Here is a 115,364-nt window from a genome sequence, read left to right on the forward strand (position 1 = left end):
TTTCCTTACCTAATATTTATAAGAGTTGGATACGAATAATAACTTTTGGAGAAGGATGATAAGAGTATTGGGAGAGGATATTACGAACAAATGGGTGACCGATATAGGCCTCCAACAGTTAAAAATTTCTCTAGAAGCTCCATTGGTAAAATTATGCCTTCATTACATATACGATATCAAATATGCCGATGGTTATGCTACGAATCCCGTGGGTAAAATATTTGTATTATTTTTTTATTGTCATTTTAATTTTTTCGTAAAAATATTCATTTTTGAATTTTTAAATATAAAATTTATTTGTAGTTGAGCAATTTATTTTATTATAAATCTTATATTACTCAGTATTGGTTCGCTTGCCATTAAAATTTTGACTTAAAAATATTTTAAAATGTTATTTATTTCTTCAAATACAATTTTAATAAGTAATAAAATTAATTAAATGGTGCAAGGTATTAAATTTCTAATCCAGATTTTAAAATATCGTATCCCATTGAATGCTATCCAAATATTTAAAATAAAATATCCGTTTATTTTGTATACCATCCATTTTCATTGGCTGTATCTTTTAATGGAGGACTTCAATGAATTTATACTTTTTAATTATTGTGTTAAGGTAACTAGTTACTTTTAAAAATATGTTAAATAAGAATTTTTTAGTACAGCCAAGCTTATTTATGGAGAAAAAACTGCACACTCTTAGACACAAATTTTGAAAATAGCTTATTATTAAAGTCAAATTAAAAGTCATTAAGCTCAATTTTTTTGAAAAATAGTGTTATTTTAATGCAAATAATTATGTAGATTATATTTTTCAATTATTTATTTTATTTAAATCATATTTTCATTACCTTTGATTAAAATTTTTATATATCTTTTTATTTAAGTCTAAATTAATGTCATTAAAACCACTGTATAAATCATAATTATATAAAATAAATCAATTACACAGGTTTATTACAGCAATATCAATTTATTAGTGTTCGCCTAACAAGCAGTTTGTTTTTTTGCTTTAATATATTTTTTTAGTTTATTTATTTTTATAAAAAGCAAATTTCCATTTTAGGAACGGCGCTAATTTTTGGAGAATCAATTGGATGGCCGATACTTCACCTAGAGGATTAGAATATTCATTTGGTATAATGATAAATTACAGGTATTATTTGAATGAGGTTGAAGAAAATAGCATCAAATACATTACCGAAAAGTTCATTTCTATATCAGAGTCGTTAAAGAGTAGCCTTCATTCATTCCCAAAATAGACTATTTTATATCATTTATAAATTATTGGATTATTTTGTAAAATTTAAAGTGTTAGAAATAAATGAAATTTTTTTTTAAAACTGATATTTTTTTTAATATTTAGTTCAGGAGGATTTTTTCATGGGGAAGGGATATTCCTTTTCTTTTAAAAGCCTCCAAAATTGTCTATCCATCAGCTCCTTAAGTTTGCCAACAATTAAAAGCACCAATTCTAAAAGATATGTCGCTTCAATCAGTTTAGTGGCCATGATATATAAAAGTCATAGACCAAAAACAAAATTGGCCAACTTAATGTATAAAAATTAATTGAAGTACCAAAAAAATAATGTATATTAAAGTTATAAATTTTTTTTTGGACTGAGCCAAAGTTTTAAAAATGTTTTTAAAGCTAATAATTTAGCAATTTTTGTTGTTTTCCTTCATAAAATATTATTACTGACTGAGGTGTTATTAAACACTACTTTTGGCAAAAAAAATATATTATTCATTTTATAGTATATTAACAAAAAAATCATTTCTATATTATCATCTTTGTCTAGTGAGGATTCTGAAGTATAAGTTTGGATTATTATAATTGTTATAGCACTTGAGAATGCTATTTAATTTAGTAAACTTTTTATAAAAGAAAAAATATTAAAAATACTCATTTGAGTATTTTGGATTTAAAAATGCATCAAGACAATTTATTACCTAATGTATCGTGTATTTGTTTAATCAATGTTACCAATAGCCTATTTAGGTGCTCTTTCCAATTAATAAAGATAAGAACGTAAATACTTTATTTTACCTTCATGATTCTCAACAATCTTCTGTTGTGCAGTACTATAACAACTCTTGGGCTAGGTCAGAAAATTTGCATAAAATATATTTTAAACCAGGTTAAAAAAAACTAGTTGTGCCTGGCCATAATCAAAATTTTCATGGGGCCATTTGGGCCAACTTCTTGTAGTAAAAACTAGAGATCTGCACTTGGATTTTTAGGCTGCCTAAAACTTAAGTGGGTGAGCAGGCAGGTTAAAAATAATTTTTAAAACAATAGGCAGGTGAATTTTAAATATTTTTCAGGCAAAATGAGCAAAACATTTATTTATTAAAATTATTTTTTTATTTTATATACTATTGCATATTATATAGATAAAAATACATTAAAATAAAATAAATAACAAAAGCAACCATTAAAATATTTTTCGCCATTGAGTGGATGGGTTAAATAAAATTTTCCTTTATTAAACTAGTAATAAAAATTTGAATAAAAAAATAAAATAAATATATACATCAAACATACCATCTTATTACCCTATAACACATTTATTAGTTTTTTTTATATGTAATCAATCATTTCTAAATTACAAAGAAGGTAAATCAATTAATTTATTTGTTAATATTCTTTGATCAAGATCTTTAATAGAATTAGCGCATATAACCCCTAAAAGATAAATATTTTATAATCTAATATAATAAAAATTACGGTAATTTGATATTCATAAATATTCTACAAGCTATATAAGGAATGACAATAAAAGCTATCCCCATAAACATTAGCATCATTCTATTTAGTTTTGGCATTATAGGATGAGTTGATTGGTCTAATATGACAAATCCTAAACCACCAAGGCAGAACATAAAACTAGCAGCTAAGCCTTCCATGATAAATTGTCCATTAATCCTTCCTGCCATAAAAGCAATCTTATAATTTATTACGTTTTATAAGATGTATTTTATATTACCGGTTTTGATCGGCCAAATTCGTCAGGCATCGAGCCTAAGCTCGGTGGTTCATTAATAACATCATAAATTAAACCTAAATTTAACATATATTTAAATAATTATAATTTGAATAACCTCCAGTAATAAGGAAATAAAAAAATATTAAGCAACCAAATACCATCATAGGTGTTGGATATCTAACCCAGCTCGGCTTTTTTAATTTGATATTTGGGCATTCTAAGAACTTAAAATACAAACGATAGTACGATTCCATAACGTGGATTTGCTAGTATGGAAAATATATATTTTGTTCAACAATTGATCGAAATTAATAATTTGTCAGTTTGTAATTGACATTTATGGCGGTTGCCATAGTCTTTTTCGAGAGAGGTATTTATATATTGATTTCATTATATTTATCCGTCACATGTATATTTTCTTTAACTGAGAGTTTTTGGATTTTCATTTGTAGCAATTCATGGATATCAGTTTTAATAAACTTGTATAATCATTCTGATATTATGTATGGGAATCTTTATATCAAAATGAAGATTGTTATCAGTATCTACGACCTGAACAAGAGGGAGGTTAGGGAAAGTTTGCTTCATTTTTAAGGAGGGTAGGAGATGTGAATTTAGGGGAGTTAGAATAAATTTATTTGGAGATTATCTATTAATTTTTATGTGAAATAGGGCAAAATATAATGCTGTAAAATTGTTCAATTCCTTTAATATAGACATGTTATAATACAATGATACTGCGAAATCTACTAAATTTATATTTTGCACATAGTCAATCAGTCATCGTTTTTCTTATAAAATTAGATAATTTTCGGCTTTCTTTTAAAATGGTATATAAAAGTGTTTCTCAAGCATGCCAAACAATATACTATAATAATGCATTCATCTTAATTGAGGAGGTTAAATTTTTATGTTCTAATTAATAACTCTTTTACAATCACTTTTTGATGGTAGTAGAGTGAATATTATTGTTAATTTAAGTTATTCTTTTTAAAATATATGAAGGGAATGCCATTATAATTAAAAAAGTATATAAATTATTTTTTGTGGGGGGGGGGGGATGTTGGTACAGGTTTTTGAGGTGGGTTTGCTTCCATATACTGTCATATTCACTCATTGTTATAAAGTATATAATTTATTATTTTTGACATATAGTTTCGATAAAATAAAAATAAAATTTTATATATAAATAATGATGATAATAAATTTGAACCTTTTTAAGTATATAACTTTATATAAGTAATATAAAAAATTCTATAAGCTGAATATATACACATATTAAATACATTTTTCTAGAATTATAGTTTATAGCAACAGGACAAAATTATGTGCAATGATAAAACATGCCAATGATATAGTGGTGTTAAAATCCCTATATTGATTTTTAAAAACGGCCCGATTAGAATTTTAACCAAAATATTGTAAGTAAGCCTGAAAATTTTTGCAGATGAATGGCAGAAAAATGTAGACATTTTTTTTGTTAAATATCGAGGCTTACAAAAAAAATTCTACAGCCATATGCCGCGATATTTACCGACTCATTATGCTATAACTACTTAAAGATATTAATTTCAAAAATCTTAGAAGACACCATATATAATTTTCAAACTATTATAATTAAACTTTTTCAGGCCTCATGATTATTTAGGCAAGAAATAACAAATAATTAGTTTGAGTTGAGTGATGATCAACTACTAGTTGTTAATAACCTTATTCTTAATATCAATTACCAGCATGTATAAGCTAACATTTAAAAAATTATTTGTGAACAGCGTCCATGTGACAGGATTTTCACTGGATATAATCCCCTCAAAAACTATGCCTACTAGAGATCTGCAAAAGTAGAGCCGGCCGTACCCGGTGGCCAAAACAAGATTCAAGCCGGCTCGATCCTATCGGGTTCGGGCTCTGTCGGGTCTAACATTTTTAAAAAAATTCATTAGGGCTTTGGATTTTTTTTAAATATATATCGAAATTTACCAATTTTATGTTAATTTTTTATGTAAAATAAAAATGTTTGATTTTATTTATAGAAAATAGATGCCATATGACATATATATTTTATTTTGAGTAATTATTATTTTTTAAAAAAATTAATTTCTATATTAAAATAAATTTGGGCTCAGCTGGTAAAAATTTTTTTAAAAATTTCAAGCCGGACCGGCAAAATCTTTTTAAAAATTTTAAGCCGGGCCGGCAAAATCTTTTTAAAAATTTCAAGCCGGGCCGGCAAAATCTTTTTAAAAAAAATTTATAGCCTGGTCGGGCTTGAAAAATTAAGCCGATGCAGATTACTAATACCTACCCACCTAAAAAATTTTCGGCGCCGACGTTTTTCCATTATTAATTATACTTTTTTAGTTATAATGGTACTTCTTTCAGAAATTTTAAAAAGAATAACTTAAATTATTTTTGCTCAACCATCAAGTATTAAAATATTATGAATATAAAGGAGTTACTTTTTAGATCATGAATTCAATTAAAACAACCTTATTTATAATGAATGCATTATTATAGCATTATGATTTAGATGAGAATGTCTAACTAAGATTTGGTCCATGATCAGCAATATCATTGTTTTATAAATTTTTACTTTACATTACATCCCACCCAGAGTTGGGCAGGTCCTCCGAAAAAGAATCTAGATACAGATACAGATTCTTTGTGAAAAAATGAATCTTAGATACAGATACTAGTATATTTTTTAAAATATCAAAAAGATACAAGATAAAAGATATTTGTATCTTTTGCCTAATTAGAGTATCTTAAATACAAGATACTTTTAAATTATCATTATCAGTTAAATTAAAATAGTTTATAAAATACAGTTTTTATTATTTATTTGTGAAGATCATAACATATGCATATAATAAGAATGAGTATTTGCAATAATTAATAAAATATTTAATGATGAGCTAATTATAATAATCAGGCATTTTAATCAGTAATAGCCGATTCTTAGAATAGATAGGGAAGGGAGACTAGTATTTTTAATGGGAGTTGAAATATTAATTTGCATAAGAGTATTTAAAATAGATTCATTATTTTATAAGATAATCAAACTTTTCGAATAATTTATCATTACACCTTTGACGTTTTGGCCTACTTAACATTGTGCCAAAACTAAATTACCTTTCAATTGTAGCTGATAAAGGTATTGCAGTATTATATTTATAAAAAATTTCCTAAATGAAAGGATAATAATTAAGTATTTATAATGTATTTCGACTTTCTTTAATAATTTAAAGCCTCCCGTTCAATGTTCTTTGTATTATTGAACTCAGCAACATTTGTTTCACCAAAAGAAAAATAATCGTTAAATGTATAGTGTTATGAGCTTGATTATATACTCTGAAACTACATTTAGGGCTTCTTTTATTAAAATATTTTGAAAGTATTTGTTTTTATCATCTGACTAAATTCATAAATTCTTAAAATATGGATGTGATATTGATGTCCAAAAAACCTTATTATATTCAAATCAGAGGAAAATATTTTCTTAAAATCAATTTCTCATACGACCTTAGGAAGCTTTTTATAAAGGTAGCAATATTGTAAACTTGAATATTTAAGATAACTTATGCCCCTTTTAACCACACAAAAATAATATACTTTAATATGTTTAACAAAATTTTTGTTTAACCATCCTTTTTTTTTTGTTTATACAGGTTTTACATCTAGCCTGTACATTGTCTTTTTTAACTTTTATTTTTAAAAAATTTCTATATAAAATTTTAAGATTTCGATTTGATTTACGGGAACTTATTTCCATAATTTAAATTTTACTACCATAAGTGTTAATCATCCTACAAATTAAAAATATTACATAAAATTGATAACGATACTCTATCGAATTACATTTATATATAAAATATAATCTTTACTTATTTCGTCTTGGTGCTTTTATTTTTCATCTATCTACCTAGCAGTGGCGTAGCCAGGATTGTTCCATGAGGGGGGGGGGTTAAAAAAATTATTTTTGGGCCTTCGCCCCCAAACCATATTTTAAAAATTTGCCAATATTTTGTGCTTTATTAATGTCTAACCACTATAGTAGCCAGCATAAATGAAAAAAAATATTAGTAACAAAATTTTGGCCAAATTTACGATTATTATGCAACTGAAAGCATTTCTGAAAATTTTATCAATGTTTAGTCAATTGTAAACTAATTCAATCCATTCGGTGAAGAAAGAAGAATAAAATCGCCCCCCCCCAATCTCCTATTTTTTATGACACTTAATATATCGTATCCTATGTTAAAAATAATTATTTTAATTAAATTTTTGCATATATACCAAAATTTTGCAGAGAATTTCATTATAGATTTTATTTATTAAAATACTTTAGTATAAATAATACTCCTTTACAAATGAGTATATTAATAAAACATTAATAATTCTTATTAGAGACCTGCAAAAGTAGGAAAATCGGGCTCGGGCCTAATATTTTTTAAAAGAATTCGGGTTGGGTTGGATCGGGCCTTGGAATTTTTTTTAAAATATATCTAAATATATCAATTTTATGTTAATTTTTTTATGTAAAATAAAAATATTTGATTTTATTTATAAAAACTAGACGCCATGTAACATATCTTTTATTTTGAGTAATTATAAAAATGAATTTCTATATTTAAATAAATTCAGGCCTGGCTGACAAAACTTTTTTAAAAAAATGACGGGTTCGGGCCTGCAAAACATTTTAAAAATAATTTCGGGCCAGGCTTGAAAAATTAGGCCCGATAAAGATCACTAATTCTTATTGCAAACAATATTTTTTATTAAAAATAGTATAATATATAAATATTATGACTAAGTATTCATTATAATTACTTATTGAATATAAAAATTTTATGTTATAATAATATAGCAATTTTATGATTTGAATTTATAAAGAGAGGTGTATTTTTCTCTGAGATTTGACTAATTCATCTAGAATCAAATTTTTATCTAGAATAATCTCCTTATAAATATTTAATATTACGAATCATTTAAACTGCTTTCACCGGTGCTATTTCTAAAATAGGGTTTTAACCTTTTCAAAATTGAAGAAGACCTTTCATTAGTGCAGGTACTAATCGGTAACGTAGCTAAAATAAAAGCAATGTTTTGATATTAGGCAGGGAGTCTAAAGTGCTATTACACACGGAAAGGGCCTGAAAAGCATTTTTTGGTCTCAAAGAGTACTCTATTCTGTCAAAATTTTTATACCAAAATTCGACATCACAAATAACTTATCATACGATCCTAATAATTCATCAGAATAAAACTCTGAGACTTAATATCCTCCGTGTTTCAAGTGTATTCAGACTCAACCGGCAAAATAAAATGAAAGCTGTTTAGAATAAAATTGTGACTAATAAATCTTTCCTTTAATTGAAATAAAAACAATAAGGGGAGTAAAAATATTTATTTTATAAAAATCCTCAATCGTAGATGCATCAATATTTAAGCAATTGGACTATCTAGAAACTACTCTAGGTTTAAAATTTTTAATCTCAAACATATTAGTTATCACCTTTACTTTCTCATTATATTTACCAAATTAAATGATTTTTCTTGTATTTAAAAATTATAAAAAATTAATTAAAATTTTTAAAATCTATTTAGTTTAACAATATAAATTTTATTATTAAATTTATAAATATCTAATTTAACTATGCTAGAAAAAATTTACAATATATTTTTATTTTTATTGCTATTTAATATTTTACAATATATTTTTATTGTTATTTAATATCTTACATATAATTTCTATTGTTATTTAATATCTTACATATAATTTCTATTGTTATTTAATATCTTACATATAATTTTTAATATATATTTTTTAACCATGTTATCATTTAAAATTGAAAATTCTTATTTGTTTTTTTAATTATATTTCATTTTCATATCTTATATTATTTATATTGAAACCGTTTTTAAATAAAATTATTCGCAATAAGAAAAAAATTTTTTAAAAAAAAATTTTATTTTTCGGAGGTTATGGGGGGGGGGGGGGTGGTTTCAACTTCAACCCCCCCCCCCCTTGTCTACGCCACTGCTACCTAGTGTTATTAAACTGTTCGTTTTGAGCCGATTTTTAAAAACGGCTAACTCAATATTTCACACAGAAAGATCTTACGCAAGCCTGAAGATTTTGCTCATAGAATGAACAAAGGTCTAGGCATACATTAACGAAATCTCGAGGCTTAGGCACTATTTTTCTGGCTAAAATATTGAGTTAGCCGTTTTAAAAAATCGGCTCAAAATGAACCGTTTAACAACACTATATCTACCATATTATGAGTTGTAAATTTTCCAGCTAATTTTAACATTATATTTATGGTGAAAAAAACGAAGGAAATTAATATAAGATTCTCGAAGAAATATATACTGTGATATGTAAAATTTAAACATGAATATTAAAAAGAATCTGTATCTGTATCTTTTGTCAAGAAAATGAAAAAGATGCAAGATTCTTTTCAGAATAAAGGATCTTAGATACAGATACTAGTATCTTATTAATAATGTCAAAAAGATACTGAGTACAAGATAAAAAAGAACCTTGTATCTTAGATACAAGTATTCGCGGTACTGCCCAACTCTGATCCCACCTCCTCCCCATGTGCGGTTTTAAGGTAAATATTTACGGATATCGCTCGATTTAATCACACTTTTATTTAAAATGTATACCATTAAAAAAATCTACAATTGGTATGATTAAAAATGGTACAATTAAAATATCTCTAGCAAACATCAAACAATCCTGTCCAATGGATATCTTTGAAAACGAGGATATAATGACTTGAATAAATTTAAAAAAATTATTTTTTCTATTTTCGATTAATTTTTTCTTTCTTATAAAAATATTCAAAGATGACATGTAAAGAAATAAATCTTGAATTTATTCCTCTTATAAGAATAAGAAAGGATAGAGTTATTGAAATATAAAATCAAAAACTTTATTTCAAATTTTAAAAATTAATTTATGAGATTTAGGTATTTCAAACGCGTTCTATATTGAGAAGAGCTATTGCTTAAATTTAGTTAATAAATAATTTAATGACACAAAAAAATAATATTTCTGCGGTAAAAATTTTAAAAATTATAAAAAATTAAATGAAATTTTTAATGTGTCACCATTAATGTAATTATATTAATATTTTCTATTATGGATGGAAAAAAATAAATAAAGATTGGTAAAGGAAACTCGAAATGTTTTATTTTCATGAGAGTTTAGTTAGAACCGAGTTTAAAATAAATTCAGCTTCTGGTTTCGGGTCCTAGATATTTTTCAGAAAACAGTTCTCATTACAATTCTGGTATTTTATCCTGAGGGCTTTAAATGAATTCCCAAACTGGAAATTTGCTTTCTCTTTCTGTTGTTCAATTTGTTAAATATTATTATTTTATTTAATCTATAATATCTATTTTAAATATCACCTTTTCCTCTACTCGATAAATTTTAAATTATTTTTTGCCTCTGTGTTGCCATTTTCACATACATTTTTTTCTTACAAAATTAAATGTTAAAATGATAAATTCTTTTCATTGACTTTAAGAAAATTATTGCAATAATGAATGGGGATAAAATTATATAGTGATAATATTTGAAAAATTAATTTTGACGAAAATTTGTGAAGGCTGAAACTAAAATATTACAAACGAATTTATAATCTAATAAAATATTAGATAGCATCGTAATTTAATACATATATATAAATAAATTGCGGTTACGAGTAGCGTCTGTAGCTCAGTTGTTATTGACATTTATTGAGATATCACTTTATAAACCTCGACCTGGCTTCGAATCCAGTGAGACCAGGTTTTTTCTGAAGCCAGCTTAATGATCCCGTGGCATGGGATAAGATGAGTTGCGATAATAAATCTTTTTTAAATTTTGCTTTTCTAAAAACAACATTAATAAATTAACACTTATGATTCGAAATATCTTTAATGATTTTTAAGTTTAAAAATTGTTAACAAAGTTTCCATAGGGAACCTGTGAAAGAACTTAATAAAATAACGCAACTAATTAACTTATTCGGGTTAATGATGGTGGATTTATTTGAATACGAACTCTAATATGAATGCCTGACTCGATTAAATTTATTTTAACCCATTCTAGACTTTTATTATTTTAAGGAAACTATTGAACACCCGATAATGGTTAACCTGTGAAAACCTAACGAAAACAAAATTATTTCAATATTGCTTATCTTTGTAAAGCTTTTCTTTCCCCGCTGTCTGTACTTTTAGTTAATATTTAAAGTTAATTTATTAAGTAAAAATTTATATATTGTAAGAATCTTTAAATTTTCCCTAATATTATGTTATTTTAGTGGAATTAAGAAATCGACATCGGCTGATTATCATTTTGTATTTTATGAATTTTAATGAGTATATTTCTTATAAAGACATAAAGAATATTGTGAGCATTTTAAACTCGAATAATTGCATCGTTTAAGGTTGTTTGATATTCCTAATGCAAGCTTGTCTTAAAATTTAAAAATAATGGAAAGTCATTCTTAATTTTTTAAAAGGATTCTTTAGCATGAAAGGTGTCAATATTTGAAAAATAAATAAACTAGCACAATAGAGATAAAAAAACAGCGTCAAATGACTGACATATTTTTTTAATTTGTAAGAATTAATTAAAATATTTTTTATTCTTCATTTTGATTATTTAATCGAATAATCGATTAATGGGCATGGCGTAGGGGAGGGGAGATTATATTTTTGATATTTGGATTTCCTCTATTCAATTAAAAATTAATATTAATCTAAATATAATTATTTAATATAATCTTTGGCAATCGGCATCAATTGATGATAAATACTTCATTATTATAAAGATATTCTTATACCCTCTTAAAACTTTAACCACGCCCCCCCCCCCAAGCTAATAATGATTTAAGCCCCCCCCCCCCCACAAATAACGCATTAGGCCTTGGAATGTTGCTGGGAGAGGGAGGTATCTCGAGAGGTACTCTATGAAGCATATATAGTCATTATCCATTTTATCCTCGAATCATTTTATATTTGAGTTATAAGGAGGGCTTCAGCGTCATTGGCTACAGTGGTACTGAGAGCTTTGCCCCTAAAACGAACATTTCTCGTTATTGAATTACTGGAGACTCTACTTGATTAAATAAAAATTAAGTTGTTAAAAAATTCATTAATGTGTACATCAAATTTTAGATAAAAATAGTATATTTGACATTAATTTTTCTGATATATCGATTTTAATTTTTCTTTATCTATATAAAAAATTTATATATTATTTGAAGTTTCATAGTCGATTTTCACATTTTTCGGATAAAAACATAAGTAGAAAAGCCACTCCAATAATCATATTATACGTGATTATGTATAAATAATTTGTTTCAAAACGAATTTTTGAGTTTAAAAAAAAAATTATAGCTTTTACAAAAGTCGAATAATAAATATCCTTTCTTTTTTTCCTAATTAAAATCAACACAATTTGCGAATACATTATTATTTTATTTTTTTTAAAATTTAAAGTATCTTATTTACTCCTTCGTTTTGCAATTTCATTTTTATCTTTAATTTATAACAAAATGAATAATTATTTTAGGACTTATCTTTTGTTCATAATCAATGATAATATCATTGTTCATAATACACAGATTTTGAATTTGATGCAAATTTTATTATTTCTTTTTTATATGATTATTAAAAGCTACTTTTAAAAGTAGTGATATCTATTTTATTTTAAATTAGCCAATTAATCACTACCATTTTAGAAAAGTAATATAATATCAATCATTAATCTTTATGAGAGAAATATTTTTGGAAGCAACTCGTATAGATTTAACCCTTATCCTTTTATTAAACCTCTTACTCGCCTAAATAGTGCCTAAATAAAGTGGTGTAGAAGACATTTGCCTCCTTACTTATTTTTAAGGTGTAGGTTTTTAGGGCTAGGGAATAAAAAATTTGGATGTAGTGGATAAATTCAGGCATGTTGTCTTCAAATTTTTTCCCATCACGTAGACGTTGTCTTTAGGGGTAGCGTTGTTAGAGAGCGTTACTCTGTAAACAAGTTGAAGTTCTGAAACATAATTTTAAATTGGGCGAAATATTGCATGAGTTTGTTCTATGAATCTGTTTTCGTCGATTCGATGAGTCTGATTAAGTTGACTCGATGATTATTATTTAGAGTCGACTAGATGACTCTCCTTCAGATTGAGTTTGATTCAGAGTCCACTCAACGATACTGATTACGAGTACACTCAAATATGTTCTTGAATAGGCCTGCTATTATTATTTGCTCCTTACTACTATTCTGTTTCGGGCCGAATTAAATATTTTGAAATTCAAAGTTCTAGGATTTCTGGGTATTCTAAGTAGATAATCACACTCCTATTATTTACGCCCTAAGAATAATTTTCAAAATTTTATTATCTGCTTCGGATTTAATGAAAGGTTTTGGAATAAAAAGGGAGTTCTATATTTATTCTTGTAAAACACTTAATGTTCTGTTTAAAGAAGTATCATAAAACTAAGACTATTTAAATTAAAACTAGATGGAGTTTAAATAAATGGAAAGATATATCGATATCACCGTTGAAAAGGTAAGCATTATAAAATCGCTCGTTATGTCCGAATATTTCCGAAACTTTTTATAGCATTGATTTATTTAACTTTAAATAGAAAATTTTAAATAAGTTATGATTCATTTAAAACTAGACATTAGTTACTAGCTAAAAGGGTTTTAAATATGTATAGATACCCATTCTCTCTCTTGCAAAACCTTCTTTTTATCCGGTTTTGAAAATGTAAGGTTAATGATTATATTTGTTTTGTTTAAATAGAAGACTAAATTTGATATCGTGAGGTGATTTTTTTCTACCAGTGATTAAAATCTGACTATTTTCAGCAACTCTTTTCCAGTTGTGCACCGGTTATCTCAAACCGATAGTTAAATTTTTACCTGTACTATTTACTAATTAGGAGTGAACCAATTAATGCACCGATTTATATGCACCTTTAAAAATATGAATTGAATAGAACGGTTTCTCAAAATTTAATTTAAAAAAATGTATAAAATTAGATATTCACAAGGATATAACAAAAAAACACTCCACATAGTACTTTAGGTAGATTATTCTGCGTTATAAAATCATTTTCTTCCAGAAATAAAAATCTCAGGGAGTTGCTAGATGTTAAGAAATCTCTATATAATAATTACTTTTAATGACCGATAATACAATCGAGGTCGATTGATTTCTTAAAAGCTTATAAATTAAAATTTCACAGAATAATCTTGCGACGGAAAAAAGTGCAAAATTTAATTTAAGTCAGAGAGCTGACTACCAGGCCCAGAACGAGTCAAAAAATGCTATGACTTTAAAAATTACAAATTCAGGTCGGTTCGATATTTTAATTAATATAAATTATATCAATTGATCACTTGGAGAATCATATAACGGAATTATTTATGAACTGCTCACATTTTTCAATTTTCCTTCGGAACAATTTGGTACGACCAAAATTATTCAAAATAAATTTTAAATATTCCTGGCCAGGCTTGAAAATAAACTCTTTTTTATTGGCCTTAACAGGCCTCTTTTAAAAGTGAACTTTTTAATCCGAGCAAGAAACTTTCACTTTTAAAAATGATAAACTGTAGAAAATGGTTATTAGGCACAAAATTAATATTTTGCCACTTCGGAAAAATAATATCTCCCTTGTAGCAGACACCATACTTAGCTTCAACTTATTGAATGAAGCAACTAGGGATATAAATAAGTTAACGGTAAATTCTATTTCGAACTTTATGATAATCTACTCGATCATAAAACCCCCCTCTTCACCTAAAATTCTGTGCCATTAATTATGTAGACTTGCGGCAGAGGCAATACTTAAACCCAAACAAAACTGAATATTGTATAAAATAAAAAATATGTTAAATATTTGGTATAATTAATATGATTAAATAGATTGAAATAAATATTTTTGACGATTTTAATTTTTTTTTTAGAAAATTATTTAACAATTATGTATAAAAGTAGATATTAAGAATTAAAAAACAACTTGGATTCAATAAAGCGAATCCTAAAGCATAAGGCAATTGAGTAAGTATGGAACAACTCCTTTTTGTATAATTTTTCAGCTAACCGGTTGTTAAAATTTTAGCAACCCAGATCTGATTTTTTGCCATTACTTTTAAAGGGTCTCTATTTTTATCTTATATAAATATTTTGTTGATATAACTAGATTAAAAATTTTCATAGATTTTAACTAAGGTTACTTTATATCTATTAAATAAACAGAAAATAAATAATTCTATAAATAAAAATAGTAAAATTGTAGGAAATAAAACTATTTCGAATTGTGAGAATTATTTAAATCTCGATTCAAAATTAGATAATAAGAAAGACACATCAATTAATTTTTGTTTTACTTATTTATTCTTAACATTTTTCTGCTATTCTTTGGGTTGCCTACCACTCAAAATGGTAAAAGTTTTATCAATAGTAGGAATCCAACTAAAAGAAATAAATAGCACCGATTTATAAATTATGTTACCTTAATTTAATATCCATGTTTTATAATTAAATAAATAAATTCAACTTTTTAAAAATAATTTGTGATTTTTATTTTTAAAATATTAATAATTATTTATTAAAAAACTAAAACTTATATTAAATAAAACTGGATTGGACTGAAATAAATTTCTAGGCAGGGAAGAACCAGGGACCAGGAACTGCAACTAATATATGTTCAGGGTCATGTAAAAATATAGGTTTAGGGTTCAAGTTCGGTTCCTAAAAAAAGAAGTGCATTCTTTAAATTTTATCACTAAATCGTCTACATAAAATAACTAACGTGTATTTCTTTCTTAAAATAAACCTGGGCGGGGAAAATTCATTTTCAACTGAGCCAGGCCAAAAAAAAATTCCTATAAACCGGCCGAATATTTTAAAACTCCATTACTATTATTTAAAAATTGTATAATATAATATATCATAATCATTTTCTCATAGTTCCATTTTAAAGTCTGCAATGATACAAACTTAACCGTTAAATCGCTATTAACCGGTATTTTATCGAACCTGAACCGAGCCAAAACCGCTAAAAAAATTCTAAAAATAATAATTTAATATATACATATAACTAAATAGCATTTTAAAAATTTTACACGCATCGCAACGCCAAAAAAAAAATCGGCAGCGAGTCTGGAGGTGCGGCTTATCTTAATCAGCCGCTCTTCCAGCTAAACTACATTTTAATTTGTCATTTTACACCTTACTATAATAGGTAAATAAAATAATTATAAATTTCGAGATTGATTATTATAATTTTTATATTTAGTCAATCAATCATACATTACAAAATAAAATATTTTTTGCTAAAAATGAAAATGTACTCTTTTTTTGGTTTTAATAAAAATAATCTTTATTTAAGAATAAAGAAGATAAAAAAAGTTACTAGATACTAATTGATTATTGGTATATTTATTAAAATCTGGGCCGAAAATTGGTTTTTAATACCAAAATAATTTATACACCCGGACCTAGCCGAAATTTTATTTTGAAAATAATATGGGCCAGGTGGGAACTGATTAAAAACGACTGAGACGAAAAATACAAATTTTTAAATAATTTGGGTGGGGCCAAAAAATTTTTATATAAGCCCTGCTATAAATATACCTAATTTATGAATTATAACAAAATAGTATTAATTTAAAATCCAAATATTTATTATAAAAATGTTGATTTATACTAATCGACCAATCAAAATTGATTGTAAATAATCTTTATAAGAGTTAGGTTGTCAAGAGGTTCAAAGCAATTTATGTACCTTTTTAGAGGTTCGACACAGGCTCAGATGACAAAATTTTTAATGGTTTAGATTTGATAAATATGTTAATAGTGGCTAAAGGGTTTGGATTCTCAGAATTACAGACAAAAATGTCAAAAGTACCCCGGACAAAAATGCCAATTTTTAATAAAATGCTCCAACTGGTGAAAATTTTGAAAATGTATTTTTTTAAAGAATTTTAACAATTTTTAAAATTGGAGTATTTTTATCAGTGATTTGAATCTCTGGAAGGAATCAATATAAATTTTTTCAAAATAATAGAAATAGTACTAAACTATTATAAAATGTTAACCTTAGGATTGTATTACTTAATTGTTATACATAACAGTTAAATACCATCTCAGCTTGCAACCCATAAAATATATCAGGAAGTGAATTCAAATAGTAGTAAATGAAGTTTTTAACCCATCGCATATTTAAGTATCCAGATCCATATATATTCGAATTTTATTATAGTTTTAAATAGAGTAAAATAAATAACCAAAATAACTGCTGAGTATAAATTTAAAGCATAACTTTATCATAGAGAAAGTTAATAGGGAATAAAATCAATATTTAAAGTATGAAATATATTTCCATAGAAATTTTGTAGGACCTTATGTGCCTTGACATCACAATATCTTTTATTTTTTTAATATTAAAAATATCTATATCAAAGATTTGATTAAAATTTTAAGCACAACTCTGATTTTTTTAAAAATATCATAAGACTTACACTTATGTGAAATGTTTAATTTAAAAACTTTTATTTTCATTGCATTAAAAATATATAATTGTGTCTAAATAAATGTAAATTATTTTCTTTATAATTAATGATAGAAAGGGACACTGGCCCTAGATTTCATTAATTCATTATGTGTTTTAAATGAAAATTTAAGATATGAGCACTAAATATTAGTGTTGTTAAATAATTTAAGTTGAGACAATTTTTAAAAAGAGCTATCTAAATATTTTAGCTAGGAAAATATTGCATAAGCCTCAAGATTTTGATAATAGATACTCCAAACATTGGTGTCATCTATGAACTAAATCTTCTAGCCTGAGAAATACTTTCCTAGATAAAATATTGAGTTAGCTATTAAGTAGCATTTACCTTCATTATACAAATAAAGATAAATCTAAATATTTATTTAAATACTATTATGTAATATAACATATAATATAAATTTTATATTAACATATATAATTAGGATATATTTTTATGTTTTCTTTTCAAATTTTTAGTTATTTTCTCATCAGATGTTTCATCAATACCCTCAAACTTTTTAATATCATCTAGAACATCTTTTACATCATCTTGTGAGAGAATCTATGTAATATTTATTATTGAATAATAAACTAAAATAACTTGGGATTTAAAATTTGCAAAAACATCACTTCTTATTTTTAATTTTTGGGATAACATATTATAATCGTCAGATAATGCTTCCATATCTTTAGTATTAACTTGATCTTAAGATCCTTCTATTAAGATAATATCAATAAAATAAACTTTTATTTTCATTAACTAAATCCTTAATAAAACTGAAATGATCTTTTATATTGCCTTCCAATTTTGATGTTATAATAGAAGATGAATCAAGCCACTTGGTCAGATTTAGATCGTGGAGATCCATCAGAATAAACTAAATTTTTAAATAAGTTAATAAAATATTTTCATTTCTATTATTTTTACTATTAATGATATATAGCGTTGTCTAATATTTTGCTAAACAATAACTTAGTTTTTCAAACAAAAATCAATTTTTATTAAAATACGATAAGTCCTAATTTTTATATATATTAATAAAATTACACCATCATTTACGATATTCCATGATTCCGTGGCACAGAAGCCATTATTTATCTTAAGAAAAAAAGATTTGGTCCTTGCTGGATTTAAACTAAGATCTTATTTCTAACAATATATGCATTCAAGGACGATGATATAGACATTAATCGTGAAAAACAATTTGTATACAAGGATATAATTACTAAGCGATCTAATATTCAGATAAAAAAAAATCAATTATGTTCAGTGCTATACATCATTACGAACATGAACATAGTAATAAATTTGATTTCAGAGAGCTCCTTAAGTGAGCTTGAATTTGTTAAATAAGTCGATAAAGTTGATTTAAAATTTTATTTTATTTAACCCTTCAATACTCTGGTGGGGTATATGAAACCCCAGGCATGCTAGAATTGATATTACATAAAAACGGTTAAATAGTATGATCTGGATTCTTCAATATCTTCATCAAATATATCTTAGAATCATTCCAAATTTCATATATTTCGGTTGAGTAGTTTTTAGATATAAGCATTTTGTGACGGATTGGGGTTTGTGAGCAGGGTTGCCAGGTCAAAATTTTCAAATTGCGGGAGGTATTTGGTATTATGCGGGAGAAATATGAAAATTGCGGTAGAAATATAAAAATTGTTTAAAAAATTTTTTTTATTAAAAATATATTAATTTATAAAAAAAACCAACGATCTTTTTTAAATATAAAAGAATGTAAACAAGATAAAATTTTATAAAAAAAATGATTTTAATTTTACAGTTAAAAATATATTTTAGAATGTCCCGCAAAACGACCGCAATTGGAAATCTACCGTGTGTGTGTATAACATTTTAGGGATAGGCTCTTAATTATAACGTATCACGTTTAAATACATAATAAGGTACTCCAAAAATAAGAAATAATACAAATGCAACTACAGTTGCGGAAATTGTAATCACTTATCTTGTAGTACAACATCACAGAGATACTTATCATCACAATGTTGGTAGAATCTTTTTTCCAAAATATTTAACAACTCTAATATAAATGAAAACTATGCTTGTAGAACAAAAATGAGCAAGACTATCATCAATGTTTTAGGAGGGGATAAATCCAGGCGGTCAATTCTTGACGATTTGAAAGATGGGCATACATATGCAATTCTAACAGATGCATCTAATTCTTGATCCTCCGCTATTTCAAAAAAATAAAGGTCGTTTCAATAAAACTATTAAATTTTTTCCCCTCAAATAGTGAAAAATCTAAAGACATAGCTAACCATATAATGGTAAATATAGTAGATTCGAGATTATCAATAAAATGCATGTCAGCTTTCTGATCTGATAATGCCTCAGTGAATTTGGTAAAAACAGAGTGTATTTACTGAATTGAGTCAGCACAATATTGTTTGCGATATGTTCCGAATACCCGCCATCGATAAAATTTTATAAATCTTTAAAATAATATTACTTATATAAAGATTATAAAAGCTGTCTCATAGGTATATTTAGGAATGATTTCACATGTAGGAAATCTACTACATGCTGTTAATGTGTAGTTGCAATCAGAAGAATCTTAACAAAGATTCACAAAATTATGCTGCAGATGTGTTCATCTTTACAGTTAAAAATTGACAATAAATTTTATGGCGCCATTGCTAAAACTTAATTATATTTTATTTGAGATTTAGATAATAGAACTAAATGTTTACCGTCGTTATTGAGATATATATAAAATTCCTGGCATGACATATTATATATTTGTTAACCATTAGTTTGGCCTCTAATGTTGTTAAAGCAATCCGATTTCTCTCATTTTTCCAGGCAGTCCTTATCAGGCTAAAAATGCTCTCGGATGAGGCATTAGAATGAGGTAAGGAGAAGACATACTCGTATATTTTCCCCAAGCATGGGGATTTATAGTTATTACGAAAAAATTCTACCCATTTATCCTCTGCTTTTAGACCTTCTAACTTTAAGTATTTTGGCGAATCATAAAAAATAGAGAGAATTACAATCTCATCAAACAAGACATCAATGTCTTTTGGTATTTTTAATATATTTATTAAATTATAAAAACCATTGTTGTAATTATGGTAATATTCAAATTTACTAGATTAAGAAAAACGCCAGACAGGCAAATTACTTTTAAACAAAATTATGAAGCCGAAAGATATTCAAATCTACAAAAAAGAATTAAATCTCGGTACAAATAGAGACTATGCAAATGTTGATTAAAGAAAAAGGATTATTAGGATTATTTTATTTTTAACTTAAATTTACTTTTTAATTTTTTTTCTTATATTAATTTTAATTTCCTTTTATTTTGATTATGTTTTTTACTTTGTATTTAATTATATTTATCAGTATTTAATAAAGGATTCAACTATAATTTTAGTATATATTTCTTTTTATATTTAGGTTTGATTTCCAATGACAAAATCTCTCATTGTGACAGTTGTTGTAATATTCAAATGAGTTAAAGAAAAATGAAGAAAAAAGATTTATTATTCAGATTAAAAAAATTCAAGATTATTTCAGTTTGTTTTTTAAACATTATGTAAATGAATATTAGAGAAAAGTATATATAATCGAGGATATTTTTATTGTAAATGGATCATGATTTTACGAACTTAATTTTTTTAATCTTTAATTTTAATTTATATTAATTTTATTTTTCTTTTATTTTGATTATGTTTTTACCTTATATTTAAGTATTTAATAAAGATTTAGTATCATTTTAGTTCTAACCTTTCTTTATTTGACAACGGTTCTAATCACCCAATCCTAGAAATTACATTATTTTACAATGATGTTGGAGAGTGGAGGCGACAGGGCAATTTCAACATTACAGTCTAATTAACTCTGAAAAGAAATTCTAAATAAAGGGGGAAGGGGATGTATGAAATGACTATCGACTAAGACAAAGAATGAAAGCAATAAAACAATGGTATCAATATTAATGATCGTAATTCGGAAAAGAATAAAATTAGTCGTTTAGCTAAAAAGAATTCGTCACAAGAGATCGTTATACATACAAGTGATCGAGGTAGCTAAAAGAAATTCGTGATAAATTTCTATTAAAGATATACGTTTAACTATTATTTAAGTTGATAATATTTAGCAAAATATCAGGTTGTTGATTAACCAAAATCTTCATAAAGAGAAACGGCTTTAGTCATTAGAAAATATATGCCGCAATCGAGCTCAATTAAAGATGGGATTTTTATTTTGGATCAAAAGATACAAGAAATCATTATCGTATAAGAGATCTTAAGGCAACGTGGATATCTTGACAAGCGACTAGGTAGAACAAGTGGTCAAGACCAGGATGCAATCGTTAATCGTTGACAAATTATCGCCAATTGCTTATCAAAACTTTAGTATATTGATGGTTTCTAAGGTCATAATATTTATACATTTGTAAATAGAGTTATTAATATCAAATTTTGATTGCAAATATTCTAAAATTGTCTTAATAAAAATATCTGCTTCATTTAAAAATGTATTAATTAGAGTATTATTTGAACATTTTAATATAATATTTTTAGCAATAGCGCCATAAAATTTATTATTAATGATTTTGTGAATCTTTTTTAATAAAGAATATTCTGATTGCAATTAAATATTAACTGAACGAAGTAGATTTCCTACATGTGAAACGAATCCCAAATATGCTTCTGCCATTTCATACTCGAAAAAATTTTTCAAAATTTTAGGACAGCTTTTAAAATCTCTATTTAAGAAGTATTATTTTAAGGGTTAATTTTAAGATTCTATCGATGCCAGGTATTAATGACAACCACCTGATAGGTAAATATCGCAACAACTCACACCATTCCAAGTCAGACCACTTCACCAACTCTTTTAATTCATTAACTCTTTTAGTTAATGAACTAAATTCGTTAAAACATTTCATCACAATTATTTCGACATCCACAGATAGTATATTCATTGCCTTCTTGCAAGAATTATGTAGTATATGGCATATACAACCAACTGGTATTAATTCATTATTGTGCTGCCTCAATTCGATAACTTTGGATTTTGCCAAAATTTACAGAGGCATTATCAGCGCAGAAAGCTGACATGGAAATCATTGACAACCGTGAATCAGCTATATTTACCATTATGTAGCTATCAACATTGTTGGATTTTTCACTATCCGAGGAAAAAATATTAACAGTTTTATTGAAATGTTCTTATTCTTGTTGAAATGGCGAAGGATCGAGGGAAATGTTTTAATATTTCCTATTAGATGCATCTGTTAGAATTGCATATGGTTGCCCATCTTTCAAATCGTCTAGAATTGACCTCTAGGATTCAGAATACTAAAACACTTGTGATAGCATTGTACATTTTTGTTCTGCCACAAGTAAGGTTTTCCCTTATATTGGAGTCATTAAATATAATGAGAAAAAGATTCGTCCCGCATTGTGATGATATAGCTCTGTGAATGTTGAACTACATGATAGATGTATACCATTTCCGCAAATGTAGTTGCATCTGTATTATTTATTATTCTTGAGAATATTTTTGTATTGCAATCGATGTTGATATACTCCTCTGTACTGACTTATATGAATGAAATGATGTTGAATTATTATTGGATAAAAATAAAACAGGATAGAAGGAAATTTCCAAACTAGACATGTTTTTCGAATAAATATATAAAATTTATTTAAAAAATATAAAAATAATCAATGAATGTCTCTCAAAATTATTATTTATATATTAAAAACGTGAAAATACTAAAAAAAAATTCGGTAAAAATTAAAAAAATTGCGGTAGATTTTTGCAAGAGATTTCCAATTGCGGTAGTTTTGCGGAAGAGAGGTCTGCGCGTAAACTAAAAAATTGTGGGAGTCTCCCGGTGATGTGGGGAGATATGAAAACCCTGTTTGTGAGACCCACCAGAGTAAATTTGTATGTTCTATATTTTTTTTATATTTGAATGTATTAGTGTAATTTTTTTTTATATTGAAGAATAAAGATCCATATTATGGATTATCATGATTATATGATGGATAAGTTATTTTTTTAATTTAAAATTTAAATTTTAAAAAAGTAAGCTTTTAAATTTTGGCACAAATTATAATTATCCTCATCATCTTTAATCTAGGCTTAAGAAATAAAATATTTAAATATTTTATTAAGCTTAAGGTTAGATCTATCTTATATCCAAATATCAAATGAAAATAATGAATATTACTGGAGATATATACATTTGAAATTGGGGTCTATTAAACCCCAACCGAGTACTAACGTCATTTTTTCACCGGAGTATTGAAGGGTTAACACTTTTCGGCGAAATTATTTTTAGTTTATATTAACGTTTTATTTTATCGTATTAACGTTTCATTTTATCGTTGAAATTTATGTTTGTTTCTTAACTTTAAAATCAATTTATTTTGACAATTGATATATTTTTTTGATATCAAGTTAAATTCAATTTTAAACGAACATTTTCATTTTATATAATTGGTTATTTCATGATTTATATCTTTTTTTTGGTTAAGGAGGATAAATAAAATGTAATTCATAATAAATAAAAAAAGAAAAAATGTAATTTATTTTATTATGGATAATAAAAATGTAATTTATTTTAATATGAATAATCAAAATGTAATTGTTATAATATAAAGAATAAAAATGTTATTATATGACAATTCTTCAGAATTGATAATTAATAATAATTTTAGTATCACAGGCTATGCCATATCGTCATTCAAAGATATACCAATTCTTCAAATTATTTCGGTTTTTATCTTTATGAAGAAGTTTTATATTATTTTTATTTAAAAATTAACCCTTATTTATATTATAAATAAATACATTAAAAAATAAAAATAACATACCACTTGATAAAAACAACCATAATATCCCTGTTGAAATATATGAATAAAATTAAATATATTCAATATACCAAATCTAAACACACATGTATTCATTTAATATATTCATAGTTAATAAAGTATTTTAATTTGTTAAATCGCACAGTCAGGTTATTCTAAATTTGAAATTGGTACTTCGGGGTTTCCTGTGTGTGGCGTTGTAGAATGACTGCTGTGGTAAATTTACTGAAATTCACAAATTAATTTTGCAAATTCGCACATTTGACGGTTCGCAAAATTTATATTAAAGTTATTTCATCATTGAGTTATTTATATTTAAAATCAATTATATAGATTTATATTTTAAGATATCAATTATATAGATTTGTATTTTAGGATTCAATATCCCAGCCCGAAAGATTTGGATATCAAGATTTAATCAAAAAGTACGTAAAGTATATAAATGAAAATATTAGTGTAATCTTTTTTTGAAATGGAGGAAGATAATTATTGACAGAAATTTATTAGGTGGTGAGAGAGCTAACTTTAAACGAAGAGCTTCATGATCTAACCTGGTTAATGAGATCCACACAAAGGTTAAACTATTTTTATGATATTTAATATATTATATAAATTTTAGAAAAATTGCTATCATGAAATATGAAGAAAATAAGATATTATTAAGAAACTTTATACAATAATATCTAAAAAATCATTTTATAAGATTTTAGGTTTAATTTTTTTTATTGATTCTCTATTAAAATTATACAATCAGCCACAATATCTGTGTTCCAATGTAACTATATAAGTTTCATTTGAACTCAAAAAAGATCTTATTTATATTTTTTAAAATTTGCATAAAATTTAAAAAAATGGAGTATTAAAATAAAAAAATTTTCCAATCTTTCAAATAGTTTGATCATAATAAAATGTTAAGTTTAAAATTTTATTTAGAGATCTCAAATTTTGCAAAATGTAAATTTACAACTTGTCACTATAACCTTGTTTGGTCTTTTATACATATAAATAATTTTTATATTGTGCCTATTTTTAGGCAAATTTATAATATCGCTTATGTATATATATCAATATGATTATTCTTATATTTATATAAAATTCATTTTTTATATCATTGATTTAATTAAATTTATATGAATAACTATTTATTCTAATCTCAAATTTTGTCTATATTTTTTATCAATGATTTTTTACATATGAGCTTTTTAAGTTTTCATAAAAATTATAAACCGCATTGTTCAATTATAATATATATATTTTAAATATGTACTGTGTTCAATTAATTGTAATAAAAATTAGTTATCGTGTTTATTTATATTTATTTCTTCATAAATAAAGCTGAAAAGTTCAGGTTTAAAAATGAAATGCTATGATTCCTAAGAGTTATAAATAGGGCAGTAAATTATTATAGAAAATAAGTTTAAAAGGTAAAAATTTCGGCCTAAAAGATCTTGACCTTTCAAAATTTAATCAGTTTTCTTTCAATACTCATTTAAGATATTATATTAATAACATTCATGATCCTCAACACCTCATTGCATAGACGGATTCATCTAAAATAATAAAAAAGTTAAGAAATATTTTCTCGATATTGATCTTTAAATTAGCTGACTAAATATAAAATTTGGGAAATTAATATTATTCAATTAAAATATGGCCACCAATGTTTTTGAAGCGAGGAATTATTAGTTATATCATATCAATTATTTTAAATGTAATTATTTTCAGAAGCTAATTTTCTTAAAAAAATGGCCCCCGATATTTTTGAAGTCAATGATTAATATTTTTAGAAGTCCTATTAATCGCAGTCATTTTAATTATGATTATTTTCAAACCTCAATTTTCATATAAAGAATGACCGTCAATGTTTTTGAAGCGAATAATTAATTTTTAGCAATAAAATTAATCGCTATTCCCAAAACATATATTTTCATTAAAAAAATGGCCACCAATGCTTTTGAAGCGAGAAATTACAGCACTCATTTTACAACGTAGTCATTTTATAACAGCTACGATTGTTCTAAAATGACTACCCGTGGTAAAATGATAGCAGAATTTTCAACGGTACACCGGCAGCAAATATTTTTCTTTTTCTTAAATTGTTTGATCTTAATAATTTAGTTCCGTGATCTCCCAGATATAAATAAATGCCTGAGGAACGTCAGATAAATTTGATTTGTACGCTTCCCCTACCTCTATTAGTGTAGAAATTACTTGATAAAATTCATCATTTACATTATCAGATTAGGCCTCTTATCTCTATAAAAAATTGCAGTATAGTCGCAAAATATTTTTATTTTTTAACAGACCATTAATTATCTAAAATATAAAGAGCAACGAGTTGGGCTTGAAACTTTAAGAAAACATTTCTATTTTTATCAAGCAGTTGATTTTCCTTAAAAAAAGAATGTACATTTATTTTATAATACTGCTCTCTTATATTAAAATCTATATTGGCAATATTTTATTTGCTAGATCCTTTAAATTCAAATTAAGTCCATGAGATGCAAACCCAATACATTTGATAATTGGATATTTATTTCTCACAAATGTCCAGACATTCTTCATTACTTGCATTTTATTGTGATAATAATTTTTTGTTCCAATTACTTTAATAGATTCACTTGATATAAATATTCTCCCGTATGCATATTGGTCCCTGTTTCTATTAATTTATAGAAAATGGGATTTGGGATTGTTATAATGAAAATTAGAATATACTTCACTCTTACATTTGTCCACCCATCATTAATAAGGTTCAAATTTTTATTTTTCATCTTGTCTTTTTATTACTATATTTTTAATCCTTTCATATTCACTGTTTGACAAATTTTTTGAGTAAATATCTTGAGAGAGAATTATAAATGCTTTTTTATAGATTGAAATAATATCTTCCAAATACACGTTGCATTATGGAAAAATGGACAATTTAACATAAAAATGGCTGTTACGAAATTATCTATATATTTCATTAAATTATTTTTTCAGAAATTTAAATTATTATCATTAGATGAATTAAAATTATTAGAGGAAGTTGACATACTCTATCCTATATCTTTTTAACCTTTAAACCTACTTCTACTTCTTATCCTTATTTCAGTTATTATTAAAAATAGAGCTTTTATAATATTATCATGAACTTCATATAAAAACAAAACACAATTATGATACGTGAAGGTGAATCAAGAGGGAATAATATTTTTCTAATATATGATAAAAATCATGATTATTTGATCAAAAAAACATAAAATAAAAATTGGGGAAACTATGGAAGAAATTTCTGGGAAATTTAGAAGTTTCACGGAAACCCTATGTTACATCTCTATTTTTTAATCAACAAAATTTACTTATTTAACATAGTATTATAGCTATTCAAAATCAGCTCTTCCCCTGCTATAAAAGTAATTAAATTTATGTTTCTTGGGCCTGGACTTTTTCTTTGCCCAAATCTTTTGTATCTCGGACTGAGGACTTTTCGGATTGTTGTGCATACAGGTGCATGTGGCCTGCTCACTTTCGGGTAAAGAGCTCTTCATCCCCTTTTACTTAATATCCAGATTAATAGAAATGAGTAATATAGTATAGCTCGTTGTATCTATAACTATTAGAGAGCTATGCGCTTTATCACTTAATTTGAAAGTGTATTAATCTAATTTTTATTAAATTATATAAAAATACAATACTCCAAATAAAAGAATGATACTATTCTGTGTCTGTCTCAACATAACACCGACCACTTTAATATTTTTGTGATTGCACAATCTTTTACATATATAAAATGTTTGAAAATTTTATGAGGGAAAATAATTATATATATTTTTTTTTTTGAAGTCTGCATTATATAAAATTAAAAGCTGAGTGATTTAATATAAAACGATCATACGAAATCAAATGGGTTATTGCATTTCAGATCTATCTTAAGTTTAATTATTTTTAAAAGTCACTTGCTATTATAATGTTACTTAAATTAAATGATATGGAAACTTTAACCTATTTTTAATTCTTCTGATCTCCAATGACTCATGAATCCTAGGAAAGTCAGTTACTAATCAATTAGCTACTGATTCAGATAAAGAGGAAAATCGACAATAAAATTTGTTTCCGACCTTAGACGCAGATCAAATAGCACAGTTTCAGAATTCATAAACTAAATGATCCATTTTATATGGTAAAAACTTTAGTTTAAGATCAAATAATTAGCCTACAAATAGAGGAAAAAAAATAATAAAACATTCTAATTAGACTTCCAAAAATTAGAATTATCTAATATTTCGTGAGTTAATTGATTTGAAAGAAAAAATATTGAATATAATAATGATTAGCGCTATTAAAACTAGGTAAGTTACCTTTTTGAAACTTTAATTGTAACTGTATTAAATATTACAAACTATTCCCTGTTCTATTAAACAATAATTACCATCCAAACCTATCAAATGTGAGTATAAAACTATATTAAGCAGATATATTGATGTCAGAGATGGAAATGTTTAAAAATGGCAAAAACTGTTTATGAATCGTATATCTTATCAGGACTTTTAAAAATTTCTTACTTGACATTTGGTCCTTAGATGCTATTGAACACAATTATAAATATTTTTACGCAGATAATATTATTGTAGTTTGTTAATTTAAATATATAGTATGATTATGCAAGTAAGACTATGACAAACATTAAAATGTAAATATTGTTCTTAAATATAATTGAAATAATTGCTCTTTTATCTTAAATTTTATATAAAATTTATAATACTGGGTAAAATACCACCCCTTTAAAAAATTTGCAGCTCCTAAACATAAATGATTTACAAAGTTAGAACTTAATTGAGTTATAAAAACATGTCGATTTTCTTCTCCAAAAATTTCTTTGTAATATCATTCTATCAAAATTCGCCAAGTTGATTAATTTTGAAATATTTTTTGCAGATCTTAATATAGAGATCATTTATAATTATAGCCATAATTATGAAAAAAAATTAATTTTTAGTTAAAGATGAATAAAATAGAGTGAAACGTTGCGGTGATCCCTGCATCGGGCATGTCTTTTGCAGGTCCGGCTTGATCCGAATGAAAGAGAAAGAAAATTTATTTTTAATTATTGTTTAAACTTCGAATAATACAAATAATTATCAGGAAAATTAATATTCTGTTAGTAATTGATAGAATATTATGTAATTCATTATATAATTATTTATAATAATGGTCAAAAAATCTTTTTGTATAAAAAGTTTTTTCTACAACCAAACCTGAATTCAAACTATTTTTAAACCGTTCAATTATAATTTTTTTTTAGAGACTAGCTTAGGATAGCTCACATGGAGGAGATTAAAAATTATTAGTTTTTACCTGATTATATTATAGAAGGATTGTGAGGTAAATTTAAATAAAAAAGATTTATTATACTGTATATTCAGATATTAATAATTTTTATTTCAACGATAATATGAAATGCATTCTGTAATTTATAAAATTTTCATGAGATGCCCATTCAAGGGTCGTAGCGTTTTAAACGTATAAAACATTATGATAGGAAATTATAAATAGATTTTGTGAGAGCGGGACTGACCTAAAGGCATCAAGATTAGAAGTATTCTTATAATGTTTAATATGACTTTTCATTCAAAAAATAGATTTTAACTCCGAAAATAAATAATCTTTGATAATAGCTTTTACCAAATTCATATATTTTTATTTTATTTATTTAACCAATAAATAATGTTTATAATTAGGAAGAAATTTGTTTAAAAAATATTGATCACTTTTTGTATTATAAATCAAAATCTTTGCCTACAATTAAAATTATGTACTATAATCGTAAAAATAGTAAATTATTATTTATTTTTGCTATAATGGGCATCCATGTACGAGTCATAATATCGATGGAATGTCCTCATTACTGCGTTTGCTCTTTCAGCGATATGAGTTTTGGTTGCCGCTCCAACTTATCCATTCTGTCAAGATTAGATAACAATAATACAAAATCGATTACTTTACATAACCAAGATATAACGGTTTTACCTAAAGCTAGCTTCGCTAATTTCGTTAAATTAGTTAGTTTAACCATTAATTATGCCGATATGAAGACCTTATCAGTAGATTCATTCTTAGGTATATACAATATTGAAACTTTGGATTTTTCTCACAATTCAATTGTTTATATTGAAGAACGTTCCTTTTATGATCTACAAAATCTAACAAGACTAATCCTTTATAATAATTCCTTGGAACATATACCTTCGATAGTGATGAATTATTTAAACAGAATCCATGTACTCAATGTAGGAATGAATAATATCTCTGTTCCATTTTTCGGCAAATGTTATAGAAATCTAACAGTTTTACAGGTTATAATAATGAACAACAATCCTATACGACAGATAACGCATTTCGATTTTGTCAATTTGAATTATTCTAACCTTAACCAATTAGATTTATCTTCCTGTCAAATCAATTTCTATATAATTTACAGTCATTTTTATATGTTTCGCAACATTCAATGGCTAAATTTAGCTAATAACATTATCGAACCCGACAATATTCGGGCTATCTTGGGGTCTTTTGCACCCTTCAAGTTGAAGTTCTTAAATCTATCATTCATTGAGGCTAGACACTTTGGAACTCACACATCAATTTTTAGTCTATTTTATCCTAATAGAATTAAAAGCATTGATTTTTCCGGTAATAAATTTATTCGTCTAAATCAGGAAGATCTGAGAGGATTAAACAAAGTTGTTACTCTAAATTTTGATAATAATCGATTAAAATATTTAAATATAGCTGCGAGTTATATTGCATTAAAATATTTAAAGCTTAATTATAATTCGTTTAAAAATACCTCATGCCAATCCTTCCAAATACCAAAATTTATCACAAAAATCGAACTAAACTACAATAAATTGGATATCTTTGACGGAAAATGTTTTTCGCCTAAATTATTGTGGTTAGGTTTATCACATAACAATTTAAAATTATTGAAAAATATAGACACCTTAAAAAGCCTGAAGGTTCTAGATTTATCTGGTAATTTTTTAGATCGCGTACCAACAATGATAACTTACTCGCAGCTAGAATATTTATATATTTCGGGTAATATTATACGAGCATTGAAAACGGAGGATTTTAATGGTTTAACCTCGTTAAAATACCTCGATCTGGCGCACAATCTGATTCACACGATTGAACCATTCACGTTTACTAAATTAAATTCATTATCCACACTCATGCTTGATTATAATCCTTTAACGCACATTTACAATGACACACACTACAAATCGTTATCCAATTATTCCTCGTCACATGTACACATCTACGATTACCTTACAGCCAGTTCCTTATCGATGAGCTACAATAACTTAACCGACCAATCAATATCGGGGATATTTTCCCACGTTTCTTTCCCAAACATTACTTACATAAATTTAACCGGGAATATGCTGCGAATATTTAACCCAGCCGTCTTTTTAAGCTTTATACACTTGAAAAGTTTAAATTTATCAGGAAACTCTATCAGAACTATTTCTCCGGACTCCTTCACGCACACCTCTCCTTTACAATCCTTATCGATTTTAGATCTAAAAGGTAATAATATCACGTGCGAATGCAATTTACATCAATGGTTGATCAGACAATTTTGGTTGTTAAAGAATTCGTTTGACCTTAGAGTCGAAAAAACGTGCTCTGCCTATCACAATTATAACAACCGCACAGTGACTAATAACACTTTCGATTTTTTTCTTAAAGACGAATTTTGTTCAAAATTATATATGTATAAAGCTTACGAAAAAATATTTAATATAGATTAATTCATCATGGTTATGTTAAAACTAATTATATAATGCATTTATTTTGTAATAAAAATAATTATAAAATACGATTTTTTTAAAAAAATATACTTTAATAAAATATTTCATTAGGAATGGTTGAAATCATTCGTTTTTTTTAAAAAAAAACAATTATTAGTAATCTGTGGAATAACCGTTATTACTAAAGAAATAAATTTAAAATTTAGTATATTTTGAAGTTTTTAAACTTAAAAACAAAGTCGTAATACATAGGATTGGACTGGAATATCTCAAAATGCAGATTCAGCACATCGTCAACCAATTTAACTCCATATCTACTTTTGGTCAAAAATGACATTTTTATATATTTTTATAATACAATCCTATTAACATATCCGAAATATAATCAGTCAAATTATCTAATTTATATAATCTCCGTAATCAAAAAATGAATATTTTCGTATCTTAATTTTAATTTTTTCTATCAAATTTCCTACCATCTTAAGGTTAAATAAATCAAAGGAGACTATATACCTCTAATGTTAAATTATTTTTTTAATACATCAACGAGATTCAAACCACAGACTTAACGTTCCAAACGCAAACATTCTTTCCCACTCAGCCCCCTTCTATCTTAAAGTTTCTATTACATTTATTCTTATATATGAATTTATATTTTCAAAAAAATTAACAGGTAGTAAAATTATCTACATATGGAATTCTTTTATATTAAACACATTTTGTAATAGATTAATTTTAAATCGTTATTATGGAAAATAGAAATAGTTCAAAATAAAAAATGTTTATCTTTAATAACTTTGTTAAAAAAATTTAACGAAAACCAAGGAACGTATATATATATATTGCGTAATCACATTAATTCCAAAATATTAAACCTCTATTAATATCTTATATTACACACTATCACCTTAATTTTATGACAAATCTTATAATAAAAAATATCAAATTTATTAGTTTAACATTTTTAAAATTAAACATTTCTTTTATAAATTCTTTTTATATTTAATGAAATATAATAATATCAAATTTATTAGTTTAATATTTTTAAAAATTAAATTAAATATATTATTAAATTCATTAGGTTCTAGATGAAAAATGTCATAAATAGGAGAAATCTAAAATAATTTAGATATATTTTTCTTTTGCATTAGGATTTATTTTCATTTAAAAAATTTTGTAATATATTAAAAATTAAATTGTTCATCTTTGAATTCTATTTATATATAGGGGGTATTTTAGATTCCATTTTCATTTCAAAAAATGGGTGATTAATTAAAAATTTGTTTATTTTTATTTTGCCTACTCAAATTAATATTAAATAAACCAATAATATGAAAGTGTAAAAAAGTTTAAAATTATATATATCTGAATTGAGTATAAAAGCTTAAAACTCAAAAATTTTATAGGCTGAATCAAATGGTGTAAGGTGAAATCATTTATGTGATAATTAAAGACTATATTAAAATTTTTTAAATATTAGTTTAAATAATTTACCTACTAATAAAAATTTATTAAAACGTAATTTATTCAGAAAGTATTTTTTTTGGCAAAATATGTGAAACTAGGAAAGTTTTTCAAAAGATGAAATCAGGTATAAAAATATATCTTCACACCAAATTTAAAGTCTTTATGCTCAAGGGTTAGAAAGTTATTCGCGTTAACATTGTTACCCCATCAATCGCTTTACCCCGGTCTCTCTTATTTTAGAGAGGTTTTATGGACTCTATATTTAATGCCTTGAACAAAATGGTGAATTAAAATATTAATAAACATTATAAAAAAATTAAGAGATGTTTGTGACAATAACACTTAGCATAAAAATAAAGGACATTGAGAAAGATAAAATGTTATAAATTAGCAATTAAATTACAACTGGGGCCTGGTCAAAAAATTCCTTATATATTTTGCTCCTTCTAAAGCGAAATCTCAGATAGACCACATAAGGGATTTGGGAAATAAATTTAAATCTTTCTCTCTTTAAGAAAGAAAGAAAGAAAGAAAGAAAGAAAGAAAGAAAGAAAGAAAGAAAGAAAGAAAGAAAGAAAGAAAGAAAGAAAGAAAGAAAGAAAATTGACATTTCTTCCTGAAAGTCTTTTTATGCCTAAAATCACAAAGAATTTTCTTATAAAAGATTACGAAAGAGATTTGAAATTTTAGGTAAAATTTGATCAAAACCTAGTATGAGACTTCTCAAAAAATCTTGAGAGATCAATTTTATGAGGATTTTTTTATTTTGATGAATTTCAAACTCTGATATTTCTTATCTTAAGAAAAATAAAGAGAAAAAGAAAAGTATGCTAATTATTTTTGCATGTGCCGAGTTTCCCAAAATATTTGTTTGGAAAATATAATTATAATATTTGATTTTTTTTTGTTTTGACTTACTCGTGTTAAGACTCAAATTAAATAGTATCCAGGACTAATAAATTCAAGAAAAAAGAAAAAGGAATATAAATTAATTTTTAATTTTTTTAATAGAAAAAAATACCATGTTAATTAGCAAATTAAAAGTCTTATATTTTTAACTTTTAAATAAGGGTAAATTTGTAAAACGTACATTTTTCCGGCATTGGTTCCAACTCCCGGGAAATACAGAGCTAGGATTTTTAATTAAAATGAATAAAAACTTTTTGTATATTAAAATACATTATTACCCAATTATTTCAATTGAAAAAAAACGAACTTAAAGTCCAACGATAATTTTTATAATTTAATTTTAATAATTAATTAGAACAAATAAATTCAAATTGCTTCCCTACTTTTGTAAATTAACACAAAATGTATTTGCAAAATTTAATTTAGCGAACCGAACCTGACCAAACTCTTAAAATTCCAGGAACAATACTAAAAGCAGGAAACTGAACCATTTTTTTGTAATTTTTATTAAAATAAATTCTTTAAAACAATACAACGCTATAAAATATTTTTAAAAAATATATAGTATTTTTACAAGTAAAGATAAAAAAAAAGAAGATACAAATTATAATTATTAAAAATATTAATTTTTTATATGGAGTTATTTTTCGCTTTGAATTCATATATTGGCGTCCACTAACTATTTTCATGTGAGTTATTTGCCTGATGCTGTAGAATGTATTTCTTAGATGGTTGGAGAGTTGAATAGGTTTAGTTTTCGTAGTTCATCGATGTAGCTTGAGTACAGCCGTTTGAGCCTCTACTATGAGTTGGACTGTATTGGTGATATGGTTATCTTTAATCTCTTATTATTTGACCAAGGGATCTGAAGGTATATACGCCTTTCTAAGATGACATGGATTTGGTTAATTCCTTTTAGTTAATTTAGACTTTTGTCTTTTCTTTTATGCCAACATATGTATCGAAGATATCATATTTGAAAAGCGTAAAAAATCGAGACAAGTTGTTAGTTTTGTATTATCTCTATGTTAATCTAGTTGTGAAAAATAAATTAGATTTCTAATTGGATTTAAGCTACCATAAGGCAATCCGAGCAAGGCATCGCACTTTAACGTTCATATTAAGTATTTACAAGGTAAATTTTAAATCGTTAGTTTAGTTCAAGATTCAACTATTAAAATATAAAAGATAATAAATTATATGATTATAAATATATGTTTATCCAATAATTGATAATAATGATAATCACTAGGACTCGGAAAAACCAAAAACAAAACGAGATTTTGTTTTTAACTTTAAGTTTACATTTGTTTTATTTTTTGATTTATAGATTTTTGTCTCGTGCTTGATTTATATTTTTAATTAGTTCTTGCTTTAAAATTGTTTCCTAATGTTAACTTAATAGTATTTTGATTTTGGAACCGAAGCCAGAACCCTTGGTTAAAACAAAACTTGGAATGCCTCTATTATAAATTTTTCAAGAACTGGTTCTAATGAAGGTATAATAATTTATTATTGTTCAAAATATTTTATGATTTAGAGGGTTCATTTATTGCTTATAATTTTAGTAATTTCATGGTTTTAAAAGAGTTTGAAACACACCATCAAATCAATTTATATTACTTATGTTAATGAATTTATGAAGAATTTGTTGTTAAACATTGATTATCCCATTTTAAATTCCGACAAGTGGTTTTATTGTATAAAAATAATAATTTTAGTAAATTCCCCTGTAAACGTTTTCGATGTATTTTACTACTATATGATAATTATTATAAACTTTAAGTCAATTTTGGTAAGAGCAAATTTGGCAAAAAAATTTAAAAAAACATTGTTTTTCAATTTAAAAAAATTGCACTGGGCTTCTATGTTTATAGGTAAATGTTTGTTTAATTGTTTTGGCTGATTTTTCTCATTTTGTTTTTGGTACAAATTTATTTTCTTTTTAAAAATTCAGCTTGCTAGTCAAATTTTTTTAAAAAATGCCTGGAATTTGATTCAATTTGAAAAAAAACTAGGCCCAAATTTTTTATTCATTGATGTAACCTTGCCCAAAAAATTTTAAATGACTCATAGGGCCAAGCTTAGCAAAAAATCTTAATTTATAAATTAAGCATATTATTTTAAATAAATAAAAATTAGTAATTCCCTTTTCCTAATACTAGAGAAATAATATATACCATTTTATTTTACAAAAGGAAGAGAATATATTATTTTATTTATTTAAATCTGCCCAAGTTTTTTTATAGAGCTCTACTATGATTATACAAAAAAAATTAAAACCAAATTTAATTGTTATAATGAAAACCAGAACAAACATTTATAACGATGATAATCTACTGTCAGTAATAAAGTAAAAAAAAGTTCAGGTTCTTGTTTTAAATTTCAAAATTATTTAGAAACCAAACTTATTTTACATGGTGTTCCTACTTGAGGTCTGCAATGGGCTGGTTTTTAGCCCAAAAGCCTGCCTGTCCAATATTTTTAAAAAATTATACATGCCCACCAATAGTTTTTAAAAAAAATATACACACTCGTCCATGAGTCTAAATTCTTCACTCGCCCACCTGTCCATTAGTCTAAAATTTCTTACTCGTCTGCCCATTATATAATTTTTTTTAACCCACACCCATAAAATTTAAATAAGCTCATTCTTCCAACTAATTAAAAAAAATGATTCAGTTTCAATGCTACACCATTATAAAAAAGTTTACTAATTTAGGAAATTACTATATTAAGCAAAAAAAATTCATTTAAATTATAGATAAAGAATTCATTTGATTTAATAAAATATTTATCTAAAAATATAAAATAAATATTTATTGATATAATTTATAATTATAATGTAAAAATAAGAATGAATCAACAATTTCTGGATTTATGCATGTTCCATATTTTTCTATAAATAAACCTTCCAGCAATGTTAATTCCCCGTTCAGAATCAGCACTGGTTAATCTTGATAGCTTCAATAAATCTTTTTCTTGTTGTTTCCACCAAAGTAGGATATCCGCTTGAAGAATATCCTCCACTTAGGTAAGATATTTAAATAAAAAGGGAAACCATTAAAAAAGTAATTTAAATTAATTGTTTATAAATGGTAAACTTAAACTACACTTAGTAGCCTAAAATCCTTATACAAAAACTCACTACTTTAAGATTTAAATATTTTGTTATGTCATTAGGTAAGGTGCTCTCCTCTGTAACAGCTATATCTTCCCATCTGTTGTTGTTTAATTTTGATGTGGATACTATCTATTTCAAACATTGCATTTATAATTTAATGTCTTTAATTGAATTCTCTTTGCTATTGAAGAAATGGGTAAAATAAGATTTTCATCCACGTTGATATAATATTCTTCCATGCAAATATATGTTTTCGATATCAACACATCCTTAGATATCAATTGATATTAAAAATGTTGAAATTTCATGGAGCATTTTTTAAATATTTATATAAATGATTTTAAATAACAAAAGTTGTAAATTTTTTAACCTGTCCACCTACCTGCCCATAGTTTAAATATTTTTCTTATCCTTAGCCTGACCACCCACCTATTCTTAAAAAAAGTTTAACCTGCTATCCTGTGGGCCCATTTAGATGAACCGAGCATGAGTGGGCAGACTAAAAACCTGCCCAATGTAGACCTCTAGTTCCTACCATTTTCTAATTACAATTTCTTGAGACAATTGTGCAGAAATCATAATATAACAAAGTTAAGTATGTATCAGACCTCTCCTTAAAATTAATTGGGATTGCCATATTTAACAGGTATTTCCATTGTAGGGGCCTTTGAATGAAACCAAGGTAAAGCTTAACTTTTTTTAAAACCATTTAATCTTATGTAAATTTTAAAATTTTTTTATAGTCAATTGAAATTTATCAAAGTTGAAATTATCAAGAATATAGTTTTAGATATAGGATTTTTGATGTCATTGTTATGTAAGGAAATAGAAAAAATTTATATTAAATCAACCAATATGATTTAATAATATTCTACAATTTATTTCCAAAATTCACACATCTTTAACAACTATCAGTATTATATATATTATGCAAAAATCAATTTGGACTATTTACAAGATCATATAATATACTAGTATTTGATTGAAATGTTTATTCAATTTTAGATATAATTCCTGCTTTCTTGAGCTCCTCAACTAGCTCTCCGTTTTTGTGCATTTGTAAAAGAATATCACACCCACCAATAAATTCTTTATTTATATAAATCTGAGGTATCGTAGGCCAATTTGAATATTCTTTAATAGCTGTTTTTTTAAAAACAATGTAATTAAATGTTAAATTTTATTAACCATTTCGAATTTTTTCGTTTTCAAGAACATCAATATCGTAAATGTCAACACCATGCATTTCAAATATTTTAGCAACAGCATTACTAAAGCCACATTTGGGCGATTCCTTAGTTCCTTTCATAAATACTACAACTTTTTTGGGAGCTTTATCTATTAGATTTTGTATGCATTGAGAATTTTTGGTGTTTGTACAAAAGTATTTCAGAAAATATCCATGTGAATATGAAAAATTTTTATAAAAATTTATCATTTTGAATGAATGCATGGTTTGTGAGGTTGATTCTGGGTTTTAAGGAGTCAACCAGATGTTACATTGAATAAGTAATATTTTAAATATATTTAAAAATTGTTATCAAATATTTAAGCCTTGAGGTAAAGTTGTTAAACTTATATATGGTACAATAGCTGAACTTAGTTATTTGGAGTTAATCTCCCATCAAGCCTAAGATTTTCATCAAAGTAGAAAAGTAAAGGAATTAATAATAGTGTATGATGATTTTTTAAATTTTTTAAGGCTTAAAAAATATAAAAAATATATAATATAAAAATATATAACTTATTTCTATCATATTTAAAATTATAAAAATCTTTGAAAGATGATTATTCCTTACCTTTTTAGGATACGGTTCAAACATTTAAATCGATTTGTTTTTACATGGAATTCTATATATCATTTAAAGGTTATTTCAACATCTATTCAGTTTACAAAAAAATTATATTTACCTATCTCAATCAAGGTTTTAAATTATCAAACTTTTTTTGGTTCTTTAAATGAAACTATTTCTATTTCTAATATCTTAAAATAATATTTAACTTATATTTCATATTTTTATTTATAATATAATTGCTTAATATATTTGCACTATATAGTCATAGGTTTCTATACTGTTTGGTGAAATGGACATATGCACATTCATTAAAATCCTTAAAAAAATTATATTTTAAGAATTAAGAATTTAAAAAGATAGCTGCCACCTACCTTCTATAGCTACTCATCTATATAGGATATAATATTTTTGCCTTAATATATCTTGGCTCAGCAACTTTACGTTATTCAATTTTTAATAATTAGTTATACTCAAGGATTTTAAATATTTTTGACCTTAATCTATTCTTAAAGATTCTATATTTAATTGTTAGACATAATTAATTTAAATAATGAAAAAATAGAAATTCATGGGTAAAAACATTGTTTTAGTAAGGATTTGTAAGCATAGGATCCATATTTTGATATCAAACAAATTATTAATTAGGTCATCACTAATATAAAGATTAGATATTTGAAGTTGAGGTAGCAGAGTTCAATAAAAAAATGATAAAGATGTTTAATGAAATACTAATTGGTCTACCTTGCTAGTTTTCTGTTAAAAAAGATTCCCCTTGCCCTCCAAGTACAACTTTGCAGTAAAAATTCTGGTTAGAATTACCCAGATTAGATATTTGAGGTTGAGGTAGCAAAGTTCAATAAAAAAATAAGATGTTTAATGAAATACTAATTGGTCCATCTTGCTAGTTTTCTATTAAAAAAGATTCCCCTTGCCCTCCAAGTACAACTTTGCAGTAAAAATTCTGGTTAGAATTACCCAATCTCATTTATGATTATAATAGATAAAGAGAGTAATGAGTGGGAAATTTCCCCTGTAAATTTTATTCATTTTTCGCTAAGACTATCTAATACTTAAAAAGATTTTTAGCCACATTTGTAATTTTCTATTATAAAGAAGCTTATTTTGTGTCTTTTGATAAAATTTTCAAATGAAATTTTTTGATGTTTTGGATACAGTAGTTTAAGGAACCAAGTCTATGTAGCCTTTTAACCAGAGTTGTTAAACCATACTTTTAAAAGTAATGCGCTACTGCTATTGTTATTTTCCAAAAAAAAGTATGACACTACCCCTATCGCAACTCATCAAAAAAAATAGTATGCTATTTTACTATTTTTTAAAAATAACTTTGGCTTCTTTTTAAAAAAACAATTTAGAAATAAATTTGTTTTATTCTTTTCTTATAATGTAATTGTACATTATATAATACATAAAAATTAACATTTCTAAATATTTAAATCTAGTGAGTTTTGATTATAAAAAAAATTATGTAAAAAGATTATAATTTAAAAAATAAAAATAACTATTTATGGTAATATTCATTTTTTATTTATTTTGTTGCATTTTATAATAAAATCATTTACTATACTACATCCACAACTCTAGAGTTACAATCATATAAGTTTTGTCTTACTAAATAATCTCACAACACTAGCACTTGAGGGCCAGTATTTACTTTTATATACATATTTTTAATATAATAAAAATTATTGAGTATTTTTAGATTTAAAAAACGTGTATAGGGGATTTTTTAGCATCCTTAATTTCAAAAAATTATCAATGGAAGTCGTTTTTGTGGTTGTAACTAGGAATCTTTGTTTGGTATGAGACTATTCAGCTTTACCATAAGCCTCTCACATTGACCTTTAGCATCATCGGAATTTATATAAGAAGTTTAGTTCAAAATTGGGATGAATCAAGACAGCCAACACATTATCTTCATTGTTTAGGTTGGGGAATGTAATAGTTACAAAAATAGTGTATTCAAAATATATCAATTATAAAATGTTATAAATCTTTTAGCTTTTAACTTTAAGTTAGAATAAATTATTCAGTCAAAACCAAAACAATTATATATCATCTTAGATTTCTACCTATAAAATATTGAATTAAAAATAAATTAAACCAACTTAAATTATGGATCATTCATAATTACATTTATTTTTGCTGTGAAAATAAAATTTCCATAATACAGTAAGTAAATTTTATTTGCCTTTTCTCAATGTCTTTTAACATAGAGTTTACTAGGGGTTAGCACTAGTGTTGAATGGCTCGCTTTGAGCCGATTTTTAAAAACGCCTAACTCAATATTTTATCCAGAAAAATATTACGCAAGCCTGGAGATTTTGTTCATAGAAGGTACAAAGGTCTAGACATGTATGAAATCTCGAGGCTTAGGCAATATTTTTCTGGCTAAAATATTGAGTTAACCGTTTTAAAAATCGGCTCAAAACGAGCCGTTTAACAATACTAGCTAACACAAGTAGAGGCCTGCAAAGTAATTTTTTTGCACCGAGCCTAACCCGAGCCCAAATTTAAAAAACTTTTTTGTCCGAGCCCGACCATAGCTCGAGCACACATTTTTTAGATCAATCCGACCCGAGTCCGAATAAAATTTTTCAATTTAAGTATGAATGTTATAATAACAAAATTTTTTTTTTATATATTTATTCATCGCTACCTTAAATAAAAAATAATAAAATATGAAGTAGAAGTCTGCAAAGTTAAAACGCCATATAACATATGTCTTTTATTTTGAGTAATTATAAAAATTAATTTCTATATTTAAATAAATCCGGGCCGGGCCGGCAAATCTTTTTAAAAAATCTCGGATTCGGGCCGGGCCGGCAAAACTTTTTTAAAAAAAATTTTGGGCCGGGCCGTGCTTGAAAAATTAGGCCCGATGCAGATCACTAATTTAGAGACTAAAAAATAATTTTTTTTAAAATTTTTTAACAAAATATAATTATTACTAAAAAAAATTTTAAATAAATTCCCCCTTTTTTTTACAAATAACTTTACAAAAATACATTATTTTCTTCATATTTATTTTTCTAATGTTATTTAATTCATATAACATTTAATTAACACGTTCCAGTTGCTTTCTCAAAAACAATTTCACATTCCTTATTTTTCCAACGTTTTTGTTACCTACTTTTTTTTATCGTTATACTAATTTTCAAAATTAATTACGTTTACTCAACACATTTCTTAACCTCTTTTTTCTTCCAATATCATAATTTTTAATTTAAAAAAAAATGAATTCTACAATTTACCCCCAATCATAATTAATTATTTATCCTTGAAACACTAAATTCTATCATTTAAATCCCCCCCCCCCCCCAAAGAAACTTTTACAACACATTTTCCTAAAATTTCCTTATTTTATCCATTCCATAATTTATCGCTTTTACTCAATATATATATTCCTTACATTCACAATTTATTCTAATTTTTATCTTCCAAAACTAAATTTCTACAATTTCCCCACATTCCTATAAATCTTTTTCACTTTTCCTTAACTCCATTTTTATAAACTACTACGCACTCTTTTTTTTAAAACGTTCCTATTTCTTATTTTTTAAATCTTTCCTGGCCGTTCTCATCATTTCACTCTCAACATTATGTTATAACTAACGACTAACTGAAACATAACCAAACCATAACCTATACTATATAGCATCCAGTTAGGATCCCTCAAAAAATTATTCCTTAGATTAAGAAATATATTTTCTAAAATATCTACTTTTATAGATTTTGAAAAATATCTGAGTATATCGGTTCAGTTCATTCATCGGTTCTCCTAAGTCTTCCCATAAATTTATTAATGATAATTATCAACCTGTAGAGGTACCATTTGAATAGCGCAGCCCGGATTTTTTTCAAAAAATAATTTTCGGCCCGGCCCGGATTTTTAAAAAAAAATATTATATTTATTTAGAGTTTTTATATCTAATAATGGCGATCTAAAATATTTGGTTTTAAAATATACGGCCAGGGGTTTTTAAAAAAAAATTTTTTATGCCCGGTCAAGGTGTATTTAAAAAATCAAAACGGGCCAGGCTTAAGGCCGGGCCTGCAAGTCTCTGATAAAAATGTTTAATATTTTCTAGATATGTCGGTCGTTATATTTAAAATTTTGAATAACAACGCCCTTATCAAAATAACTCGTTATCGAAACTGTTACTATGATATATTGTGCTCCTTTTATTTCATCAATCGATGTGTATTGCATAAAATCTCAAAGCTGCACTGATTTTTTTACTTTAATATTTAATATTAATTCTTTCTCAAAATCGTTATCTGATAAGTACATTTATCTTTATGCTTTTTTTGCTGTATTTATCACCCCTTCAATAAGCTTTTACGATAACAGTGGTGTATTATATTTTTATAAATAAGGCTCTTATGTATGGAAATTTTTAGGAATTGCCAAAGATGTATCCAACAATTTTGAATGCCTATCATCGGAGTTCTCAGATATGTCTTTCTTAATAAAATAATCATTTTTGTTTTATCTTGAGAATAGTTTTGGCACTAATTTTCTATGTAGGTGTTTTATTTTTATCAATGTCTTTTTGGCTTTAAGATAACGAATGATTTATTACTCTATTTTGATTATATCCAATAGAACAACAAAAAGATAACATCTGAAAGAAAAATGAAATGAAATACGCATATAATTTGTTTATATTTGTTTCTATAAGTATATAAATGATATATTTTTTTCAGATAAACAATGCATAGTAGTTTTTTTTAGTGTTGTTAAAGTAACTAGATTTTTGCTAAAAAATAACTGTAATTAGTTAAATTTTAAAAATTGTAACTAGTAACTGTAACTAATTAAATTTCAAAAATTGTAACTAGTAACTATAAAAATTGTAATTAGTAACTCTAACTAGTTATATTTTTTGAAATGTAACTGCAAAAAGTAACTAGTTACTTAAAAAAAAATATATATAAATCTAAATAATATATTCCAGTAATTAATTTTATTTTTAATTGCAAGTAAAATAATTTTATTTTCAAATAAATTAATAAATATGGAAATGTTTTGAATTAAATCTGCACAACACTGTAACTATTTATTAAAATTATAATACTATATCTATATTCTATGTAAAAATATATAATTAAAAGAAGAGAAATTAAATAAAATAAGTATTTAGGTTTGGTCGGCGGGGCTTAATGACCCATGTATATATATATACATTTGGATCGACAAATTTTGATTGATATTCTTTGTCGTAGGTAGAAGCCTTTTTTGGATCACCTGTGATTAAACGTAACCTTTGCCCTATTGTTTTGAATAATCTTAAGGCTTGGGGTCCAAATAATCCACAGGTGTTTGTAACTACCGGAACAAACAAAAGATTATTAAGGTAGTTATATTTATTTGTTTTTGTATTTTCAGCTTTCGTGAATAAAAAGATCTGGCAAAACGATCTACACATGTATAATCCCAAGCGAGGGGCATACCTTGGTTACAAGGGATTAGCGTCATTCAATAAGGGCTGAAGCCAGAGGGTCCCAGTGTAGAAAGAATATTGGATTTCAAGATTCTATTGATGATCGAATTGATGACATAGTGCCTGGATAATTTGTCTTTTGAAAAACGCCAGTATGGGGGGGGGGTGTCTAAGACTATCGATGACAGTTTCACAAGGGACTAGTGTTGTTAAATGGCTCATTTTGAGCCAATTTTTAAAAACGGCTAACTCAATATTTTATTAGAGAAAATATTATGCACGCCTTAAGATTTTGCTCATAGGTGACACAAAGGTTTGAACATCTATTAACGAAATCTCGAGGCTTAGATAATATTTTTCTAGCTAAAATATTAATTTAGCCGTTTTAAAATCGGCTTAAATCGAGCCGATTAACAACACTACAAGGGACACATGATGTCGGCGTTACGATTTCACAAAACGAAGACCTATAACTATTCTAAGTTCTTCGTTGGTTAATAAATAAGCCTAAATTAGAACTAGGTATAGTTTCTAATCATCGTAGCCAATGTGGCATATGGCTGAGGTTGGAATTATTTGATCCAGCAAAAGAGTCGTATTTTTGTCATTCTATATACTCGGGGTTGGGTTTAAGGGGAGAAAAAGCGATGGAGATTTTCCTTGAACAGCTTTGAAGTATAAGTATTCAACGCAATGCTGTATCAATGGTAAATTCCAGTCTCTTTGTCTTAAATTTGGATATAAGCCGCTTGGAGAATCTTTGCTCCAGAGGGGTTTAATGCTGCCATATTATGTGGATTCGATAGTATCCAAGTCTCCATGTGTGTATAGAAATTTAGCAACTTAGGATAAAAAGGCTGAAATGCCTAAGTGGGGAATGGATACCTATACCACCTAGCTTTGGTAGAGTATTTTTATAATGAACCTCAAGGTCTAATAATATTTCAAAGGACATGAAAATTGTTGATGAACTAAAGGATGTAAATTTTAGGAATGAATAAAAAATATTTAAATAAATAAAAAGCCTGATGAGCAAGTAAATGTTTTATAATATTTTTCATTCTATTGAATTTGACAAGAAATTCATCTCTGAAATGAAATATAGCACTTTCACCTCCAATGGGTGAACCTAGGTGGGTAAATCTAGTTTTGTCCACTACAATAAAATTTTCAAGTGGGCAGTCCTATTCAAGAGTGTGATAAATTAATTTTAAAATAAATTTTTTAAAAAATTTATTAATTTAAAATTTTGTTTAAATGTCTGATTGTGTTCACAAAAGGATATGCAACAATAATATAATTTCCCTTCCAAATAGATTTTCTTTTCTTAAATTGTAACATTGCTAGGTTTCATAATTTTGTAACCATCAATTAATAAACCTATTTTTTAATGTTATATTTCTTTGCCTAGCACAATATATTTCATATTTTTTGCCCTCAAGTTGCTGGTAATATTTATATTTTTTTTTAAATTTTACTAAATTAGATCATAGAACTTAGTATAAGGAACGACAAAGACTTAGATTATTTTAGAATTATTTTTGAATAAACTACTAAATTAGTAATCATTACTTACTAATAAGAAAAATTTTGAGACCCGGCCCGGTTTTTTTAAAAATATATAATATTTATTTTTAATTTTTATAGAATAATGGCGATTTCAAATATTTTATTTTAAAATATACAGCCTGGCCCCGATATTTATTTTAAAAAAAATTTCAGGCCCAGTATATTTAAAAAAAATTAAAATACGTCCAAGCATAACCCCGACCGGGCTTAGGGCTGGGCCTGTAGGTCTCTAATAAATATATTATTCTTTTTTTCGTAATTATTTTTTTATATAAATAAATTGTATATTTTTTCAAATAATTGATTATTATAATTATTATATCCTAATTTTTTTTTTATTAAATAAATGAGTTTAGTAAATTATTAAATGCGTTTATGAGACTTGCTAATAATCCGTCAAGAATGACGGGGTTGAGGGGTAATTAGTTAGTTTGTATATATGGTACTAAATATGCTTTATATTAAAATTTAGGAGAAAAAGAGGTAAAGTTGTAGCAATGTAACCCGTGAGCATTAAGGGTATTAGAAATATCAAAATTTAAATTTGTGATAGGAATCATATTGGGTATTAAAAATAGAAATGCTTGAAAATTTTTTAATTTTAAATATGGACCAGACATTGGCCTGAATTTTTTTTTTCTCAAACCTGGCCAATCCATAATAATTTTGTAATTTTTTCCCAAGCCTGGAGATAGGGAAATCTCTGAAAACCATATTGTTGGAAAATTTTCTCAAGCCCACCAAAGACCATAATAATTTTGTTAGTTGAGAACTGAAATAAAATATATAAAAGTCAAAATTCATTTAAAATAAAATCAGAATATGAAAGTTGCATGGGCTTGGTTTTTAAATCAGGCTTGGCGATTTCTGCAAAAAATAAATTTCAGGCCAATGTCTAGCCCATATTTAAAATTAAAAAATTTTCAAGCATTTATATTTTATACAATATGATTTCTATCACAAATCTAAATTTTATTCTAAATATAAAATTAAATTTAAGACATTCAATAAAAATAAATGGCAAAATTTTATGAAAGTTGCATGGGACTTGGTTTTTTGATCAGGCCTGGCTATGTCTGCAAAAAAAAATTCACGGCAATATATAACCCATATTTAAAATTCAAAAATCTTAAAGTATCTCTATTTTAAATTTTATCAAATATGATTTCCATCACAAATTTAAATTTTGATATTTCTAATACATGCTCACGGTATACATTGCAACAATTTTACCTTTTTTTCTCCTAAATTTTAATATTTATATAAAATTTATTAATAAAGTATATTTAGTACCATACCATACACACAAACTAAATAATTACCCTTCAACACGTCAGCTAGTATGGTAATAAACTGCAGAATTTTAAAAATATCTGCTATTAATAATATATATATAATTAATATTTTCAATTTAATTATATTCAATTTGGTGCATGCTTAAAACATGCGACTTTGAAACGATTGGTTTTTGGTTCGACTCTCGTAGAGAGCAAAAAAATAACATTTACATTAGGAAGATACGAAAACGATCATGTTTTGATTAAGGAGATTATATATATTAGATGTATAAAGTAACTTAGTAACTAGTTACTTTTGTAATATAATTGTAACTAATAATTAGTTACATTTGTAAAATTGTAACTAGTTACCAATGTAACTAGTAACGTAACTAGTTATATTTCAAAGTAACTTTTAACAACACTAATATTTTCCCCTTAATTTTTTGGGAAATATATCAAATTTTTTTTAAATATTTTGGGATAAATAGAACTCTATAAAAAATATTCCGATACATTTCCTCCCTCCTTCCATCTCATACCCCATTCAAAAATATGAAAGTAATTTCATATTCTAGGTTCGCAGGTTTTCATGGCCTTGCAGAAAGTAAATTATTTTCCTAAAAAAGATTTTATCCTCAAAAATTTAAGCTGTCTATTTTTTTACCCTTTTTGCCATTGTAAATCCTAATATTTATCGATACTTTCCTATTAATATCATACGTTCTTCAAATGTTTGATGTATTACCACAATTTCCTTATAATTTATACTTATTTTTTCAAAAAAAAAATTCCTTTATATTGTCATTATTTATTTTATAAAATCATAATCGCCTAGCGACCTAATTTCATATATAATTTTCCCAATATTGGAATTTATTGTTGCGTAGGGGAGGGGCTTATTTCAACTTCACCTATTTGATAAAATAATATCGCAGTAATAAAGAGGAATTAATTTACATTTTTTCCCAAATAAAATATGAAAGAAAAAGAAAATTAAGCCTATTTTCTGTTAGTGGGTGCGGTTATTTATTCATTATTTAATCATTTTATTAGATAAATTATTTATAATTTTGATAAAAGGACGCCTAGAATGGTTACAGAGTCATAACAAATTCAACATCAACAGAGGCTTTTGTTTACCTTGGATATTGGCTATGAATTTCGAAGAATAGCTATGAGATTATTCTGGAAAATAACTAGTAAGCAATAAAATTTTGATAATTCCCAAATAAAGTTTAAGTTGCGCCTTTCAATTTAAAATTTTGCTAGACATTTTATGATTGAATTAAAATTTGGATTAGAAAAAAAGGAAATAAGAAAGCTAATTTATTTATTATATGCCACCAGTATAAAGGTAAATTAATTATGCAATAAAATCTCTAGCGCATGATGAGCAGTGGTGTATTGCTTAAAAATTTGGCGGGGAGAGGGGTGCTACGATTTTTATTTTATATATTAAAAGATATGATATATATTATAAATTTTTTTATTATGAATATGAAATAATATTATATTTTAAAAATAAGATAACAAAATCCCACCGATAGCTATAGAAATTTTAAAAAATATAAATATGAATTTAAAAAAATTCCATGAATCTTTCATTACTTCGTGTTCTTTGGGCTGTTCATCTTTGAAAAGATTTCATTCTCCCGCAACCATTCATTTTCCATATTTTGATACATGGATCTGGAATCTATGCTGATATCGAAGACACATTAATATTTATGAACATTAAATTTGGCAAATTATTTACTTTTAAAGTGCTCGAATATCTACCAGATCAAAATCACAAGATGAAAGCCCCTTTCGGCATAACTGCAGGATAAAGTATCTACTTAAAGAATTTTGTAAATTTATCATTAGAAATATCTTCATCGATAAGTTTTTTAAGCTCAGAAATCGTTTCATATTCATTTATTTTGAATTTTTGGTAGCTTCTTCGCTTTTCGCCAAATCGCGCATCAATGTTCTTAGGCCAATTTTTTTTTGAATAAACAGTATATCGGAAAGAATTTCTAAAATAATAAAAATTTTGATTCAAATCATTTTAGCCTCTTTTTCAAAGCTATTGCTTAAACGGGACTGCCAGTATTTTTTAGAATAATTATATAAATTGGTCTATTTTTTTTATCTTTATAAATTTTGGATTTTTTTATTAGTATATTTATAAAATAAAAATGTAATTTCTGAACCGAGGGATATATGCAAATACTTACTTACATACAACGTCTCCGTGAAAAAGTGGTAGGCGCGGGGGGGGGAAGTAAGGAAAATAGTCACTATTTGTTGATTAAAGATAAAATTAACTGGTAAAAAAAATTAAATTTATTAATAGATATTCATTTCTCATTCATTCACAAATAACATTTTAGTACATGTTGAAGCTGTATACGCTTTTGGCTAATGTTTAGAATACTAGAAACAACTAGTTGATTATTATTAACTACTGTTTATTTATTATTCCTGACCTAAATAATCATGAGGTCTATGAGTATAATTAAAATTATTTGAAATTTATTAATGATGGCTCATTATAAGATTTTTCAAATTAGTATCAGGGGGTTTGTACATCACAATGGGTGGGTAGGCTAAATATGTCTGGGGAAGAGCGCGAATTTTTTTAGGGGGTAGGGGTTAAATTTAGAAGGAGTTTGCTTCCAATAAATTATCTATCATGTAGACGCTGCCTACATTATATTTTATTGTCAACATGTTGTGGTTTATTTTTTTAATAGTCAATCAAAAATGTATCATTGGCAAAAGGACACCGAAAATATTCAAATTTTTATTTCTTTCAAAGAATATTTATTAATCTTAATAACTAATAACCTACTTACTTGAAAATTATAGATTCCTACTTATACTTTATTAAATTTGGATAACTCTTGCCTTATCGATCCTTAGAGTCGAAAAAATTCGCAGACAAGAGTTTTTTTTTTCAAAATTGCGCTATTCTTTAAATTTCAGTCTCGAGTGAGGCTATGATGATAGTTTTCGCTTAAAAATTCGGTTTAGCCATTTTAGAGTTGGCTCAAAACCTGCTAAAATGGAACTATTTCTCATCAATACTTGTCGATGGTGAATCTTCTCTACTTTAAATACAGTAGAAACGTCGGTGATTTCAAATTTATATAAAAATATTGAAAATAAAACTTTTTACTTCTCTATTTTCTATGGCTCTAAAAAAATATGAAAATTTTTTTTTATAACAATAATAAAGAGAAAATTTTTGGCAAGGGGAGGGGGCTCAGTCCATCCTCAAAATTTGGAAAGGGGGCTAAAAAATCAAAAATAATTAGCGAACCCCCCCCCCCCCCCCTCCCAACGAAATACATTTCCACATGTATCTAGCCTCCAAGAGTGAATTCTATAATAAACAATTACAGTAACCATTTTACAAATTTTGAATAGTAATTTTGCAGAAACGTTAATGAATACTTTTTTTAAAAAAAACACTATATTACTATTATAAATTTATTTTAGCCGTTAAAAGATCGAAGTTGGCCCTTTGCTTGCTTTTTCTCACGTTTGCGTTTTTCTTCCATTCTTGGTTCATTTCTTACAAAGGTAACGGTTTAATAAATTTTTTTGATCCTTTATTTTAAATATATTTTTTTATAATGAGCACTTGATGGATAAAAGGGATTCGATTAATTTTTTAAGTTGGAAAAAATATTAATACCCAATAGGAATATAATTATAAATCACTTGTTTCTTAGTTTTTAACCACCGACTCTTATAATAATGGAGCAGGAGAATAAAATTATTATCGTCAAAATCTCAATCAAATTTGCGAAATAAATACTATAATAAAAAATATTGCCAGTTAAATATACCATTTTTTTCAAAGCGGTTTTCTAAACATTTGATTTTTATAAACGATTAAATGGCGCCTAACCATAGACTTGAACTAATGTTGGAAACATGCATATTCTGTCTGGGAATGGCCTAAATCAGAGATTTGATCATAATACATATTCTATATCATATTTAAAAAGTTGTTGGCCCATTCCTCGCTAACTCAGAATAGTTTCTTGTCACATCTTTTAAATCAAATATAAAAATTTAACAATGGTTAGTTATGTTGCGAGGATTAATATAATCGAAATTTTATTATTCCAGCTCTGTTAGTTCCGCTGATATGAGCATTTAAAATGTAAAAAAAAGATTCGCTGCTCAATTTGTATTACACATAAAAATAAATTCATCGAAAAATATAAATGATAAAGATCTTAAGTGTCATTAGATAGCACTTAAAGCCTTCTATTTTTAAAATGCTGTAATGTGCCATATTTCAACAAGTTCACAGGTAAAATTTACAAAATAATGGATTCTTGATAATTTGCCATTTCGCTGAGTATTAAAACTTTGGCATCCAAGATGAAGCCTGAGACCTTCATTGGGTAAATTCCTAAGCAACCATCCATCCAATGATCACATATTTTTAAAAATTCAGAAGTGTTAATAAAGTTAATTATGTAATAATGTCAGAATCATTAAAAATGACACAAAATATTGGTCTTCTTCATTTATATTTTTAAAGTATTCTTTATTTTATTTTTATGCTTTGCTAAATTAAGCAACGCTTTATTTTTTTAACACTTTAATGTCCTGAACTAATAGAAAAGGATGGGACCATAAAATATTTTTGCATTTATCCTCACAACATACCCAACAATTCTGCCTAATTTTATTTGATTGGAAAGATGTTTCCGAAAATAGATCTTTTTTTATGGCTACACCTATCCATAATTAGGATAAATCCAGATAAAATATTGATATCTTTATTAGTTAATCAAATTTAAATAAAAAATGATTTTTATTTACTAGTTCTCTTTAATAAAAACAATAGACAAATAAAAAATACACATTTTGGTAATTTTTCCTTTATATTAGTTAATTAATATACTTTCATTATTATAACTTTAAAACATTAAACATTTTTATTTTATAACGACATTTTTTTATGGGAGTTATGAATATTTATTTCAAATTAGTTCAAAGTTAAAATAAATTCATAAAATCAGTATCGGTTAAAAAATATCGGCCCATCCGATATTTTCTCTAAAAGTCCTCTATCAGCGCATATCCGATACCGATATTTAATATTGGTGCAGTCTATGTTCGATTTATAAAATGACCCGATTAATATTTTAGTCAAAATAATAATGTAAGCTTAAAGATATATTGGTCATAGTGTCAAATCTCGAGGCTTACATAATATTATATTGGCTAAAATCTTAATCCGACGGTTTAAAATCGACACGAATCGAACTTTTTAACATTACTAGTACAGTCCTACTTTTTTTAATTCCGATTTGTAATGGAAGGGCTCTGTTACTTGTAGCTTATAATTTAAAAAAAAACGAATAACAACTATACTCACAGCCTTTCAAAGCTTAACGAAATTTTTCCGTATAAAAAAAGAAGAAAAAGAAGTGTATATATATGGTTTATAAAATATTCATTTTATATTATGAATAGGTGGCTATCAAATCATTCAACCAACTCACCTAGAAATACCTCGATTAGGCCAGCACTTCTCTACGCCTCTAATAACACGTTAAAATCCTTTATACCTATTGATTTTTTTTAAACAATTAATTCTTATTACCATTTTATCTATTTATGATAAACGGATCTACTTATCGTCGGCCGAGTATTATAATTGTTCTATATCCAATTTATTTTTCAAAATGCTTTTATTTTTTTGATAAATGAATTTTTCGGTACTTTATTCGTATTTACAAATTGGTATCTCCTATCTAAAATACAAGAAATACTTCATTTTTTAAATGTTCTGAACAATTTTTTCTAAAAATGGATATAGAATACTACTATATTACTCATCCGGTGTTATTATTAAATGATATTCGTTAAGTTTGAAAATGATGCACCATATAAAATCATACTTTACAAAGTAGAAAAAAATGTTACATACTCATTTTTTAGCCCATACCGATGCTAGGGTATATCAGCTGATACCGTAAAGTATCAGTGGCATATCCGAATAATATTTACTACATTTTGCAATTTTTAGTTCGAACTAGAGTTTAGAATCAGGCTTCAAAACCCTCCGAGCGACGAGACAACCTATCTAGGAACGGGTACCTGGAAACCCTATTTTTTTTTATAAAAAAATTATTGAAACCAATCCATTTAAAAATTTTTGGAAACCGGTTTCATGAACCGGTTCTAACAAAAGTGCAAATAATTGTTCAAAATATTGCCCCATTCTTTTTAGCAGTTTATAATTTATTAAATTTTGGAATTATCTTTTGATTGCGTTAACAGCAGAGTTGTTAAAAGATACTTTTTAAATGGATCTAGATACAGATACAGATACATAGTCTCAAAAGTTATCTAGATACAGCGTCTAAAAAGTTATCAAGATACAGATACATTTTTTTATGCTCTTATAGGTTTGCATAAACCTAAATTAATATTATATTGTGAAAATTCATGAAATGAGCTAAAAATTTATTGACGCGATATAACATTTATCAGAATATAACTAAAATTATAATTTTAATATAATATATGAAAATATATGATTAAATAATTATTAGATTTCAGTAATAAAATATTTTCAAAATTTTGATCATTTAGGCATCCTCGTTTATCTGTGAAGACATTTTTAGCAACACTAAATAGTCTTTCCACAGGGGCGCTTGAAGGAATTGTAGTGTTATATTTAATAAATAACAATTTTATATCAGTTCTTTAAAAATGCTAAAATCTCTACATTTATTTTTGAAAAAGTTATTTAAAATTTGTTGATTATCAAAATTTAAATCATTATTAGAAATTATATCTGCTGTAGGGTACTGAAAAAAATCTGAAATTAAATTATTTGTTTTTTTGGTAGGTTATTTGCTTGCAGTCAGTTGATGACTTTGATAATTCACCAGCTAATCTTTGTATCAATTGTTTTCTTTTATAATGGCTGCATGCCATCTATAATAAAAGCAATAATTAAATCATCTAAAGTGCCTTGAGTTAAAGTCAAAGGTCTTTTAGGAAAAATATTATTGGAGGATGAGCCTTGCCAATATTTTCTTTAGTATTTTATTTTCCTTCCCCTTTTTTATTTTTGTTAACAAGGTTGGATATTTTCTCTTAAAATTTTAATTAGAATTTTAAATATATAATATCTATACCCTTATGTGCTTCACGATATTGCACGTTGGTCATACTGACGGATATTTTTGTATTTTTAGGTAGACACGGCAAACCTTTTACCATCAGAGAATTAATTGTTTTCTTTGTTTTGAGATATTATTTTAAAATATGCTCAATTTGGCCATGGTAAAGCAATAGAACTTGTTGCTTCCTCTTCTTCATCGATATAGATCTAAATAAATATATAAACTTAAAAATTTAGTTATAAAAAAAATAAAATTTACCATTTCCATATTGTAATATTAAAATTTGTATGGTTTATTGATAAACTCGGACATAATATTTAAATTAATGAATATTTATATATATTTTTTATATATAAGTTTTAATATTTTATGTATATATAATTCTTTATTATAGTATTAATAAATATTAATATATAATATATATATATTTATTTATTTCATAAGCTCGTATGAAATAAAATAAATTTTACAGTCAAATATTTTTATTTATAATAAAAAAAGGGGTATATAAAATGTATCTTAAAAAGTATCTAAAAACAGATACAGATACCTCTAAAAAATATCTAGATACAGATACAGATATCTTTCTAAAAAATCTATCTTGATACAGATACTACATTTTTATATCTAGATACAGTATCTAGATACTTTAACAACTCTGGTTAACAGAGTTTGCAAACTGGTACCCTCTGAAGCGTGTCAAATTTAAGTGCCATAATCACTTTTCGATATTTTGGAACCAACCAGAGTCACTTTTTTAAAAAAAATCAGAACTTGAATCAGAACCTTTTTTGATCCAGGTTTTAAAACATTGAGTTAAGTCTATTGTAATTCCAACATTATTATTCTTGCAGTTATTATTAATCCATTATTTAGTATACATAAATATTATCAAAATGGATGATCTTATAACTAAAATTTAGAAGCTCGTACGACCAAAATAAACAGGGCCCCATGTATTAATATGCGGTGTAACGGTTCCGAGATACCTTATAAGGTTATATCTGGAGACAAATTGGATCAACATCCATTCGTGTGCATCGATGAACAAACGTATAAACTTAAATTTATTATTACGCTACATATAAAATCAACGAAGCCTCTATTACTCTAATTAACTAGCCAATTTTTATAAACCTAATATATCCAATTTGATCTAAGATTATTTACGAAGCAAAAGATATATAGTTTTAAATATTAGATGGGGGGGGGGGGGTATTTTAAATTTTCCAAATTTAGTGAACTTGAAAACCACGAATTGCATAGTTATAATAATATAATTACAACAGGAATTTTCAATTGGGGTAAACAGGAGTGGGGAGGGGCGGGTAATTGTTTTTGTTAGCAATAAATTTCGTTTTAGACAAATAAAGCTAAAATTGTTTCTATATTCAGGCTGAGTGTTATAAATAAGATTTATTAGCAAAAACTAGTTTTATATATCTTTTAACATTGACGCAAACCATTATGTTTTTAAAATTATAAATGGTTAGCAATTTTAGAAGATGTGAAAAGTAGAGTCTAGTTTTTGCTAATAATAGAGGTCTCACCCACAAATTTTTAAACCAATAATACTAGTTTAATACGATATCCATTTTAGAATGTGATTTAAGGAATATTCTGCATCATGTTAGTTAAATTTAGACAATTGAATTTTTGTAAATTACTAATTTATATAATATTAGCTTATTTTTTTTATAATTACAATTTACTTCTAATTATAATTTTAAAAATATTTATTTAGTGTTGTTAAACGGCTCAATTTTTAAAAACGGCTAACCCAATATCTTAGCCCAAAAAATTTTACTCAACCCTGGAGATTTTGCTCAGAGATGGCTGAATGATTTGTACAACTATTAACGAAATCTTGAGGCTGCTTAATAGGCTAAAATCTTAATTTTAAATTGGCTAAATCGAGCCGTTTAACAACACTTATATTTACAAATTCCATTAGCAGCTATAATTTATCTGAGGGGACCTGCCTCCTAAATCATCTCAAATTTATGCCCTGTTTGCTGAAAGTCTTAGAAATTATTGCTTTCCCATAAATTAAATATCAAGCCAAATATTTGACCATTTTTCAATAAAATTAATTATTTGATATTCACCTTTTGATATCATTATGTTTATAATAGAACCCAGCATCGAATCGGTTTATATAGGTCTAACCCGATCCGAGAAAAAATTTGTTGGACGGATCCGACCAAAGATTTATTTTCTTTAAAAATCTCTCCAATTTGATTATAAAAGTATATTTTTCTCTACAAACGTAAAATATTTATATAGAATAGATCTGATCAAGGATGAACATACAAAGGGGAGGGGACTACATCTCATTCGTATAAATGGTAATGCACACAAATATACAACATGACAAAATTTACATAATATTTAACTCTTAAATATCTAATCCTTCTTTTCATTTATTTATTGAAAACTCGTAGTGATTACCAAAGAAATCCTAAACGATCAACTTTTTGATACCTATAACAACGGTAATTTGATTCAAATATCATTATTTTTTATTCTTTGAATTCATAGTCATGGTATAAAAAATTATCTATTTTAATCTTAGTTTTCGATTCTAAGACTTCGAAAATATTCATATTAGTAGTATTTGAGAGGTATTACTGAAATTGGACCAAGATATTCTTTATTTAAGCGAAATAACAAGTTTCAATGAAATAAATAAGACATTTTATTTGGCATACTGTAAATGATAAGAGCGAAGGAAAAAGAAAGAATACCTACAAAATGGAATGACAACTCACTTTTACGTGATACGTGATATATAACGCTTATGCCCTCTAGCGTTAAAAGTGCAAGAGAGTTACGCAAGGTTTTTCTCATTTCCATCTAATTGGAACAAAATTTAATTGTGGACAAGCCGCACGTACTTGTACGCGCAACATTCCGAAAAATGTCGCAGACGTCCATAGGCTTTGTAAAAAAAGAGAGCGGGTCAAAAACAAGCCTATATCCGAGAACGGCAATATAATTTAATTAAAGAAAGAAAGAGAAAGAAAGAAAGAAAGAATTAAGGGTGGGTTTTGGATGCTTTTTTTAAATTAGGTATTTTCCTTAACATTTATTTTGAGAAAAATTAAGCTTATTTATTTTAAATATCTTTGTTGATCGAATAGTTTTTTAATGGAATTTTTGCAATTATTGTTTCATATTTAAATTTAGTTGCATCACGTCTTTTATTGCCTTAATAAAGATTTATATTTCGTGTTTTGTAAGTATATAGCCATGTTATGGTATCATGAACTAGATTATGGTCAGAGTTTCTTATGATATGATCAAGGAATTGAATTCGGCGTTTCTTTAAGGTAATGTTTATTGGGGTGTGTTTTGAAATTCTCAGAGATTGGTGTTTGTTTGATATAATTTTAGAGTAAAAAATATTATTTATAGTGCGGAGGCAATTATTTATGAAGGATTGTAATCTCCTGTTCTCTGTTTTATTTATTTCCCATATGTGTCCACCAAAAAGCAATATTGAAATTATTGTTAAGTTAAAAATTCTTAGTCTGGTGAACATTGAGATATCTTTGGTTTTTCATATCTTTATGTATTTGTAAAAAGCCCCTCTTTCTGTATCCTTTTTCATCTCCTCCTTGCAGCATCCTTTATTGTCTAAATGACTCCTATATATTTTATTTTGTCCACTATCTTAAATACGTTTACTCCTATTGTAAAATTTTGTATTTGAGAGGTACTGGGGGAAGGATGAAAGTTTTGTTACAGTTTATATAAAGTCCCATTCTCAGACTTAGAGGTGAAGTAAATTTTTTGTTTCTTCAATACTTGTGGATATCACAACAATGTCACCTGCATATGAGATAATCCGATTTTCCAACATCATAACCTTAGAACCAATATCTATTAGATCGGCTGTAACTAGAGCTTTCTTTATTATTTTATAAATTATGATGTCGAACAAGAGGGGCGAGAGTGTACATCCTTGTTTCACGCTTTTTTTTATTCTGAACGGTGGGGGGGGGGAATATTTTAATGTTTTTTTTGAAACAAGTAGATAGATTGGAGTAGTGGTTTTTTAGGATGTTGATAATATTTTTTTCAATGCTACATTCTGGTGTCATCCATAGAGTATCGTGGTTTACGTTATCACAAAACGCTTACTTAAAATCTACAAAAGTGAAGTAGGTATTTTGTATTTCCAACATTTTTATATAATTAAATGTAAGTATTGGTTCCAGTATGTTTTTATTTGGTCTGTAAGCGCAAATGTATTTTGGTAACAAATATGGTGTTGATGTCATAATCTTGTTCTTTAGGAGGACCATAAAGATTTTAGATTCAGAAGATGTGAGGGCTACAGCACGATAATCTGTAAATTTCTTAGGGTCTTTGATCTTAAGGAAATTACACAGAGAGGATTTGTTCCATTCCGCTGGGGTTTCGCCGCTTTCCCAGATTTTTTTGAAAAAGGATAGAATAAAGGAAGATACTGTTCTGGGTGCAATTTTTAGGTATTCGGCAGTATTATTATCAAGCCCAGGTTTCCGCAGTTTTTTTAACTACTTTTTCGATTTCATTTATGGAGAAACCCGACGGGGGCGGGGCTGGGTTCATATTTGTGTTTGTTGGACAGAATACTTTCCTTGGATCAAAAACCATCATGTAATAATCTAGCCATAAAGCTATCTGCTCTTCTTGGTCAATGATTTCCCTTCCATTCGCTAAAACTAAGGAGGGGAGTTTCTTGAAACTGTATGGTTTACAGGAATATTTTAATTTTTTGTAAGCGTCATAAATCCTATTTTTTTTTCATGTCCTTATCAATTTCAATGCCCTTTCTTGCAATATAGATTTTTCTATCTCTTTCAATGCCCTTTCTTGCAATATAGATTCTTCTATCTCTTTGCAGCAGTTTCTGTATATCTTTCCATAAGTCTCTATTTAAATCATTTCCTAGCTTTCTTATTTTTTCTAATGCCTCATTTGACTTCCCCCAATATCTCTCAAATACAAAATTTTACAATAGGAAGAATATTTAAGATAGTGGATAAAATAAAATATAGACAATAAAGGATGCTGCAAGGAGGAGATGAAAATAAGGATACAGAAAGCTAGACTTTTTACAAATACATGAAGATATGGAAAACCAAAGAGATCTCAGTGTTCACCAGACTAAGAATCTTCAACTCAACAATAATCCCAATATTGATTTTTGGTGGAGACATATGGGAAATAAATAAGACAGAGAACTGGAGATTGCAATCTTTCATAAATAATTGCCTCCGCACTATAAATGGTATTTTTTACCCTAAAGTTATATCAAACACCAATCTCTGAGAATTTCAAAACACACCCCAATAAACATTACCTTAAAGAAACGCCGAATTTAATTCCTTGCTCATATCATAAGAAACTCTGCTAGTGCATGATGCCATAACATGGCTATATACTTATAAAACACCAAATATTGTGGTATTATAAGACAATAAAAGACCTGATGGAGCAAAAAATAATAATTGCAAAAATTTCATTAAAAAACTATTCCGTATCAAGCAAAGATATTTAAAATATAAATTCTAGGCTTGATAAAATCTAAAATATCATTACTATTTCTAAATATATTCCATAAACCATAGCATGCGCCTCCAACGGATAAAGTAAATGATATACTAATTTTTCTCAAAATGAATGTTAAAGGAAAATACTTTAAATTTAAAAAAAAACATCCAAAACCCATCCTTAAATTAAATTAATTTATACTGAAGTTCTCGGGCATAGGCTCTTGTTTTTGACCCACTCTCCTTTTTTTACAAAGCCTATGGACGTCTGCAACATTTTTCGGAATGTTGCACGTACAAGTACGTGCGGCTTGCCTCCAAACGTGTAGAGGGATACTCATATTTTTCTTTTTACCCAAATTAAATTTTGTTCCAATTAAATGGAAATAAGGAAAACCTAGCGTAGCTCTGTTGTATTTTCAACGCTAGAGGGCATAAGCGCTATATATCACGACGTAAAAACGTTTTTCTCAAATATAAAATGCGCGCTTAAATTATAAGTAGGCATAACCTACGCTACTCTGTTTTAATATTTTTACTTAGTCATATTAACTCATTCTTCTGTTTTAAGAAGTGGAACACAAATCACCAATCGAACTTTTGATAATTTGAGGAGCATCCATTTAATTTTTAGTTTTTCTAGTTGATCTTATATAATTATGTACATATACATTATGACTAAGGTAGTTTATATAATGTTTTACTTTGAAAATAATATAACATTTAAAACTTGCAAAATATTATTTTGAGCTTGTTTTCCAAATTGAAAATGATACACTTGTTTGGAATGACATTTTATAAGTTAAAATGCTATAAATTGTAACTAAAGAAATATTTAATCCAGATAATGAGATAATTAAATAAGTTTTGATTGATATTTTTTTTAAATTTTATTTTATAAAAACTCCCCAAAATATGTTTTTTTAAAGATTATCCACTCATCAAATTTCTCAAGACAGTCCCAAATCATTTTATAATAGTGATCGTGTGTTATGACGAATGTTCTGCTAAGTTTTTTTATCCCTGTTAAATATATATAATTTTTTATAAAAATTATCATTTAAAGGTAATGCTATTAATATCTAGTGTTGTTAAATAATGGAGTTCATTAGAGTCATTAATCGATTTAGTAGACTAACTTAGTTCACAATTCGCTCGAGGACGAGTAGTTCGTAATAATCTTAAATTAAAAAATAATTATTAATTTTTATTTTCGTTTTTTGGAAATAGAGAAAATTAGGAACCTAGCTAAATTTTTGGTAAATGTCCTTATTATCTTGTATAAACGCCGTGGTAAAAGCTTGATTTTTATTGTGAACTCGAGTCGTTTAATTCAGCAATAAAATCGATTAAAAATATCTAAGTAATTTCGATTTAGCACTTTTATTTAACCAATCATTTTGCTTTGCTCAAATGTACAAATATTGTTAATTTTACTTTTACCCTATATTAATATTGAAATCAAATATAGATGTCCAAACTAGTATAGAACGGCTTACTCAATATTTTAGCTAAAAAAATATTGCACAAGCCTCCACATTTAGCTAATAGATGATCAAATCTTTTTCTATCTATAAGCAAAATCACTAGGCGAGTTAACCTTTCTTAAAAAACCTTCCCAAATCAATCGAACCATTTAACAACACTAAATAAATTATCAAAGTTATTACATTTAAAATAATTTCGTTTTATGGAATAATCATTAATAACTCAAAATTACTTTTTTACGGCTTTCATCAGAAGAAACATTATAACTCTTTATCCATAGCCAGCAACTTAACTCCAAGAAGATGTCTTATATAAATCGTATATAAAATAAATACAATAACTTATATTTGATGGTCTAAAATTTATAAGGAATATGTTTACTAAATTTTATATTGATTTGGAAGATGGTAATTTTTATAATTTATACTTATAAAAGGGTTTTTGGAAAAATATATTAAAACCATAAATATTTTTGCTCGAAATCTCTCACATATCAGGCAAAATTTTGAAAATTGATTATTAACAGTAGTAAAAATATAAATATTTTAAATTATTAAATCCAACATAGGAATAAAAGCGTTTACGAATTTTAACGCTAACCTTATTTGGTTATAACTTTGAACGCAAACATATTCTATTTTTGATACCCTAATTCACTAATCTTATGCTTTAATAGCGTAATAGCGTTAATACTAAATATGGGTCTAAAAAATCCATATTTCATTTATTAATTTTCAAGAGAATAATTGGGTCTAAAGTTTTTATGCTCGAGTCTGAACCATTTTTTGCGACTCCGCTCGAGTTCGTGAAACAAAAATAGATTTTGAAGCATCCATTTTAAGTATTTTTTTTTACTATCTCGACTCTAAGTTGGAGTCGAATGAACCCTACTATTTAAAAATAGGATAAATAAAGGATTCTGAAATCTAAATTATTTAGATATCTATATTTGATTTTAATTCTGAATTAAGCGACTCGAATAAAAATCAAGGTTTTTACCGATAAAACGTGATTTATACAGAAAAAACGGGGGGTTTTGCCAAAATATTAGCTAGGCAAGTCTTCCCATTTTTATTTATTTCTAAAAATAAAATGAAATAAAAATTTATGATTTTTCTTGACTCGAGTTTAAAAACTGAGTTCATAACTCGAATCAGTTTTGCCATTTTAGTGTGAATATAAAAAATATAATACAAACTTTTTAATCTTCCTCTATAGAATCATCCACATTATAGCATTATTTAATAGAGAAAGAACGATAATTAGTTTAAAAATTTATTTTCATTGCATCCTTAATTTCATTTGGTACCTTCTTTACACTATCTACCAAAAACATTTTATCAAAATATTAACCTTAGGATCCTTTTTAACCCTAAACCTCTCTCCTGTGATACTATTTAATGTTCTTCGAGGAATAGTGAAATGATAGGGAATCATACCATTACCATGGAGTGCTAGATTTGGCAATAACCCCTGAATGTGTTTTTCTTTTTTTATCTTTACCTTTAAAAAAGAATTCTCAAATTCTTTCATTTTAATTTGCATACATTTGGGGATGAATTCTGGTAAATAATTAATAATTTATATAGGGTAAAGATAATAAATTTTATTTAAATAAGAACTTATATTGTATTGATTTAATAAAATAAATATTAATTATTCTAAATAATTAAAATTTATTTTCAATATTAATGCTTACTAATAAATAGTATAAAAAATTTATTGATTAAAAATTCGAATTATAAAGTAGTCAACGATGCAATATAAAAGACTTGTTCGATTTTTTTATTACTTAATGCCTATAGTTCATCTACTAATAATCTATTAGAATATATAATTAGATTGATTCCATAAATCCTCAGGATCCTTTACAAAATTGATCAAATCGGATATAAAATTTCCTCTAAAATCATTTTATTATTGAAGAATAATATAAAAATATTTATTTGTTTACTTCAATCTTATCAGGCGCCATTTAATCGTTAAAAAATATCAAACTAGTTAGATATTAAAAAACGTAAAATTGTATGCATTAAAAAAACGTTGTGTTTGGAATGGCCTTAGCATTTTTAAATATCGGTTCAAATAAACTTTAACAATACTTCTTAAAGGGCTTGATCTCCATTAGAAAACAATTTAATAATTATTGCGATGGGCATTATTTAAATCGGGGTATTAAGCTCAATTTATTAATTAGATACGAATGTTTAAACAAGCCCAGTTTTAAAGTTTCTTAATGGATAATTTTCGATCGGCTTAATGAAACAAAGACAGAAAGAAACATATATATATATATCCTATCCTACTACTTCGTTGGCTTATTTAGATTTCCTTAATTATAGATTAACCAAATTTGGAAAAGAAATATTATCAAAATATGGGAGTGTCCTAATAAACGATTTGCAATACAGGGAGAATTTTATAATGATAGGACAATTGGGTTTACAAAAAGGACTCGCTATCGAAAAAGTAGATATAACATATATTTATGCTAATTTTACTCTCTTACAAATATAAATATTAAATTTAGGTTATTTAATGTCGACGTCAGTTTTTTTCATTAATTTTTCAGCTCCCTACCCTTGTAAGATTTTAATTATTTTTAAATGAATTAATATAATACTTATATTATTATATTCTAATATAAGTTATAAATGGTTAATGCAAGAAATTATAGGAGCTATAAAACTTCCATCCATTTAAAAACTTTTTTTATCTTGTTTATTAATTAATTTGATTTTATAATTCTTGTTAGATTGGACGCAAAAAGAATGCAAAAGATAAAGATGGTTTTGGGGCCAAGATTGAGATTTCCGGTTGCTTAAAATCGCCCGGTAATTTTTTATATATTCATTTTTACATTACAATAGGGTGAAAATACGGGTAAGATTATGGTTTGTGAGCCATAATTACCATTGGCTATCTTTTATTTATTCATCAGTCATATGATTGGTTGAATTTCAATTTATTTTTTTTAAAAATTTGTTGAAGGATATTTTTATTATCGAAAACCATTGGTTGTTAATTTTTACGCAAAGAGATAAATAAAAATGAGATGGACAGGATAAAATTTAAATTGATTTAGATTTGTAATTTAGAGACCTTTCTTTTTCAATGGTCAATTATATCAAAATTATAAGCCTTATTTCTAATTACATATCTGAGCATACAATTAAATACTTCACTCTTTATTTAAAATATTTGTTTTTAAAATTTAAAGTATAAAAATGTATAACAAAATATATATTCTATATATTTATAATAGGAAATGCTTGAATAATATCTTCTAAAACATTTTTAAAGATATTCAATGGATTTATATTTTCTTTCTTCTTTAATTAAATATGTTGCTATGTAATTTTCTATAAACTACGACCTTCTAGATTTAACATATTTTATTTTGAGGTCACTCTAAAGACGCTCTATGGATTGGGTATTTATGCTTCTGTTAACCGGGTCTACAAAAATATATTATTTTCGAATAAATATTTTAAACATCTATTCTCACTATTAAAATTTAAAAAATTTATTTAAAAAAAAATATGTATAAAAATTAACAACCAATGGTTTTCAATAATAAAAATATCACTCAACAAAAAATTTTAAAAAAATTAATAAATAAAATTCAATCAATCATATGATAGATAAATAAATAAAAGATAGCCAATGGTATTTATGGCTAACATATCATAATCTTACCAAAATACGAATGTAATATATTACAAGTCCCTCCCACTATTTATACTGGCTGGTGCTAAAACTTTGCTCGTTGTCAGACATTTATTATTGGAAATTTTACTGTTCGAAAAAAAGGATAATAATAATTTAAAGGTTAAAAAAATAAAAGGCCGATATACTATATAATGTCGATTGTCGTGTCAAAATATGTTTTTTAGAAAGAAAATTTAAGCCAATTTTGAGCACGCCTTAATTTGCAGAAAAATCTAACTTGGCTTTTACGCTCCCCCAAACACGATAAATCTTAGTAATTTCTAATTATGAAATATATTCCTGACCAAAGTTATATATTAGCTAATCAATTGAGAAACGGTCATACGTATTTAATTATACACCCTTATTTATGAACTTTTATTTTTGAATCTCAATTCCTCCTTCCAACAAAAATAAAAGTCGGCCAGTTGATTCCGAATTTCGTGCTGGAATCCGATAAAATCAAAGAAACGAAGGATATCAGAATCGTGCAATCTAGCGTTAACACTTCATGTGGCGAATGTTCCATCGATAATTCTGATCATGACCGATCACCAAATATTCCCGTCCACATTTACATAGGGAAAGGGGACAAAGACTTCGTTAGGATGTGCATTAACGGAATATAGTTTTGCCCATATTTTACATATTATTTTTCTATTGTTTATAAATTTATTTCTGTGGAATAATTTTGTTTATTATTATATTCGTTATTTTATTTATATAGTCAAGGATAGTCGGTATGAATAGTTCTTTAAAAAAAATTTAAATTAATGTAAGACGATCACGAGATTAAATAAATATAAAAGAATTATATTTATTTATTCAAATAAATTGTTTTTTTTTCTTGATTAGGCGGTAACCTAAATAAAGAGAAATAAGTTATTTTTAGTATAAAAATAAAATAGTGATCAAAATCATTTTCAAATTTGCGAAGATTTATTAATATTTTGAAGTTAGAGAATATTAAAATGTAATAAATTTTAGCTTAAAGTTTATACAGTTGTGAAATGTTTACGAAAAAAAAAGGTAAGTAATATTAAATATCTTTCAAATTATAATATGAAATGGGCAGTTATATTAGTCAAAAGGGGAAGTTTTTAAATTAAATGGGAAGTATAAAAAATAATTGGGTAAAAATTATAAATTTCAAATTTTGCAAAACTTTAAATAAACATATTTTAATAGAAGATTTTAGACATTTCATAATTTTATAAATTTTGAGGTTTTTTAAAATATATTTAGGTCATAGCCTTAACAAAAAATATAGTAACATGTACATCTATTTTTACGGTAAAGTTATTTCGACAAAAAATTGAACGGAGGAGGCCGAGGATTGAATATTGCTCATATCGATGAAAAATCTAAAGGAGTTGTGAGATTAGGTCATTTCGACACTTACAATGAAGGTTATTATTATTTTTTTTAATATTTGCAAAAAATTTATATTAGAGTATATTTTTAGTATTTAAGGGAGACCTACAGAAGTATCCATTTGCAGGCCCACCCCGGCTTTCAAAATATTTTTAACCCAGTCCCTAACATCAGACCGGGTTTACCAGTTAACCTTTCCGATTTTAACACTTTATATAAGTACTATTAGCGGGTAATTATGTATAAACATTGGTTAATGATTTTAATTATTTTTATTTTTTTTATCCGATTAATTTTCTATGTCTCGAATTACTCCTTTTTTATATAAATATTTTTTTAGACAGTTCAAGTTTGGAAATATTTTTAGAATCCTTGCAAGTAGGTGACACAATTATCGTGGCATCATTCGATGACGCTTCGTCAAAGTACAAACAATTGGCAAATATATTTTAAGAAACTGTAATACCATTTCATTTTATATTAATATCCCCAATTTTTTTTGTAAACTTTATAATTGCTTGTCCATAATGCGCAAAATCCAGATTGACAAATCACGCCAAAAAACTATTCTTTGAATTAGGGAGCTCCATGGTGCAAAACCTTAAATACAGAGGCTCTTGGTATTTCGTAGGTCAAAAGGGGATACAAGGATTTTCCAGCATTGAAGATGTAAATAAGTCATCCAATATTTTATATTTATATTATTGATCTTGTCTAATACAATTCTACCGAAGGATGAAAAAAACTCATTTTACAAATCTTAATTAAAAATTTTATTGCTACAATTCATATTAAATAGAAATACTCAGGGCTTGTCCCGGTTCACTTCGTTTTTAAAACTCAGACCAAACAAGATTTTGACCTAGAACAACCCTATTATGATTTGTTTAAATTTGTGCATTAAATAAATATCATTTTTTGTTTTTATATTTTTTTTCCATTATAAATAACATAAACGTTTACCATTTATGTAAATCTAAAGAGACACTTTCATTTTAGGTTGTGTAGAGGAAGCTATTATAGACGGCTAAACCGATGACTGTTTAGAAATAAGACGAACCAGGGCACTGCTTATTAATCATTTTCTAGGCCCTGCCTGCATTTTTAATATTTCTACCATTTTATACCGAATTTAGCTTTGATACTACATGCTCTGATTATTTCCTATATTTTATTATTTATATTATGAAAAATATTTTTTTAAATTTTTAAAAATTAATAATGGAAATAAAGCAGTTTTATAATAATAAAAAATATGATGACGCTTATATTTATAATAAGTATTAAAATAGCCGATCCCGTTAATATTATAATCATCATTCCTTGGATTTATCTATGGCCGTCCACTATTCCATTAGTTTTTTTTGTATCTGTGAGATGAATTTCTTCGATGTTTGGATTGGATGAGTGTAGTCGTGAAGGTTTACCACCTTTGGGATGGTTATGATTTGGATTTTGGAAAGATATGGATTATGGTAGAACGTTTACAATTGTTATAAAAAGAATAAGCATTACCAATATTCTGACACAAGATCATTCTATTCAATTTAACACTAACTTAATAATTCCCATTATCAAAAAAGAATGATTTATCTTTTCATACGAATTTAGCTGGCTTTCGGAAGAGACCTTGCTTTACAGAGATAATCCATACATTAATAGGCATTAGCGAAGTTCCTAGAAGTTGTAACCACCACTAAACATATTTATAGGCTATCAAGGCCTTCGGCATTGATAGGCAAGCTATGTATGATATTATCTTAAAAAATAGTTATAGCAATATTTAAACTATATAATCACTTAGAGCGTCGTTCTTAATCAACAACATATCCGTTAAGTTATAAAGTTATACTATTTCGGAATATTGAAATCAAACTGGTCAAGTCTAGCTTCCACATTGACCTGGATATATTTTTTTTCTTCTAATTAACATTTATTTAAACATTATTATAAAGAAAAGATATTTTATATGTAATTTATAAATTTTTAAAAATTCATAAAATTATAATGAACATAAATTAATTATTTCCCTTCTTTGATTTTCCTTAAAATATTTTATACATTTGAATTTTTTATAATATGCTAGCAGCAGCGTTGTAAGTGGGTGAGCCCACAAGGGCTCAAGCCTCTTAAAAAATTTAGAATCCCTAAAAAAATTGAATTTTTATTTGCAAATTATATAAATAAAAAATTTTTATTGCTCATTTTAAGATAGAATTAACTCTTTTTTGTTCGTGAAAATCCTCTTATATAGATGCTGGAATCTGTTAAGAAAATCTCGAGGTTTACACAATATTTTGGCTAAAATAAAAAAATTTGCGAAAGGTTAGCTTGAAATTAAATGCTAGTGATGCTTTTGGGCACCAGTATAAGTAAAATCATAACCAAGATTAAATTAATGCATAACTTCTTTAAAATATGGAGAAAATAATACATCATTACTAAATGTAAGAATGGAGTTTAGAATTTACAAAGATGTTTATTAAACCTCATTATAAAAGGAATGTTGGCAAATTACAACAGTTAATAGTCTCATTAACGATATAATAACAAAGATTAAGAAATATATAAAAGTAAACACGATAGCGTTGGATTATTGTAGGGTAATCTTCGAATTTATTTCTGATAATTCATGTAAAATTTTTAAATAATTGCTATGATAGGTAAAAAAAAAGAAGAAAAGTAAGGGAAAGAATAACTGAATTAAAGCAGTAAACAGTATTTTACTATTTCTTTTTTTTCCATATATTATTAGAAACACTTGAATGAATAATCCAAATCTTTTATATAGAGACTATTTATTTGATGCAATCCATTCTTCTCAATTTCATTTAAGTTAAAATTACAATATTGTTTTTTTTCTCACCTCTTTTAATTTTGATTATTTAAAAATTGAACATCACTTGAGTTGTCTGGCTCATAACTTGTGTTGTTAAACGGCTCGATTCGAGCCGATTTTTAAAAACGACTAATTCAATATTTTATCCAGAATAATATTGCCCAAGCCTGAAGATTTTACTCATAGATGGCATAAAGGTAATTTCGAGGCTTAAGCAATATTTTTCTAGCTAAAATATTGAGTTAGCCGTTTTTAAAAATCGGATCAAAACGAGCCGTTTAACAACACTACTCATAACTAACTATAAAATTTTAAATTATATTTATCTATTCTTATCTTAAAAAACAGTTAGAATTTCCAGACGCCCATGGTTCCTGGGCACCGACTATAGACGTTAAATTTTGTTTGCCTCTACAAAATTTTCAGGGTATCATAATTAAACCAGATCCTTCCTTGGCTGATAACGTCAAACGCAGAGATTATTGCGCTAAATATGGGGATTTCGCCGATTTTTGCGATGGTTTATATTATTTATACATTCCAAATATAACGATGGAAGGGGGAAAGAATGCAACATCATTTATTAATATAAAAAAGAATGTTATAATGAAGTCCCAATCTTTGATTCTAATTAAAGCCTAAAGACCTGATTAAACCCTCTCAAATGTTTTTAAATAACAAAGTTCAACTAATTTAGTTCTGGTTTTATCAAATTATTAAATGCTAATAACTCATACAATTACAATTGGCACATATAAATACGAATATTGTCATAGGCGATTAATGAAGACATATTAATATAAATAATTATAATTATTATATTTCTGCTGGGCACGTATCTTACCTTTCATTTTTGTAAAGTTGGATTCAAATAAATTTAATATAATTTTTTTTAGATGAACATATATACGAATACATAGCTCCTGCTCCTTTAATAAAGCCTGGACACGCGTTTCACCCTATTTATAATACGCCAATTTTGGTCGTCGCAGGTTATCTCATTATTTTAGTGTTTTTTAAAACTTTTACTTAATAATTAACATTTATTTATTTAGAAAAAGAATATCTTAAACAATTAACTCATACATAACATATTAATAATAAAAAATATATTACATTGAGATATTCATTAAATCTTATGATCATCTTATATGCCGTCCATCATTTTCGTTGTTAGGAGGTTATCAGTTTTTTAATGATTCATTTGTTAATTGTTCTACAAAATGACTCATTCAAAAGAAATTTAAGTAACTAGACGGCACAATGTTTTTATTTATTTGTCGCACCAACAAAATTAACAATTAGGGAATGTTAAGGGGGAGGAAGTGGCTAATGAAATATATTTTTTTTTACAAATAGGGATCTCTCATACCTCTCTAAGGATGACGTTAGAAACTTTGATTATGCAACCTGGTATCAAGCCTTCAATGATCATGGTATGCCACTTTTTAATTTATTCGTAACTATAATCTTGAATTTAAATATTGCTTACTAAACAAATACAAACTAAAATAGGAAAGGGTAAAAAAAAAATTATTTATATTACATAACGTAATTTTAATATCAAACTTTTTAAATGTTTAAATTAGTTTTATAATGAAGGGTAAAAAAAAAATTATTTATATTACATAACGTAATTTTAATATCAAACTTTTTAAATGTTTAAATTGGTTTCGTAATGATAGTATTTAGGATGTTTTATAGACTATTACTTAGTTTTACCCTTGATTATAAACTATATATAAAATTATGCACTTCTATAATAGGTGGCTTATGATGAATTGATGCCAGTATTCAAAGATTTAACCGAATTATTTGGAGCAAGGCCTCATCCCATATCTTCCTCTTTTCATTATAATGGTAATTCTTTTTTCTTTCCCCTTTAATAGAATTTTCCATATATAAATTTTGTTGTATTTCAATTTGCAGAGTTTGAAAAAAAAAAATTTCAAAGAACAAAATTGAAGATATTTTCTTAAGAAAATTAAAATCATTTTTTAAAATTTTTTTACAAAAGTAAATTAGAATTTAAGGTAAAATTTGATTAAAAAAACTTGTCTGAGCATTCTCAAAAAAATCTTAATTTTCTTAAGAGATCACAGATTTTTTAGTTTGAAAGAGCATTTCAAACTACAATTTTGCGACATTTTTTATTAAAGGATATCTTGTTCTAACAATTTATCTCATTCGGATATATTTTTTTTTACCCATTCCCTTATCCGTAAGTTTCATAATTCCTATAAATTTTATTTCTCTATTCGTATATATTATTTAGAACTATTCCACAAGGCGCTTCAGCAAGCTTGGGATTATTATTCCAAAGAAGTTAATATAAAAAAAAATATTTCTTAATGATTTTACTTTTGATTGGGAGATTTTATTGAATTTTACTTTAAAATGGATAAAAGCAAAAACTAGTTGGATATACTAGGTAAAATATGATAAATATAGTTATAGTATATAATTAAAATGGAGTGTATAATAATTTATCGGATTTCGCAGAGTTCCAGCATGTGTAAAATGCCTAACCGATAAATTTCAGACTATTCAAATTAAAGACGCAAACTTACATCCTCTCACATCACATCTATTCCAACTTTTCCCATACATAAAAAAACTCAAAAAAATTAAATAACTTGAACATTAAATTTGCTCTACATTTTCCATCTTCTGAAGACTCTCGCAACCAGTGACGTAGCTAGGAATTTTTCATAAGGATTGGGGGGGGGGGTGTCCATTTTGTCTGGCCTTCGGCCGGGGTTATTTTAAAAATCATATTTCTTTTTCTTAAAATGTAAAAACATTTTAAATAGTGTTGTTTAACTGCTCGATTTGAGTCGATTTTTAATAACGGTTAATTGGTGTGGGATTAAAGCCTATATATATTTAGATGAGTCATTCCATTAGTTTTCGTCTGACCATAGGCCCTTAAATAACTTTAAAGTCTAGTTAATATTGAAAATGACCGATCATTGGTTCAAGTAATGTTTGGGAGTATAACTAATATTATTAGTGTTTTAATATTAGTTCTTAAGTTTAAAGTTTGCTGAAATAATTGCAATTCTACAGTGTTGCTGGGCCCTCTTATATAATGATGGTGCTTAGATCATATTACCAAACTTCTTTATCTGATTTTAGCTATTCGAATTCTGCAATAATGTCAGATTCATTTAAAATGCTTATTTTTTTAATGCTAAGCATTATATTAATGGCAATGGCTAATTGTTGAGAGAATGTTGGTAATAGAAAATTTAAATATTTAAATATTTTGCATGCCCATCAAATTTAAATGAGTTATGATTGTTTTTAATAATGGTAAAAGATAGCGTTTTTATAAATCAAATACTGATTCCAAGGTTAATATCTTATCAATGATTTGCCAAAGTTTATCAATTTTAATTTAGAGTTTATGACCTAAATTTAAAATAATATTAAATATTAGTAGAAAAATGTTGGTGGCATTTACCTCAGCATTCTTAAATAATTTAAGAAGGCTATTGGCTTCATTCATTGGCCAAACGATGTTTAGTTTTTCTCTTTGAAGATTTCTATTCACATTTATAGTTTTAGTAAAAATATAATTCATACAAACAATTGATATTATAAAAGGAGTTTGGTAAATATGCGCACAATTATTTTGCAGTATTATATGCATCTTTATCATTCCATCTACTTATCATTTTCAACGTTTCAACTATGCCTTCCTATTCTTCAAGAAAGCCAGTAATTGAATTTTGCCTTTGAAGAAATTTTGTGGGCGAATATTTTTTTAATTTTCGAACTTTTGATCCATCTATATGTTTTAAAACATCATACAACACCTTTGACCTCTTCCCAAAACTTAAAAATTCAATTATTTTGATACTATTTCTATGAAATAAAAGTTATATAAATTATGTGAAGAATTATTTACTTAAACTATTATATTATCAATCTCATTAATTCCACAGGCTTTGGATATAACTAAATTAAGCCAATGTTCTCCACAGTGCACATAGATATCTTTAGGGCACTTTTTTATATGGGCTTGAGCCCATTTATTTTTCTTGATATTGCTGGAGCACTATCATATCATTGGCCACGGATTTTGGTTATATCTATATTATTTATTTTTTTAAAAATACATGATTTGTTTTGCAATGTCTAAATAAGCGAAAATTTTGTAAATTCCTCATCTAAAAAGTAGCATTGGCTTTGCTTTGGTGGCCATTTGCAGGACTCCCCAGTACACAAGGTACTGGAGAGCCCTGAGGCTATTAAGCCATTCTTTATTGCAATTTATGTCCATATTATACAGTATATGTATTAATAATATAAATGGCGGTTGTTAGTATATAACACGTTATAATATAATTATCACTACATTATACGTAAACAATTTGTTTGTTATTTATTTTTGCGAACTATTATTACTGTCGGGAAAAAAACCAGAGGTAGGTCCAGCGGTATACGCAAGGTTTAATAATAATTTTCACGTTAAATTTCAAAAAAATATAAAAAGTAAACAATTATCCTTGCGTAACCTATTTATAGGCATAGGACCTTATTTCTGGCTGACCTTGTACTCTGATTTTTGTCCCGACAGAGCTAGAACAGTAGGTCACTATTATCACAGCGACCGTCTCTAGCGGACCTATCGGTCCTTATTTTGGCTATTGCCTGAGTTATTATCATTAATAATCTCAATATTTATTATATAAATTTAAGGTAATAATATGTTAGTATGTAACATTATAATGTATATCTAATTCTAAGTTATATTATGCGAGTGATTTAATGTTAGGGCGGGTTATGTTCCTCGGGACCGGCCTGTTCCTCGTGGGCTAACATATCCTCTGTTTGGACCGTGTTGTCTTCTAACGACAATTCTAGCGTGTTATCGAAGATGCTTGGATCGAAGTCAAGTTCGTTGGTTTCCCTTATAGCCGCTTCGATAGTTAGTTCATCTTCGAGGGCCCTGAAGGGGGTTGACGCCCTTACCCATGGTAATCCGAGTTCGACTGGGGGTAAGCCCTCCACGTCAATACCATGTAAGGTGTTGTGCGCTTGTTCGTCTAGCATCCATTGTCTGCTTGGTTCGTCGGCATCATTGTCCTCCGAGGCGATCCACGTGAGATTCCTAGCTAGGTGAACATATTTGGCAAACCCCAAGGATAGCATGATTTTTGTTAATAACATTTCGCACGAAGGAGATTTGGATCCTCCTTTTTTAATTATTGTGTATGCGACTTGGCTATCCGTGACCAGGGATGGGATGTTGCCGTATTTGTTAAGGCCATATTTACATCCGATCCAGATCGCTAACAGTTCTTTTTGGTTGATGTGGTTCGCCGCGTATTCCGGGATGCCTAATGATAATTTAGCTTCATCGAAGGTGAAGGAGGCTTTGCTTTCTAGTCCCTCCGCGATATCGATGTGAGGGCTTGATGCATCTACGTGTATTATTGCATTGATTGGGAAAGTAAAGGGGAAAGGCTTCATGAGCGCTGTTATCGCTGCTACTGCTTTGGGGTATGCCCTGATGTAGTCTATCGGCGGGGGCGCATCCGGCTCAAGCATTGTGTGGTAGTAAGGAGCGAACACCCTGGATAGACCCGTAATTGCGTAGGTATAGTGATTTAGGATTCCCAGGACTTCTAACGCTATATCTCTCTCGAAAGACATCGCTTGTAATGTATGCTTGTAGAGGATCAGCTGGCAGAACCTAAGTCGTTTCTTGTTTTCCGGGTCTACCGTGGCTGTTTTGCTTTCGAAGTCCATGTCAATTCCCAAGTATCTGATCTTACCCGTTGGGATAGTGATTGATTTGGTAACGTTTACTGTGAGCCCCCAGGCTGCTGCCATATCCAATAATGCCATTGTGTCCTTAAAAACTACCATTTCATTTGCATGGAATATGATTACATCGTCCAGGTATACTGAATAATTAGCTGTTTTAACCGTCTTATTGCATAAATCCAATACGATGTTTTGTAGTGCGTAAGGCGAGAAGCTGGTTCCCATCGGTAGGGTTTTATACCTATATTTGGCTGTGGCTGTTGCGAATCCGAAGAATCTTCGTCTCGACTGCGCCAATGGGATACAATAAAAGGCTGACTTCAGATCTATTTTGGTTGCTTTCCGTGCTCCTGCTAGCATTGGTGCTATCATCGGAATTGTTTTTAATCTAAACGGATATTTAATGAAGTTTTTGGATACGTTCGAGAAATCCGATATAACGCGCGGCGTGCCATCCTGCTTTGGGATTAAGAAGAGTGGTGAACAGAATGTGGTGTCCGTTAGTTCGATGACTCCTGCATTGACCAGCTGGTCGATGATGGGCTGATATTTGGCTGCTAACCTAACGAATCTGTTACGGAAGTGTCCACCGTGATCTTCTATAGCTTGGTTATCGAATTTGGGACAAAATCCCCTCGACGCTATCCTTCTGGTGAATGGTGATTGGGCTGGGTGTGGCTTGAGGATGAACTCCGCTAAGTCCAATGATGCATGTAAGTTCAAGGTTGCTCCGTCCACGGTGTCAATACCCATGAGTCTCAGTAATCTGTGAAAACGACCTATTGTAGCGCTGTCGACCGTCGGCGCTGACGGAGGCAAGACTGCGCTTGAATATGGAGAAACCCTATCCATGAATACGTTCGCTAGGATTATAGGTTCCCCCTCGTGTTCAAACTGTTCTGTTATGGGTAAATCACAAATGTCGGTGGAGTCATTGTCCTCTACATCATCTTCATCAGGGTGTGTCTCACCTGGCGCCCCTCCTGGAGAAAACTTTTAGCGCCTCACATCACGGATCCATCGGCGAATGTGTTCTTTATCCAATGTCTAGATGCAAGCGTTCGCCCAGGGCGCCAGGGTCTCAGCTATACCCAGTTGTTGAGCGGAAGGGGGCAAGGTCAAGACGAATTCATTTACAGTTTGGCTTCGTCCCTCTCCTGACTCCGGATTTAGTATTGGTTGCGATAACTGTAGGCTCGTCATCGTCCGTAGTGGCGATCTTTCCCTTAATACCCTGTTTGCGCCCACTTCCGTAAGCAGGGTTGGTACGAAAGGGCTGTTGGGGCTCTGGTGGGGCACCTCCTACAAATCTGCAGATAGAATTTTGGGATTCGTACTTGATTTTGTCCCATCCCCAGGCTACGGATTTTGCGTATATTTGAGCCTTCGATGCTATTGCTCTTAGATATTCCAGTGATGAGTATAAATTTCTTTAACGTAACATTTAAGAGCTGGAAATTCATAAACGTCTCTGCCTTTCAATTGGTAGTTTGGCATTGTTTCCGCTAAGCATATCGCATTTATGAAATGTTTCGCTGTTCTAATTAACTTTTTCTTATCTGTTTCTGCTTGTATATTTAAAGTTTTTATTTCTTCCTCGGATAAAACGAATTCGGTAGATTCCTTAGACAGATCTATTGGCATATCTGTGAATGTTGGGATGTGCTTGAATTCTCTACTGGTTGATTGAATGTTGCTCGAGAAAAAGGGGTTTTCCGGCTCTTTAACTCTAGTGTCCAAAGCATTGGGAGATATGGATATGGCTGCATTTCTTTCTTTTTGCGCGTGGAAGAGGGATATTAATTCCGATATTTGCTGAGTCGTGACATCCAGTTTTGAATTTATACTGTTTATGTCTCCTCTAGTTTGACTGATCTTGTCATTAACTATGGTTCGGAAGTCTTCCATCTCACCTTTGGTCGCGTTTTCTGCCATTTTACTTCTAGTATTTGATCCCGTTTTGGAATATTTTTTAGGTTTTGACGGAATTTTAATTTTATTATTAAATAACCCAATTATTTTGACTTGGATTAACTTGCGGAGGTTGTTGAACGAAAAAACCAGAGGTAGGTCCAGCGGTATACGCAAGGTTTAATAATAATTTTCACGTTAAATTTCAAAAAAATATAAAAAGTAAACAATTATCCTTGCGTAACCTATTTATTAATGATTATTTACTATTATTAAAAATATTATAAAAAAATAAAAGACTTAATATGCACGCCATTTTTTTTTAAATTATAGAAATAAATAAGAAATTTTTATTTTTAAAAACGTTCCGGAAAGGGAGATTCTGTTCCATAAATACTCAACGTTTCATTCCATGTCCCTGTTTATAGTCAAAGCAACATAATATTTGTATTTTAAATAATCGCTTTTTTATTAATAAATTGATTTCTATATAATGTAGAAATATTTATTTTAATTTGAGCCGATTTGGTTCAGAAAAATATTATATAAGTAAGAAAATTTTGCTCACAAATGACATAAAGGTTTGGATATCTATTGGCGAAATCTCTAGGCTGAGCAATATTTTTCTGGCTAAAATATTGAGTTGGCCGTTTTTTAAAAATCGGCTCAAATCGAGCCATTTTATAACACTAATTTAAATGGACAATATTTCTAAGAATCTTATATTATAAAGAAATAAGATTTTAGTGAAAATTCCTAGCTACACAACTGCTCCGAAGCAACTTTAGCCACTAAATTCTCGTTAAAATATCATCTTCCACAAATAAACCATTTTCTCAATTCTTTCACTCCTAGTCCTCGACATCTAATTATTTCAATTAGTATTTGTGTTTAACATCAGAATGGATCTAACGATGTGAACCCTTGAGCTAAATACTTTTCTACCTAATCATCTATGAAATGGTCAAAAACCTTTCTACCGATTGCAAACTTCACCGATATACCTATTACATAGATGATTGAAAACTCCTCCAAGCATTCTGGATTAAAAATCAATCTAATCCCAGACAAAAGACTTACGTTAATTTCGAAACATTTTAAAACACTTTCATCCTAATCTTTTTCTTTCTTAAAAATTGGTCAAGGAAACAATGGCCATAACGTTGATTCCCCTACCAAATCTCGGAAAATCACAAAATATGGTACCATCGATTTTCCTACGCATTCATAACTATCGCTTGTTATACTCTAACTTTTTTCTGGTGCTTAGCACAATGTTTTTAAAGCAATAGGAGATAGATCGGAGATTGTTTTTTTTGCTTAAACATCTATTATTTTTTCTCGCCTTAATCATAGTTTTACATTTAACGTCAGGATTGATTTAATATTTAAAGAAATGATATGATGTTCATCCTTTATTATATTACATTTTTAGAAAGCTAATTTTGCGCATTCCGCGTTATTTTTTTTGTTATTTTATCAAGTTATCATTATCAAAATTAATATTTTTATTATTAGAGAAGATTATTAATTAATTTATATATATTCGAAATGTCCAAAGTTATAAAAGGCGTAAAAAAATTTTAATATTAAATTATCAATTTTTGTTTTTAAAAGATCAATTATGAAAAATTCTGTTCTCATATATAAAAATTATTTAGAAATATTATCTGTAAGAAAAAATATAGTATCAAATTAATAAATAAATTATCTTCGACTAAACGTTAAGGGTTAAAAGGAGTTACCAAAGTCTTCTTAAGTAAGGCGGCTCATTATAAAAAAGAAGTTACCAAAGTCCTTAAATGTGGCGGTTGATAATAAAAAAGGAGTTACTAAAGCCCTCTTAATTAAGGTGGCTGATTATAAAAAAGGATTGATATTTTTACAGTACTTCCTGTTGCACATAAGTGCTGCCCGATTTTTTTTACAGATACATTTACTCAAACAAATGATAGCATATGAATTTTTTTTTATTATTACGCATTTATAGTTTTAACTTTTTTGTATTGGGTACCAAGCCTTCAATTTCCTAAACATTTATTATATTATATTGTTTGATATTTCGGGGTTGTTTCTTTTTCACTTTTTACATGGAATATAATTAGGTTTCAGTTTACTTACTTTGAAATATAAGTCATATATGGCGATGTCCTCGTTTGACTTATTTTTGATACATAATTTAGTTATGTTTAGCCTAGGACCCCTATTTTGGTTTGTTTTAAGTGTTTCTTTAAATTGTTATTTTTCGTATTTTTATCTTAAAAAAAGTTATCTTACTTTTTAGACCAGTCAATGCTAAACAGCCGGCTGTTCGGTAATAAGTTGAAATAGTACACGGCCATAAATTATTTCATTTTCCCAACAACCCTATGATTACTATTTTTTATCTCTCCCTATTAGAGGTCTGCATTGGGTAGGTTTTTACATGGGTAGGCGGGCGGGCTAAAATTTACAACTTTTAGTTATTTAAAATCATTTTAGTAAACATTAAAAAAATGCTCCCTGAAATTTAAAAATTTTTGGTACATAAGTACCGATAATTGAGGACGTTATCGTCGAAAAGCTATCAAGATTGGCTAAAATATTACCAATTCCAGCAACCAGTGCTTCTTATAAACGAGGTATTAGCATTGCTAGGAGGTTTTTAGTATCAATAAATTTTTATTTTATTTCATTACATAAATATTTTATTAGATCAAATAAATTCCTTATCCGTTTTTTAAATTGAATTTTTTTTTCTGCTTAATACAGCAAGTTCCTATATTATAAAACTTTTTTATAGGCGTGGATTAAGGGTTTTTAAAAACTATGGACGGGTTGGGCTAAATTTTTTAGAAATTTTGGGCAGGCTGACTTGTGGGCTAAAAACCCTAGCACACCTCTAATCCCTCTATAGATGAAAATTTTTTTAATTACAATATTTTTTAAAATATTAATTTTAAATATATTTTCTTTTATTTATTTTTTTCACGACTTTTAACCAAATCAAAAAATAAAAGTATAGACTTAATTTTTATCAATTCCTATTATCTAGGAATACCTAATGATCATTGAACAAAATTTGGTTCTTGCGCCCGACTATATACATTACATGTCACAAGCCCTGATTGTGCTTATCAATTCGTCAGATTTAGCATCAGTTTCTGCTTGGAATCCCTATGGTATATATTTTTTATCTCATAAATAAATCAGACTTTAATATGCTTTACAGACCCTGACCATTTATAATAAAAAATGGTATATAATAAGATCTTGTTATATTATATATTTTTTATGAAAATTTATTATCAAATTTGAAATTTCATTTACTTATTTACCAAGTGATATATTAAATAATAAGAAAAAATTTACATTTTATTAATTTTAATCGCCATAAAATGAAAGGTCACGAAAAGATTTCTGACACTAGACCCGACATTATTTACAGAATGAATGAAGGTCCAATATTTCCTGGTTTAGCGTTTATCCTTAAACGTTCCTTTTATGAAAAACGGATGAAAGGAAAGATGCAAGAATGTTGCCATAAACAGTTATAAAAATTTTTATCAAATTTCCTTGATATTTTTTATTTAAGTTTTAAACATTTTCATAAAAAGTGGTTAACTTGAAATAAGCTATTTTTTAAAATCGTATATTTCCACTATAAGTTTAACCGTGACAAAAATTAATTAACTCGTTGGCTCTTATTATTTAAGCTGTTAAAAAGTCAAGAAAAGGCGTTAAATATTTTAAGCTTCCTTAAATTGATTATGGCGCAATATTAATTAAATAAATTCTTCTGTATAAATAAAATATATTACATAGCTTAAACATATTTTTTTTGTCATAAAGAACTTGGCAAGGTTGGCTCAAAGATGAAGAGATTTTACAAAATGGTATTGAAACGCTTATCCCAGATTATTCGAGGGTTTACAGGCTAGATGTATCCCTCAGCGAAGATAGTATCACCTCTATACTTAAAACTAATCCCAAATATTGGGAGAATAGGGCCATCAATTTGTAAATATAAATTAGGCAACTTTTATTTTTAATCGCCATTTTAATTCGCTTAAAAAAAAGGTTTCCGATTCTGAAATGTTTCTTTTATAATACTGATATTTTTAAGCATAATGATTTATTTATTAAATATAAAGAAAGAGATTTTAAAATTAAAACAATTTTTTACAAATATTAAGAGACCCGTTCGCCTGGGCTGAATTAGACCATCTTTTAGATTCTGAATCTTACGATGATCATATAAAAAACTCCATTAAGACCTCAAAACATATAATGATGTACTCGAACGAGACAATTAAAAACACTCTTATCAAATTATGTGAAGAGCTTAATAGTCAAGCATTGAGGTTAAATATTTATATTTGATATTTAGTATTATCCCCTCCCCCCTAAAAAAAATTCTCTATTTTAAGGAATTTTAATTTTTTTATTAGAATAGGAATAGTTAAACCACAGCTTCCAAGTTTAATATAAATGATTCTCGAACATTAACTTTATAGATTTTAAAAAAAAACAAAACCGTACAGCAATTTAATAACAATAACGATTAAAAAATTATACTTTTAACATTATAATAATCCTACCCCGTGTTCTTATCTTTTAGCCTTACCCTAACCTTGCCCAAAAAGGTTAGTTTCATGAAATCATCGAAATAGCTTTCTACATCTTCTTAGTCTAGATATGCTACCTTTAAGTCATGTGAAATATTATGATTTTTTTTGTAATTTAATATAAAAAATTTGGGAGATTTTTGCCATGCATTCTCTTTTGGGGGAATATGGACGGGTTAATTATATCCGGATATTTTTATCCGATTGCCAATATAAATATTTTCTGTTATGATATTTTTTGACTAGTGTTAAACCCAGATAATTTGCAAAGGTCAAAATATGAAACCCGGTTTGAGTTAAAAATAAAACTATTTTCAAGCATAGCCCAGATTTTTTTAAAATAATTTGTTTTAACTCGGCCCCTAGTCTTTTTTTATTTAAAAATTTTGGGTCTATTTGATAAATCATTTTAAAGGAATGTAGAATTTTACAGTTCCGTTAAGTTGGCCGAACGATTGGAAGCACTAACGATGAATCATATCGTAGGTCTAGAATTGGATTGCTCCACTTGACATTTTCAAAATTTTTGAGTTAGAAGTGGATAATAATTTATTTATTCCCAATATATATATAAATAAAAACTAGATTAAAAATATTAATATTTGCCAAAGTTATAGCTCTGTCAAATTTGATCAACAAGCTATTCCTATATTTGATTTTGAACTTTAATGTTGATTTTCTCACTTTAAACATTTGCGCAAGTGGACTCCAATTCTAGGCCGACGATATGTCATTTTTTAGTGCTTCGTTAGTGCTTGATATTGCTTCAATCCGTATAGTAGACGAATTTAAGGTAAAGGAGTTATAAGCAAAAATAAAAACTTTTCACGTTTAAAAGTCGACTGAAAGCACTAACGATGAAACATATATCATTCTTTAGTGCTTCGTTAGTAGAGGTTAGTGCTTCAATTACTTTTGTATTCGAATTTAAGAATAAAATTTTATTTGTGAAAAAAAAATAATGACGATGTGCCAAAACAAAAACTATAAAAGCATTAAATATTTAGTTTTTGCCAATATTTAGTGCTTAATTAATATATTTAAATTCCGTTACTAATTTAGTTAACCGCCCTATAAAAAAGATATAAGCTATATAAAAATTATGACGTCACGATTTAGGCGTAAAGTTGGCCGAACGATTGGAAGCACTAGCGATGAAAATTATTTCATTCTTTGGTGCTTCATTATTAGAGGTTAGTGCCTCAATCACTTTTGAGGCCGAATTTAAGAATAGTTATTTGTGAAAAATAAACAATAAATGGCGGCCAACTAAAACAAAAACTATAATGGTACTAAACCGGGTTTCCCTATTATTTAGTGGTTAATTAGTAAATTTGAATTCGGTAATTAATTTGGCAAACCGTCATATAAAAAAATTGTAACTTTTGGCCAGATAATTATGAAAGCACTAACGATGAAATTTATATAATTCTTTAGGGTTTCCTTAGTAGAGGTTAGTGTCAGTTTACTAGCCGAAATTTAAATAAAAAAGATGTTAACAAAATCAAAAAAATGGCGGTGCACCAAAACAGAAATAGAGCAGCGACAAACATCTTGTTTTACCATTATTTATGATCAATTAGTAACATTTAAATTCCGTGATTAGTTTGGGTATACACCCTATAAAAATTAATGCACATTGTCTTTTTCCCTTTAGTCTATCAATTGTTTCCAAAATATCATATTTGGTTACTATAAAATTATGTAGCTTAGCAAAATATTCTTTTTCAGATTTTGTTTATCCGATAAAATCATGCATTTAAATTTTTCTATCATAAATTTTTAGTTATAAATAGATCTATTTTTATAATTATGCAGGAATCAACGATTCTAATAGTTACCCCTATTCAAGTATGTATAAAAGCTAGAATTATAAAAAAAAAATTAACCACAAAATTCCCACATGTGATAAATAAATCAATTATATATTTTATAATTTTAATTTTACTGCCATTATAAAAAAATCAAATCATATTTTAAAAAAAAATTTGTGTTATTCTAATCTTATCACTTTTCAGAAATCCATATCCTGACCTTATAATATTAAATCTGCTACATTATTATCCTAACTCTATAAGTTATACCTTTTTAAATATAGATATTAATTTATGGGCCTAAATTTTTCGTCAAATTATTTATTTTTTATAAATGGGTTTTCGGTCGAGTTGAATTATAAATTTACCGATCCATAATGTAATAACAGTATAAATTATTATTTTTAAAATTTTAATTTAATATAAATTTCAAATAAGTAAGGGAAAGCTGGGCACGTTTTGGAGAGGGATACATCAATCCACCCCATTTATAATCTAACTAAACTATTATTGTATAAGAGTAGAAATATATACTTAATAAAACTATTTATGTCATACATTATTGACTAAAAATTATTTAAAAATTCTAACAATTATATTTTTACAGAGGTAAAGTTTTTAAAAATCTTAATAAATAGATTTTAAGAAAGATTAAACCCTATTTTTTAAGCTAACAATTTTTTGGAATTATAAATCATGAATTAATACACATTTAAAAGGCATATATAAGATTGAGGGTATGGTGATGGTTGGTCAGGGGTAGGTTGGTCCTATTAATTATTGCATTTATACATTTTTGATAGTGCATTATAAATCCATCTAAAATAATAATAATATATTTTAAATAATATTTTATTATAATTTTTAAAAAATTTCTCCCTAAATTCAACTTAATTATTGCATATTATGCATATGTACTTATAATTAGTGCTGTAAACGTTACTAAAAAAAAGAAACGCGTTACCATTACTCGTTATGTCTGAAAAAAGGAACGTGTTATCGTTACTCGTAACCTTTTTAAAAAAGTAACGGGTTATTTGTTACTTAAAAAATTAAATATTATAAACAAAAAGAATATATAATAAAATAAGATCCTTCTATAAAATAAATTTGTACATATAATTATAATATATATATAAAAATGAACTTTTTGTAATTTATTTATTTCTAACAACAATTTTGAAAAATTGATAAGGTATTAATTTTATGTCATCGCTAGGTAAGGACAAGAATTTGTTTTTTTAATATTTTTTTGCTGTGCCTGAAAAACACTTTTCATCCCATGTATTGGGTCATATAAATTCATCTCCTGCATCTAATGGTTATAAAAGTTAGAAGATTTATAACTAGCAAAATATCCTTAGGCATGCTGGGGGAGGGGCAGGGAATAAATCCTCCCAAAGCTAAAAAATGCAAATGCCGGCTAAAATATTTTTCAAAAATATTACCCTTTTATGATTATTAATTTATATTTTATAATAATCAGTCCTACTCTTGTCACTCATATAAATTTATATTTGTTTTTCACATTTACAGCAGAAAAAATACACTACTCTTTAAAATAATTCTATGAATTGATATATCTGTGCCAGATTTGGGCATTTTATTAAGATTGTCAGTCACGTTGATATTGCAGTGTTTGGTTGAAAAAATTATACAATATATTATTTATTTAATTAGACAATATATTATTTATTTAATTAGAAAAATGATAATTTTTCTTAATAATACGATATTATATTCATTGATTAATTTTTAGATTGTAAATTAAATATCAAAATTAATAAAAATTATTTTATTGATCTGAAAAATATTTGAATTAGAAAATATTGTTTTGGTCTTAAAAAATAATTTTTTAAATTTCTCACCAAACATTTAAAACTTTTTTTTACTACAAACTTTAAGTAAAATATTTCAAAAAATTCATATTTAATGTTTAGAATATATTTAAAGAATGGATGTAAGTACCTTTTTTTTATCAAAATTGATAAGAATAAGAATTTTTATTTTATCCGGGATAATTAGGCATATTGCAAGATATGTCTCATATTTGGCCCCTGATATGCTGGAAGAAATTTTATTAAGCTCAATTGTTTTGTTAAGACTTCATTCAGCAGATACAAAAGTGCTGGATAAATCTGTGACAACCATCAAGAAAAAAGTTTCCTCTTTCTTTATCAAGATCTTTTCTCAAACTGGGAATAAGTTCTAGAATTCTTCCTTTGTTGACCTCTAATTTTATCCAGGGCCAATCCAATTTAAATAGCGGGTGAATTATTACGGATAATATATATTCATCCTTATAGATGCATTTGAAACTATTGAAAATAAAAGATAATCAAAATAGTGAGATATCCCAAATGTATTTTCTTCGCTCTCTAAAATTGAAAGAGCGTAGCAATCGGTTCCATAACCTTTAAAATCACATATATACATATAATATTTCTTAATTAACATTAACCATATAATATTCATACATGAATTACTTGTTATCTGAAAATCTATGTAATTCAGGTTTATCACAAGATTCATACAATTTCTCCTTAATAAGACTATCTATTAAATTCAGGAGTTCCAAAAAGAGTTCTATCTTATTATAACCGGTTGTTTTCCTTAAAATGGCTACACAGTTTAAAGATTGCCTATGTTTATTCCACAATAGCTTACACTTAGAAAATGTAATTTCTGAAATGGTTTTAAAATGGACATCGTTACCTGCCTTTTCATTGTAAACATTTGCAAAGAGATTAAAATGTATGTTGAACAGGAATGATGCTTAGGTAACTATACAATACTATCATTTAGTATTTTTATTTTCAAATAGATCAAATAATGGCAGAAGAACTATTTCAACATCCGATTCCTCTACTTGTTAATATACTCTAATAATTTTTTAATAAATATCTTATAATTTTTTTACTCGAAAGCTTTGATATATTTTCTAGCATTGTCGGTAACATTTGGTCACTTTATTTTTTGTATCTTATATATGTGGTAAAAATTTTAAAGATTATTTTTGCTAGATAATCAAATGTGTTTGAAATAATAATATATTAATTCATCTTTCTACTTTCAAATGCTAAACTGCTGGACGAGGTTGAAATATTAGTGTTGGGACATAATTTATATTTACAAAGTGTAGACTTGGTATGCTTAATTTTCTTTATTTGTGAAAGTTTCAAATTGGGGTCAGGGAAAAGTTAAATCATCTTCATCTGAAGAAGTACTATGGACATAATTTTTTTAAAATAATATAAAAATAGAATATTATTAACATTTACTGAATTTTGATTGAATATTAATTAGATTAACATTTGACTGATAATTTAACAACGAGAATTTAAAATATAAATGAAGGAATTGTGGTTGATATAAATTAAAAACTCGGCCTAAATTATTTATATTAAAAAATAAATAAAAGTAATTTTATATTCCAATAAAAAAAAATTTTAAGAAAAAATTTAAAGTAACGTTTTGCGTTACCGTTACTCAAAAAAAGAAACTTGTTACCTCTAGGAAAAGGTAACGAATGAAATTCCTTTTATTCAGGAAAGGTAACGTCGTTAGTAACGGCGTTATTTTTTTTATGTTACTTTACAGTTACAGCACTACTTATAATTAGTAAATCAAACAAAACTACGATGCCTAGACTAGCTGTACCAGTTGAACTTATAAATATGACCCTTCTAACTTTCAAAAATGAATAAAGGATATTAATCGAAATTCAGCTGACCCATGGATTAAGATAAGTGATGCATTTGCTAAATTAATGTTACCGAAGTCTGCATATACCTACATCCGTTTCAATAAAAGTATTTGCTGGAATATTCTAGAAATAAATGAATATATGATAACGGTACGTTTTCAATATTTTATTATAATTTCTTATGTTATAATTTGATTTTATATAATTTGCAGAGAAATGTTTCAAAAAATGAATTTAAGCCAGATGAAACTTCGCTGTACCTGGATGTTTAAAAATTATTATTTCCCCTCAAATTCCATTTATTTTTTAACAATTAGAGCTCATTGTAACGCGACCATATTTAGGATGAATATGATTAGTTCAATGCATGATAAACTTTGTAAAAACCTAATTTGCGATATATTTAATTATAAATCACATATGCATACTCTCCAAAGTGAAATATGATTAATATCGTGGGCTGCTTCATAGAACATTTGCAACACAGGTATTTGACATTAATTTTATTCAGATTACTCCCGCATATAAAAAAATATGCCTGATCTTTGATTATACTGTCCATTGATTTTTGTAACTAGGGAGCCGGTGGCATCAATTTTGAAGTATCTATATCAGTATCCTGACAATAATTATTGTATATACACATTTGATCTGACAACCAATAATGTATAAAATTTATTAGATCCTATAATAATAATGGTTTGAAATATAAGGTTCGGTATATTTAAAAATTAATAATATTATCCATTTTCAGATTAAAATGTAGTTGGTTCTACCTCGCCATATTCCATAGATTGCTTGGCCTCTTCAACCCGTCAATTAGAGGCAAAGTCTTTTTCTAATTCATTGTCGATTTCCTTTCTTCTCAAATCACTTAATGGTCTCTTTAAAACAAGAGTATGCATATGTGATTTATAATTAAATATATCGCAAATTAAGTTTTTACAAAGTTTATCATGCATTGAACTAATCATATTCATCCTAAATATAGCCGCGCATTATTTACAATGAGCTCTAATTGTTAAAAAAATAAATGGAATTTGAGGGGAAATAATAATTTTTAAACATCCAGGTACAGCGAAGTTTCATCTGGCTTAAATTCATTTTTAGAAACATTTCTCTGCAAATTATATAAAATCAAATTATAACATAAGAAATTATAATAAAATATTGAAAACGTATCGTAATCATATATTCATTTATTTCTATAATATTCCAGCAACTACTTTTATTGAAACGGATATAGGTATATACAGACATCGGTGACATTAATTTAGCAAATGCATCACTTATCTTTATCCATGGATCAGCTGAATTTCGATTAACATCCTTTTTGAAAGTTAGAAAGGTCATATTTATTAGTTCAACTGGTACAGCTGCTAGTCTAGGCATCGTAGTTTTGTTTGATTTACTAATTATAAGTACATATATTCAAAATGAGACAAGTTCGTTGCATTTAAAAAAATATAAAATAAGAATTGAAGACCGGAAATGTTTACCAAGATATTGTTTTATTAAATTTAAAAACTGATTGGGGACCGGGGAAGGTTGAAACACCTTTCGTTCAAACCGGAATAAATTTAATAATATTAAACTAATTTAAATAAATAAAAAATATTCTGAACCAAGGTTGGTAAACCGGTAAAAAATATTAATTGACCGGTCAAATACCCGGTTCTCAAAACTCAAAGTTTAGGCTATTTTATATTATATATTTTATGAAACGATTTTTTAGAAAACATTTGAAATTATTTTTTAGTCCAACGTTAACGTACTTTGGGCACACTGGCCAATAATAGATGATATAGAATTTTTTTTTTTTGATATTTTGATTAGTGGCTTTAAAGTATATTCATAATATGATATAATAAAGTAGTTGAATTTAGAGAAATTTTGTAAAAATTGTAATAAAATATTATTTAAAATATATTATTATTATTTTAGATGGATTCATTTTTATTATAATGCACTTGTTATAACAAAAAATATATAGATGCAATAATTAATAGGATCAACCTACCCCTGACCAACCATCACTATACCCTTAATCTTATATATGCCATTTAAAAGCGTATAATTCATGATTTATAATCCCGAAAAATTGTTAGCTTAATCTTTTTTAAATTATATTTATTAAGATTTTTAAAACTTATTTTTTCAGTTACGCCGTAAAAATATAATTGTTACAATTTTTAAATAATTTTTAGCCAATAATGTATGACATAAATATTTTTAATGGGTATATATTTCTATTCTTATACAATAATAGTTTAGTAAGATTATAAATGGGGCAGATTGATGTTTCCCTATACTAATCTGCCCAGCTTTCCCCTACTTATTTGGAATTATTTATATTAAAAAAATTGAAAATTTTAAATAGATTTGTAATTGACATTTATAGATGTTTTGTCAATATATATTTTTTGTTTTTAATTTTTCTTTTGTTTAAAAAATTTTAATCGGTAAATTTGTAACTCAACTCGACCGAAAACCGATTTATAAAAAATAAATAATTTGTCAAAATATTTAGGCCTATAAATTAATATCTATATTTAAAAAAGTATTACTTTTAGGATAATAATGTAGCAGATTTAAAATTATAAATAAGGTCAGGATAAGGATTTCTGAATAGAGATAAGATTAGAATATAATACAGATTTTTTTAAAAAATATGATTTGATTCTTTTATAATGGCAGTAAAATTAAAATTACAAAATATATAATTGATTTATTAATCACATGTGGGAAATTTTGGGGTTAATTTTTTTTATAATTCTAGCTTTTATACATACTTGAATCGGGGTAACTATCAGAATCGTTGTATTCCTGCATAAATATAAAAATGAGATCTACGTATAACTTAAAATTTATGATAGAAAAATTTAAATGCATGATTTTTTCGAAAAAAATCAAATCTGAAAAGGAATAATTTGCTAAGCAATGGATTTCAAATATACTAATTAAGCACTAATAATGGCGAAAACCTGATGTTTAGCTCTACTATAGTTTTTGTTTTAGTTGGACGCCAATTTATTGTTTATTTTTGTTTTTTCCGCAAATACTTATTATTCATAAATTCGGCTATAAAAGTGATTGGAGCACCAACCTCTACGAACGAAGCACTAAAGAATGATATGTATTTCATCGTTAAGTTTTTATTTTTGCTTATAACTTTTTTTCCTTAAATTCGACTACTATACGGATTGAAGCACTAAAAAAATGAGATATGATTCATCGTTAGTGCTTCCAATCGTTCGCTCAACTTCATGGAGCTGAATTTTACAAATGTTTAGGAATTGAGATATGCATAGCATAACCATTTTCTGTCGAAATATATTTAGACAGATTTTGTTAAAGTTTTTGCGTCTCCTTTCATAGATTTTAAAATAGCATATTCGCTTTTATCAGGATGAGTATATATCTCAATGAAAATATGCTCGTTATTTCCCAATTTTGTGGTTAAGATTACATTCTAATTTGCTTTTGAGGTACCTAATAGTATTATTAGCTCTTTTATGAAGTACATATGAATATCCCTCGAAATTAATTTTAATTTATATATATGTTTCTCATATGAAAATTTGGCCAATTTTCCTACTTGATTAACAAAAATAATCATATTTTTTCAATTTTTCTAGAAATTTAACAATATATTGTTCCGATAAAATTTTATCTGCTATTTTGCTTTATTTATAATTATAAGAATAGCGATTAAATATATATCAATATTCTCAAAATGTTTAATTTATTAACAAAAAAATATGGTTTATAAAAAACGCAAATTATTATTTTCTTTTAATTCAGTTCATTAGATGTCTCCATAATATTGGAACGAAATTTCGAAGGGCCTAAATTTTCCAAAATTATATCTCGCATTGTATCTTGTTATCAAGTCAAAATTTTCGTTTCACCGCCCTTGCCTTCTTATAAAGGTCTTTTCAGGTTAAAATTATGTCTATAAATATTTTTATAACATACAAACAAAACTATATTTGCACTTTTTTCAAATATCATATAGCGAACTCCATCGTTTGGTCCTTTCAGGTTTATCTAGTGTTGTAAACGAACGCGTTCATTCGTGAACGAAGTTTGTTTTTGAAAAAAATGATGAATGGCGTTTCTTTTATTTTTGACGAACTTTGAATGTGAACGCGTTCCTTTTTTATGACGAACGCGTTCTAATTTAACGTTCGTTCAATTTTAAAAACACTTTCTATTTTTATTTATTTGAAAAATTTAATATTATAATCTGAATTTTTTAAGAAAAAAGTTTTATATTTAATAATTAACTGTTTTTCCTTTTTCACATTTCAATTTTTTTTAACAGGTCATTATTCATCATCATGAGTGAACGTGAACGAGTTCGATTTTTATAGAAATGTTTACAGCACTAGGTTTATCCAGTTAGACTGGATAATAATTCTTTTAAAGAAACCTATCTTTATCAAATGTTTCTTTATTTTTGATATATTGAGAGTTTGAAACCACAACCCTTTTCAAAATCACCATCAACCTGTTCTAACGAATGTACAACTTATTTTTTATGTGAATTCTAATGTTGTTAAACTGTGTAATTTATAAGAATGGCTAACTCAATATTTTATTCAGAAAAATATTATGCAAGCCTTAAAATTTTGCCGATAGATTGCACAAAGGTTTGAACATCTATTAACTAGATCTCGAGACTTAGGCAATATTTTTCTAGCTAAAATATTTGGTTAGCCTTTTTTTTAAATCGGCACAAGTCGAGCCGTTTAACTACACTAGTGAATTCCCTCTCACGTTGGAAGGTTTATTTAGTGTTTTTTATTAAAAAATTTCCATCGTTTATTAATTATGTGTAATTGTGCTAATAATGATTGAATTTGAATAATAAAATATTCTATTATTCAATTCATGATAATAAAGATTTACCTATTATGGCAAACAACGATTTATACTGAAGGCAAACTCTCAATTTTTATGAATATTCAAAATTATATGAAAAGGGACCTAAATAATCGTGCAATATTTTTTCCTAGTGAACATATTTGAATCTGTCCCCAATATTTTATAATATATTATTTTAATATACATTATATATATATTTTTTTTTTTAAATTATCTAAATGTGAATTCAAATTAGCAAAATATCGTAAATTTAGAATATATTATAATTTATAAAAACTTCATCTCTTTTTGTATATTAATAAATAATGCAATTTTAAAAAAAATTAATATGTAAATTTATTATGCTGTACAGTCCACTAAAATTTTATTCATTGTAATAAATTATTATTTATTAATAATGAATCAACTGATGGTTCATTAAAAAAATATTTATTTTCAAAAAAAATATGTAAATTTATTATACTATACAGTCCACTAAAATTTTATTTAATGTAATAAATTATTATTTATATATTATTTATAAATAATGAATCAACTGATGGTTAATTCAAAAATTTTTTTATTTCCAATTCAAGATATTCCAAGATTTTTATCCAATTCATCCTGATTTCCAGGTTGTTTATAACTAATGTCAACCGATTCATCGTGACTCCCATTCTGTTAAATATATATAAAATGATTTTATAATATTTGTTTAAAATTAAATATATTAAATCCGGGAAAAGTCATCATATTTTTTTTATATTTTATACTTACCTTTGTCACAAAGTTTATTTACATAGTCAAATGTCTAATTTATATTATCATCGCTAAATGTTGAAGCCTTAAATGGATAAATTAATATTACTTTATAATAACTTTACCATGTAAATTACTTTAATGTTTTGGTTTTAATGAATAGATAATTTAATGTTTTCGTTTTATGAATAGACAATTTAATGTATAAAAAATTATCTTGTTTTTCCACGTTAATATTGTATTTTTTTAAAAAATATTTTAGTTTTAATGAATAAAGACAATTTAATGTTTAAACGGTAACTATATTAATTGATATTAATTTGAGATTGTGTATATTATATTTATAATATTATGGAGCCAGCCCAATTCTAATATCATAGTTATGAAAATAAACGTGTTAAGTTGGAATGGTGAATTGTTATTTGGATATGAGGGCTACACTAATTTAAGGTTCAAAATTTTCACGACAAGCTCTCCCTTCATTATAAATATTCTTAAGATCTTGCGTCACCCACATCATAGTACCATAAGAAATATTATCACTTGCAAAACATTGAAATAATCAACTCATATTTCTTCGCACCCTTAAACCCCTCGTAGAACGGAAAAATGGTCAAATTTAACACATGTTTCGTGAATGGAAGAAATCCTTAGCTTGGAATTTCAAGTGCATCTAAATTTTTGCCAAATTGAACATTCACTTCTGTAGCATAATTTTATTTAATCCTCTAGTATTAATTCCACTCTAATTACCTTGTCATCAAAAACCCTTTCTTCGCAAATGATATATAAGTATGAAAGAAAATTGTGTGTAGATTGGCAGAAAATTCAAAATTAATGTTTTTCCATCATACAGAAATAAATTTGGCTGCGGAAAAATTTTTGCAATAACCTTCATAATCCTAATAAAATTAAGATGTAGGCTAAGGTGTTATTTTAATTGGCCTATTAATTTTAAGCAAATTCCGGCATAGAGGGTAACATCGAATAAGCCTATTTTATAAAAATGTAATTCTCAAACTTTAAGATAATTTTCTCAAAAATGCAAAATATGTAGAGCACTCCAAAAATCAAAAAATGTTTTTTGTGGAGTAAATTTTTTTTGAAAAACGGATAATTTTAAAAAATGCCAAAATATTTTATAAGTAAATCTTTTGTAATTTGTATTTTCTTTTTTAAATTGAAACCGCTTTTTAAATAAAATAAATTGAAATCAAAAAAATTTTTTTTTTAACTGTTTTATATTAATAGAATATATTAAGCAGGAATTCGTTTCTATAAAATAATTTTGAATAAAATGCTTTTTACCGCGGATTCTATTTCAAAGTGCTCCAAATTTATTTGTTCTAAATCCTTTAATAACTTCTTTTCATTGATCAAATCATGTACTTCATCATCATCCTCAGTCAAATCAGGAATTTGCGGCTTTGAAAAAAATAGTTTATCGTGATAATTTATGTTAGTATTTATTTTAAAAAAGATAATAAATTGAAATATAATATTTGGGATTTTATTTTAAATTATGGATAAAATACCACTTTATGAGGTAGCTCGTTATATTTATTGGAGTATTCACTATAAATTTTGCATTTTGAAGAAAAAAAAATGTGTTAAAAAGTTTGAAATTGAAAAATATGAATAAAACAATAAAAGATAACAAAAAATAATTTGTAACATATGCCTAATTTTTGTTGGAAAATATCCTTTTAAGAAGGTCAACTCAATTTCATTTGTATAATACCAAGGGAGAATACCATTTTCTTTAGGAGTAATAAGTGTGAACTCAATTCTCATTTACTTAAAGGGGTTATTAACCCTTTATTGTTTTATATAGTACTATGTAATGTTACTATGACGTAGATGAAGGAGCTTTAAAAAAATCTCGACAAGCATCTCTCGACTCCAAATACCAATTCATTTTTCCTTCGTAACCTTCATATCTAATTTCAAACGATTAACTAATTTCTAACAACTCTCCACAACTATCTCAGCATCTTAAAATAACAAAGCATCGTTTATAAACGAATTGATATTTTTCTTTAATTCGACAATACAAATAATAGGTTTATAGTATAATACAATTCCAAATAAAATCTCTACACAATCTGGATTGTGGAACAATTCCCAACCATTACTAACATATGGGGAAAGAAAAGTATAAGTAATTAATTACATAATTTTCGGGAACGATATTCTTATCAAGATCTTTTTCGGCTAGCAATGATTCTTTATATCCCGGGAACAAATTATCATATTCACCGGGATTTGCGAGAGCTTTTGAAAGTTTTTGATAGCTTGTCGAATTTGACAAGTTTTCTTTCCATAATTTTACGACCCTTTTTATATAAGTAATATATGATTAATTATGTTTATCAAAATATAGGTCAAAAAATATAGTTTGAAAGAATTGAAAAATCTTAAATATTATTTAAATGATTATATTAAAAATTTAAAATATCTCGCTCCAAGAATGTTCTGAAATATTTTAAAAAAAATCATTGTAATAAATATATAAGTTCACTAGACCCGAGCCTGAATCTAAGAAAGTAATTTTTTTTAAAAAAACTATTAATGAAAAGAAATCGGGATTTGCAAACCTTTCGTATAAATAGAATATAATATAAAAACAGGATAAAAATGTTTTATATGTTGAATATGGTTTTTGTTAAGTTGTTCTCATTCATAAAACTAAATAATATCAAAATTTAATGCCGCCTATAAAACAGCTTCTCTTGTTATAATTTTTCTTATAATAAATAAATAATTCTATTATAAATAATATTAGTTTTGAATTATTACCAGAAAGAAATGTTTTGTTGAAAATGAAGAGAATATCAATTTTGTAAAATTATAAGTAAAACTCATACCTATTCAACTGTGATGGAATGTATGATCGGGCAAAAAACGCAGCTTCAGGAAGGCGATTTGATTTAATGAGTATATCTAAACACTCGGAGGCTCTATAATACAAGGTAAATATATATTTCAATAAAGCATATGGGGCATTTCATGCAAAATCGATAGGTGATTTGACCAATATTCTTGAAAAAAGAAACTATGTCAAAAAATTCCTATATGATTTTTTGCGCTCTTTCTTGCTGTGGTATCTCTAAAAGTACCTCTTAATAGCATTGGAATCCTAACACCACTGCGAATGGCAAATTCCTATATACATTTCGGACACTGTAATTTCTTTACAAAACTTTCAACTTTCTCATGTTCACTAGAAAATCTCGCTAGTCTCATTCACAATAATATTTATTACATCTCGGACCATTCATTTTTTTAAAGTATTTTAATTGAAAATATTCATTTAATAAATATGTGCCTCAAATTTGCTAAAATATAAAAATTGTCAAACAGCAATAAAAAATATATTCAATAGTGCTAAAATTCGATTCCATATTGCTTAGCAACAGTTCATTTTATAAATACAAATTTGGTAAAGAAAATTTTTTTGATTGCTATTTTGAGTTTCCTCACCCTCACAGGGGTGAATATTCGAACTTATATTATCTTCAGTTGAAGAATTTAAAATTGAAAAAATCAATTACTCATGACAATGGCACAAATATATCCATAAGTAATTTATTAAATGAATATTTTCAATTAAAATATTTAAAAAAAAATTAATAGTCACCGATGTCTTGTACATATAATAAATATTATTTTGAAAGCGGGACTAGAGTGCTTTTCTAGTAAACTTGAGAGCTTTTCTAGTGAACTTGAGAGAAAAAGGTTTTGTAAATAAATTACACAAAAATCCGACAAGTGTACAAGTTGTAGTTATTTATTATTAGCAGTGGTAATATGATTCCACTAGATGTCAAGATCCATCCTGGTTAAAAATAAATTTGTTCTAAATTTCTACCATTAAAAAAAGTATTTCTTTAAATTACTTATCAATGTCAGACTACTAATAAAATAATTATAACTAATGTTGTAATAATTAACTTAAATAGCATTTTGATAGTTATACGCATTATTGCAAACATTTAAAAAATATTTTTTAATTCTAAAATCATGTTCTTTAATCAAGTGCTGGTATTTGAAGACGATAAAGCACTCATATACTTAGAATTTCCCAAACTCGTATTTTACAAAATAGTTATTTTTTACTTCCCCATCTTGAACATAGCCAAAAAGGCGATGTTATATTGTTTGGAAATCGTAGCTTTCTCAGCAACCTCCTGCATGAGCTTAGAATCGGATAGGCATTCAGCTAATAAAAGGATGGCGGCTAGGTCGTTGGCATTAAAAAGGCAAGATTTTGCCATTTCCAGTTCGCCGGAAGTCATACAAGTTTCCGCTAACTGTTTCCATTTTTGTTCAGACTTCATATTTGTCAAGAGAATTTTTGTATTTTTTTTATAGTAAATAAAGGTGTAGTAATTCTTTCTGTATATATATCTTTTTATAAGTATGTCTAATATCCATCCGAAAAACGTCCAAAATAAATTAAAATAAACCTGTATATCTTGAGCAATTTCCAAAGCTAATTTTAGCTCATTCAATTGCAGTGCCAACTCAAATTTGTGCTCGGGATCCGAGGAAACGACTAATGCTTGCTTTTTGAAACCCTAGACATAAAATTGATAGTGTAAATAGAGAAATTCGCATAGTATATTATTAATCCTCTAGCTCCTTTATGTAAATATTTATTTCATAAACAAAAACATAGAAGCAAAATTTATTTATAATACAAAAAAAAGCTCCTATTGAAATCAAAAAATTTTCATTTGATATAAATTTAAGAATAATTTTGTTTTTTGTTGAAATATATTTTAAATTCCCAAAATTTTGTTTACGCATCTATAAATAAACAACTCTAAAAAAAATTTAGTTTTTTTATTTACATGTTTCTGATTCATAGAAGAGGCCTTACCTTAAATCTATTCACTTTCTTCCGTTTCTCTCCCTCAACCCATAGTTTATTTTTTTTGAGTATATTATTTCTGTACTTTTTCAGACATATTACCCAGATAATACTTTAAACGAAATTACAATAATAATAAATGAAAAAAAACAAAACACATTTGCATTAAGAAAAACTGATAAATAAATTCGAAAGTAATTCTTCCATATAATTATTTGTCAAATGCACTCTTTTAATAACTAGGCTAAATTTCTTAAGTATCCGGTTATTCAATCCTAATATTGTCTAATGAACTAACTTAATAATTTCAGGAAGATAAATGGAAACATTGCTTCTGTTCTTTCTCCTTCTTTCAGTTATTTTTATCGTCCGTTTATCTTTCTTGTTTTTCTCCCATAACTACTTTCTATCAAAAAAGAAAAGCAAATTATATTTAACCTGTTTTTCCAAGAAATGAGCTACCTTGGACCTGTGTTCTTTGGGTATGGATGGAAGTAGTTTATCAGCTTCGGCAAAATCTTTCCTCATGACGGCTGTTTGATATTGCAGAACCGAAAGTAATAAGGTGTAGCTAATTACGTTAAGCTCTTTGTCGCATAAATATACCCTGTTCTGGGTAGGAATGTAGCCTAGGATGTATAGGGTACTTTTTTATAAAAATTAAAATAATGTCAATATACTATGAAGATTTGTCTAGAGTAATTAACAACCAGGTAAAGCCTTAGGCATAAGGAATACATACTCAGCAATTTCCCTCATTTGCATAGATAAAAAGAAATGAGGACAACAATTACACAAGTCAGGGAGACCATACATAGTATTTCTGATTCAATGTGAAAATTATGGCTAAGTCATACAACTTATATATTCAATATATCGAAAAATTATTAAATAGATAACTTGTTTAAATGGGCAATAGTAACGACCTCCCCTCCAACATAATAATTCAAGCGATTAAAAGCGTTGGTGTATATGAAACAATCGCCTATCCATAGACCGGTCTTAACATTATCTTGTATTTCGCTAATTACCTATGTTTAAAAAAAAATAAAGATTAATGTTTTTATATTCTCAATTTTTGTAGTTGAACTGCAACCTGAATTTTCTGCTTGATTTAAAAATGCTAACCTAATATATTTTCTTATAGTGAATTTATAGTAGTTATCTATATCTTCTAGGGGTGTAACGATACCACTTTTTGAAGGCCGATCCGATATTCCCGATATTAAATTGACATATCTAATTTTGTATTGTAAAGATACAAATGGTTTTAATTTTTAATATACTTTTTATTAGTATAACATCTATAATCTAACTATACCATAACATATGTCATTTAAATATTTATAATGATCAGTTATAGTTTATATTCAATTAAAATATTTTTATTAAAAAATCACTTATTTATATAATAAGTAATAAAAATAATCTATTTACATAATAAGTAATAATAAAATAATATATCGAAGATTTCTTTTTAGAAATACCAAAATTTCCAATTTATCAGAAGTCTGAGGTGATGGGGACTGTATCACTAGCTTCACTAAAAACAAATTCTGAAGAGATTATTGCACATTTTTATAAACAGAATGTGAAAAAAAATAACAATATGGCAGAATGCTTATTAACTAATTATTACTAATAAAATATTAAACATAAAATCGATTTTATTTATAAAAATAAAAGGTTTTTTAGATATAACTTTTTTAAAAAATTTTATAATATTTTATTTTTGTTAAAAACGCCATTTTTTATCGGATCGGAAAATTTTATAATATTTGCCGATAACCGATATTTTAAAATGGATGCAGCCCGATCCGATCCTATATAAAATATATCCCTAATATCTTCAAAATGTTCATACAGCAAAGGCATCTTCAATTCCATCTTCTGTCACCAATTCCTTGTTTTCTTTTGATTGAGCTACTATATCTTGATTGTACTTCAAGATAAAATAATTATCGTCAGTTGTTATAGTAATCAAGCTTCCCGTTTCTGACCAATAAACCTTGATTAAAAATAATTGGTACAAATATAAGTATTGTTAACCCTTTATTTCGGTGTAAAAAATAAAGCGAGTAGTATTGGGGTCAAAAAAGTGAATAGTAATGCGGGGCCTCAATATTATTATACGAGATTGATAAAAAAAATTAGAGTGGAACCAACAAATTTTCAAGGACAGGTTTGGGTTACACCGGCTTCTTTCACTCATACATTTGTATGAATATGAGATAGAAATCTACTGAAAAACCCAGGTTAAAATATTTATAAGATAATTCTTAACAATTTTAAAATCTCGTAATCGCTCAATATAACCCACCTTATTAACCATTATTAATTATGGATCAGAATATAAATTTATCTTCTTATAATCTTGGTTAGGACGAGTCTCAACGAGGCATAAAAGGGAATGACCGCATCTGGGATGGAAAGATGTGTATATCCGGACGGGATATATTTAAAATTAGAAAAAAATGTATCATAAATAAATTTAAGTATTATATTACATTTTTCGCTTGTATTTCAATACGTCGAACGAGTTCGGTTGTTTGCCAATCATAAAATGATAAAGAGTTGCTAGTTTTAGAGCCTAACAAATATCCTCCAAATATTCCTGTACAATATATTATAATAAAGCATAATATTTAATAATGTTAATATATAAATGAACGTGATAGTAAATATTATAATAATTAACTTTTCTTAACCTAATTGATTATTGCCTTGTAGCATATACAGTATTAAGGTATATTTTTAAATAAAACCTATAAAGACCACTTCCAAAATTTGGCTTTGTTGATGTATTTGAATTATATTAACTTAAATTTTACCTTACGAACTTGTTATATTATTTCTTTCACTTAACATAAATTAATTCATAGTTACATTGATTGTTATTTACTTTTGAAAAATATATATATATAATTTATTAGGTTATTAGTAAGTTAGTTATATTTTATAATAAATAAATTTAAAATAAAGTAATTTTGTATCGATATCTTTTTAATTTTTACACCATATTACAGGCTTAAAAACGGTTATCTCATAAAAAAAATTCAAAGGACCTTAATATATACATTTACGATGTTATTTATAACCTTCACATCCATATTCCGGTTTAATGCAAGTTTGTTCCTTGAAATTTTTGTTAAAAACTTTAACAGACCCAGAATTCTCCCGCAATGCATATTGATCTTGAAGACCCCATACGAATTCTAATCCCGAACCGAAGCTCTTATTTCTCAGAGCCATGGAAGTGTAGATGATGTACTCTCCATCCCCACAAACCGTCACAAACCTAATTTATCAAGTGATTGATGGTATTAAGGCGAAAAATACAATCAACTTAAAAGAAAAGAGGGTCGACCAAAAAATTTCTTTAGGCAAATTAAATTTATGAAAGAAGGAAGGGACTAGAGCAATCAGAATTGAAGTGGAAGTAAATAAATAAAATTTGTAAAAAAAGTAGGGCTGGTAAAAAGCATGTTTTTATAAATAGAAATTTTAAAAAATCGATATATTTGATTAAATCACGATTTTTTATTTAAATTTTATAATATAATAAAAATATGATTTCTGACCCAAAATTATTAATCAAACATGCAGACATTTTATTACATTAAATATCGGTTCCCTCTGAAATTTATGATACAACCATTACCATACTAACGATAAAAATATTTTATCATTTGTGCGAAAATTTATATTTGCCCATTTATAATAATTTTAATGCATTTTGAATTATAATTTATCATTATATTTTACTGTTATGAATATTTGTAATAATATTTTTATATAAACTTAATTAATATTATAAACTCAATCTGAATTAATAGGTATCAAAAATAATGAGATGAGGACTAAATTATGAAACCCAGATTTAATACTTTATTAGGAATATTTAAGATACATATAACAAATATTCAAGAAAGAAAGAGGCTTATAACCTAAACTATAAATATAATATATAATTTTCATATAAACCTCCCATTGGGGCTGTGAGTTATAAATTGAGGGAATATTTCGCAGCTTCCCATGTCTTTTGCATTGAGCGGAAGAATTTGACCGTCTTTTATTACAGCTTTACCATTTTTTGTTTGTTTGATATGAAAGATTTGAATAATGGATGGATGGAACCAAAAATTAAGTTTTAAATATTAGGCAAATTGTATATTAAATATTCAAGAATAAAACTAATGGTTATGGCTTTACTAAAATCCTTAACGGTAAAATTATTCCACTTATATATATATATATATCCTGCGTGAAAAAATATGGCCTGATAAAATTTTGTGTAAAAATTATCGTGAAAGGATTATTTTAAAAAATTATAGAGTGACGGCCGGGAAGATTCATCCCGTATTTCTATATAAATCGGGGCAGACGGACTCGACTTATTTTCAAAAAAAAAAACAGACCGAATGTGACTTAAAGCGCAAATAAATATGATTATTTTTTTCGAAAGGCAAAAAAAAAAGATGCAGGATAATATAAATAATATGTCAAATTTTAATTGATCATTTCATTTACCTAAAGTGAACATTCCATTCGTGGTTTTAAGCTGTAAAAAAAATAAGAATTTTTGGAAAAACTATCCTTTTCCCTTGAAATATATATTTTTTCATTATTTTTATTATATGAAGATCGGAACGTTCCAGATAAATATTACGATCTTGGTCCAAATAGCGTAAAATAAAAAAAATACTATACCTTCCCCTTCCTTTTCGTTGCCGGAACCTTCCAAGTTTTCTGCCAGGGCTTTAACATTAGCCTGTTGTATGAGAGAATGCTTGGCCCATATGATTTTCCCGGTGCCATCCATACTAACCGCAGGTTCTTCCCTACCCAACTAAATGGGGCGCATATTAAAAAAACGTTGGTAAAAATATTACATCGTTTTATTTTAATATCGGATTATCTTATTTAACAGATTAGGCTTTAATTTTAATAAATTTAGCCCATCCAAAATATATTATAGTATTTTTAAAAAAAATAAGAATAGTGATTTTGTATTGTATTTTGAACTATAAATTTATGATAACCATAAACTATTTTATTAAAGAAAAATAAAATTATTTATACATAAAAATTCTCTATTTTCAATAGTTATTCAATTCAAATTATATATTACTAAATAATAAAACTATAAAGTTAATAATCTTTAAAATATTTAATCTGAATACATAATAAATATCAACTACGTAAATTTCTCTAGGAATGTTATTAAAATATCGGAGTGACCTTTAAAAAACAGAGGTACCCCCTCATATTTTAATAAAGTATTTATTTATTTTTTAAAATTTAATCTCTCTCTTTATTATAGTTCTTTCTTAAATATGTTTTATCTAATCTCATCACTCTTTCTTGGTATATTCAAATACACCATAAAAATAATATTTTCGACATGAAAAAAATGAATAATTAATTCTATTTTTATAAACCTTAAGTAATATACTTCCATCATCGTATCCCAGCGCAATAGAATTAGAGCCTCTTTGACATGCTATAGCCCAAACTCTCTCCATACCGTAATTTAACGTATTCTCTAACCTGTAAGTATTGGTGTGCCAGATCTTAACCGTTCCTTTATATAATAAAATAAAATTGTGGCAATGAATTTTTTATAGACCTGTATGCCAACGAAACTATTGCGCGAGTTTCAAAAATCTGATCGGCAACCTAGCCGACACATCTTTATAAATTTTTTATAACATATTTTTTTTATATATATTTATTTTTCGAAAAATAAATTAAAATATACACTATAGATAGATATCTCGGCATAATTATAGATCTTTACTGAATAGATAACTCATAAATTCAAAATAGTTTTGTAATTTTATAAATATCATGCATAAAAATAATTTTATTTAAATTGTCTGGACATGTTGAACATCTTCTTAAATTCAACGACAACCCAGCGGATGAAAAAACTCTTTCACTAAGTGTGCTAGTTACCGGAAAATACAGAATCTTTTTAGTTAGCGTGGAAAGATTAGGAAGTTCGATCCCCTTTTCTTCCAAAAATTTAGAACATTCATATATTGTGGATGACGTTTTCCGACAAGAATATGGCATTCTTGTTCTAAATCACTTAAAAGGAATCACAATGTACTTGTTATTGAATGTTTAGTTGCTAATTTTGCCAAATAATTTGAAATATATTCTATACATTTAAAATATTTTTAATAAATACCAAAATTTTGGTATATTGTATGCCTTGACACAATTTTCAAATTTTGAAATATTGGGTCTAGAAGAGAAACCAACAACTAGATTATTTTTGAAATAAAAAATAAATTGAATAAATGAACATATTTATATATTATTACATGCAGATCACAAAATCATAGTGCATGTTTTTTAAGCATATTTTCCTTTAAGGAAATGATTTCTGAGCTATCATTATCATTCATTTACTATTAAATTTGTTTCAATTTTAATTCTAAAAAGTGATGCCAAGTTTGAAGTGGTCTTTTTGTGTATATAGGAATTCAACTGTTTCTTTAATTTTGAACAAAAACTAAAAAGTTCTTCTACTAAATCTGATTCATAATTCAAAAGTCCAAATTCTTTTCAAAAGGTTATTAATCAAATTTTTATCTGCACCAGAAGTATAATTAATATAATATGCCCCCTGTTTGGGACATTTAATTTTAACGTTTTAATATGTGTGGCATTATTGTTAATATCAATTGGAATAGCCAATTTGAAAACGGGTATCAGGGTATAGATCAGAGCTATCAATATCTACCATATCTGATGTTAGATCAATTGTACTTAGGCATTTTCTTTGATCTGTCTAGAACTCATATTCAATCTTTGAAGTTTTATATCTTAGAGCAATAATAATTTCTCTCATTCTTTTGACAAGATTTTCAACAAAAGGATCTTAATACCATTCACTGTTACCAGATTATATAAACCATGACCCAAATGATGTTAAGAGATAAAAAAAATTGCAAAAAGGCCGGTAAGCTCACAGGTCTATGTAAACTTGAACAATGAGTCTGATGGCAATAACTATTCAAAATATTTTTAAAAAACGTTCCGACTAAGTTCAAAGCTAGTTAAATTAATTTTTATATTAAAAAAAGGAAATTAAAATGACTTCTAAATCCTAAATAAATAAATTTAAAATAATATTTATGGAATTTCGATAAGTACCAAAATCCTAATCACGTTTAAAAAATATTCTACATAATAATAAGATAACACTATTTTAATTTTGAATCGTATTTATTATTTAAATTAAGATATAAAATTGTTAGTGCACCCTAAAAATCGAATTTTGTTAAAGTTCTGTGCCAGTTTCATTCCAAGTTCCTAATGATTAAGAGTCAGTATAAAGGCAAGGTTTATTTTAATCAAGTTATGTTTATACTACAATTTGCATAAAGTTGTAACTTTGCAAGTACCATTAGGATTACAAAAGGTAAACTAATTCAATATGAGGTAGATATGACTCTTTAGAAACTTATCATCTTAAATTGAATCACCAGATTGGATTATTAACTATCGAGAGATCTAATATAATAAAAAACAACATCAAAAAAATATAGTAATCTATTTAAATTATAATTTTAAAAATGACAATGAAAATATAAATAAGGTAGTGTTGTTAAAGAAACTAATTACATTTTTGCAAATAACAGCAACTAGTTTCATTTTTTGGAATGTAAATAGACAAGTATGTTACTTTTGTAAATATGTTAAAATATATGTAATTTATAATCCTCTTAAGGGAAACTTATATGCAATCAAAAAATATTTTACAATGTGCAATATAATATAATTATATTAAAATATTTCTTTATGCTATTTTATTGCTTAGCAATAAGGTCACATTATTAACTAGTGTGAAATTTAAAATTCTTAAATAAAACTCAATTTATATTAAATAAATTTACAAGCTTTTAATCTGTGTCCTGGTTCAACTTAATTGCTTTTTAGCCTATACTAAACAGCTTTTGAACTAGAACACCCTACTTTAGATTGTTTTATGTATATGGTGGCATTATTTTTTGTATTTTATTCTCGTTTGTGTACATTCATTTTATTTATTTCACTAATTTTATAGATTTATGTTTAATTATTGTGTTTTTCAATTTTTTTAAAAAATGTTATAGTATTTGAAATGGACTAAACAAGGTATACAACTCTAACCTTATCACTGCAAGAAGTCCGAAATTTGCAAAAAAAATTTAATATAGGTGTAGAACCAGAGACTGAAACAAGGGTTGATAGATGTCACACTTAGCCATGATTCTCACAAATTTTAACATAATTTTTATTTCATTTCTCAGACTTCAAACTTTTGTTTTGAGACGTTTTTTGAGCAAATTGAAATAATCACAAAATATTTTTAAAAACAAATATAAAATTTAATTTATTTTATTTTCAAATATAAATAAATTGTAGTATTTATTAATAATCCAACCAACCAATCATATTCACCGAATAATATTTAATTTAAATTAAACCCTACCACACAAGGTATAAACAGATATTGTTAGTAGTATTGTTAAAAAACTCAATTTGGGTTGATTTCTAAAAATGGGCTAATTAAGATTTTAGCCAAAATAATATTGTGTAAGCTTTAAGATTTGACAAAAATATAAAACCTAGAATTGAAAAATTAGGTATGAAATAGTAAGAATCGTAGCTAAATTGTGAGATTTGGCAACCCTGTGTGCATCCCAAAGTCTCCCATGGGTGAACATCTGCCCATAAAAAAAGAAAGATAGATAACCTTGTATAAGTGGTAGATTGACATAAAAATCCTAAAAAAAAATCAATATTTATCTATGGAATAAAATCTAATTATTTTTAAATATTTTGACATAAATACAATAATTTATGAAATCCAACAATTTTTATATACTATCTGAATCTGATCCAGAAAATGTAGGATAGAGTTAAGCCCTGTACTATACCCCACCCAACTCATTATTTTTTCCCCAAATTGCCTCAATCTTAAACATTTGAAGAAAATAAGAGTAAAAAATACCATCTTCTGATCCAGTCATTATAATTGGTAGATCTGGATGAAACACTACACATGATATATTTTGAGCATGTCCCTCTAATGTTTGAACACATGTTTTATTCTAATCATAGCAAAAAAATATTTATAACAATTATTAATAATTAAATTCTAAATTATGATAAGAAAATATAATATAATACCTGATAATCCCAAATTTTGACCATTCTGTCATCAGCCCCTGATATAAGATATGGTTTTTCCCCACCTGGATAGTAATCAACACAATTCACACCTTTTTCATGCCCATCTAATGTAAAATTAGGAACATTTGAACCTAGCTGCCATACCTTTTATTTTAGAAAATAAATAGGTTCAGAAATTTATTTAAAAAAATTCATTTTTCGGCATTAATTAAATCAAATAACCTTTAAAGTCCTATCCAATGATGCACTAGCAAAGATATTATTATCTTTTGGGTTGAATACAACTTGCATAACATAATGAGAGTGCCCTTCAAACACTTGCGAGCATACCCATTTCTTGTCCCAGTCCCATAATTTAATCAACATATCATCTATAAAAAGGTTTTAGTGTTTTATCTATATTAAATATCTCCTACCACTACTTGTCAAGATATATGGTTGAGAAGGATGAACAGCAATTGATCTTACATAATCACTATGAGCTTCAAACATATTCAAACGTTCCAAAGTATTATAGTTATATATACGTATATTCATATCATCCTATATTTTAATAAATATAATATATAGAAAAGATAATCATACAGCTCCACAGACAATCCAGTTTTTCCTAGATATAAATTTAGCCACCCTGACAGGGAGATCACAGACTTCAAAAGTTTTAATTAATTGCTAAAAAAATTGTGAACCAATTTTAAAGTTTAAATCAACTTGTGATTCATAATTCCAAATATGAATCTGCCCATTATATAAACTCGCCATCATCCAAGATTCCGTGGGGTGTAGATCTATACATTTGACTCTATCAGATCTTGAGGTTAATTTTCTCTTGATATCTAATCTAAGTGGCTAGATTAAAACAATTTTTTTTAAATTTAGTCAAAATTTTACCATTGCTTGAAAATTTTTTTATGCGTACGTCCTAAAAATTAAATGCCGATTTTCGCGAAAATAGAGATTGAAATTTTTTATAATTTTTTAACAGCTGTCACACACAAAATTAGGGCAACTTTTAATTCAAATTGATCTCGCTTTTAATTAAACCTGATTCTTTGTTTATATGTCATTTAAAATAATTTTAAAATATATTTTAAAAGTGTATAATGTCTAAAATAACACATACTCTAGTTAATATCTTCAGCAAAAATAGGGCCATAAATACCCACGTTTTGTTTAAAAGACGCCATCCTGTTTAGGCCCCACATCGTGATAATCATCACACAAATTTTTATTGGATTTGAAAAAGGTGGGATGAGGTTAATGATTTGTATTATGAAAAAAAGCATCGAGATCGCTTTCCATTTTATAAAAGAATTGATCCTGGATTCTTTTAAAAAAATGAGGATAATTCGATAAACAAAGCTACTTAGAATGTCAAGGATTTCTTTATTTAACTTAATTTAAAATATATTATTTAAATCATTTTTTTTTTTGAAATTTAATAAGATTTTAGTCAAAATAATAATAGGTGTAACAAATAACAATAAAAATTGTAACCGCCTTTTTCATGAGCCTTACCAAGAATTTATTAAAGGGAAACTTTTGAGTAACTGTTCGGCTCAATGAAACCCTTACTTCTGGCTATGCTTATATTATCGTCCCTTAAATTGTATTTCTATTACTATCCCTTAATACATTTTATCTTTTTGCATCACCATGCGATTAGTTACCTGTGGACATATATATGAGAATCATCAATCGGGATAATGCAATTTTTGGAGATGAAGAAATATTCTAGAATGATTGCTTGTGCATATGGATTTTATGTATTGATGTTATTATGATTGTGTATATGGAATATTCTGGTTTTGTCATAATGATTATTATTTGTATGACCTATAATATGGAAGCAATAAATGTATAATGTGTGCAAATAAAGAAATTAACGAATCAAATATAATATGCTATAATCACTATATACTAATATTGATGATAAATTTCCTTTATTAACTCTTATGAAGATATTTATTTCCCACAAGTATGAATAATTACTTAATAAACTTAATTCCAACAATTTCTTCTTCATTAAACAATTATAAATAACTAAAAGCTTAATATTCGTTGAACAAATCCGCATTAAATAAAACTGAAAATCTAAGAGTTCAAATGATAAAAAAATATATATAATATCAATTATTTATAATATTTTTTCCAAAATGAGTTGAACGGACTTATATTTATATATTATTATTAATATTTATTTTAAAATTTTAAGTAAAAGATACGATATCTGTCACAATTATCCATCGATATTTTGTCGGGATGTCCTAATTCCATGAAAAAAAACCTAAAAAAGAGTCTTCCACGTGCAGTTTTAGTCAAAATATCTGGTGATTAAAATAATTTTATTCTTTTAAAATATCATAATACTTTTAAACATATAAAATGATCCTCTTATATAAGCTAACGTATTTACATACTGTCATGACAAAAGTAATAAAAAATACTAAGTCATTGCCCTAAGCTTCGAGATTTTGTTAATAGATCCCAAACCTTTGTGTCATCTATGAGCAAAGATCTTTAGCTTACGTCATATTTTGGATAAAATATTGAGTTATTCATTTTTTTAAATCGGCTAAAATCCAGCCGTTTTGCATCATTGATGGGTAGCATGTAGAGAAAAAAATTTGCGTCATATGCTTATAGATAGAGCACCTTTTGGTTAACTCGAAAAGAAAAAAAGATAATGCATTAGGGAAATAATTCCATCCTCTTATGGGAGGAAGACGATTATTTCAATTTAAAAATTTTATAAAAATGTTTCTCACAATATAAGTTAGAAATGTTAAAATATTTAAAATGATGAGAGTTAAAATCATTTTTTTAAAAAATATATATTCTATTTTGCCATCTTCCGCTCTTGTAGAAAGATTATTCAATATTTCAAATTTAATTAATAGGCAGAATAAGCATAGATTAAATGATATTTTATTTGAAAAACTTTATCATTTTAATAAGATATAATATTAAATTTTTAAATGTTATTTATTTGAAAGCATGTTTGCATTTTCTTATTTAATTAAATAGTACGTTACAATAATAATTATGCGTATGCAATATAATTATTAATTTTATGTGTAATTAAATTATGCTCAAATTTATATTTTATAATGAATCGTAAAACTGTACAATGAGGGAGATGATAGACTTACGCCAAATGGCGTATTAGCAAGAAATAAAAGTTATATTTTTTCTTATTTATACGCATTTTCCGAATCGATAAAAAAGTTACGAAAATTTAATTAATCATTTAAAATTTGTATTTATAATAAAATGGATGAATAAATAATATCGTGGACGAAATTTAGTAAATTATAAAGCAATATAAAAATTTAAAATACATAAATCTTTATATATCAGATTTTAGAATGTCACCAAAAAGTACTACCATAGTAATACCTTACTTATTTCCCAATATTTAGTAAACTATAAAGCAATATAAAAATTTAAAATACATAAATCTTTATATATCAGATTTTAGAATGTCACCAAGAAGTACTACCATAGTATTACCTTTTTAAAATACATAAATCTTTATATATCAGATTTTAGAATGTCACCAAGAAGAACTATAAAATACATAAATCTTTATATATCAGATATGTCACCAAAAAGCTTACCATAGTAATACCTTAAATATGAAAGAAGGAGATATATTTTTATCCTATAAAGATTTACAAGATGCTATAAAGCAATATGAAAATTTTAATTACATAAATCTTTATATATCAGATTCAAAAATTTTAAAATCACCTCTTTTTGAAAAATTTAGATATAAAAGCATAAAATTTCTTTGTATATTTGGTGGAAAGTACAATACAAAATCCACAGGTCTACGCAATTACATGTCTATAAAACAAGAATGCCAATTCCATTTGCAAATTACATTCATGAAAAACAAATTATTTGTCAAGGATATGCATGAAAATCATAATCATCCCCCTCGTAAAGGCACATAATCTTGAAATTATTAAGATAAATATATAATTTAACTTAGTGATATGGATACTGGATAGGCTTATAGGGTTAATTTATTAAATTTTGATAGAATATATATAAGATAAAAGTATGAAATAATGTTTTTAAAACAAATGAAAAATGCATTTTTTGATTAATTTTAGATGAAAATTTATACCAATCATTATAAATTTGTAGTTGAAGGTATAATTACAGGAGGATATAAATCCAAAATAAAAAATAAACTATTTTCTGAAGGAAAGTTTATAACCCTAAGAGATTTGCATAATATGGACAAAAGTACAAAAAAAACTTATGATAATGATTTAATTACAATGATAGATGAAGTTAAAGAAGATAATGATGCTAATATGGAATTATATACTGTAGATGGGAATCTAATTGGTATATATTATCAAACTCATCAAATGCAGTATATTTTTTCAAAATATCCTGAAGTAATATGTGTGGATTCAACATATCGATTAAATAATATGCATATGCCTGTGTATATTTTGGTATCAATTGATGGAAATAATAGATCACATATTATATGTGTATGGATTGTCAAATCGGAGTCATTTGATGTATCATCACAAATGCTTCAAGCTTGGACAGATATAAAGGCCATTGTTAGTATAAAGATTGTGCTGGGAGAAAAGCTTACATTGAGGCATTCCCTCACGTTCAATTGGAATTATGTAGGAAACATGTAACCAGAGCTTGGGATAGGGAAGTTATTCACAAAAAAAGGAATATTCCTAATGATATGATTAATATAATAATGTGAAGCATCTGTTGTATAGCATGCTAGATGCACAGTCTTCTGACATATATTTTCGAAATTATCACAAATTAACTAATTTAAATTTAGAATCATTAAATAACTATTTTTCTGGCTGGCATCATATCAGATATGAATGGTCTGGAAAAGATATCATTTAAACTTTAAACAATATACAAATAACAGGGTAGAGAGCATTAACAAATATTTAAAAATTAACATAACCAAATACTCTACCCTTCCAAATATGTTTACTGATTTAATTATGTCAATTAAAATGTTAAGTGCTGAAAGGGAACATGATAATTTAATGAAAAAATTAAAATCTCATTTATAAATGAGGAAGATCAAACATTGGCTAATTATAGAAAATTGTTAACAGAATATGCATACAAAGAGTTAAAATATGAATATAATGTTGGTGATAACTGCAATCTTGTTTGCCAATCAAATATGTTTTATTGTGATTGCCACTTTAATATGCAATTACCATGCAGACATGTATTTATGGAAAGGAAAAAAAATAATAGTGATCTTTACGATGAAAAATTATGTCATCAGAGGTGGCACAAAAATTATTTTAAAAATCCATCGACATTTATCAATAATAATAATATAGATATATTAAATAACAAAAAGGGGACTAAATACAAAAAAACCCTTTTTAATGACCAAATTTCATCCTATAATTATTTAAAAAATCAAAATATGCTTTTTCACACCATATCATTATTACCACCTAATTTGCAACATAGGTTTGCTCAGGCTTTTGACAAACTACATGATTTTGCTATGAAAGGCATATTACCAATTATTTCCTCAAATAATTTCAATACAAGCTCAAATGAAAATAATGGTCAGATATTCTCCAATGATAGTATAGCAAATGTATTAAATGAGGATCTTACACACTCAAACGTGGATCCTAATATACAGTAAAATAAAAATAATGTCCCAATTTTTTTAAAAAAAGATGTTTATAATAATCAAGAAAATGAATGTATAAATAATATCATAAAAGAAATTCAATTACCTAAGAAATTAAATAAAAGCGGGAGACCATTAGGATTTACAATATTAGATTCACAAAAAAGTACATTGACTTTATTTATTGTTAATAGTATATTATATAGAAAAGGCATACAAATCCAAAGAAAATCATATAGATAAAAAGTTAAAATTTCAACAAGACCTTAATTCCCAAAACTTTGTTGACCCAAAAATAGTTGATACCAAAGGTAAATTGTTGATAAAGACAAATTTTTAAACTTTTTTAGATTATAAATCTTCTTTACACCTTTTGAAGGATCTTCAAGTGGACTTAGTAGACTTTGTATACTCAGACTCAAAGTTCAAAAATTGTAATTTTATAATTATATACAGTTAATTGTAATTCTTAAATATCATGATTAATTTAATTTTTTTAAATATTTAAAGCCATAGATGACCCACTCGTTAAAATCATTCAACATACATTTAAACATTTTTATAATCCAACTACCAATATTTGGAGGAAATATCATGCTACTCGCTTAAATTTAGCGTCAGCAAAAAAGAAAGTCTCTCAAAATATAGGAAGGGTGCTAACTGCTCCATCACGTTTGGAAACAATTGAGCTAGATATGAATTGTTTTTACCGGTAATTTAAAAATTTAAAAATAATTTTGGTTGTATTTTTTTACTAATATACATAGAATATGGTTTTGTTTCTTTCTTTACCTTAAATTTTAATGATTATATCCTATATTAATTCATAATATTTTTTTTAAAACATTGATAGGTTTTTAGAAACAGTAACATAATTAAATTTTTTATAAAATAATTAGATGTATAAGTATGGAGATAACAGGAAAACAAGACTCCTATGGTTTGATTAGATCACATATGGTCTTGCTGATGCTGCAAAAAATAATGATAAAAAATATATTAGATTATACTCAAGGTCAAAATATGTGTGAAGATGATGTGCAACAGTATATAATAGAAAAGGTAAGTAAGAATGGTGAATGGGCAACGGATATTGAATTGCGAAGTGTTGCCACACTTCTCAATACCCCGATATTGGTGTATGCTAGGTATGGAGCTTTATTTTGCTGGCAAATGTATCCACCATTTAAATATGATGATGGAAATATAAAAAAATTTGACCAAAACATTTATATTAACAATTCTGAATCCCATTTTGTAAATGTTATTGATTTTGAAGATTAATTACAAATGTTGATATTTTATATTTTTTACCAAAAGTATTTTAGTTGATTGTATTTGTCTTGTTTTTATGCATATTTTTTTTTATTTATCCTATTTTAACATATTATAAATAGATATATAGACTACAAAGATATCTTTTTTAATCATACCATTTTTATATACATTTCATTACAACACCAACACCATATAATCATCCCAATTATTATTTTACTTTGATTAATTTGTATTGCTAATACAATTTTTCCCACATTCTAAAAATAAATTTGGAAATTTTTTTAAAATCTGAATTAATCCTTTTTTTAAAAAAATCATCAACTCAAAAATGACTATATAAAAAATTTAGTATATAACATGAATATCATTTTTTTAAATAAAAAAAATTGCCACCAAATAAGTTTTAATAAAGTGTTAACACTCTCGGGGGAGGGGGGGGGGGTATTATTTCTATTTTTTTATGGTTTTTTTTTAAATTTTTTATTTTTGCCTATAAATTTTTTATGGTAAAATATAGGAATTATTAATTGCGCATATTTAAGTTATATTTAGGAGAATTTTGCATACAAATTTAATTTTTTTTGTGGTAAAATATTTAAGTTATTTTTTGGAGAATTTTTCCTACAAATTTAATTTTTTGTGGTAAAATATAGGAATTATTAATTCCGCATATTTTAGGTAATTTTGCTACAAATTTAATTTTTTTGTGTAAAATATTTAAGTTTTTTAGAGATTTTGCATACAAATTTAATTTTTTTGTGGTAAAATATTTAAGTTATTTTTAGGAGAATTTTGCCTACAAATTTAATTTTTTATTTAAATCTAATTTTTATTTTAGGGATAAAATAGACCCCACCTTTGAAGTTTAAGTGATTTTTAACATTTCTAGTGAAGGGTTAAATCGAAATATAGTATTAAATGACGCAATTAAATATAGTATTATAATTTATACACGAA

General features: G+C 26.6%; 5 protein-coding genes and 1 long non-coding RNA gene across 10 annotated transcripts in view; 3 read left to right on the top strand and 3 right to left on the bottom strand.

The window, feature by feature from the left end:
- LOC135923599 (malonyl-CoA decarboxylase, mitochondrial-like) overlaps positions 1-1,300 on the top strand; it is a 6,957-nt gene extending 5,657 nt beyond the window's left edge. For 2 of the 3 annotated variants that reach the window (XM_065458439.1, XM_065458440.1), the window contains exons 9-10: positions 24-212; positions 1,048-1,300. In XM_065458439.1, coding sequence (XP_065314511.1) covers positions 24-212; positions 1,048-1,259 — 401 coding nt within the window. In that variant the 3' untranslated portion in view covers positions 1,260-1,300. The remainder of the gene's footprint in view (positions 1-23; positions 213-1,047) is intronic. The other variant, XM_065458441.1, reaches the window with a different exon arrangement.
- Positions 1,301-2,466: 1,166 nt separating this feature from the next.
- Positions 2,467-3,302, bottom strand: LOC135924696 (oligosaccharyltransferase complex subunit ostc-B-like). Its single transcript, XM_065459791.1, has 4 exons — positions 3,103-3,302; positions 2,988-3,061; positions 2,729-2,946; positions 2,467-2,686 (listed from the first exon to the last, which is right to left on the bottom strand). Exons 1-4 carry the CDS (start codon positions 3,239-3,241, stop codon positions 2,671-2,673), a joined length of 447 nt encoding a protein of 148 aa, XP_065315863.1. The 5' UTR covers positions 3,242-3,302; the 3' UTR covers positions 2,467-2,670.
- Positions 3,303-17,685: 14,383 nt separating this feature from the next.
- LOC135924948 (uncharacterized) lies at positions 17,686-18,487 on the bottom strand. Its single transcript, XR_010571459.1, has 3 exons — positions 18,313-18,487; positions 18,169-18,272; positions 17,686-18,129 (listed from the first exon to the last, which is right to left on the bottom strand). It is a non-coding gene; the product is annotated as an uncharacterized LOC135924948 (long non-coding RNA).
- Positions 18,488-30,280: 11,793 nt separating this feature from the next.
- On the top strand, positions 30,281-32,233 carry LOC135924077 (toll-like receptor 13). The gene has a single exon (XM_065459125.1). The coding sequence runs from the start codon at positions 30,281-30,283 to the stop codon at positions 32,231-32,233; it is 1,953 nt and encodes a 650-aa protein (XP_065315197.1).
- A 7,288-nt stretch (positions 32,234-39,521) lies between these two features.
- On the top strand, positions 39,522-93,560 carry LOC135923647 (uncharacterized). Of its 2 annotated transcripts, none has more exons than XM_065458512.1 (25): positions 39,522-39,601; positions 48,924-49,042; positions 51,330-51,413; positions 53,331-53,408; positions 55,918-56,047; positions 57,281-57,342; positions 57,439-57,489; positions 61,467-61,548; positions 64,368-64,494; positions 64,781-64,859; positions 66,157-66,364; positions 67,036-67,145; positions 67,451-67,535; positions 67,653-67,779; positions 70,298-70,469; positions 70,846-70,941; positions 71,309-71,385; positions 71,716-71,809; positions 72,225-72,274; positions 80,673-80,799; positions 81,023-81,167; positions 81,470-81,637; positions 81,814-81,981; positions 91,570-91,707; positions 92,674-93,559. In XM_065458512.1, the coding sequence occupies exons 2-25, from the start codon at positions 49,018-49,020 to the stop codon at positions 92,729-92,731; spliced, it is 2,541 nt and encodes an 846-aa protein (XP_065314584.1). In that variant the 5' UTR covers positions 39,522-39,601; positions 48,924-49,017; the 3' UTR covers positions 92,732-93,559. The 2 variants fall into 2 exon arrangements, with proteins under 2 accessions (XP_065314584.1, XP_065314585.1); XM_065458513.1 differs by having other exon boundaries at positions 39,576-39,658; positions 92,674-93,560.
- Positions 93,108-108,419, bottom strand: LOC135923646 (coatomer subunit beta'-like). 2 transcript variants are annotated; one of them, XM_065458510.1, is made up of 21 exons: positions 108,353-108,419; positions 108,173-108,310; positions 108,047-108,133; positions 107,878-108,004; positions 107,684-107,832; positions 107,459-107,605; positions 107,280-107,379; positions 103,711-103,853; positions 102,980-103,118; positions 102,254-102,350; positions 101,368-101,567; positions 100,777-100,883; positions 100,134-100,277; positions 99,170-99,300; positions 98,708-98,915; positions 97,863-97,973; positions 97,513-97,727; positions 96,261-96,353; positions 95,567-95,729; positions 94,702-94,818; positions 93,108-93,312 (listed from the first exon to the last, which is right to left on the bottom strand). In XM_065458510.1, exons 1-21 carry the CDS (start codon positions 108,353-108,355, stop codon positions 93,226-93,228), a joined length of 2,706 nt encoding a protein of 901 aa, XP_065314582.1. In that variant the 5' UTR covers positions 108,356-108,419; the 3' UTR covers positions 93,108-93,225. The 2 variants fall into 2 exon arrangements, with proteins under 2 accessions (XP_065314582.1, XP_065314583.1); XM_065458511.1 differs by lacking the exon at positions 94,702-94,818.
- Positions 108,420-115,364: the final 6,945 nt, after the last annotated feature.

Source organism: Gordionus sp. m RMFG-2023, chromosome 2 (assembly GCF_954871325.1).
Source record: "Gordionus sp. m RMFG-2023 chromosome 2, tfGorSpeb1-WG-v2, whole genome shotgun sequence".
NCBI lineage: Eukaryota > Metazoa > Nematomorpha > Gordioida > Chordodea > Parachordodidae > Gordionus > Gordionus sp. m RMFG-2023.

Excerpts from the sequence above, each read along its gene's own strand:
- LOC135923647 (XM_065458512.1), top strand. The coding sequence starts at position 49,018 with ATGAGATTATTCTGGAAAATAACTA. Across the intron at positions 64,495-64,780 it reads AAGGACTCGCTATCGAAAAA|ATTGGACGCAAAAAGAATGC; the intron begins GTAGATATAACA and ends AATTCTTGTTAG. Across the intron at positions 72,275-80,672 it reads GGGATTATTATTCCAAAGAA|GAATACCTAATGATCATTGA; the intron begins GTTAATATAAAA and ends CCTATTATCTAG.
- LOC135924077 (XM_065459125.1), top strand. The coding sequence starts at position 30,281 with ATGGGCATCCATGTACGAGTCATAATATCGATGGAATGTCCTCATTAC.
- LOC135923646 (XM_065458510.1), bottom strand. Across the intron at positions 103,854-107,279 it reads AATGACTGGATCAGAAGATG|GAACGGTTAAGATCTGGCAC; the intron begins GTATTTTTTACT and ends TATTATATAAAG. Across the intron at positions 93,313-94,701 it reads ACTTTGAAATAGAATCCGCG|AATGGGAGTCACGATGAATC; the intron begins GTAAAAAGCATT and ends TATATTTAACAG.
- LOC135924696 (XM_065459791.1), bottom strand. The coding sequence starts at position 3,241 with ATGGAATCGTACTATCGTTTGTATTTTAAGTTCTTAGAATGCCCAAAT. Across the intron at positions 3,062-3,102 it reads TTATTTCCTTATTACTGGAG|GTTTAATTTATGATGTTATT; the intron begins GTTATTCAAATT and ends TGTTAAATTTAG. Across the intron at positions 2,947-2,987 it reads AATTTGGCCGATCAAAACCG|ATTGCTTTTATGGCAGGAAG; the intron begins GTAATATAAAAT and ends ATAAATTATAAG.